The sequence below is a fragment of the Vulpes lagopus genome, chromosome 2, assembly GCF_018345385.1.
Source record: "Vulpes lagopus strain Blue_001 chromosome 2, ASM1834538v1, whole genome shotgun sequence".
NCBI classification, from domain to species: Eukaryota; Metazoa; Chordata; class Mammalia; order Carnivora; family Canidae; genus Vulpes; species Vulpes lagopus.
The window spans coordinates 69,999,508-70,126,271 of record NC_054825.1 but is presented as its reverse complement, the minus strand read 5'-3'; the positions used below and the strand labels follow the sequence as shown (position 1 = coordinate 70,126,271).

The following is a 126,764-nucleotide window of genomic DNA, read 5'->3' as shown; positions in this document are numbered from 1 at the left end:
CATGTAACCTTTTACCTTCTTATTTAGTCTTGTTAGGTAGATAGTAGACCTCTTAATATCCTCACTTGAGGCCCAGAAATTGTAATCTCACACAAAGTCAAAGAGCTGATTAGCCAAGACTAGTATCAAACTTTTAAATCACATATATAATTCAGTCCTATTCTCCTAACTTCAGCCTGGTACACTTTTCACAAATGACAGAGAACTCAAAATCATATCTGAGAATCATGTCTGTTTCCATAAGATTGCATAGTATAAAAGTCAACACTTTTAGAGACAAGTAAAAGGATAAACCACTGCTTGAATGTGAAATTTAATTCCACCCAATTAAAATGGTTAAGGGATGGGACTTCTTTCCAAGAAAAAAACTTTAAAAAGATCATGCCTTTTTAAAACATGTGGATGATACATAAATTAACCTGTTCATCAAAGTGTCAAATATCAGAACCAGAGGCAGTTTCAGAACAATTAGAAGTTATTACTTTTTCTATTACCCTGCCTTCAAGGTCTAATTAAAGAGTCATTTTCTTCAAGAAGACTTCCTAACTATCCAGCATTTGGTCATTGCTTTTTCCTTTACTCTTCGGGCATTCAATTCAACTGCCAGTTACTTGGCATAAAACACTTAGCTTTAGTCTTTCTTACTATATGAATATCTTATCTCTCTCTCTCTTTTTAAAAGGTTTTATTAATTTATTCATGAGAGATACAGAGAGAGAAAGGCAGAGACATAGGCAGAGGGAAAAGCAGGCTCCATGCAGGGAGCCTGATGTGGGACTCGATCCTGGGACTCCAGGATCACGCCCTGGGCTGAAGGCAGACACTCAACCAACCACTGAGCCACCCAGGTATCCCATATCTTATCTCTCTAAATAGAAAGCAAGTTCTTTTGTGCTGATACCCCTGGAGCTCTAGTACAAGGTAGCCAACATTTATGATGATGATGACAATGATGTAATGGAATTTATTTCCTTAATCTATGTTACAAATAAAAATGTAAATATTCAGGAAGAATTAAATTCCTTGAAAAAGTATTTGTAACCCCTTATTTAATGGAAACTCAGGCTGTATCTGCAATGAGGTTGGCACTCTCTTATGCAGGGTACAACCCGAACATCAAACCACAGAGGCCCCTCCTTAGGAATATTACAGATAAAGAACATCAGGAGTTTTTAGAAGAGAGATATTACTTGTTGCCAGGGAAACCCTGGAAGGCTTTGTGGAAGGTACCATCAGGGCTCGGTGGTGCGTAAGAGGGGTAGGTTTAAACTACAGACAAGAGAGGTACACGAATATAGGTGGAAGGGTCCTGAGTGGGAGCAAAGGCATAAGCATCGTTTGGGGAACAGTGAGTAGTCTAGTTTGGCTGCTTATATGGTTATCTTATAAAATCTGCTGAAAGTCAAGGCAAATACTAGAGTTGAGAGGTACCCAAATAGGAATGGACATCTGCTAGCCTGCCATACTAACACACTTCTAAGATGAGCCAATGATTGAAATGGGGAGTCCTGGAAAGGCACACATGACCCAGATTGTGAATGATCTTGAATACCATGAGAACTTTATCTGAAGTAGTCGCAGGGGAGGGGACATGTAGAAGATTGGGAAATAGAGGAATGATAGGGGCAGGATGAGCAAGGTGATCCAATTTTGGTTTAAAAAAGCACTCTTGGGGGAATCCTTGGGTGGCTCAGCGGCTTGGCGCCTGCCTTCCGCCCAGGGCATGATCCTGGAGTCCCGGGATCAAGTCCTACATCGGGTTTCCTACATGGAGCCTGCTTCTCTCTCTTTTTTTTTTTTTTTTAAGATTTATTTATTTATTCATTCAGAGAGAGAGCGAAGAGAGAGGCAGAGACACAGGCAGAGGGAGAAGTAGGCTCCATGCAGGAAGCCCGATGTGGGGCTCAATCCCAGGTCTCCAGGATTACACACCGGGCTGCAGGCGGCGCTAAACCACTGCACCACCAGGGCTGCCCCTGGAGCCTGCTTCTCCCTCTGCCTGTGTCTCCGCCTCTCTCTCTCTGTGTCTCTCATGAATAAATATATAAAATCTTAAAAAAATAAAATAAAATAAAAAAGCACTCTTGGGGGCAGCCCGGGTGGCTCAGCGGTTTGGTGCTGCCTTCAGCCCAGGGCCTGATCCTGGAGACAGGGGATCGAGTCCCGTGTTGGGCTCCCTGCATGGAGCCTGCTTCTCCCTCTGCCTGTGTCTCTGCCTCTCTCGCTCTCTCTGTGTCTCTCATGAATAAATAAATAAAATATTTTAAAAAATAAAAATTAAAAAAAATTTTTTTAAAAAAGCACTCTCGGGATGCCTGGGTAACTGAGTGGCTCAGTGTGTGATCCTGGGTCTAGGATCGAGTCCCCCATCATGCTCCTTGCAGGGACCCTGCTTCTTTCTCTATGTCTCTGCCTCTCTGTGTGTGTCTCTCATGAATAAATAAATAATATATATATATATTTTTTTTTTTTTAAAAAAAGGACTCTCATAGAAGCTGGAAGGTGGTTCAGAGAGAAGAGCAAATGAGGGAGAACAATGGGGGCTTAGCAATAGCCCAGGCAGTGGATGAGATCCTGACGTAAGGCAGCAGCAGACGGATGGAGGCAAGATTGCCTTTGACAGAGGACTTGTTAGATCTTGGAGAATGGATGTAGAGGATGTGACTGAAATCAAAGATGATTCCTCGATGTTTCAGCTGAAGTAAATAGGAATGCCAAAATGATGTGCCAGGTTTGAGGTCCCACAGCAATACCCACCAAGGAGTTCAACATGTTGGTCTGGAGAGAGATCTGAACCCTCATGGAGGTGGGAGCAGAAGCTGTGAGAAGAACTAAGAGAAAAGGGCCAAAGTGAAATTCTGCTCAACCCGAACATCACAGACAGTGAAGGAAGAGGTGAGGAATAGTGAAAGAACTAACATCCCCAGATGAGGTGTTAGAATCTGAGTTGTTTGGAGTAAGTTGTTGTAAAAAAAAGGAGTTGTTTGTGTAAATTAGTATAAAACACCACAGAGATTTCAAGTAAGACAATTAAAATCACCACTAGATTTCGGAGGTCTGGAGTGAGCTACAATGAAAGCAGTTACAGAGGAGAATGGGAGCAAAAGCCAGCCTATGGAAGGTGAGGAGTGAAACCCCTTCAGACCTGCAAATACCCTTGCTTTACCTTCACCTCCACAGTGAACGGTGGAACACAGGCGTTTTCTGCTCTGCCCACTATCACTTCCTCTAAGGGGTCCCATTCATTGTAAGAGGAGACAGGGCAGTCCTTGGGCAGAGGATCAGTGGCCTTATCGTCAGCTGCACAGGAATTCCGGGAGGAAGCAGTAGCTGCCTGGGTGCTCTGGAAAGTTCGCTGCACCCATCCTGTTAAGGTTCTTCCAAGCTTCCAAGAACAACAACAACAAAAGATTATTTCACAGTCCTACAAAGTACTTGTGGGGAGAAGGAGGTACAGGTGGAGAGAAACCCAACATAACACAGACATTTACAATCCTTTAGAAGAATGTAAATCAAGATGTTAGTAAGTGGGTAGTGGGGCTATAGTTTTACCTTCTTGTTTTTTTATAAATTATCTTGTCTATATGCTCATTAGCATAGCTTGTTAAAGCTCCTCAGAAGATTTTTGTCCCCAGTGACCACCTCCATTTATATCTCAGAATGATTTTCTACAATCAAGTTTTAATCAAGCTTTAAGCAACCCTTCCACGGATGATGGATCATCCTGTTCCTAGAACACCACAGAACGCTGCTCCATATCTCCCTGCCAAGTCCAGCTGGAGGAAGAAGGCTCCTTTCCTTTTCGGTATTAAAAGTTACCAAAAAAAAAAAAAAAGTTACCAATATTAGACTTTTTTTTCCCCCAAATAAAAATGTAGATGCATATGTAAAGAATCTTATCTTTCAGAATAATCAGCTTCAAACTAAAAATTCTGCATTGCTAACACACACTTCACACTCTTTGGCACTCCAATTCTGAGAGTGACCAAGTGCCATCTGCTCCATTTTACAGATGGTCCATGGTATCCTGGCCAAGACAGGATTAACCCAAGTACAAATGTAAACAACAGAAAAGAGAACTAAGGACTTCAGAAAAGCCTTTTGAAAACCCTGGGCCTATAAAATCTACAACAGGGAGAGTCCCTCACTCACAGGGCAAACTTCAAACACCACCCACACCTCACACCCTACGCCCAGTCTCCATCCTACTCTGTTAAATGCCTCGGGAAGGAGGCAGGAGCCGGGCCAGGGTAGGGACCGGAGCGAGAAGGAGTGACAGGTGTTCTGCAAGCAGCTGTGAGAGGGAGCCAGCTTGCCCTGCTATTCCTGTCCCAGGAGCCAGGGAGGGTCTGCGCGCTAACTAGGCAAGCGGGAAGCGGGGACCGGCACAAAGTCGGGTACGGCCTCAACTCGCTCCAACTCCTCTCTCGACCCAGGGCTCCGTGTTGCCCCTGGAGTGGGCCTGCTTGCTCCCTCCCCTCCCTCTCGCGCCTCCACACCCGCCGCATTTCCCTGAAGGCTCCCCAACTCTGTGCCCACCCCTGCACTGAATCCCAAGAACTCCATCCCTGAATTAGGAAGTGTCACTCGTCGCCCCACACCCTTCCCCCCGGCCCGAGGCCTCTTGGAGCGAAGCGGGGCCGGGCCGGGAGGGCGGCGCCCCCTGCACTGACGGCGGGAGGCGCGCGGAGAGCGGCTGCGCCCACGGGGTGTGGCCCCGCCGCACGGCCGCTTCCCCCGGGCTACCGCGGAGCTCCGGGCAGCCAGCAGGGGCTCCGGAAGCCGGGCCTCCGCGGGGACAGCGGGGCTCCGTCGGGCTTGCCGGCGGGGAGAGCGACGCGAGGCGACAGGCGGCGCACGCACCCGAGAGCCGATGTAGTGCACCGCTTCGGCGCCGCGGCTCCCGCCGCGCAGACACCGCACCCGCAGCATCGCCCCGCGCCCGGCTGGTCCTCGCGCGGAATGTTCCCGGCGCTCCGCGGCGTCCGCCCGAGCCTCCCGAGAGCGCGGCGGCAGGGGCGTCGCGGGGCGCGGGTCCCGGCCTTTTGTAGCCTCGCCCCGCCCCGCCGCCTCCCGCGCGCCCCATTGGCTGCTCGGAGCAGGTGGCGCGGCCGGGAGCGCGGGCTGCCGCGCCCGCCGCCCGAGTTAGGGACCGAGAGGGGAGCGGGGTTAGCGCGTCTGCGCCCACCGGCCTCTGCCAGCGAGCCCCGCCCGCGTGGGCCCGAGGAGGCCCGCCAGTGCGTGCGGGCGGAGAGCAGGAGCGCGCGACGTGACCGAGGAACCTACCAGGACGCCAAGCGCACGCTGTCGGATGACCTCGGTAAAGCCCAAGTACCATCGCAGGTTGAAGTCGTCTGTATGCACCGACTGTCCCCTCGTTTTGCAGTGAACGAAACCACGTAAAGATTAGAGGCTTCTTAGGGCAACACGAGGTTTGAGATCAGAGAAGCTACGTCTGGAGTTCAGCTTAGCTCCCCGGGGTGCTGCACTTTGCACCCACTAGCCTGGTAGGTGCTTGGGGGAATAACTAGACGTGTCAAATAGTCGTTGACCACGTGCTCCGGCTTGAGAATCTCGGCCATACAACAGAGACACAGAAGTGGGCCAGAAATAAGGGAGGACTACAGACTCGTCTCCCCTAACGTTTCATATATTTAAATTTTTGTTTCGGTTTGATTAGGATACATTTATTAGAAGAGGAGTTTCCCTAACGGTGCAAAAGGAGAGAGTACCTTTAAGAACCTAGCAGGAGAGGAGACAGAGAGATTTGAGTATTTCGTTTTGTACCTACAAAAATTTTTTTTTCATGATACAAATGATAAATTATATATGTACAGTAAATAAGTATCAATAGTCAACGCAAGTTCAAAACCAGCCACCGGCCCCTGGGATTGAGAAAACGGCTGGGTGACACCCCCTCGCACACTGCCCATCAGGAGGGAGCGTGATGGCAGGTGTACTACACGCGTGGCAGCGGCCGGTGTCTTCGTGATCAGTGCAGCAGGCAATAGGCACAAGGCGCTGGGGACGCGCCTGTGCTGGGGAACCTGGTGGGGCGGTGGCGGGAGGGTCCTGGGGCCCGGGCGGCCCCGTGGCTAGAATGTTGGGGCCTCAAAGTCAAATCAGGAAGGGTTCTTGGCTGTTGCAGAAGAATCACTGACCAACTACCTACAAAATACGTAATTATTTTTAACGAGCTGTCTTTTTAATTCTGGTGTCTCAGACTTGTGTTCCAAAGTTTGCTGATAGAAGGCACCAGACAAGCAGGATGCCATGGTAAAAGGAGACCTGGAGAGGGAATTGGGAAAACTGGGTGCTAGTCTTGACTCTATTATAGACTACTATGTGTCTTCTTGTGTCTTCTTATCCTCAAAGGAAGAACAGTTGCATTTATTGTCCCTAGCACACAGGGTCGTGGAGGGGCCAAAAGGAAAGATTGTACATGTGAAAGTAGGGTGGCACTAAGAGCTATATGAATATGACGTAATATCTCACCAGCTCTAACAATAAGAAGGCCTCCAAATGTGATAATAGGGTGAAAGGAGTCAATAAACCCAGGACCATATCTTAGCTCTGCTACTAACTTGCTTTGTGACCTGGAAATCAAAATCCTCCTCCTTTTTAGTGAAGGCGTCACACTTCTAGTGAAGGCTTTGGCAGGTCTCTAATATTTCTCAAAATTTAGAAAGTATCTCTCCCAAGAATTAAGTGCAGTCACCTCTAAGGTCTAATTTTCTAATGGTCTTGTGGTAGCCAGAAATATACTCCTCCTCAATAAAGGAATTTAAGAGTACAGTAAGTACACCTAACAAATGGTATTGACATTACTCTATAACATTTCTGAGATCTGAGGATACCCTCACATCATTCATTAAAGACACTTTTAATTTTGCAGATGTAAGAATTGGAAGTGCCTGGAAATAAATGAAGCCAGGATGTCATTAAATTTTACATAAAGAAAGGCTCATAGCCATAGAACATACACTTACCTCCTGGGATCCAGGGAGAGTGTGTGAATAGAGCCACCCAAACCAGAAGTGGAATAGGCTGTGAACTCTTACCTTCTTCTCCCTCATTGGCAATAGGTTAGTGTAACACCAATAACTTTGATCAAACCAATAATTTTAGGATCTTGGTGGTCTCATAATTAATGGTTAGGCATATTCATGTCTAATAGTAGTATACTCTTGTAGGTTAATCTAGGGGCATAATCTAGGGTCATGTGGGGGTAAGAGTACAAGGGATAGAAAACTCAACAGAAGTATGGACAAATTATTCCATTTTCTAATTTCTCCCTCATCACTGTTGCTTTGGGGACATGCCCAACTCTACCTGGTTTTACCCAACAAAGTACAGAGTTTGTGAAATGTGTCCTGAGATTTAAAAACCCCAAAAAGCTAGTAAAGTCTTTGGGTCAACACAATGAACAACAAAAAAGCCTATTGTAAGAATTAATTATTTCACCATCATGGTTTGATGTCAGAATCTGTGCATAGGAAGCAATCGTAATGTGTTCCTAGGGCTTAAGAGATACAGATACTCTGTGAAACTAGTAACACACGCACACACAGTGGATGAAATTAGCTACCTTCAGAAGTCATCCGTTCTAGGAGATATTTGTACTTGTAGTTTAAGGGGCAGGATACCTCTCAAATTAAATCAGAAAAATATGAGATTACTCAAATTCAAACAAGTGACTATAGTATGTTCTCATGACTAGAATGTAATTAAAGAAAGATACAACTTTTAAAAAGTATTATTTGGGGACAACTGTCTGGCTTAGACAGTAGAGGATGTGACTCTTGATCTTGGTGTTATGAGTTTGAGCCCCACATTAGGTTTAGAGATTACTTTAAAAACTTTTTTTTTTTTTAGAGGGGGAAAGGGGAGAGGAAGAGAGAGGATCTTGTTCCACCTCACAACCCTGAGATCATGACCTGACCCCAAATCAGGAGCCAGATGCTCAACCAACTGAGCCACCTAGGCGCCCTCCCCCCGCAAAAAAACCCCACTTTTTTACGTTAAGAAAAGTATTATTTGGATTGCATTAATAAAATGTCTCTGGGGGAAAAATTAAAAATAAATAAAATGTGTCTGGAAGGATACATAAGACAGTGATTACAGAAGTTGCGCCTGGGGCAAGGATCTGGGTGACTGTGGCACAGGGGCAAGAGGGAGATTTTTCACTGCATACCGTATTGTACTTTTAAATTTTGAACAATTTAATGAATTGCCTATTAAGCAAATAAATATTTAGAAGACTGCATTTTATAGAGGTATGGTTGTCAAAATGGAGTTTTACAAAAGGAAGCCAGAGTGCACAATTTGTAAGAATCTATTCATTCTAAGGATGGAATCTGAATATTCTGGTCCCTGAAAAGGTGATACTTACTGAGGAAAATAATAATTTCATGGATTTTGATGGAATATCCTTCTAGAATATTCACCTCCTCTACCTTCTGAGTTCACTGAGCAACCTTATCATTTCTGGAAACCTTGCCATGGGGAGAGGGTTCACACATCAGGTGGAGCACAAGTGAAAGAGCTGGAAAGGTGGAGTCCTCCCTGTAAACTTTTACATCACTATTCTAGCTTTTTCTTCAGAGCCTGGTGATTTGGTTGGGTGTAGCTCAATCCTTGCTCTCTGAGTATATTCCCCTTCTTAATGTTCTCCCTTTCCTGTCTGCCTAGTCAATTGTGGATAAACTGATGAAATTCTGTTTCTGGACCTGAAATTCTGTGAGACTGACTCACTCTCACAATACCGTGTTCTCCTAACTCTCGGCACCTGTCATACTGCCCTAAAATTGCCTGCTTATCTTTTTGTCTCTTGCTGGGCCAGTGACTTCAGAAGGCCCGGGAGCCTGTTTTACCTGCCACTATATTCTGGACACAGTGCCTCAAACAATTTCAATGAAGGAGATGCCATTCTGGAAGCCCAGAACTGAATAAGCGGACCTCTGTCTTTGCTGCCTGTCTGTGGTCTTTGATTTCAACATCCTTTATGTCTCTGGATATCCTCTCACATAACTTTGACTCTCCCCACTATTCAGATGATTTCCAGTAGTTCTAGCACCACTTTCCACCACTTTTTCCTGGGTGCCTGACCTACATTTTCAAGTACCTGCAGGTCAGAATGTTAGCCTAGGGGCTTGATACCAGTTTTCTGCTATACATGGTGCAAGTTACTCCTCTTCACCCAGCCTGGGATTTTTCCTCTGAAATTAAAGGCACTAGGTAATCTTTGTGGTCCCTTCCAGCTCTAAAAAATGCTGTGTTTCTATGCTGGGATTTTGTCAGCACCTCAAATTCAGTCTACCTGCAGTGGAACTCACACCAGCCCTTCCTCCTCTCTCCTAGAAAGAGTTCTATCCTTTCCTAATCATTTAGGCTTGAAACTCTCTAGATATCTTTGCCTCCTCCCTCTACTCTAGTTGTCCATCTCCCCGGAGTTGCAAAGTCTTTTGAAAGCAGCTTCTGCACAGTCTTCTTACAGAGCCTTTTAGGATTTTTATTGTCAACATCTGGGTCATTACTGGGCAACATGTCTCAGAGGTGGATTCTTTTATCAGACAACAAAGTTGTTTGCAGTTGTTTGCAGTTCCTCCCTAAATAAAGGTATTTCAGTTTTTACCTGTTCTAAGACAGGTGTTCCAAAGGTGTACAAATGGCCAATAAGCATGTGAAAAGATTGTCAACATCTTTAATCATCAGGGAAATGCAAAGTAAACCCACAATGAGATACTACATCACACCTACTAGGATGGAGATAATAATAAGTGTAGACATGTAAGTGTTGGTGAGGAGGAATTGGAACCCTCCTTATATTGCTGCTAGGAATGCAAAACTGGGGCAGCCACTTCAGAATAGTAGAATAGTAGTATACTCTTGTAGGTTAATCTAGGGGCATAATTTAGGGTCATGTGGGGGTAAGAATAGTAGTATACTTCTTATATAGATTGTATGAGACTGGGATTAAAACACCCTTTTATCTTAAAAAATTATGAAAGGTAACTTTAGAGCTAAATGATTGAGAGGAAATTTCATTTTTAGAATAGATAAATAAGCAGTAATAGATAAATAAGCAGTTAACTTCTAAAAAATTAAACAATGGGGAATGCCTGGGTGGCTCAGTGGCTGAACATCTGCCTTTGGCTCAGGTCATGATCCCAGGGTCCCAGGATCGAGTCCCACGTCAGGCTTCCCTCAAGGAGCTTGCTTTTTTTTTTTTTTTTTTTTAAAAAAGAGTATTTATTTATTCATGAGAGACACAGAAAGAGAGGCAGAGACACAGGCAGAGGGAGAAGCAGGCCCTATGCAGGGAGCCCGACGTGGGACTCGATCCCGGGACTCCAGGATCATGCCCTGAGCTGAAGGCAGACACTCAACCACTGAGCCACCTGGGCGTCCCTTAATAAAATCTTTAAGAAAATACAAATGAACCTGTATAGAAAAACTCAGTTTACATAAAAGATAAAGTATATGTGTGTGTGTGTGTGGGGGGGGGTCTCTCATACTGTCCTGCCCCTAATTGTGCTCAATTAACATTTATTGACTTTAATTTTTTTAAAGTTTTTATGTTATCATGCACCTGTTGCCTCCTGCTCTGCAGTCAAAGAGGGGAAAACATCGGGAAGGGGAAGATGCTCCAGAAGGGTCTATCCCATTGGGATGGTTCTGGAAATAGGCTATTTATTCATCCCTACTTGAGTCCAACCTTAAGACTTTTAGTAAGAGCTAAAATAGCTCCACTCACCCTGCTGAAAATACTGTGCCTTACCTTTCCCCCTCCATTGGCATTTTTCGCCTAAATTGGCACTTCCCTTTCCTAACCCAACAGCCAGTAGCACTGGCAGCAATGGCCAGGAGTGGCCACAGCCAGTTGGCACTTAAGAGGGAGGAATGCATATTGGGCAATCCCAGAAATGATGCAAAAGTTAATTAATCACCATCACTATGTTACATAATGCCAGATCCTTTGTCCATGAACAATTCCTGATTTTGCAGGAAATGTGCTTAGGATGCTTCAATAGGGGGAAGGCAGCTGTCGCTGGACCCTCTCCCTTATCTCATTCTTTCAGCCCAAATTCCTCTCCCAGGATTTTCCCCACCCTCTTCTTCAATCTGACTCCCTATTTTCATTTCTGGCCTATATCCTCAAAAAAAAAAAAAAAAGCCCCAAAACAAAAACAAAACACTATGAAATAAGAAATAGATTGAACGACCAACAACTAGAGAATGATTAAAGAAATTGCAACACATTTAGCATTTGGCTTTTAAGTGAATAAGCACATTTATATTAATAACTATTCTTAAATGATGAATACATTTAGGACTTAGAATACGTAAATTTCATCATAGGATGAAAGATGCAGCCACCAAGAAGAATGTTTACAAAGAGTTTTAATAACCTAGAACACATCTTATGTCATTAGGGAAAAAAAGAATAGAATATGAAATTGTACAATATTTTCTTAACCATGTTGAATACCTATGCATATGAAATCCTGGAAAGAAACTCACTAAATGGTGACCATCTTTGGATAGAGAAATAATGGGTACTCTTTATATTCTTCTTTCTACTTTTCTGCAACTTGTGCAGTTTCCTCTATAAGCCATTATCGCTTTATAATAAGAAAAAGAACCATAAATGCTATTTTTTTTTTAAGAAGCAAAGGGTTCTGTGTGTACCCAGAAAGAGCTCTCTTATTGTCACAGATGTTTTCCCTTGCAGCTCTGCCCCAAGAAAACTGTAGACACTGTTCTGGGAGAAAACCTCCCACAGCCACCTGACTCCTCTCCTGTGCACCCCCGCAGTGATTTGGCAGGACTAGGAGACCAGCGTGGGAAGGCACTTCTGTCTGTCGTGCTCTTTGCCCGTCTCCCTCAGGTCTCTACTTGTTATTTCACTCCTATCTGTCTCACTTGTTGCTGATAAAGAATTCTCCAGAATTATGGCTCCCAGCAAAAGGCACTTTCCCACCTGGGCCCTGGGAAAAAGAGAACTAACATCTGCCAGTTTTCTCTACCCATCTGCAGTAGTCCTACTTGGCTTGGGCAACATCCCAGCAGAAAGCACTCATCCCCACCCCTCAAGACTATTTAAGTGGCAAAACTTGCTCTCCAGGCATGTTGCCCTTAGTAAAGAAAGGTCTGTGGAGGTAGAAAATTCAGAATTTGCAAGCTTAAGATCAAAATAGGAGCCAATTTGAACTTTGCTTAAGAACCCTAAATTTCAGGATCCCTGGGTGGCGCAGTGGTTTGGCGCCTGCCTTTGGCCCAGGGCGTGATCCTGGAGACCCGGGATCGAGTCCCACGTCGGGCTCCCGGTGCATGGAGCCTGCTTCTCCCTCTGGCTGTGTCTCTGCCTCTCTCTCTCTCTCTCTCTCTCTCTCTCTCTCTGTGTGACTATCATAAATAAATAAAAATAAAAATTTTTAAAAAAAGAACCCTAAATTTCTGTTTCAACCACACTGTTCAGTATTTAAAAGCCTGACTGTATTCAGGCTCCCCCTGCTATCTGAAGGTTTGTGTCACACCACTTTGCTTTCACAAAAGACCTACTACATTAGAACCTGTTTTTATTAGTAGCCAGAAATCCGAAAAAGATTTTCCCTTCTAAGAAAAGATAGTTGCTTCCATGTTTTACACCATTTTGCCTTATGAAAATGTTTCGTGGGAATACTCTACTGTCAGATGGCAGGGGAAACCTGTACTAAGACAGGCTTGCAAGGCCTGAGCCACAAGTATTCAGCTATAAGATGGAGATGGAATGATCTCAGAGGCATGAATTTTTTATGAAGGCCTGATTTAGAAATGACAGAATATTACAGCCAACACATGGCCTTTTCTAGAAAGTGATGTTATTCATGTGACAGCAATTAAAGCACCTCGGCGGACAGATTTCATGCATATCAACCAGCATTCCCAAGAGAGTGCATCTGCAACATGAGACACTTGTGCTTTTCTGGCCCAGCTCTGTAGCAACCACATTCTGATGCAACAGTCAATTTTTGACTGGGAAAATCCAGTAATCCCAAATTTTGCACACAGCCAGTTAAAATAAATGTTTCACGTAGGACTTATTCCTCACTGACTCTGGTTAGGTCAAATAGTAACATTTCATGGTCTTCCTAGTTGTTAGGTTCCAAGGCTTCCCTGCCTGCACTGGCAGAGTGAAGCAGCTCCTCCCTGTGTACCAGCGCACTGGGTTGCTGCCTCCTTTGCAGCACTTACCACATGGCTGTATTAGCGTGTTTACAGATCTGTCTCTCTCACCAGACTGAGACCCATAGCCCTTATACCTAGCACAGTGCTTGCTGCTTAATAAATGTTTGTGGAATTCATTGCCTAATAAAAGTCTTAATTTTAGCTCCTCTTTCTACTATAAAGCTTTGACCATACGTTGTGAATAATCCATATCTATTCAAAGATCTTTGCAGCACAAGAGAAAAGCTCTTCCCTGTCCCAGAAACTGCCTGACCTCATAAAGCTCTGTCAACACCTAGAATACAAATTTTGCTATGTGGGATTCCCTGTGTCCTTGCTTCTCAAAGAGTGATCTATGCACCAGCAATATTGGCATCACCTAAGAGGTTGTTAGAAACGTAGAGTCTGAGGGGCACTTGGATGGCTCACTTGGTTAAGTGTCAGACTCTTGATTTTGGTTCAGGGTGGTGGGATCAAGCCTCACATCCAGCTCTGCGCTCAGCAGGGAGTCTGCTAGAGATTCTCTCTCCCTCTTCCTCTATCCCTCCCCCCAACACCCTGCTCTCTCTAAAATAAATAAATTGGTTTTAAAAAAGAAAGAAATGTAGAATCTCAGACCTGAATTAGTCTTCCTTTTGGCAACCTCCCTGAGTGATTTGTATGTGCTTTTGGGTGAACACCTATTGCTTACCTCTGATCTAGAAGTAAGGCTGTAACTATTGTACCCCCACTCTGAGGTAAAAACCTTAGGTTGAAAATAAGAAATTTTTGGTTATTTGGGGACATGGTTTAATTAATATTGTCCTATACTTACTAACTTGAGTTGGAAGAAACTGTATAGCTCATCAAGTTCAACCATCACCTGAATCTCAGTATAATGATCAACTTTTGTAAAAAGGTTAAATTGGTGTTTCAGAATATTCTGTTCAAGAAGGTGAAAGCATATTATATGTCTTAGTAAGGCAGCCATAAGAATGGGAGAAATTTATATATTAAAAGAACTTCTGGTGATTAAAGGAATAAAATTCAGTTATCTGGATATCTTCTAATATAAGCCAAAGGAAGGAAAGAATCGTCTTCCTTAAGAAAACTGCTTTTGAATAGTTCCTCAACTCTGTAGTTCCTGTGATGTTGAAAAATGTAGCCAGCCAACATCAAAAAGTTGATACATTTTATGTAGAGATCAGTTTTGTGGAGAGAAGTTCCACTTCCAAAACTTGGGGCTTCTTACCCTAAAGTTGGACTTGAGTTTGGTAAAGCACTCACATACATTTTATATGATTGCTTCTACTACTGTTTTCTCACGAACAGGAAGCAGGTTTGTCCGTCCTTCGAGTTCTAAGCCACAGCAGCCAAGCCCTCAGCTGCTTTCACACTAAGCTGCTATGACATACAAAATCTGCTTATTTAAATATACAATGAATTTGTGATTCTTGAGTGTAGTGTTTTCATTAGGGGAACTGAGGAAGGGTTTCTTGACTGTGAGAAGTCTTTCACATTGCTGTACGTGTGCCTTTCCGAGGTAGTTCTGGTCAGAGGTGCCCTGCTGAGGAAATGCATGCTGACCTGGACACCTGACTTCTAGCCCCTGCTCAACCATTAACCACTTGGATAACTAACTCCTTGGACAAGTCACTTGTCCTCTCCAGGCCTCACTAGTTAATCTCAAGGCTTCTTTAAAGTCCTGGTTTTTCACCACTTCATTCTGATATCTCAGAAAGGTACTTTGTATACATTTCAGAACAATGCTCATCCCTGTTTAATTCCAATGCCATTAATAAGGCTGATTCTGCCAACTTTGTGCCTAGCCTTTGAGCAAGTGGCAGCCTGAATGTTATCCTATATCATGTAATCATCAGAGGAAAAATAGCCGAGATTCTTTACTTCATTTCTTGAATAGATATATTTGTGGTTGTGAGCTAATTAGTGTTTAGTTAATACAGTACAGAGTTATTGCTAAATGCTCCTTTTCACCAGATAATGAGTAAAAATAAAAATTTATAGCATGAGTTATTACCAGTTGATAAGATTCTGAATTTATCATAACATGTTATATTAGAGTTGATTTTAGAAAAAAGATCACTCAGGTTTCAAGTTTCACTGACCTGATTATAAAAGGCAAAGGGGAAAACTGCTGACTGCTGCCTGAAGAATTTTTTCTTGGTAAATATGTGTCTAAGACAGTGGCAGGCCCTATTCCAAAGTCGATGAAGTATGGCATAGCAGTAAAGAGCACGTGCTCTAGAGCTATACTTCTAGGTTGGAAGCCTGACTCCAACCTATCACTTACTAGCTGTATGGTTATGAGTTATTTAACTCCTCTGCATCTCAGTTTTCTTGAATATAATAGACACAATGCTAATATATAACTCATAGAGTTGTTATGATTAAATGAATACAGGCGGTCCTCAGCTTAGGATGTTTGGACTTAAGATTTTCCAACATTATGATGGTGGATGGTGTGAAAGCAATATGCATTCAGTAGAAACCACACTTCAAATTTTGAATTTTGATCTTTTCTCAGGATAGTGATATGTGGTATGATGCCCTCAGGATTCTGGGCAGCAGCAGGGAGCCACAGCTCTGTCAACCACACAATCACGAGGGTAGACAGCCACACACTTACAAGTGTTCTGTCACTTTCAGTATAGTAGTCAATAAATTACATGAAATATTCAACTCTTTATAATAGGTTTTGTGTTAGATGATTTTGCCCACCTGCAGGCTAATGTAAGTGCACTGAGTACATTGAAGTCTAATCTATGATGTTTGGTAGGTTAGGTGTATAAAATTAATTTTCTACTTATGACACTTTCAACTTACAGTGGGTGTATCAGGATGTGACTCCATCGTAAGTTGAAGATCTGTGCATGTAAAGCACTTTTAACACTGCTCACTACAAATTAGCTGTCATTATTGTTATTATTAGGAACTGAAATGGAGAGAAGGGGAACTAGTCAGAACAAGAAGGCAAGCTTGGTCACATTAGGAAAGAAAAAGATGTTAAAAAAAAAAAAAGATACCAAGAGCAATTTCAGAAATGGGGAAGATAGTACTTTCCACATCTGCTTCCTACTTTAAGTATTCTCTGTACATGACTATACAACATCTTGTATGAAATTCATCACTATTTGCTTGTGTGTGTGTGTGTGTGTGTGTAGTACTTCAAAGTGACTCCATATATACCATTTGATTATCAGCAATCTAGGGAGGTAAAGTCCCTGATGCAACCTCCCAAGTACTCCTGAGTCTCACAGTATGGAGCTAAGGCAAGCATCAGATGGACCCTGTGAGCGTCAAAGCACAGTGCAGGAGAGCATGGCAGGACATCCATTTCTTTCTAGAGTCCAAAGAGTGTTGCTGGGCTCTTTATGTGTCACTAGAGATGTAATATGGGGCTATTTCATTTCCTAAGATGACCTCATCATACATTTCCTGAAAGCATTGTATTTGATCATCTTCATATCTTCACATTCACCAATTGTACTTCATATTTTCATATTCCTTCATAGTAAGCATATTTTGCATGCCTTATCCGGCCTTAGCTATGTATTAGAAAGTAATCATTTAAAGCACTCTATTTAGCCCTGAAAGATACTTGCACTGTCTTTTGTTTTGCTTTGTATTTGCTATGATAGCAAGGCAATATCCTATATAGCAGTGCCACAAAAAAATTTTTCAAATAGAATTAGGGGACCATCACCATATGGTGATGACAACATCATCTGTAGCCAAGTAATAGGAAATAGGTATCAGAGAAGTTATTGGGTTATTATAATTAATTGAAATAATTAATATTGACCACTTAATATGTGACTGGTAAAATGCCAAAGTTTTATGTGAATTTAATCATCATGATCTTGCAGTATGCCCAGCATATAGCAAACAGTAGGAGCTTTGTTTTATTTGCTGTTCAGTAAATTAACCTGAGGTAGGAATTATGTTTATCTATTTTTCAAATGATGAAAAGTAGGTTTAGAATTTTAAACATCGCTAAAGGTCACATAGCTATTAAGTAACTAGTGAACCTAGTTTGCAAACCCAAATTTGATTATAGCATAGTGTAATGTAGTTCAGAGACAGCCAGATGACCTACTTTTGAATCCTGGCTCTTCTACTACATACTAGCTGTGTGACCTTAGAGAAATTACTTAGCCTTTATGTGCCTCAATTTCTTCATCTGTAAATAAAATTAGTTCTAACCTGCCAAGATTAGTGGGAAGATTAAATGAGCACTTAGAACTATGTCTGGTACTCTGTAAGTAGAGCTATTACTGTTTAGTAGAGCCTTCTTATACAGCAGTTGGGCTTTCTACTTTTCAAAAGAAATTTCCATAAATTATCTCATAATGACTTTATAAGATAGGCAATAATAATTGCAGTTATTATAATTGTTTATCACTTAATCCTCACAATAATCCATTTTCTAGATTATACCTTTCAGGCTCAGAGAGGCTAAATGGACTGCTCAAGATCATACAGAAGCAAGTCAATAGCCCCTGTTGGGGAAAGTGCAATGAAAAATTAAAAATTACTAACACACAGTGTCGACTCTTAAAATCAGAAGGGAATAGAGGGTAGAGAGCTAGGAAAATAACTAGCTCATTCAAGGCAGAATGAAGCCATGTGCTAAAAGGGGTGCAAGTTACATGCTAAAGAAAGCCAAAGGAAGAATCAACGAATGCTGTCTGGAGGTAGTATGTTTGCCTAGAATTCAGCCCAATGGCAGTAAAGCAGGTCAGACACTATTTCATGGTAATGAAGCATATTGAGTTTACTTGAAGTCAGAAAGTTTGAAGGTCTGGGAGTAGCAGAATAACAGGGAAAGAAGTTGCCCAAAGAAAACTTTGAAAAATGCCTAGGCATTCATGGCTACTCCCACACATTTTTGGACGTAGGAGGGAAACAGTGACCTTCATTTTAAGGACAAATGAAGTATTCAGTACCAAGGATAATGTGAACAATGTGATTATTCTAAGAAAGCTCCCTATCTGCTTGAGAGGATTCAGAATGTGTATCTTCTTCCTTTTATCTTCAGTTTTGCTACTTTGAAACCCAGTGGATCAATTTCTTCTGGAGTCAGTCCTCCCATTTTGAGACCTAACGGCTATGAGATATTTTCTCTCTCTCTCTCTCTCTCTCTCTCTGTCTCTCTCCTCTTTCAGGGCTTGGACTCTTCCAGCAAGATCTTGCCAATCAATAAGATATCATGGTGCAGCAAAGATTATCCTTTCTCCTCCACCTGATCTTGGTGGCTTGGGAAATAGAAACAAAATACTTTATTCTATTTTTGGATGAGGTGTAGCAGAACCCTAGAGGAAACTTTAGTGAAATATGTATCTGTGAATCACTATGAATAAACCATTTTCAAATAGAGTCTTCCCTCTTTCTGTAGACTGGCCTTGTTTCTGGCTCAGTCCCCAAGACCAGATCTTAGATTAATTAATTCCTAGACAAATTTGAGAGTATGAAAGCTCTAGGATTCATTATGATAGAGTTCTTAGATCTAATATATCTCAGGTGTAATACTCAAACCAGATTTTCTGAGATTCGTCACGTCATTAAATCCAAACCAAATATCTAGTGGTTGAAAGAACAGACATATTTAATTATTGAACAACCAGCATTTTGCTCAGTGCTGGGGGTAGGGAGCAAAAATTATAAAATATTAGAAAAGAGGGGCAGCCATGGTGGCTCAGCGGTATAGCACCGCCATTAGCCCAGGGCCTGATCTTGGAGACCCGGGATTGAGTTGTACGTCGGGCTCCCTGCATAGAACCTGCTTCTCCCTCTGCCTGTGTCTCTGCCTCTCTCTCTCTCCCTATGTCTCTCATGAATAAACAAACTCTTTTTAAAAAAAAATTTAGAAAAGAGTGGTACAAATCTCCAATAACTTGAAGATCTCACTGGAGAGAGAATACAAAGTTGCATAAGTAATTGCCTAACACAAACAATGCAACTAGATGCATTAATGTATGGATACTGGTATAGAACCTCAGAGTAAGGCAAGAGCAATTTGAACCACAATGTGGAGGAGGAAGTTAGATTTGTATTGAGGATTTATATATGGAATTAAGAATTTATTTGCAGGAGGTAATACCATTAACTGTCCTCTCTTCCCTTCTAGTGCTTTGGGTATTATTCCTGCCCATTTCTTAGGACATTGCCTGGAACACAAAATGAACAAATGAAATGGTATTCAAGGTTTTCCACAACTGAGTCCTGTATTACCAATCTAGCCTTGCTACTACTCATTCATTCATTCAGCAGATCTTTATTTTATAGCTAAATGCTTCAGGCACAGAGCATCCAGAGAAGAGCAAGACCTGTTTTCTGCCTTATAGACAGACAAGGAGACCAGAGCTATGATACCATATAATAATCATTCTAAGAGGTATGCACAGGCTATTGAGGAAACCCACAACAGGAACACTTAATCTTGGAGAAGGGAATGGATCAAGGAAAGTCATCAACTTTATTTTTTTCAAGATTTTAATTATTTACTTGACAGCAAGAGAACACAAGCAGGGGGAGCAGCAGAGAGAGAAGCAGGCTCCCCACTGAGGAGGGAGTCTGATGTGGGCTTAATCCTAGGACCCTGAGATCATGATGTGAGCCAAAGGCAGTCACTTAACCAACTGAGCCACCCAGACGCTCAAATTTAAAGTGACCCCAAATAGATTTTTCTTTTTTTAAAAAAAGATGTATTTATTTATTTGAGAGAGAGAGAGAGAGAGAGAGAGAGAGAATGAACATGGGGAGAGCAGACCAGGAGGGAGAAGGAAAGGGAGAGAGGGAGAGAATCCCAAGCAGACTCTGTACTGAGTGCGGAGCCCAAGGCAGGGGTTCTATCTCAAGACCTTGAGATTAGGACCTGAGTGGAAATCAAGAGTCAGGAACTTAACTAAGTCACTCAGATGCCTCCAAAGTAGAATTTTAAGGGGCCCCAGGGTGGCTCACTGGTTAGGCATCTGCCTTTGGCTCAGGGTGTGACCCCAGGATCCTAGCATCAAGTCCCACATCAGTCTTCCTTCATGGAGCTTGCTTCTCCCTCTGTCTATGTCTATGCCTCTCTGTATCTCTCATGAATAAATAAAATCTTTTTAAAAATAAAGTAGAATAAGTTCAAAGTTTGTCAATTTTCCTTGAAGTCAGTATGAATAAAACATTTTCAGATAGGTCTTCCCTATTCCCATATAGTGCACTTCTTTCTGGCTCAGTCTCTAAGGTCAGACCTTACATAAAATTGGGTCGACTCTCAGACAAGTTGAATGAAAAATCTAGGATATATGAAAATACATATAACCCCCAAGCCAGTCAGAATATAGTAGTTTCCTGACTAGATTAATATAGTGACAATGAGGGAGAGACTGGAGGGATGGAGTTTAGTTAGGCTGTTGTAATAATTGGATAAAAGTGATATGAATTTCTGTTTCTATTTCTATTGATAGTAGGAAGAGAAAAGGGAAGATGGATGTTTAGATAGGTCCGCAGGACATGGACTTCCAATTGCACATTATGGTCATCCTAAGATACAGTATTTGAACATCAGCAATGATGATGGCAACAATCCTGAATTTTAACAGATTCTTACTATGATTGGTTTAACTGAAATTTTAAAAATATCAAAAGAGAGAGAAATGAATGATAGAACTGCCTCAGTCAGGAGCAGGGACATCCTTCTTGAAGATTATCCTTGAGGTCTACCTGAGTCTGTCCTGAATAGTGTCTGAAGAGAACAAAATCCAACCCATATATCATGAGTCACCAGACTCTATTCATTAATTTCAATCAAATTCAATTCATCAAGTATTTGTTGAGCACAGATATATCCCAACACACTACCAGATTCCTGTAAAGTGTACCATAGATAGAGATTTTATTTTTTTAAAAAGATTTTACTTATTCTTGAGAGAGAGAGAGAGAGAGAAGCAGAGACCCAGGCAGAGGGAGAAGCAAGCTCCATGCAGAGTGCCTGATGTGGGACTCGATCCCAGGGCTCCACCATCACACCCCGAGCCCAAGGCAGACGCTTAACCGCTGAGCCACCAGGCATTCCCATAGATAGAGATTTTTTTTAATAATAAATTTATTTTTTATTGGTGTTCAATTTGCCAACATATAGAATAACACCTAGTGCTCATCCCATCAAGTGCCCCCCTCAGTGCCCGTCACCCATTCATCCCCACTCCCCGCCCTCCTCCCCATAGATATTTTAAAATTAGTTTCTATCCTTATATAACTTACTGTATACACAGAGTAGTAATAAAGTATCTAGTTAGAGGAAAAGTGTAATAGTAGTAAAATATCGATCTATTTAGAACAAAAATGGAACATAAGTACCAAAGAAATAGTAGAAACAAAACACACACACAACACAAAAAGCTGGCCTCCTTTTAATATCTCCAACATAGCAATCATGCTCCACCCCCCTCATCCTACCCCCACCTCACCCCCATCCCCCAGGGCATTGGCACAGCCCTTCCTCTAACTAGTACACCCTGCCTCCCATCCCCAATTCTTCTGCCAGTTTCATCCTAAATGCTGCTTCCTCAGAGAGGCCCTTCCTGCTTCCCTGTGTAAAGTAGTCTTTTTCTGTTGTATTTTTTAATAGCAATTTTCATCACTTTTGATTATCTGATTTATTTGCTTATTGAGTCCTTTCATGTGACTTCCCCACTAAATTATACGTTTCATGAGGGCAAGAATTACCTTTTTTTTTTTTTTTTTAACTGCCATACACTAAGCCTCCAGGACAGTAAGTAGTACAAAGTAGATGTTCGATAAATAATTTTTTAATAAATCATGAATATTAATATTTTCATTAGTTGAACAGTTTGAACCAACATCATAGAGGATAGTTATCTTAAAGACTTCTAAAAAATGATGAAACACGTAGTTTCTGGAAAATTTGCAAGAACAGACTTTACAAATGGTGTTCTGTGAACTATAGTCTGCAGGTCATTTGTAATCCAGCCAAAATTTCTGGTGGCTCTAATTGCTTCATGACTCTGTATCTTGTAAAGAATAATTCTAGTCTTGATATATGAGAAAGACTAAAGATGTTCAATTTTAAAAAACTATTTCAACGAGGTCCTATTTTAGAGGGTTTTCATTACATACTTTAAGAAACTGTTTGGCATATTAGGTATCTGTGGAAATAAGTCACTAAGTCTGCATGAACATGTTGAGATGAAAGCATTTGCAAATCATACCTTTTCAAATGTGGTTAAATGATTCTCTATACTTATCTATTACAACTCATAATCATTCCTACTGTTCAAAAATATTAGGGTTGAACACAACATGAAAATGGAAACATAAGAAAGATTAGTATTCATGACTCATACTACTAACTTAACCATTTTCTTTAAATTTTTTACAATTACCGTATGTTTCACATCCTGAAATATATTATTTAATATGTAATATTATTGATACTGAAGGCACAAAAATAATGTACAACCATTATTCTAAAAAATAAGCAGGTTCCAGTTGTATCTTTTGAAATTTAGACTTATAGCTAATGAAGAATGTTTAGAGTTAATTTAATATTAGATCGTAACCTTGAATGTAGTAAATAAAATGAAGAGGAACTATTTGTTAAATACATCTCTTCCAGAAAGCATCACAAAAGATTTTGTTTAGCAAGCATATTTGAAACAACTCAGAGCTAGAATTATTTCTAGGCTATCACAAGATAAATTCATTTTGCTTGGATTTTGATCCACCAGTAAATTTGAATTGGGGAGAGTGTCATTTTGATATTTAATACAAGAATTATAACTTGGAAAGTGAGTTCTACATGGCCTGAGACATGTAGAAATTATGTGAAAATAAGTAACTGCATACTGTTGTGTATGCAGACCCTTTCACACACCTAGTGTGAATCTTGGGAAATCTAACAGAAGCCACAAATGAAACACTTCAATAGCAACAATCCCGTAGCCTTTGGGCATATTTGGTTTTGGACTCCCTCTAGTGGTTCAACCTTTTGGCGCTTCAATTGGTACTCACTCCATAGAATCACCAAATTTGGGGTCATATTAAAAACAAATAAGCAAAAGAACCACATAACTACTATTAGAATGGTTTTCGACAAGGAGAAAACTACATCATTGATCATAAAAGACTATTGTAATTTATCCTTGGTAGGATAAATGTGGACATTAAGATAGTTGAAATAATAGTGTTGCAAATGGTTCCACCTAAAGGGACTCAGTGAATTTCAATGGCTGACTGGAAAAGCTAGTTATAGTTCTGAGTGTGGATAAGGGCCAAAGGCCCAGAAACAAGATTCCTGGTTGCTTTTACTTGCAGCCTATGGTGAGAACTGGACCTTTTAGAGAGAGGGTGAAGTAAATATTTCCTGGGTATATGGCCTTATAAGCTCAGAGAGCCCAAACCAGCATGTAGTTTCCTGGCATCAAATGCTGAAAAATCTTGATTTAATTTATTTATGTTGGCTTTGGTTATGGCTCTCAACTATCTTATAAAAAGTCTCCTACCTCTTCCATGTAACCATACTCCAAAGATGAGGAGGAAGACTCATGTTTATTCCATTAACCTTTCACTTCCTGGATAGTTCTGCACGGTAGATATACATAAATCTACCAACTGTTTTATATGAGAGCTCTCCACATAGTTAATACAGTTAAGTCTTCTTTCCTCTGCCCTCCCCTTTTCTTTGCTCCTCAAAGCTTCTTGGTACCAGAATAAAAGAACATCTGTGAAGTACAGGCCCTGTGATAGAATAATTTGATGGGTATTTTATCCCACCCCTTCAGGGGTTAGTAAAAATATTGGCTTTTATTTCAGAAAATACAAAATTTTTCTTGAAATGTTTGATTTTGGAGTCTTTGTTCTCCAAAAAGAACAGAAGGCAATAAGATAATGAGAAAGAAGAAAATGGTATGTAATGGGTGACTTACTCAGTTCAGAACCTCCCCATAGTATGCTTTTTCCTGATTCCTTTTAAGATGTTCCAGCACTGGGGATGTCTGGGTGGCTCAGTGGTTGAGCATCTGCCTTTGGCTTAGGTCGTGATCCCAGGGTCTTGGGATCAAGTCACACATCAGGCTCCCTGCAAGGAGCCTGCTTTTCCCTCTGTCTCTGTCTCTGCCTGTCTCTCTGTGACTCTCATGAATAAATAAAGAAAATCTTAAAAAAAAAAAAAAAAAAAAAGATGTTCCAGCACTGGAGCTGGAAACATAACAGCAGAAACCAGATAAATAAATGTGGAATCTAGAAGTCAGTCATAGTGTCTGCCCTGAGATTTGAGTAGAGTAGGGGGAACTGGCATTGGTCTTAAGATCCCAGGTCTCACAATACTTTCCATTAAGAAGACATTGCTATAGAGTCCACAATAGATTATTTGCATAAGCAGAGAGAAACCCACCAGGCCCCAGTGACTTAAGCACTGTGCAATATGAATTTTGTAAAACATAAACTTGGGTTGCAGTGAAGTACAAAAAATAGAGGTAGAGAGATGTAAGATAAAAACAAGGCATATTTTCTTGACTTTGAAGATATGCAGCTCTTTTTCCTGAACAGAATTAAAAAGGATAGGAAATATATTCCAGCTGATACAGAGGAAGAGTAATCCTCTAGAACAAACATTATTAAAATGTCTATACTACCCAAAGCAATCTACAGATTAGTGCAATTCCTATCAAAATACCAATAGCATTTTTTTTTCACAGAACTAGAACAAACAATCCTAAAATCCGTATAGAACCACAAAAGACCCTGAATACCCAAGGCAGCCTTAAAAAAGAAAAACAAAGCTAGAGGTATCACAAATCCAGATTTCTTTCTTTTTTTAAAGATTTTATTTATTTATTTGAGAGAGAAGGAGCAGTAGGGAGGGGGCAGAGAGTCAGAGAGAGAGAAGCAGACTCCTCGCTGAGCAAGAAGCCCAATATGGGGCTCGATCCCAGGACCAGAGATCATGACCTGAGCCAAAGACAGACGCCTAACCGTCTGAGCCACCCAGGCACCCCCACAATTCCAGATTTCAAGTTATATTACAAAGCTGTAGTCATCAAAACAGTGTGGTACTGGCACAAAAATAGACACATAGGTCAACAGAACAGACTAGAAAGCCCAGAAACAAATTCACAATTATATGGTCAATTAATCTTCGATAGAGGCAAGAATATGCAATGGGAAAAAGATAATCTCTTCAACAAATGGTGTTGGAAATACTGGACCACTTTCTTAAAACCATACACGAAAATAAATTCAAAATGGATTAAGGACCTGAATGTGAGACCTGAAACTTTAAAAGTTCTTGAAGAGAGCACAGGTAGTAATTTCTCGGACATTAGCCATAACATCTTTCTAGATATGTCTCTTGAGGCATGGGAAATAAAAATAAACTGTTGGGACTACATAAAAAAAAAAGTGCTTCTGCACAGCAAAGGAAACAATAAAACAAACAACCAAACAAACAAAAAAACTAAAAGACAGCGGGTACCTGAGTGGCTCATTTGATTAAACGTCTACCTTTGGCTTAGGTCATGATCCTAGGGTCCTGGGATTGAGTTCCACATTGGACTCCCTGCTCAGTGGGGAGTCTGCTTCTTCCTCTCCCTTTCCCCCTCCTCCTGCTCACACTGTCTCTCTCTCAAATATTTAAAAACAAACAAAAATAAAACTGAAGCCTAAAAGACAACCTACTGAAAGGGAGAAGATATTTGCAAGTGACATATCCAATAATATCCAATAAAGGGTTAATATCCAAAATATACAGAGAACTGACACAACTCAACACCAAAAAAAAACCCCACAAATAATCCAATTTAAAAATGGGCATAAGACATGAACAGACATTTCTACAAAGAAGATATACAGATAGAATACATGAAACAATGCTCCGTATCACTCATCAGGGAAATACAAATCAAAACCACCATGAGATATCACCTCACACCTGTCAGAATGACTAAAATAAAACACACACACACACACAAGAAGTAACAAGTGTTGGCAAGGATGTGGGGAAAAAGGAACCCCTGTGCACTTCTGGTGGGAACGCAAACTGATGTAGTCACTGTCGAAAGCAGTATGGAGGTTCCTCAAAAAACTAAAAATAAAACCACCCTATGATCCAGTAATCACACAACTCGGTGTTCACCCAAAGAATATGAAAACACTAATTTAAAAGGATATATGCATTATTGTAAATAGTATTTCTAATAGCCAAATTATGGAAGCAGCCCATGTGTCCATCAATAGATGAATGGATAAAGTAGATGTGGTATATGTATGTAGTAGAATATTATTCAGCCATAAAAAAAGAATAAAATCCTGCCATTTGCAACAACAGGGATGGAGCTAGAGAGTATAATGCTAAGCAACAGAAACCAGTCAGAGACAAATGCCATATGATTTCATTCAAATGTGGAATTTAAGAAACAAATTAACGAAGAAAAAAAAGGCAACCCAAAATACTCTTAAATATAGAGCACAAACTGATAGCAGAGAAGGGGTGGTGGGGGTGGGGTGGGATGGATGAAATAGGTGAAGGGGAGTAAGAGTACACTCATCTCAATGAGCACTAATATATGGAATTGTTGAATTACTATGTTGTATACCTGAAAATAATATAACACTGTATATTAAGTATACTGAAATTAAAATAAGTTTACAATTTTTTGTTAAGTTAAAAAGAAAAAAAGAGTAATCCCCTGTGGGGAGGGGAGAACGAAGGTGGAAAGAGAATAGCAGGCAGTAGTCTTAATAATGTAGACAGGCATCCCCTCTAATACAGACCTCAGTACTGCTGTGCAGCAAATAGGCAATAAGCACCTATCACACCAACAGAAGAGGTTAAGGGTCATGCTGTTGTCAAAGAACATTTAAAGAAGTGTAGGGAAGGAAAAATTCTCTCCCTGCCCTTCAAGATGGAAGAAGGGAGTAAGTCCTTCTTCCAGTTGGAGTAAGAATTAAATTTACACAAGACCGATTAAAAGGAGGAAACGCCTAAGTTTTATTATTATGTGCTCAGAGGCCCAGTAATGAAATCGAGACCAAATAAATAAATAAATAAACCAGGCAGAAAATTTTTATACAAAGAGACAATAAATTTGTGAGGAATTGACAAGATAAAAAAAAAAGAGAGAGAGAGATGTTTGGGAGCTTTAATTAGTGAGGAATTCTAAGTGGAATTTGGGCTGAGGTAGTAGGTTAGTAAAAAAAAAAAGTCACAAGGTTTGTTTCCACGGCTTTCTCCCCTTTCAAGTTCGTATCTCTGGTGATGAGGATGTCTTCTTAGTACAGAGAGGGTACCTTTCACATGGAGGTTTCTTTCTCGCTTTCGGGGACGGGGGAGAGTCCGTGCCCTTGTACCAGCCGTTCCCCAGGTAGCTTCAATTCAAAATAATCCGTATGCCATTGCGGGCCAGTCTGGCCGGCCTGCCCTTGGCCCCCGCAGGAGTACAGAATCCGAGCAGAACGTGCTGGTGTGCCACAGCTGGGTCAGACGGCCTGCGTTCCCTTCTTTTCTCTCTCCCAGGGATTTGAAATGCTCTGCTGTGCTTTTCCAGAGGAGGGCCGTGCCTGGACCTTCCCAACACGTTAAGAACCCAGATCCAACGGAGGTACCAAGGCTGTATTTCTCAACTGCTCCAAGTCACCTTAGATGTTAACATGAGGGCAGCCCGGGTGGCCCAGTGGTTTAGCGCCGCCTGCAGCCCAGGGTGTGATCCTGGAGACCTGGATCGAGTCCCATGTCAGGCTCCCTGCATGGAGCCTGCTTCTCCCTCTGCCTGTGCCTCTGCCTCTCTCTCTATAAATAAAATGTTAAAAAAAAAAAAAGATATTAACATGAGAGCGCTCCAAAATATTGTGCCCGGAGGGACAGATGAGGATTCTTCCAAAGCGCAGGCGGTGATGCTCGAGTCTGAGCGCCAGGGACAGGCGACTCTGCGGGGGACTCTAAATCACCCAGGTACATGGTTAAAGCCCTCCTGAAACTGGCGTAGGAGGCCTCCCGGATACCCGTAACTAAGGCTTTCCCATACGTGTCTGGAATGGGAAAACCGCTGGGTTTAGTCAAATCCGACACCGCCCCACCGGCAGTCGGAGCATCACCTAACTTCCCGATTGGCCCTTTCGGCCTCCGCTCCCCCGCTAGCAATGGAAGGTTGTCCCCGGCGCATGCGCGTCACCTGCTTCCGGCCGAGGCGCTGGTGTGCCGGCCCTTCCGGTCCGTGGGGAACGCCTTCCTCCAACTTTCCTCGGCTTGAGTGTGTGCGTGCGCAATGGCTCCGGACTCAGGTCCCCCTCCCGAAGAGCCGCTCTTGAAGGCGCTACCCTTAGACGCTAGGGACCGGGGCACCCAGCGCTGCCGCCTGGGCCCGGCCGCCCTCCGCGCCTTGGGCGCGCACCTGGGCTCGGCGGTGAAGATCTCTCTGCCCGACGGCGGCTCCTGTCTCTGCACCGCCTGGCTGCGGCGGGACGGAGCCGACGGCTTTGTGCAACTGGATCCGCAGTGTGCGAGCCCCGGGACGGCTGTGGGGGCCTCCGGGTTTCGGGGGAGCCTCAGCCTGAGCAGCCTCCGCCTAGTGCCCTGCCCGTCCCTGCGGCTCCTCACCGTGTGGCCGGTGTTGCGGGAGGGCGCGGACGCACCGGGTGCCTGGAACGCGGCCGCCGTGCTGGAGGCGGCGCAGGAGCTTCTGCGGAACCGACCGGTCTCCCGGGGCCACGTGGTGGCCGCTCCATCGGGGGCCCCCGGCCCGGTGGCCGCGCTGCACATCGTCCGCGGGGCGCCCAGCCCGGACCCGGCCGGCCTGGTCACCCCTCGCACCCGCATCAGCCTCAGCGAGGTGCCCCCGTCGGGAGCGGAGCCGCAGCCCGAGGTGCCCCTGGGGGGCCTCCCAGAGGCGGCCGACTCGCTCCGGGAGCTCCTCCGCCTCCCGCTCCGCTACCCCCGCACCTTGGCGGCCCTGGGGCTCGCGGTGCCTCGAGGGGTGCTCCTGGCGGGCCCCCCCGGAGTCGGCAAGACCCAGCTGGTGCGGGCGGTGGTCCGCGAAGCCGGTGCGGAGCTGCTGGCCGTGAGCGCCCCCGCGCTGCAGGGCGCGCGGCCCGGCGAGACGGAGGAGAACGTGAGGCGGGTATTCGAGCGCGCGCGGGAGCTGGCCAGCCGCGGACCCACGCTTCTCTTCCTGGACGAGGTGGACGCCCTGTGCCCCCGGCGGGGCGGCGCGCACCGAGCCCCCGAGAGCCGCGCGGTGGCCCAGGTGCTGACGCTGCTGGATGGCATCCGTGGGGACCGGGACGTGGTGGTCGTGGCATCCACCAACCGGCCGGACGCTCTAGACCCAGCGCTGCGCAGACCGGGGAGATTTGACCGAGAGGTAACTAGGGCCGGGCTGTGCGCCCTAAGGCCCTGGATGGAACCTCGGCCTCTCCTGGCCTTGGGTGGTGGCCTCCAGGCGTTTGCCACTTAGGCTTGGCAGTCAGTGAGGTTACAGTGGGGCCGTTTGTAATGCAGAGAACACGTCCTCTGCCCTTAGGAGATCTGTGAGCCTTAATGAATACCATCGGTACCGTTAATTTTTAAGGGAACTAGGTCGGCTGTGCGTGTATTACATTCTCATGGATTTGGAATGAGAATTAAAGTAGGATGGCCTCAAGAAAGAAGTGTATTGAAATAAAAAGGGAAAAGGCAGGGAAGAACTAAATCAAAACAGGCATTAATTCTGGATTTGTTCATTCCTTGTCAGGAGGCCAGCATCCTGTCCCACAAGTGAGAAATTACCCACAGTTGCTCCCTGAGTTGCCAGGAAGATTTGAGTATTCAAAGCTGTCCTCTATTTCCTGAGCTTTAGTCCCAAGTTGATTTTTTTTTTTTAAGATTTTATTTATTCATGAGACACAGAGAGCCAGAGAGTAAAGCAGGCTCCCCACAGGGAGCCTAATGAGGGACTTGATCCAAGGACCCCAGTTTCACCACCTGAGCCACCCAGATGCCCTTGATTCTTGATTAAATAGCTTGAATCGTGATTAATTTAAGTGATGCTTGAACTTTGTGTTAGGGTTCCGAAGAAAAGGATGATAGTTGCACACCTCTGATTAATCTCTGCAGAACTTGAGCACATTTCTTTTTTGCAGCATCTAGTACTTGTCTCTTGAATCAACTCCATAAGGCCAGGGACTTAGACTGGTTTACTGTTGCATCCCTGGCTCCCAGAACTTGATAGGTTCTAAAAAATAACAAAATATTGTTAATGATTATATGGAGGGCCCCCAGTTGACAATGGTTCGTCTTAATGGTTTTTCAACTTTACAATGGTGTGAAAACCATACACATTCAGTAGAAAACGTATTTAGAATTTTTAATTCTGGTCTTTTGCCAGGCTAGCCGTATGCAGTAAGATGCTCTCTTGTGATGCTGGGCAGACAGGAGATCATGAGGGTAAACAACCAACACATTGACAACTATTTTATACTCATACATTGTTTTTCACTTTAGTACAGTATTCAATAAATTTTTTGAGATACTTAAAACTTTATTATAAAATAGGCTTTGTGCTAGTTAATTTTGCCCAACCATAGGCTAATGTAATGCTCAGAATACATTTAAGTAAACTGAGCTGTGATACTCAGTAGGTTAGGTATGTTAAATGCTTTATCCACTTACTGTAATTCCAGCTTAACAGTGGATTTGTTGGGTTGTAACCCTATCTTAAGTTGAGGAAGCTCTTTATGTAATTTTCATTGTATAACTATCTGGCCAGTGTTACTCCTCTGGAGTTTAATATATTCAGAATCTATGGTATGCTTAAGAGTACATCGTTCCAATTCCAAATTTGTTCACTAAGTTTTCACATTTGAGAGAATAAAAATATTACATAATATTTTAAACTGGAAACTTTTAATTTTTCTTTTTTTTACTTTGCGTATAGGTTGTCATTGGGACTCCCACACTTAAACAAAGAAAGGCAATACTCCAAGTGATTACCTCAAAGATGCCCATCTCCAGTCAAGTGGATTTGAGTCTCCTTGCCGAAATGACAGTTGGCTATGTCGGTGCAGACTTGACTGCACTTTGTAGAGAGGCTGCCCTGCACGCTGTCCTTCACAGTGAGAAGGTAGGAAGTATTGATATATGACCATGTATGTTGATCCCTTCATTAATATGGCATTAATTTGGGGATTAAACAAATGGTAAGTACATTTTCTTGCTACTTTTGATACCTTCCACAGCTATTTCTTACATATTTTTTCACATCTCCTTTCTCTGGGACTGGCATATGGGGGGACAGAGGGCTGAGTCTTCTAGGTCTATCAGGGCATGTTCCCCCATTCCCATAGTAACTCCCTAGTGCTGAAGCCCAGAACAGCCAGGAAAAAGACAGGATGGCCCCAGAAGAATCAAACATATATTTTTTTTAATTTTTAATTGTTTATTTTGAAGCAGTTTCAGGCTTAAAATAGCAGAAATAGTATACTTTACCCGGAGTTTCCAAATGTAACATTTTACCAGTTTTGCTTTATCTTTCTGTGTTTTTATATATATTTACATATAGATATATCTCTCTTCTTTTATGTATATATTTTGTGAAACATTTGAGAGTATACTGTAGTCATAATGGGCTTTTATCCTTCAAATCTTAAGTGTATATTTTCTAAAATCAAAGACTTTAATGACCATACAATTATCAAGATGAGGAAATTAATCCTGACACGATACTTTTACCCAGTATCTATAGACCTTATCCAAATTTCATTATCTGTCCCATTAATTTCCTTTATAGCAGAAATTTAAAAAGGAAAAAAGAATAATAGTAATCCTAGATTACATATTGCATTTAGTTATGACGTCTTAGTATATTTTAATCTAGAACTATTCCTTAGTCTTTCTTTTATGCCTAACTTTTTAATTTTTATTTTTTTAAGATTTATTCATTTATTCTTGACAGACAGAGAGAGAGAGAGGCAGAGACATAGGCAGAGGGAGAAATAGGCTCCATGCAGGGAGCCCGATGTGGGATTTGATCCCGGGACTCCCTGAGCCAAAAGCAGACACTCAACCGCTGAGCCACCCAGGCATCCCTAATTTTTAATTTTTTTAAAAAAAATTTATTCATTTATTTGAGAGAGAGAGTGACAACATGAGTAGGGGGAGGAGCAGAGGGAAAGGGACAGACAGACTCTGCACTGAGCACAGAACCCAATGTGGGGCTCAGTCCTCTGACCCTTAGGATCATGACCTTAGCCAAAACCGAGAGTTGGACACTTAAGTGACTGAGCCACCCAGGCGTGTGGCTAACTTTTTAAGACTACACGTCATTTATTCTGTAGACTATCCCTTAGTTTGGGTTTGACTGATGTTTCCTCATGATTTGATTCAGCTTTTGCATTTTTGGCAGGAGGATCACAGAAATACTGTTCTCATTGCATCCGTTTTTTTCCTTATTAATAAATAAATATTTTGGGGATCCCTGGGTGGCGCAGCGGTTTGGCGCCTGCCTTTGGCCCGGGGCGCGATCCTGGAGGCCCGGGATCGGATCCCACGTCAGGCTCCCGGTGCATGGAGCCTGCTTCTCCCTCCGCCTGTGTCTCTGCCTCTCTCTCTCTCTCTGTGACTATCATAAATAAATAAAAAATTAAAAAAAAAAAAATTTAAAAAAAATAAATAAATATTTTGTAGAGAAAGTAGTAACCTTTTCTAACCCAGGAGAAGATTGGACTCCTGGAATTTTTATTTAAATTTATCTTTGGTATTGAAGTCTTTAATTCATGACTATTTTTTTTAAGATTTTATGTATTCATGAGAGAGAGAGAGAGAGAGGCAGAGACATAGGAAGAGGGAGAAGCAGGCTCCCTGGGAGGTACCTGATATGGGACCTGAACCTGGGACTCCGGGATCACGCCCTGAGCTGAAGGCAGACGCTCAACTGCTGAGCCACCCAGGCATCCCCATGACTACCTTTCTTAAAAATATTTAGGATGTTAGCTTAAATATAGTAATTTTCAGCACCATGGATTGGAAAAATCTCTTCACCATGTATATAATAAGTAATCCTTAATCCCTAAACACCTTCAGAAAAAAATTAATTTTAGCCCCCAGAGGATTCTGGGATGAAGTTTACAATCTCTGTTGTAACTATTATAACATTAAAATTGCCCTTTGATCTTACAATTTTTAAAAAACCAGTTTTGAATTAACTTCAATTATAATAGGACAATCCAAAATTTTGAAAACTTTTTACCTATGTAATTTACACCCTTGCTCATTTTCATTTATTTTTACATGTACGCTGAAGGTGGGAAAAGAGTTATGTGAACTTATAAATTCTCTTCTGGATTTAGAACCAAAACTGCTGTCAGATCCCTGGGTGGCTCAGCAGTTTAGCACCTGCCTTCGGCCCAGGGCATGATCCTGGAGCCCCGGGATCAAGTCCCACATCAGGCTCCCCGCATGGAGCCAGCTTCTCCCTCTGCCTGTGTCTCTGCCTCTCTTTCTCTCTCTGTGTCTCTCATGAGTAAATAAATTAAAAAATATTAAAAAAAAAAAAAAAAGAACCAAAACTGCTTGAACATTTAATGATACTTCTCATGCATGGAGGTGTGAGTATATGCCTTCTGAAGGGAGGATGAGAGTACCAGGGGCTGAAGGGAGATTTACACTTAGGATTCCCTCTGCTTTTGAAGTTCCAGGTTTGACCTTAAGCACCCTGGCTTAGGTGGACCAGCCAGCTGCTACTTCAGGAGCGGCCTGCCCAGGCATAGTTACCACAGGTGATGACTGAGTTCATAAACAACCAGGGGAAGTGGAAGGAAGAAAGGCAAAAAGGAAGAAGGGACAGGCATCTAGGAAGGTACTGGCTTCATCTTTTCCATCTTTACCCCTCAGGCAGCTGAGGAGCAGCTGCTGCTATCAGGGCAGACAGAGGATATGTTAAAGTCTGTGAAAAGGCTAAAAAACGTCAGCTTTTTGTGAAGTACTCCCACTAAAGGATTTAGAATATAGTTTAATACATACATGTATATACACAGAGGGGAAAGAATTTTGTCTGTCTGAAAGGGTTATGACAGGTGAAATAATGTATATAAGTGATCTTTGTTGATGTTGCTTAAAAATTAATTAGTATTCAGGTACCCAACATTTAATACTCCTAGCCAGTTAGAAAAAAAAGAAAAAGCTGTTTAAAAAAATTACTTAATGGTGTTCTTTGTGAGAAATTAAACCAGATGAATACATTATAAAGAAAGTAAAAATTGCCTGAAATCTACCCCCCCAGAGATTAAAATTTTTAGGAACATTGTTCAGAATAGCTCTATACATATATATACTCTTACATAATCTTCTATAAATGGGATAAAATAGTTTGTTGTTGAAAATGGAAATTTTTTGACAACTCTATGTTCAGAATTTGATATGAGGGAAAATCTCAAATATAATACAGGTATTACAAATACAAGCAGTTTTTAACAAATCTGCTTTACTAAAATGATAAAGGAAATTGCAAGAAAAATTCTCTAAAATATAATCTTAAAGCTGAACTTTCTTCTTTCTTTAAAAAGTTATTTATTTGAGAGAGAGAGAGAGAACATGCCATGGGGGGGAGGGTGGATGGGGGACAGAGGGAGAGAGAATCTTAAGCAGGCTTCACACTGAGCTTGGAACCCAAGGTGGGTCTAGATCTCATGACCCGAGCTGAAACCAAGAACCCATGCTCCACCAACCGCACCCACTCAGGCACCCTGAACATGGCATTTCATTTCCAAACATAACATAAAACCTAATGGCCAAAAAGGAAAATATTTATTAATTTGACCATTTGGGGATGGCAGAACAATACATAAATAAAAACAAGACAGACTGGGAAGAATTTATTTGAGACACAGAGTGTGCGGGAGGGAGAGAGAATCTCAAGGAGACTGCACTGCACGTGCCCCTCTCTGGGCTATGACAGAAAGACCAATTACCTTGATACAGGAAGAACTCTCACAAATCAATGTGAAAAGACCAACAATCCAAGAGAAAATGGGTAATAAAATATGAACAGGTAGTAGACAGTAAGAGGATTACAAATAGCCAGTAAACATGAAAAATTCTCAACTTTACTTTCTTTAAAAATTAGTCTTTTGGGAGCGCCTGGGTAGTGCACCAACTCTTGGTGTCGGCTCAGGTCCTGATCTCAGGGTCATGAGATAGAACCCAGAGAGGAGCATGCTTAGTACAGAGTCTCCTTGAGATGCTCTTTGCCTCTACCTCTGCCCTTCTGCACACTGTCTCTCCAATCAATCAATCAATCAATCAATCTTAGTATCTGTTGCTTAAGCAGGCAATAAATAAATCTTTTTTAAAAAATTAGTCTTTTTCAGGTTTTAACTCTTTATTTTGAAATAATTAAAAAGTTTAGGGAAAGTTGCAAAATAGAGCACTCCCAATAAACCCTCCATCCAAATTCATCAATTTTTAACATTTTGCCAAATTAGCTTTATAATTCTCCTTTTCACTCCTCTGCCTGTAAATGTACATGTGCATACATATTACCTACTTTTTCTGAATCATTTGAGGATGAGTTGCATACATCATAACCCATTCATTATCCATTTCCTAAGAAAATGTATGTCCCCACATGTGACCACAGTATGGTTATGTGTAATCATATTTAGGAAATTTAATACGGATACAGAACATCAGATCTACAGCCCATACTGTGATTTTTGGTGGTTGTCTTGATCTTTTTAGATCTTGATTGTCTTGATCTTTATCTAGTTCAGGATAACATATTGCATTTAGTTTTTAGTTTCTTTTAATCTGTAATACTCCCGTAGCTTTTTTTTTTTTTTAAGAGGGAGATAAAATGTTGCGGGGGGTGGGGGGGGTGGGGGTGGCGGTTGTGCAGAGGGAGAGAAAGACTCCACACCCAGCATAGAGCCCCACACAGGGTTTGATCTCATGACCTGAGCTGAAACACAGGAAGTGGTTGACATTCTCTAGGGATGAATAGTGGAGAAAGCTGGGGGAGGAGACATTTAATTTTTTTGTATTGTGTGTGTAAATTTTATAATGATAACAATAGATTTATAAATCAGAAGAACATTTAAAAAAAAGAAAGAATTGTGCTCCTGTACTATAAAACAGGCCCATGTAATATTTGGTCTGATTTTGCTTTTGGGGATTTATTTCTTCAGAACAAGGACAACCCAGCTATTGATGAAACAGACTTCTTTGAAGCTTTTAAAAAGATTCAACCCTCATCATTTCGAAGTGTTATTGGACTGATGGATATCAAGCCTGTTGACTGGGAGCAGATTGGTGGCCTTGAAGATGTAAAACTGAAGTTAAAACAGGTGATACAGAATTTGCTTATGCCACTAGAATAGTAGGGTTTAAGTGTAACAGTTTTATGATGAAGACAAAGGGCTGAGACTATCTTGCTGACATTGGTAATGCCATCCTGATATCACAATCCAGGGGGCCTTTTTCAGTCCTGGTTTAACTGGCCTTCTAGAGACATCAAATACCATTTTTCATAATTTCCTACTTCACCCTTCTTTTATTTTTCCTTTAAAGACTTTATGATAGAGAATGGAGTCAGCAAATGTTTTCTGTAGAAGGCCAGATAGTAAATATTTTAGGCTTTTTGAGCCATCCAATCTCTATTGCAATCACTCAGCTCTGTTTTCATGGCATGAAAGCAGCCATAGATAATATGTAATTAGTACTTGTATTCTGGTGGAATTTTATTTATAGATACTGAAATCACGTAATTTTCACATGTCACAAATATTCTTTTGGTTTTTTTTTCCCGAGTATTTAAAAATGTAAGAATGATTCTTAGTTTGTGGGTGGTAAAATAGATTTTTAGGTTGTAGGCCTGAGTTTGCCCTGAAAAACTGGTAAAAGCACAAAATTATAAAACAGTATGGTCTGGGTGGCCACTGGTTCTCACTGTGGCTGTGAGGGACATAGCTCTCCAAATGCTCTCATTTGCATTTCATTTTTAGAAATTAATTTTGTTAATTTACCTTCAGGTAATTCTGCCATAAGCAACTAGGTTTCTCAAACCACACAAACAAAAGACTGATTTATAAGTATCACCGTAACTTACTCATCTTAGCTAGAAGTTACTCTGCTGTGAAACGTAGATTCCTTGTGTCTATAGATCAGTACATTTATAATATTCTCTAATTTTTTATATGCACTGCTGCATTTTTTAAAAATATTTATTTACTTGAGAGAGAGAGCACAAGCAGAGGGGCAAGGGGCAGAGGGCGAGGCAGACTCTCCACTAAGCAGGGAGCTGGATGAGGGGCTCAACCCCAGAGCCCTAAGATCATGACTAATCCTCACAAAGTACTTAAGAGATTAGCCACAACTTCCTGTTGTAAACACTGTTTCTATAGCTTTCAGCTGTCAAGCTTTCCTGACTTTCAGAACACTCCTTTCCCGCACCTTAAATGTTAGTGCTCCAAGTTTCTGGGAGGCCTCCTGGAAGAAACTCATTCCATGAGTTCATGATTTTGATATCCAGGTCTTCAACTGTCCCTGAAAACTATTAACTTGAAAAATCTTTATATCCAGCAAAGATGGATTTTTGTTTGTGGTGGTTGTGGTGTTGTTTTAAAGATTCTATCCATTCATTCAAGAGAGGCAGAGACATAGGCAGAAGGAGAAGCAGGCTCCCTGTGGGGAGCCTGGTGTGGAATTCTCTCCTAGGATGCCTGGTCATGACCTGAGCCAAAGACAGACGCTTAACCAATGAACCACCCAGGTGCCCCAGTAGTTCTTTTGATTATTAGAATTGCTTAGCTGCCTGCCTACCAGGTAACTTATAGGGATCTCAAACAAATTCAAAGCTCAGCTATTCAGCGCCTTCACACCTGAGTTCCGCACCTCTGTGAATATAGCCAGCCACCCGTGTCCTAATCAGAAGCCTGGCTCAGTCACTTGAGCATCTGATTCTTGGTTTCAGCTCAAGTCATGATCTCACGTTTATGGGATTGAGCCTCATGTTGGGCTCCATGCTCAGTGCAGGTTCTTTTTCCCTCTTTCCTCACTTCCTCCCCCTCCAGGCCCTCCCTACTCATGCATGCTCTCTCTCTCTCTCTAAAATAAATAAATAAAATCTTAAAAAAAGAGAGAGAGAGAAAGAAAGAAACCCTTCTAAATGCATGGGTCATGCCATATGTGCATGTAACTTCTCTGGATTTAGAATATAATCCCCACAAAAAAAAAAAAGTACATAATCCCTGCATAAAAGAGGGTTACATTTTATGTTCAAATCCATCCTTTCAACACCATTGCCACTGCCTATGACACATCCAGCTTTATTATTTTTGCAGCCTGAGTCATTGTGAGAGAATTTAACTGGTCTTCCTGCCTCTAGTTTTATTTCTTTCCAGTCCATTCTCTATACTGCTTCCTCAGTATTCACTAAAACTTTCAAGGTGCAGCACCATCTGACTCCTCTTTCCACTTCAACTCTATTGCTCCTTGCTTCTGTTCTCCCCTTTGTTCCTGCTGACTGGTGAGATGAATTAAGAGTTTTTGTCTCTGTGCATACTGTTCCTTCTCTGTGGAAGCCCTTTGCTGACCTCATTGTTAGTTTATAAGCCAGTCCCTCCAACTAAAATCTGAGTTCCCTTGGTAAGGACTTTTGTAGTTTTGTGGGTGAGGGTTTATACTTAATCAATCTACACTGCCTGGGGCAGTCTCAGTTCTGCTGCCTCACTAGAAATAAGACCTGGGCAAGTTACTTAACTTTTGTAAGCCTGAGCTTCTGCATCTGTAAAATTATGATGATAAAAATCACCTACCTCAGAGATAAAGGGGACTTGTTTACTATTTAGTTTAACATTTGTGGAGTGCCTACTTTGTGAAAGTGTCGTTCTAGGTTTGGCTATTTAGAGGTGAGCCGTATTTACATTCTAGCAAGAGCAGAATGACAAACCCAACATGGAAAAATAATAATTTCAGATAATGAATGAGCAAGTGCTCCCAAAGTAAAAGATGGACAGTAGCATAGAATGTCTGGGGTGGGGTAGGGGTTCTGCTTTAACTAGAGTGATTAAAGAAGACCTCTTCAAGGAAATGACATATGAGCTGAGATGGAATGATGAGGGATGGCCGCACAGGGATCTTGAAGGAGTGTTCTGGCAGAGAGAGAAAAGCAGTAAAGGCCCCGAGATGGGAACATACTGGAGTGTTTGGGAAATAGGCTGTATAAAGCTTTGTAATCACTGGTAGGAAGGAGTTCAGATTTGGATTTTATTCTAATTCTGATGGGAAGTCATTCTTGAAGGATTTGAAGCAGGAAATGATGTGACCTGACTTAAGTTGTAAGATCATTGATGGCTGTGTGGAGAATGGACTGCATTTCCAGCTTATAATAAGTACCAGAGAATTGTTGAGTGAAGAAATGAATTTACTGAATTATTTGATGTTTTATTATTATACTAAAATAATTATCTCTTATTGTATACCATCCCTTTTTGTGTACTTACAGAGTATCGAGTGGCCTCTTAAATTCCCTCGGGAATTTGTTAGGATGGGCCTTACACAACCAAAGGGAGTTCTCCTGTATGGTCCCCCCGGATGTGCTAAAACCACCCTGGTGAGGGCCCTGGCCACAAGCTGTCATTGCTCTTTTGTTTCAGTGAGTGGTGCTGATCTCTTTTCTCCTTTTGTTGGAGATTCAGAAAAAGTCTTATCTCAGGTTTGTTCATTTATTTTCCCCCAAGTACATAAGTGTCCTTTTGAATTTTCATGGAATGCCTTAAAAATAAACTTATTATTAAAAGTATTAGTGGCCTTTTTTCTAATTAGAAAAGTTATATTCGTTTATAGAAAATTTAGAAATTTCACTTCATCACTTTTATGGAGTTTTAAAACTCCATAATATTAACTATCTTTTGAAAACATAATTTTTAATCTGTACATAATACTGAATGGTTTCCTATTCTATTTATTTATTCCCCAGTTCTTAGACTTTTAGCACCTTTCTCTGTTTATAGTTTAAAAATTATAATAGTAATGCAGAAAGCATATATTCACTAGAATACCATATAACATATGGCTTTTCAATAATTTTATTTTCCTAACAAAAGGTATTTCGACAAGCAAGAGCAAATACTCCCGCAATTGTATTTTTGGATGAGATTGATTCAATCTTAGGCTCCCGATCCATCAGCAAAACAGAATGTAATGTTCAAGAGCGTGTTCTTTCTGTTCTCCTGAATGAATTAGATGGGGTAGGACTGAAGACTACAGAAAGAAGAGGAAGTAAATCAGATCAACAGGGTAAATACAAGGAGCTGAAAATAAATGAAGAGGTATTTATTAGCCAGAATATACCAAAAACCCAGGCCAACATTAAGTACAATGCATATACACTAGCTTTTCCTATGCTGGATTCATCTCATAGAAGGAATTATATAATTTTGGTTTGACTCTTGGAATTTTCATAGAGCTGCTAAAAATTGGCTAGGAAAGAGGTAAATTTTATATTTGTAATAAGTTATCTTAAATACATACGAACCTGAATTTTATTTTTCCTAAGGTTTAGAAATATGACTTTACATATTGCTAATGGGAAAGGGAGTTTATTCTTATTTTTATATCATGAAGAGCCAGTGTTTATCCCTTTTTTAAAAATTTAAATTCAATTAATTAACATATATTATTAGTTTCAGAGGTAGAGGTCAGTGATTTATCAGTGTTCATCCCTTTCTAAAAATTTTTATATGAAACAAAACAAAATATTGTTATTACCAACGATTTTAGTATTCAAACTTCCAGTTTTCTTGAGGAATGGGTTTCTTTGGTTATAATGAAATTAAAATAACCTTTGGAAGTCCCTTCCTCCCTTTCTGAGTCTCTTCCTTAATAGTGTTTGATATAGTTAGATTATCCAACAGATCATTTTTCTTTTGTTCTCTCCCATTTGAAAAATCATTCCATGGAAGGAGAGTCTTACAGTTCATTAGAAACATGTGAGACTAGAATTTGAAGGGATGCATGAGGTTTTCTTTTCTTTTCTTTTCTTTTCTTTTGTTTTCTTTTCTTTTGTTTTCTTTTCTTTCTTTCTTTCTCTTTTTTTCTTTTATGAGAGACAGAGAGAGAGAGAGAGAGAGAGAGAGAGGCAGAGACACAAGGCAGGGGGAGAAGCAGGCTCCATGCAAGGAGCCTGAGAGAGAGAGAGAGAGAGAGAGAGGCAGAGACACAAGGCAGGGGGAGAAGCAGGCTCCATGCAAGGAGCCTGACGTGGGACTTGATCCCGGGTCTCCAGGATCAGGCTCTGGGCTGAAGGCGGCACTAAACCACTGAACCACCTGGGCTGTCCCGCATGCGGTTTTCTAATCAAATTTTCTCATAATGCAGGAATTCCTTCTACAGTATCTGACAGGTGTTGACTCAGCCTCTGCTAAAATACTTACAGATATAGGGAACTCACTACTTTGAGAGATCAGATTACTGGAGGAACTACTCTGATGATTCATATTCGGTTCAATTAAAATTTTTTTTAATTCCAGTGTAGTTAACATACAGCATTATATTAGTTTCAGGTATACAATATAGTAATTCCATATATTACTCATTGCTCGTTGAGATAAGTGTATTCTTTAATCCCCATCACCTATTTCACCCATTCTTTCCCTCCTTCCCATTGTTCTCTATAGTTAAGAGTCTGTTTTTGGTTTGTCCCTTAAATTCCACATATGTGTATTTGTATATTTGTATATTCCAAATATGGTATTTGTTTTTCTCTGACTGGCTTATTTCACTTAGCATTATATTCTCTAGAGCCATGGCCGGACTTAATTATTTTTTATGGCTGCATAATATTTATGTGTGTACACACCACATTTTTCTTTACCCATTCATCTATTGATGGATACTTGGGCTGCTTCCATAATTTGGCTCTTGTAAATAATGCTACAGTAAATCTAGGGATGCATTTATCCCTTCAAATTAGTATTTTCATATTCTTTGGGTAAATACCTCATAGTGTGATTACTGAATCATAGGGTAGTTCTGTTTTTAATTTTTTAAGGAAACTCAATACTGTTTCTCACAGTGGCTGCAACAGTTTGCCTTTCTACCAGCAGTGCACAAGAGTTCCTTTTCTCTACAGTCTCACCAACTCTTGTTCCTTGTGTTTTTTATTTTAGCCATTGTGACAGGTGTGAAGTGATATTTCATTGTGGTTTTGATTAAATTGGATTATTTGTGTGTTTTGGGTTATATAAGTTCTTTATATATTTTGGATCCTAATCCTTTATTGGATGTCATTTGTAAATATCTTCTCCCAATCAATAGATTTTCTTTTAGTTTTGTCGATTATTTCCTTTGCTGTGCAGAAGGTTTTAATTTTGACATAGTCTCCCAATAGTTTATTTTTGCTTTTGTTTCTGTTGCATAAGGAGGCAAGAAAATATATTGTTATGGCTGATGTCAGAGAAATCACTACCTGCTCTCTTCAAGGATTTTTATGATTTCAGGTCTCACAGTTAGATCCTTAATCCATTTTGAGGTTTTTTTTGTATATGGTTAAGAAAGTGGTCCAGTTTCAGGGTGCCTGGGTGGCTCAGTCAGCTTGTCCAGCTCTTGATTTTGGCTCAGGTCATGGTCTCTGGGTCATGAGATTGAACCTGAATTGTGCTCCACACTCTGGGGAGTCTGCTTATGATTCTTTCCTTCTCCCTCTGCCCCTCCCCTGCCTATATGCTCTCTCTTTCTCTCTCTCAAATAAGTAAACCTTAAAAAGAAAGGAGGTCCAATTTCATTCTTTTCCATGTTGTTATCCAGTTTTCCCAGCACCATTTGTTGAAGAGACTTTTTCCCATTGCACATCCTTGCCTCCTTTGTCAAAGATTTGCTCGTCATATAATTATGGGCTTATTTCTGGGCTTTCTGTTCTGTTCTGTCGGTCTATGTGTCTGTTTTTGTGGCAGTCCCACACTGTTTTGATGATTACAGCTTTGTCATATAAACTTGAAATCTGGAATTGTGATGCCTCCAGCTTTGTTTTTCTTTTTCAGGTTGCTTTGGCTATTCAGGGTCTTTTATGGTTCCACACAGATTTTAGGATTGTATGTTCTAGTTCTGTGAAAAATACTATTGGTATTTTTATATAGATTGTGTTAAATCTGTAGCTTGCTTTGGGTAGTTTGAACATGTTAACAATATTTTTTCTTCAAATCCATGAGCTTGGACTATCTTTCCATTTGTTTGGGTCATCTTTAGTTTCTTTCATCAGTGTTTATGGTTTACAGAGTACAGGTCTTTCATCTCCTTGGTTAAGTTTATTCCTAGGTATTTTATTATTTTTGGTGCAGTTGTAAATGGGATTGTTTTCTTAATTTATCTTTCTGCTGTTTCATTATTCATGTGTAGAAAAGCAACAGATTCTTGTACATTGATTTTGTATCCTGTGACCTTACTGAATTCATTTATCAATTCTACTACTTTTTGGTGGAGTTGTTCAGGTTTTCTTAATATAGTATCATCTCACCTGCAATAGTGGAAGTTTGGCTTTTTTCTTGCCGTTTTGGATGCCTCTAGTGCTTTTTGTTGTCTGATTGCTGTGGCTAGGACTTATAGTACTGTGTTGAATAAAAGTGGTGAGAGTGGACATTGTTGCCTTATTCCTGGCCTAGGGTGAAAGCTCCAGTTTTTTACCATAGAGTATGATATTTGCTGTGGGTTTTTATATATGGTTTCTATTATGTTGAAGTATATGGCCTCTCAGCCTACTTTGTTGAGGGTTTTTATCATGAATAAATGTTGTACTTTGTCAGATGCTTTTCTGCATCTATTGAAATGGTCACATGGTTTTGTCCTTTCTCTTACTGATATATCATGTTGATTGATCTGTAAATATTGAACCACCCTTGCATACCACGAATGAACCCTTTTTGATTGTAGCGAATGATTATTTTATTGTATTGTTGCATTTGATTTGCTAGTACTTTGTTGAGTATTTTTGGCATCTATATTCATCAGAGATATTGGCTGTTCTCTTTTTTCACCATGTCTTTATCTGGTTTTGGTATAAAGTAGTGCTGGCCTCATAGAATGAATTTGGAAGTTTTCCTTCCACTTCTATTTTTTTGAATAGTTTGAGAATAGGTATTAACTCTTCTTTAAATATTTGGTAGAATTCACCTAGAAGCCATCCTGAACTTCTGTTTGTTGAGAGTTCAATAGACAATTTTGAATGCTTAGCAAGCATGTAAAAGGCCTTGCCCTGGCTGCTTTTCTGTATTTCTTATCTTCATCTAGGATTTACACATCTGCAGCTTATGTTGTATATTTCTGCCTCTACGCTGCGCCACCCAGGGATCCCTCTAGAAAGAATAAATAAATAAAAAGTAAATCTCTCTCATCCAAGATATTAGAGCCAGTGTGATTCATAGCCATACATCTCCATCTCTAAAGTCACATGTTTTGTTCTTTCAGGTCATCCACTTAGGTTATAATCATTCACTGGGGCTCAGGTGTGTTCAATAGGTATTCTCTGCTGTGGTATAAGGCTTTCCTTTGGTTCTTACATGGAGAGATGTCCTTCAGGATTAGCTAGTCCCTTCACCACACAAAGTAGTTCTTTGACTAATAATTTGTTTTAGCATACCTTGATATCAAAAAGATGGTCTGGGGCAGCCCGGGTGGCTCAGCGGTTTAGCACCTGCCTTCAGCCCAGGGCCTGATCCTGAAGACCTGGGATCAAGTCCCACCATCAGGCTCCCTGCATGGAGCCTGCTTCTCCCTCTGCCTGTGTCTCTGCCTCTTTTTTTCTCTCTCTCCTGAATAAATAAATAAAATCTTAAAAAAAAAAAAAAAAAAGATGGTCTTAAAGAAAAAAAAAAAAAAGATAGGAGGTATAAGCATTCTGGTCCTAAGAAAAGGATATACTCATTTAAAAATAACTGAACATTCTGGTTTATAATTTCTTGAAAATTTAATAATTGACAGCTTACTGAAATTACTTTATGTTGTGTGTTTTCTCTCAGAGTTTCAAGAAGTTTTTAACAGAAATGTCATGATTGTTGCTGCAACAAATAGACCTGATGTATTAGATGATGCCTTGTTACGACCTGGAAGATTAGATAAGATTATTTATATTCCACCTCCAGATGAAAAGGTAATCATTGCACATGTTTAGTGTATGTGAGGATTCTTAACACATCAATGTCTGAGCTCTAAGGAGCCTAGCAGAATTGAATCCCAAACTGGATATATACATACATGGTATATGACTTACACTGGGTTCTCATTCTTCTTTGCCTGGTAGCCCTTCATAAAATCATAATTTTGATCTGCTTTTGCTGGATACTCTAGGCCTATTTTCAGAGAAACATAAGCCTAAAAATATTTACCTTTTTCATTGCTGAGGCAGACTCAAAATACTGAGCTTGTTACATCTATTCAAACATTATTTTACAACTAGAATGGAGGAATCTTAAAGTATTAAAAGCAGTTGGAGATTATTTGTATCAGTATTCTTATTTTATAGTAGGAAAGTCTGAAATTAGAGAGATTACACAGTTTCCATAGTCAGAGAATCAGTAAATCTTTGCCCTTTTAACATCCACAGCCACAAGCAAGGAATGGTTAGTCAACAAATTTTTTCCATCCTTCCTAAATGAAAAAAAAAAAAAAAAAATTTAAATGTCTATTTTTAAGTTGTATCCAGATAATTCATGTTTTTGCTTCTTAAACCATGTCTGATAACACTATTTATACCCAAAATGAAGACTCATGTGTCTCTTAAATGTACCTATAGTTGGCTATTTTAAAAATTATTATAAAAGTATTAAAAGTTTATCATGGGGATCCCTGGGTGGCGCAGCGGTTTAGCGCCTGCCTTTGGCCCAGGGCGAGATCCTGGAGACACGGGATTGAATCCCACATCGGGCTCCCGGTGCATGGAGCCTGCTTCTCCCTCTGCCTGTGTCTCTGCCTTTCTCTCTCTCCCTCTCTCTGTGACTATCATACGTAAATTTAAAAAAAAAATTAAAAAAAAATAAATAAATAAAAAAGATTTAAAAAAAAATAAAAATAAAAGTTTATCATGTCATTATTTTTACCATTATCATATGAACAATTGATGAGTTACTCTTCTTACCTCTTCAGAAGTGATTATTATTATTTATTAAATAAATATATACACAGCTGTAGTATGACAGGAAACATATTAAAATGTTTTAATACAGCTTTGTGTCAAACATAAATGTTATAATAAGATTATAAACATTTGAAATTTTTTTTTCAGGGCAGGCTTTCTATTTTGAAAGTCTGTACAAAAAATATGCCAATGGGGCCTGATGTTTCCTTAGAAAACCTAGCAGCAGCAACCTGTTTTTTCTCTGGTGCTGATCTTGGAAATCTTTGCAGAGAAGTAAGTTAATTAGCAAAGGAACATATGGTTGACAACATTTCTTCATTTATTCAGATCTTCTCTACCCTTCCCTATCCTTCCCTACCCTTTCCTACCATACCCTACCCTACTCGAGCTTACAGGTTCATGGCAGGTTGCAAAGAGGGAAATTGTAATACTGAATTGACAATTGATAATATGTCATGAATCAGGAAGTTTAGGGTATTATGGGAGCACTTGTGAAGGACACTGACCCAGACTTGCGGGCGACTGAAGTAAGAGAGAACATGACATTGAAGAGCTGGATAATGGCCAGATCACACAGGTCTTTATAAGCCACTTTAAGGGATTTAGACTTTGAGAGCAAAAGAAGCTAGGTGTTTCCCTTTCCACAAACTTTTATTATATATTATATTTTATTATAGGTACTCTTCAGATAGGGGTGCCTGGTTGGCTCAGTCGGATAAGTGTCTGCCTTTGGCTCAGGTCTCAGGGGATCAAGGGGGAGCCTGCTTCTCCCTCTCTCTCTCTCTGCCCCTGTCTTCTCGCTCTCTCAAATAAAATCTTTAAAAAAATGTACTATTCAGAAAAATGCACAGATCATAAGGATATAGTTCATTGAATTAACATAAAATGAACACTTTTATAACTATCAGGAAAGGGATTATTATCAACACCCCAGAAGCTTCTCTTGGGGCTTTCCCAATCTCCCTCCCAAAAGGGAACCACTCTCCTGACTTCCAACACTGGAGATTAGTTTTGCTTGCTTTGGAACTTTATATAAATAGGACTGTACAGTATATTTTTATATCTGCTTCTTTAACTCAGCATTATGGTTTGAACTTCATCTGTGGTTTTGCCTATAGCGGTAGTTTGTGCATTTCTATCACTTTGTAATATTCTAGGTTATGAATATACTGCATTTATTCATTTTTTTGAACATTTGGGTTACTATTTTTTTGTTACAAATTATGCTGCTGTGAATAATCTTGTTATGTCTGTTAGTATATTTTGTATAGATAAGTCTATTTTATATATGTATATACCTACCAAGAGAATTGCTGGGTCACAGAGTAGGTGTTTCATCTTTTCCTTTAGGATCAGTGCTCTGTTCTGTTTAAAAACTCCTATTCTGAGGTCAGAAAGATAGTCTCTCATCTTTAAATATGTATATGGACTCATAGTGTACATATTATGCTGCAACTTGCTTTTTCTTTTTTCCCATTTAAGTATTACCACAAATTGTTCAAGAAAAAAAAAAAAGAAGAAGCACATTCATTATTTCCTCCTGTTTGTGTCTTATAGGCTGCCTTGCTGGCTCTGCAAGAAAATGGATTAGAAGCAACCACAGTGAAACAAGAGCACTTTCTAAAATCACTTAAGACTGTAAAACCATCCTTAAGTCCTGAGGACTTGACTTTGTATGAAAACTTATTTCAGAAACAAGGATTTTCTAACTTAGAAGATATTTAAAAATTAATGTTACATCTCTGCTCACAGATTAATTGAACTGTTAAATTGCCCTATAGTTTTTGCAATTTTGCACTTTTAGAGTTTGTGTGTTATTTCCTGTAAATAAAAGAATTTGTACCAGATAAGCTAAAGCTCATCTTATTTCTAAAAATATATATTAAATATATATTATATATTAAAATATCATAATTTAGGAACAAAATATATGGGTTTTTTTTTAAGATTTTTTATTTATTTGATCAAATATGTTTTCTGGCCCTCTGTCCCTCTCAGCACTCTGGAACCCCAATTTTACGTAGATTTTTCCTTATGAGACTATCATTTATTTCCTTTAACCTTTCCTCATGGTCTTTTAATTGGTTTTCCTCTTTTTTTCGTCAGCTTCCTCTTTGCCATCAACTTGTCTTCTATTTGCTAACTCTTTCTTATATTTCAATGACCCTCATTGTTAGGACCTCCAGTTTGGATTGCATCTCGTTTAATTGATTTTTTAATTTTGGCCTGATTAGATCTAAATTCTGCAGTCATGAAGTCTCTCGATTCTTTATGCTTTTTTCCAGAGCCACCAGTAGTTTTATAATTGTGCTTCTGAATTGACTTTCTGACATCGAATTGTAATCTAAATTTTGTAACTCTGTGGCAGAGTACTGTTTCTGATTCTTCTTTTGTGGTGAGTTCTTCTTTCTAGTCATTTTGCTCAGTGCAGAGCGGCTGTGTGAGCGGACTGAATCAAGAATATCAACCATGACCTAAGTAAATTTCAACCTAGATGATTCTGACGAGGTCAGAGACCAGAAATTGAAAACAGATCAGAACAAAATAAAACAAAAGGACCACTAAAGTGAAAAATATATTTTAAAACAAAGTAGTAAAAAATAAAAGGCCAAGAATCCCAAAGGAGAAGAAAAAAAAGGAGAGGACTGGGAGATTATGTTGATGACAAAGTTGTAGTGGAGGGAGAATGTAGTCTACCTGAGTGAGGGGTCCTAGAGGGTGATCCTCTTGGTTCTGAGTATATTAAGTTCTGTATGTTAGAAGATGCCCAGTCCCAAATTTATGTAAACCAGAAATACTTGTAGAGAGCCACAACATTGACCACCAAAACAAACGAGATACTCCTCCACCATCCTGCCCTGTCCCCCAAGATTTTTTATTTATTTGACAGAGAGAGTGCACACAAGTGGCAGGGAGGGACAGAGAGAGGCAGACTCCCCACTGAGCATGGAGCCTCCGTGGGGTTCAATCCCAGGACCCCAGGATGGTGACCTGAGCCAAAGGCAGATGCTTAACCGAGTCACCAGGCGCCCCTGATTTTTTTTGTTCAGATTTTATTTTTAAGTAATCTCTACATCCAATGTAGAGCTTGAATTTATAACCCCAAGATCAAGAGTGCTCTACTAACTGAACCAGCCAGGTACCCCTGTATGTTGATTTTTGTAGTGGGGATGGTGGTTGCTTTTGTTTGTTTTGGCTTGATTGCTTTTTTTAAACTGTATTTTGAAATAATTTCATACTTACAGAAGTTGCAAGAATAGTACAAAAAGAACTCTTATGAACTCAAACCAGATTCACCAATTTTTGACATTTTGCCATATTTGCTTTCTCCTTTATATATACACACATACATGCACACACAGTATTTTTCAGGACTATTTAAAAGATTTTATGATCATGCCCCTTTACCCCTTGATACTTCAGGGTATATATTTTTTTAAGATTTTATTTTTAAGTAATCTCTATGTGGGGCTTGACCTCACAACCTCAAGATCAAGAGTCACATGTTCCACTAACTGAGCAAGCCAGGTGCTTTCAGTGTATATTTCTTATAAATGTGATTATTTTCTTAGATAACCATGGTGTATTTATCAAACTCAGGAAATTTAACATTGATAGAAGAACATTTTAATCTATCCAGTGATTTTCATCTATTGTCCCAACAGCAGTTTTTTTTTTTTTCCAGTTATGGAATCCAGTCTAGGATCATACATTGCATTTAGTTGTCATGTGTCTTTAGATTTGAAACAGTTCCTCAGTCTTGACCTCAACATTTAAAGAGTACACACCAACTATTTCATAGAACGACTGGCTTCTGGTTTGTCTGATTTTGCATCATGATAGATTCAGGTTATGCACTATCAGTGGAGCACTACATAAGGGCTGTGTTCTCAGAGATCACTGCTAGAGGCACATGACTCTACATATCCGTGATGTTGATTTTGATCACTTCTTCACGGTATCGTCCAATTCCTCTACATATAGCTATTATTTTTTCTTTTGTAATTATAAGCAATTTTCCTTTAAGATTTTATTTATTTTATTCATGAGAGAGGCAGAGACAGGCAGAGGGAGAAGCAGGCTCCCTGTAGTGGGCCTGATGTGGGACTCGATCCCAGGACCCAGGGATCACGCCCTGAGCCAAAGGCAGATGCTCAACCTCTGAGCCACCCAGGCATCCCTAATTATAAGCAACTTCTAAGGACATAGGTTATATGTATGTTTTTATTTCCTTTTAAAACAAAAGTTAATTCGAATGTTAGTAAAAACAAACACAAAGAAAATACTTAGGTATTTAATCTTTTCGTTCCTTATGCATGTATAGATCATTTTTTATTTATTTAATTTACTTTTAAAGATTTTATTTATTTACTCATGAGAGAGAGAGAGGCAGGGACACAGGTAGAGGGAGAAGCAGGCTCCCTGTGGGGAGCCTGATGTGGGACTCGATCCCAGGACCCCGGGATCACACCCTGAGCCAAAGGAAGATGCTCAACCACCGAGCCACTTAGGTGCCCCTTTGGCTCAGTTTTTTTTTTTTTTTTTTTTTTTTTTTTAATTTATGATAGTCACAGAGAGAGAGAGAGGCAGAGACACAGGCAGAGGGAGAAGCAGGCTCCATGCACCGGGAGCCCGATGTGGGATTCGATCCCAGGTCTCCAGGATCGCGCCCTGGGCCAAAGGCAGGCACCAAACCGCTGCGCCACCCAGGGATCCCCTTTTGGCTCAGTTTTAATGTGATTTGAAGATGGCTCTGGGCAACTTCTAAAACCTGTGTTCTTAATCAGTGACAAAAGAACACTTCAGCTTCTAAGCACTTGGGAAGTCTGAACAGCTTTCCCTATACACTGAGCTCAAACCCCTTTCTGAGCCACATTAACAGCCATAAGCAATATAGTGTACTCCTAGACAGTCCAAAATTTAGCAAATCCAGTTTTTTGCTAAGCCTGGAAACTAGGCAGTCATTGAAGGATGGGCAGAAAGAATTTCAACAAAAAAATAATATTTTATCTTATTTTTAAGTTTTTTAATGGTGGTCAAAATTTATTGAGTGATAGTACAAAGCTCCCAAAGAGGGAGGGGACCTAAGGGGGTTGCCCCAAAACATAGTATTTTAAAGAGTATTTTTCTTATAAAGATTGAGCTGGGCTGATTAAAATCTAAGTTGAAATTCCTAGAGTGGGAGCCAAACAGCTATGGCTCAATGGCCCTGCAAGACTGGCTAGCAGCAGCTAGAGAAGGTTCTAGAAGTTACTGGCAATTGGAGTGGAGTGGGGAGGCTCCCACAGTGGATTATAGGCTTTGGAGGAGAGACAGAGAGTGATCCTGGTGTGTGTCCTGAGTGGGTTCTTTGAGGACTGCCAGAATTTGAAGGGTGGGAGCTGTGCCTGCAAATAATCGGGGAGAAAACAAATTACATATTGACCTTGCATCTCCTACAAGGTCAGTAAACCTGGGCATTAATTTAAAGGAAGGAAAATGTGGCTGTCTGGGTCTAATTCTCACTGCTGCAAGTAGAAATAAGCAGATCTTAAAGGTTATATGGACACATGGTATCTGTGTATACAATTTGTGAATTTTTAAAACATTTTATTCTGAACATTTTCAAGTGTTCTTGAATAGAGCACTATAACAAACTCCCACATACTTACCACCTAGACTGACTAATCATTAATATTTTGTTTCATTTGTTTTTTAGCGGAAGTTTGTTTTTTTCTGGTTTTGGTGGGATTTTTTGTTTTGTTTTTTAGCAGAAGTATTTTAAAGTAAATCTCAGTCATCATATTTTTCCCTTAAGGGGTACCTGGTCGGCGCTTTTGGAAAAGCATGCAGCTGTTGATCTCAGAGCTGTGAGTTCAAGTGTCAATGCTGGGCCCAGAGCTTACTTAAAAAACCACAAAACACATTTCCCCCTTAAATACTTCCATACACAATCCCTAAAAGGGGGGCGGTATTTTTGTCATAAACATAATACCATTATCATGCCTAACAAAATGAACAACACTTCTTTAATATCTCTCATGTCTTGGGCAGCCCAGGTGGCTCAGTGGTTTAGTGCGGCCTTCAGCCCAGGGTGTGATCCTGGAGACCTAGGACTGAGTCCCTCGTCGGGCTCCCTGCATGGAGCCTGCTTCTCCCTCTGCCTCTCTCTCTGTGTCTCTCATGAATAAATAAAATCTTTAAAAAATATATCTCTCTCATGCCTGGCCCACATTTGGTTTCCCTAATTGCCCCCAAATATATATCCTCACTTTTTGTAAGTTTTCTCAGACCCCCTTAGTTGGAATTAATGACCTGTCTTTGGTGCCAGGGGTTATTTGCAGGCACTAACCCCCATGCCTGGGGTTATTTGCTGGCACTAAATTTTAAGAACCTTGAAAAAAGACACTCATATCTCATTAATCTTTTAAATATACCGTGCCCCTGCCCCCAGGCTAATGCCTAGACTACTACAAAACACCGAATTTTGCAAAGAAGCAATACTGGAAAGAAGCAGGGCTCTGAGTTTAAACACATCAGTGGCAAGGGCTACACACTGTAATTTTAATCTGGGAGACATGATACATTCCTGTAAAATTTCTTCCTTCCTCCTCCCCTTTCTCTCTCCCTTCCTTTCTAGAAACACTTATCTTTAATTGTTAAAAAAAAAAAAAAAAAAAGAGGCTTTTTAAAGAAACTCCCGACAAAAGGAGTTTTAGAAATCCTGCAGAAGGAGCATTAAAAGGCTCCTTTGATTCTATTCAATACAAACCACAGAGAATCAATGTTGAGGTTTTTTTTTGTTGTTGTTGTATTGATTAGTGAACCTAACCAACCAGAGAATGTCTCCAGTTACAGCTCTGGGGTTACACAGTAAGAACCCTTATCTGAAGTGGGTATGAAGCTACATTTATGATCTGCCTTATATAAAACAAAACAAATCTTTGCAAATAATAATTACTACTTATTGAATGCCTACTACTACCAAGGCAGAATGCCATGCGCTTTACATACATTCTAATATGTTTTCCAACTGCTTCCTGTAGTAGATTTGTTCCCATTTTACAGATTTATAAACTAAGACTCTTAAGGGTTAAGTAGTTTCCTTGAAGTCAGTCAGCTGATGAAGTGTGGCAGGGTGGGCTCTGAACTCAGGTCTCTGTTTCCCCCATGCCTAGAACTAAAAAATGAGGTTGAAACAGATCTGGGCCTGGTCCTTTCCAGAGAACATGATGTTTCTGTTTTAAGATTAACTCATAGCTTTGAACTTCAGTTTTAAAATAATTGTTTTAAAATAACCATTTAAAAAATAACGGAGCTAGTGTTCCTGGCTTAATTGCAGGAAGAACAATGGTGTCGGGTACCAGACAGACCTGGGTTCTGATTACAGCCCTGCCACTTCCTGGCTACGTGACTTGAGCATCTCCGAGCCTAAGTAACATACTCACCTTGCAAAACCGTTGAGAAGATTCAGCACAGAGTCTGACACATGGGCCTGGCTTAATGGAAATGTTAGCATTATTTCCGTGGTTTTGCAGACTCCTGCATGCTCTGTACGAGGCACCCGTGCTAGTTTAGGGGCGATTAAAAGGAGACTGAAGCCAAAGACTGTGTCCTCTCCTATAGATGGAACTCTTCCCAAAGCTGATTGTTTCTTCTCCCTCACCTCCTGATTTTTCCCATTAAAATAAATAAATAAAATAAAATAAGGGGGAAATGGAAATTTTAAAAAATCAAATGGAAAAAATCAGGACATCATGAGAGTTCTCCTGAAATGAATTTTACAATTTAATTTTAAATTAAATGTGACGGAGCGCACGTGGGCTCCGTCACATTTCGGAGCTGTTCATGTGACTGGATTGATTTTAATTTACCTGCCTGCACCTGGGAGCCCCACCGTCCCCCACTGTCCCCCGCCCCCGGCTCTGCGGCTCCTTTTCCGGGCCGCCTATTAGCAAACTTGATTTTCCCCCAGGCCTTGGCCATCGGAACTCCGCGGGTTCTCGCGGGCACCCCTAGCAGGCGCGCGGCCGGGCTGGGAGCGGCCCCCAGGGTCCACGCCCGGCCTCGGCCCTCGCGGGTCGGCGGGTAGGGACCGCGCCCGCCGCCAGGGGGCGCCCGCGCCCGCGTTTGGCTGCGGCGCGTCCGCGGGCAGGACGTCCTGCAGGGGGCGCCGGGGAGCCGGGAGCCGAGCGGGGAAAGCGAGTCCGGCCCGGGACCCCCTCCGCCCACGCCCGCCCCGAGTCCGCGTGACCCGAGCGGTCAGTATATAAGCCGGACGCCGAGGCGCGGCTGCGTGTTCTGGGCGTGTGCGCCGTCCGCGCGTGTGGCCCGGCGCCGCCTCCCAGGTGAGCCGCCTCCCAGGTGAGCCGCGGGAGGCCGCCTCGGGGAGTGCGTTGGCGGCTCGGGGCGCGCGCGGGGTTGGGTCCTGGGGGCTCAAGTTTTGATCAGTATCTTGGTTTGGGTTTTTTTTTTTTTTTTTTTTTTGATTGGTTTTGTTTTAATTCTAGATTTGGCTTTCTGCGCTGAGGTCATCATGAACTTTTTCCAACTCCTGATGAAGAAGAAGGAAGTAAGTGTTTAAGGCCATTGACATTCTGGACTTAAAATACTGATTTTTTAACGATGGAAAAGATGGTGCAGATTTTGAAGAAAGTGTAAAACGGTATCTGGCTATTCTGTTATATTTCATATGTTTCACATCGAAACGTCGGAATATTTACCCTCCACCTGTTCTCTCTTAGCTTATTCCTTTGGTGCTGTTCATGGCCACAGCGGCGGGCGGAGCTTCGTCTTTTGCTGTATATTCCCTTCAAAAATCGGATGTGATGTAAGTAGGCATCAGTTGGTTTGTTTTTTGGTTTTTTTTGGCATCAGTTGTAAACACGTTGTTGAGCGGTGTTAGATTGACCTTAGTAATGAGATGCGTGGTTTCAGTTTCCGAGTTTCACCCTCACAATAAGAGTGTCAAATTGTGGACTTGGAGGTGGGACTAGAAAGCATGCTGGTACCAGAGGACTGTTAAATTACGATATTAATGAAATCAGTTTGTTCCTTGTATCTAAATATCTTTTCATCCGTTGACCCTCTTCCACTTCTACAACAAAGTTTTTTGACTTACGTTTTAAGCTTTAGGATTCTTTAATTTTTAAATTTTTATTTTTTATTTATTTATTTACTTACTTACTCATGAGAGAGACACACACAGAGAACACAGGCACAGGGAGAAGCAGGCTCCATGCAGGGAGCCCGACGTGGGACTCAATCCTGGGTCTCCAGGGTCACGCCCTCGGCTGAAGGCGGCGCTAAGCCGCTGAGCCAGCCGGGCTGCCCAAGTTTTACATTTTTTTTTTTTTTAACTGAAGTTTTGAAATATAAAGTTCTTAAATGGCCTTTGGGGTGCATATCATCAAACTGAAATCATTATTTTAATGAGATTTTTACGTTTCAGTTTATTAGAAAGATCTTTCCTTAATGTGATAGAGTTTATAGATTCAGTTGTCTACAATCAGCTCTTGATATAAGAAGCCAAAATACCATGAATCCTGGAATATGAGGAAGAGAAAAACTTGAAACTGATCTTGGCCCAGCGCAGGGCTGGAAAGGGCAGTAAGGCCAAGCTCTGGCAGAGGGGACTCACACCGTGCGGTTCACCACCTGCAGGGTTCAGGCCCAGACCCTCTGCCTCTCCCAGAAACCAGAGCCAGAACATTCTTGGTTGGCTCTTATCCTGGCACTTCCATTCCCGTTGTTATTCAGCTTATGGGAACTTTCTCTGATCCAGCCCAACAAAGGGAATACAGACCTTCTATCCTGCAGAGGAACTGGTCCTCAACATTTGAGCCAAATCCTGAGGCTCCCTTACCTAACCTTCCATCAGTTTCAGTGAACTAACAGGTGAATGCCTAGTTATCAGCCTGGAATCTGTCCCATGATGTCCCAGCATGTTTATAGACACAATGTCAGAGTTGGTTTAAATTCACTTACTTTAGTGTTTAATCAGCTTTCTTTTATTTTTAGCCTTGATCGGAAAAGAAATCCAGAACCTTGGGAAACCGTGGACCCTAGTGTACCTAGCAAGGTATTGCTACATTGGAGTGGTTTATGGGGAGCCTGGGTAGCTTAGTTGAGCGTCTGCATTCAGCTCGGTCGCAATCCTGGGGTCCTGGGGTGGAGCCCCACATTCAGCTCCCTGTTCAGCAGAGAGCCTGCTTCTCCCTCTCCCTCTGCCTGCAGCTCCTCCTGCTTCTGCATGCACTCTCTCTGTCTCAAATAAATAAAAATAAAATATTTTTTAAAAATTAATTTTTAAAAGGTTTATGAGATGTCTGGATGACTCAATTGGTTAAGTGTCTGATCTTGAGTTCAGCTAAGATCATGATCTCAGGTTGTGGGATCCATCTTCAAGTGGGCTCCCTGCTCAGCATGGAGTCTGCTTGAATTTCTCTCCCTCTGTCTCTCTCCCAGCTCATGCTCTGTCTCTCTCTCTCTAAAGTAAATCTTTTTTTTAAAAAAAAAAAAAGTGATTTACATTTTACATTTAGCCTGAACTTTAGCACCCTTGTCAGCAAAATGGATTTAATACTTTCACTTTTAGAGTGCCGTTTAGTGTAGTGATAAGGGGAGTGCTGTGGAGTTCTGGAGATATGGTTCAAATACTTCTTCCATTATTCACAGGAGATTTTGGACAACTGGCCTTTTCTGGGGCTCTCAGAATCTCTAAAATGGGCTTAATAAAAAGATCTATACCTCAGAGTTAAGAGGATTAAAGAATATAAAATATATAAAATTCTTTAGCATAGTGGCTAGATATTAATATTCATCATTATTGTATATGCTATCCCATTGTATCCATTATTTATCTAAAGTTAATATAAGGGGATCCCTGGGTGGCACAGCGGTTTGGCGCCTGCCTTTGGCCCAGGGCGCGATCCTGGAGACCCAGGATCGAATCCCACGTCGGGCTCCCGGTGCATGGAACCTGCTTCTCCCTCTGCCTGTGTCTCTGCCTCTCTGTGTGTGTGTGTGTGTGTGTGTGACTATCATAAATAAATAAAAATAAAAAAAAATAAAGTTAATATAAGGTCTGTTGTGATAACAGGAGCTCCGAGAAACAGGAGTGGTATTCTGTTTAAACAAAATCAGCTATTAGTCACTCATCCTTTTTTATTTTATTATATTATTATTATTAATATTTAATTTATTTATTCATGAGACACAGAGAGAGAGGCAGAGACACAGGCAGAGGGGGAAGCAGGCTCCATGCAGGGAACCCGACGTGGGACTTGATCCTGGGACTCCAAGATCGTGCTCTGAGCTGAAGGCAGATGCTTAACTGCTGAACCACCCAGGGGTCCCTATTTCATTTCTTTTTAAAAGAGTGAGCACAGGCAGGTGAAGCTTCAGGCAGAAAGAGAGGGAGAAGCAGGCTCCCTGCTGAGCAAGGAGTTGGATGCGGGCTTGATCCCAAGACCCAAGGATCATGACCTGAGCTGAAGGCAGACACCTAACTGACCTAGCCACCCAGGTGCCCTTCACTCATTCTTTTAAGACTATAGCAAAGTTTTTTGTTTTTGTTTTTAACATTTTAAATATTTTGAAAGTAAAAAAACATTGAGTCTGCTGGAATTTACTTAGGTCTGTCAGGAAATTTTTTTTTTTTAACAGCTTTCAAATAGCAGAGTTTGACCTAGTGAGGGATATTTAGAGTCTTTAAAACTATCTCTATCTCTAAGCCAGAGCAAGACAAATACCTTATGATCTCACTCATATGTGGAATTTAGGAAACAAATGAGCAAAAATGAAGGGGCGGAGAGAGGCAAACCAAGAAACAGACTTTTAACTCTAGAGAACAAACTGGTGGTTCCCAGAGGGAGCTGGGTGGGTCAATGGGGGAAATAGGTGATGGGGATTAAGGAGGGCACTTGTCATGAGCACTGAGTAATGTATAGGGTTAATGAATCATGGGCACTGAGTTGTGTGTAGAGTTGCACACCTGAAACTAAGATGGCATTTTATGTTAATGATACTAGAGTTAAATGTAAACATTTTTTAAAAACAGAAAAAAAAAAAAACCCAAAACCTACCTACATCTCTTAGATCTTGAGGTAATAGAAACCTTGTAAGGATAAATGAGAATCTCTGAATTTGAGTTTTTTGGAAGGCAAGGACTTTACACAGCTCTGCCCCTTCTTCCTTATTGCATAACTTGGATCATATGTACCTTTGTTGAGTAATTACAATGAAGAGATTTGGTTAAGAGCCTACTATGGGCCAAGCCCCTGTGCTAGAGCAGAATGCATCCACTCACCAGGAGCAGACACACTTTTTGAACTTATAGATTACATAAAGCCGAGGGCAACTTAGAAATCTAGCACCTGTTACGTGAAAGTGGGCAAATATACATGGTCCTTCTTTCTGATCCTATACCACTTAGGAACCCAAAGGCATTTTAGAGCCCATGTTACTGTTTTGTGCATATTTTTAGAGATGGGGAGAGATGGTTCCTTGGCTATAAATATTATGGTGATGCTCTTTCCAAAGAGGAGTGTAGACAAATCTCAAAAAGGGACATGAGAATGAAGGGCAGATCCTAAAACTCTTTCATGTTTTCCTTCTTTTTTTTCCAAGCTTATAACAATCAACCAAGAATGGAAGCCCATTGAAGAGTTGCAGAAGGTCCGAAGAGCCACTAAATGACCAGCTCTTGCTTCTTTCTTTCAAAGAGTACTCTATGAATCTAGTGGAAACATTGCTGCACAAACTAGATTATGGATACCAGTGTGCGGAAATGCTTCTGCTACATTTTTAGGGCTTGACTACATTTTCGGACTCGGGATAGGAATTATGAAGGTAGTATAGCAATGACCACATAGTTCAAAAATAATTTTGTGTTTATTTTCTTGTTGTAAATTTAATTTTGTGTATTGAAATTTTAATGTTTATGATGCCTAAATGGTTTCCTTAAAGTGTATAGAGATTTATAAACTGAATTGTCTATAATAAAATACTATTTGTGCAATATTTCTTAAAGATACATATTTAAATGGAGGAGGAAGTCCTTTTATGGGAGAAAAAACACATTTTTAAGCATGGAGCTACATTTTTAAAATAATACACAGTGCAAATTTCTTTTTTTTTTTTTTTTTTTTTTTTTTTTTAGTTTTTTTTTTGCAAATTTCTATATCAACTTTTCCTGTAATGGACTCATTCACCAGAAATTTATGGAGCCCCTGCTGTTAGCTGTGCACTTCCTGGGCCAGTGAGATAGGAGAGTGAATAGAACCAAATTTTGGGGGGTGATGAATAAAAGATGGTGAGCACAATGAGGAAAGTAAAGAATATATGGGAGATGAGACTTGCATGACAGTTGGTCTTGGAAGGAAGTGTTGGTGATCATGGTGGTGAGTAGGAATGTGAGGGATGCCAAAATTGGCCCTGCACATCCCAAGGCTATCAGAGATGCTCCTACAAGGGTTGGGGAGGCAGGACTGGAGACCTTTGCCTGCGCTCTCTAGTGGGGGGCCATCTTCACTCTGGCCAATGGTGATTTGAACACTGAAGGTGCAACCAAACCCAGCATGCCATTGACTATTCTTAAAAATGGGACCAAGTAGGAATTGCTTTCTATTACCTTTATATATATAAAAAAAAATTAGGATGCTTGGGTGACTCAGTTGGTTAGGCATGTGCCTTGGGCTCAGGTTATGATCCCAGGGTCCTGGGATCAGGTGCATTGGGCTCCCTGCTCAATGGGAGCCTGCTCAGAGGCTCCCTGCTCAGAGGGAGCCTGCTTCTCCCTCTGCCCCTCTCCCCTGCTTGTACTCTCTTGCTCCCAAATAAATAAATGAATAAAATATTTTTAAAAATTGAGATATAACTCACATACCATAGTATTCATCAATGTAAAGTGCACACTTCAGTGGTTTTTAGTATATTCACACAAAACTTTGCAACCATCTCCACCATCTAACTCCAGAGTATTTTCACCACCCCAAAGAGAATGCTGTACCCTTTGGCAGTCATTCCCCCATTCCTGACCCCGCTGCTCACAGCCCCAGACAAACACTGATAAGTTTAGTCTGTCTTTATGGATTTGCCCATTCTGGACATTTCATATAAATGAAATCATAAATTATGCAACCTTTGTGTTCAGCTCCTTTAATAAGCGTACAAGATTCATGCATGTTGTGCCTCGTATTTTATTCCTTTCTATGAGTGATTTTCCACTGTATGGATATACCACATATTGTTTACCCATCCGTTGATGGACTTTGGACTGTTTCCACTTTTTGACTGTGAGCAACCATGTCCAAGTTTTAGTGGACCCATACAGTTTCAGTTCTCTTGTGTATATACCTAAGTTCATCAACTATTTTAAATAAAAACGATAAATGCCTTTTAAAAATTTCCATCTGAATAGAGTAGAAATTTAAGAGACAGGCTATCCTATCACCTTCCTGGCAATAAAAAATTACTAGCGCTTGCTAGAGACTTTCATCATCTGAGAGGACTAAAGCAGGATTACTGTACCGACCTCGGTGGTTCCTTATCACTTCCAGTTTTCCCAGTTGAAAACTTTCAATGGTTGATCTCAAGGTATTACATGTACCAATTAGGAAGCATAATTTTATTTGCTTAGGTTTTTAAAGTGCAATATGGTGCCATTTAGGCAAATAAAAATCAACAGTCTTGTGAAGGTTGGCCAACTAGGAGAGTAAACTGTAGAGTGTTTTCTGGGGGGTAACTGTAGCTTACAACTTTAAAACACAAACTTGATTGAAATGCAGTGGCTTTACGGGGTGAACGTGGCAATGGAAGGTTTGGGAGTGGGACATCCCAAGAGCAACATTGATGCTTAAATTTCAAAAGATTTATTGATTTCATTTTTGGTTGTGTTCTTAGCATTTGGCCCAAATGTTTTATTTTGAAATTTTTCAGATATGCAGGAAGTTGGAAAATTAATAGAAAGAGTACTCATACTTTTAATTGAACATTTTGCCACATTTGCTATATCTCTATATTAATATGCTCTTTTAAAATGAACTCTTTGAGGGGTGCCTGGGTGGCTCAGTCGGTTAAGCCTCTAACTCTTGATTTTGATTTAGGTCATGAGATTGAGTCCTTGTCAGGCATGGAGCCTGCTTAGGATTCTCTCTCTCCCTCTCCCTCTCACCTCTGCACCCCACCTCATGTGCATGTGCTCTTTCTCTCTCAAAAATAAAATGAACTCCTAAAATATAAGTCCAGACTTCAAAGTTTGTTTTTTTATGCCTAGGGAAAGGACATTCTAGCTGACTGTAATACTATTATCATTCCCAAAAAGATTTACATTATTTTTTAAAAAGATTTTATTTATTCATGAGAGACACAGAGAGGGGGGTGGGGCAGGGACACAGGCAGAGGGAGAAGCAGGCTCCATTGCAAGGAGCCTGACGTGGGACTCAATCCTGGAACTCTAGGATCACGCCTTGGGCCGAAGCCCCAACCGCTGAGCCGCCAGGGATCCCCAGGGATTTACATTAATTCAATAACATGACCTAACATACAATCCATTTCCACTTCTCTAGTTGTAATGTCCTTTATAGCTGTATTTTTATGTTCAGAATCCAATCCAAGATTCACTTGTTGCATTTGTTGTAGTGAGTACTTGACAAATACGTGGTTGTAAAAATGACTCCAAAGGAGCCTGTGTAGAACGGCTTTCCCAATAGAGTTTGATCTGGAGAAGATTTTCCTGGATGTGGACTTCGAATTTTTTCATTTGAGATATAATAATAATTTCATATAATTGAAATATTTAAGAAATTGTACAATGATTGAGCATTCACTATATGCTAGGCATCTTGCTGGCCTCAAGAATCTGACGTAGGAAAGGCAGACATGCCTATGAACAAATCAGAGCAATACAGTGACAAAGCAAGGATAGAGATAAGCACAAGGTACAAAAGAAAGCTTCCCAAAGAAGGTGGATCCCTGAGAGGCTGATCGGTCTGGTTTGAAACCCCAATAATTGGAAGTCAGCAATTCAATTGAGATAGACGTGCATATTTACCAGAGCATAGAGGGCTTAAATAGCCTACCTTCTAGAAACTTGAAGTTGTTTAATATATGGAATTTAATACTGGAGCGTAATGGAATGTGTAGGGCCTTTTATGCTATTAGCCTGCAGGCACTAAGGAACCAGAAAAGGGATTTAAGTTGTGGAAGGAGAGTCTTCTGACTGGAGTGCTGGCCACAGCAGATAGTGTAGGGCACGCACACCGGCAGGGACTTTCTGGTTGGCAGCCAGAGACCAGCTGTTGCCAGTGGCAGCCAAGGGCACAGGTAGTGAGGGACACAACCATCCGAGGCAATGGCACAGGGAAGAGAGAAAAGGAGGGTGTCTTTGAGAGCCATTCATGAGAAGACCTTCAGGCTCAATGAATGTGGATGGAGTATCCCCAAAATGACACCCTGGTTTCTCACCTGAGTAAGTGAGTGGGTGCTGGTGCCAAGATGGAGAGTATAGGAGGAAAACAGTGGAATGATCCAGGGTGGGTAAATAAGGGAAGAAATTGAGCTAGACTTTGGAATTGTGGTTTGAAAGTCTCGTGAGCTATCTAGGTAGGTTACTTCTGGAGAACTGCAAGGGGGTGTGTGTGAGGCCAACGGTGTGGGTGAGGCAGCCCACAGAGGGCAGAGGGCATCTAAGTGAGATAAAGACCACATGGGGAGGGATGTCACCACGAAGCAGGGGCCAGAGGAGGACGACCTGGTCCCTGAATGAGGACTGAGCAAAGCGACTAGGGAAGGAGACCCAGGAAAAGTGTCCTGGAGCCCAGAGAGGAAGGAGTGCTCTTCCGGGTCATATTTTTCCAGTTTGCAATTAAACTGAAGGCCAGAATCCTTTTAACTTTATGGCTTTCAGCCTTAAGCAAACATCTATAATTCTCTCTTATGTGAAACTAAGATGTGAAGGACGCTTTCTGAATAAAGTTAAAATCACATTCCATATCACTAAAAACTGGCCTGAGATCTGACAAAATACTCATTCATCATTTTTCCCCCTTGGGAAGATTGTCTCACATTTTAGTTGAGACTTTCTGGTAGAAAGTGAAAGTCTAGGCTCTGAAATGAGACTGTTCTGCCACTTACTACCTATACTGCTTTGGACCAGCCTCAGATTCCTCATCTATAAAACTGGGTTAATTTGTACTTGGGTTAATTGTGAAGACCAAGTGCAACAATAAAGTACCGAGCCTGGTGTTTCATGTGTGCAGCATTAGTTGTTCAAAAAAGTGTACCCTTCTTTTCTTTTTTTAAATGATTTTCTCTGTAAAGTAGGAGGGTCTTACCGTATTTAAAATTATATTCTCCCGCGAGTGGGAACATTGACTGTTTGAAATTCACACATCCCTACCTCTAGGGACTGGTCCACCTTGGGTGCACTTTGCCCCAGTTATAAACCTTTGTGAGAGCATAAACACACCCATAGATAAATACATATCACCTTGACTCTCTCCTACATAGAGACCTAACTAGAGATAAGAACCCCTACACATATGCCCACGCAGATGATCTCACATCCAGAACACATATAATAACGAAAATATTTATATTTACATAATATAAAGATATATCCTTAAAGACAAAAGCATTTTAGTGATCATTATAGTCACACATGTATATTACATAGATTCTCACATTCAAACATGATGTGGTTTAAATAAGGAAGGCAGGTAAAGCAGAGTGCATGTAGCTAAGGGAGTTATAGAAATCAAATTAGTTTTTCTGGCCCTTATAATGTCTTTTCCCCATGGTTAGAAAGTTGCCTCAGATAATTATGTGATTTTTCTCTAGAAATTAAAGCTTTTGTTTTGGTTTTGGTGGTGTTTGATGCCATCATTTTTAGTTAGCTTTAAAATAAAAATTAGAATAAAATTAAGGAAAATGCCAAAATTCAGAACTCTTGTAGACATGCTAAAACCATTTTTTTCAATCCCTTGGTATGACTTATAATACATATATAATAAAGTACTGCTTATTTGTTTTGTTTTTTAAAGATTTATTTATTTATTTATGATAGAGAGAGAGGGAGAGGCAGAGACACAGGAGGAGGAAGAAGCAGACTCCATGCCGGGAGCCCGACGCGGGACTCGATCCCGAGACTCCAGGATTGCGCCCTGGGCCAAAGGCAGGCGCCAAACCGCTGAGCCACCCAGGGATCCCCAAGTACTGCTTATTTGGAGGGTGGGCATGCTGTTTAAAAAATTAAACTCCACTCTTTTGTATGTACATCAAGTAAATGTTATGTGATTTTTTCCTTTACATAGTGTGTGTAATCGTGACATTGATATTCTTCCTTGGTGATTGTTAAGGCCGTATTGCCTCAAGCAAGGTAGCCTGACTTATTTTATAATGCCTTCACATAAATGAGAAATGGATCTGTACCACAAGGCAAATGTGAACTGTTATTTGCTTGTTATTTGGAAACAAGTTCATTGAGTCAACCACAGAACATTTCTCAGATTTTAAGTGTAAGATTTTTTTGAAGTGGCACTATTCACTTTTTAAATTACTATTATTTTTTTTAAGATTTTATTTATTTATTCATGAGAGACACACGGAGAGAGGCAGAGACACAGGCAGAGGGAGAAGCAGGCTCCCCACAAGGAGCCTGATGTGGGACTCGATACCAGACTCTGGAATCATGCCCTGAGCCAAAGGCAGACGCTCAACCGCTGGGCCATCCAGGCATCCCTACTTTTTAAATTATTTTTTAAATTAAGGTATAGTTTAGATATAATAAAATGAATAGGTCTTAATGGTTCAGTTAGAAGAGGTTTAATAATTATATATATCCATGAAGGCATCATGCAAAACCAACTATTGAACATTTCTGTCACTCCAGAAAGTTCTCTTATGACACTATTTTTTAATTTTATTTTTTGCTTTTTATTTAACAAGTAAAATAATTTAAAAACAACAACTTTAAACTTGTTGGAACAGTGATGAGCGAATTGCTGCTGGAGTTCCTGGATGTACCCGGGGTCCTTGTTCTCTCATGGTGAGACAGGACCTATGGGCAGGACTGTGCATTTAGGTGTATATTTGACCAACACAAGTCAAAGAGGTGGAAACCACTGGAAAGCAGACAGCATGAAGAGCTTTTCATCAAGCAATCCTAAAGTGCCTTTTTTCTCTTCTTTGCCTCTGTATCCTCCATGGTTCCTTTTCTAGCCGAACTTGTCACAATCCCACATCTCTCCTTCCTCTCTTGCAACTTCTCATCATCTTCAGACTCTGGAGATTGAAGAGACATTCAAAGCTCAAATCTTGGAGCTCCTTCCTTTAGTTAATCCAGGTTAACCGTAGGCTTGGCGTCAGATGACCAGCCTTTGGATGGAACTGAAGAAATCCCAAATCTTGCTGCCCGGGCAGCTTTCTTAACCCTCCAAGCTCACAGGTACGTCGAATCATTCGGTGATCTTCTGCATTCTCTCCGTCTGTGGTATCTCAGGTGTCATTGTTACCACTTTCCTCTCAGAGGGCAGTTTTCTCAGAGGGTTCTTCCTCTTTGACAGACTCTTCTTCCTTTGTCTCACCTCCAGTACATCTTCATTTGCCTCTTCAGCTTGCTCTTCAAGATATGCCTGGAGCCTGTTGATGAGATCTTGTTTGATTCCTTTGGTCTCCAGACCACGAGCAAGACCTTCCTGCTTTATTTAGTTCAGCAAGCTTCAGCTTATGGAGTGCCACCGTCTCTGCCACCATCTTGTTACCCCTCCAGTCCACTCTCTGTGGCACTTTTTTTTTTTAAGATTTTATTTATTCATGAGACACAGAGAGAGAGAGAGAGAGAGAGGCAGAGACACAGGCAGGCTCCACGCAGGGAGCCCGACATGGGACTCGATCCTGGGACTCCAGGATCATGCCCTGGGCCAAAGGCAGGCGCCAAACTGCTGAGCCACCCAGGGATCCCCTCTGTGGCACTTTTTAAATTAAAAACCACCAAACTGGGGCACCTGGGTAGCTCAGTTGGTGAAGCATCTGACTCTTGATTTTGGCTCAGGTCATGACCTCAGGGTTATGGGATCAGGCTCCATGTTCAGTGGGGAGTCTGCTTGAGATTCTCTCTCTCCCTCTGCCCCTTCTCTCTCTCTCTCTCTCTGTCCACATATATACACATCTTTAAAAAAAACAAACACCAGCCCCTCATTGGGCTCCCTGCTCCATGGATACCCTGCTTTTCCCTCTCCCCACCATTCCCTGTGCTTGTTATCTTTCTCTCTGTCAAATAAATAAATCTTTAGGGATGCCCAGGTGGCTCAGCAGTTGATCATCTGCCTTTGGCTCAGGGCGTGGTCCTGGGATCCAGGATCGAGTCCTGCATCAGGCTCCTTGTGGGGAGCCTGTTTCTCCCTCTGCCTGTGTCTCTGCCTCTCTCTCTGTGTCTCTCATAAATAAATAAATAAAATCTAAAAAGCCCCCCCACCAAACTGCACACTTCAAAAGGGTGAATTTTATGGTATGTGAATTATTGCTTTCCCTCAAAAAAAAAAAAAAAAAGGAATCTGCTCCACATTTACTTGCCATCTCACCTCAAGAATTAAGACAGGTTGGCATATTTTTTCCCCATCATATGAAGTAATCCCCTACCCTAAATATTATACTCAATTTGCTTTTTTTTCTGAAAACAAGAAATTAGACATTGCTAAAGATGGTAGGAAGCACACAAACAAGGTCACTCGGACCAGGGCTTCTAGTTCAGTCCTCTCAGTGACAACAAATAGGCTTCCCTATGCTCTGGTGTGCAGAGACCTGGGAGCAGAGTCTGGACGCTGGGTTTACCTAGTGTCTAAGCGACACAAATATTACCACCCACAGAGGACAGGCCCAGGCCGAGGACCAGAGCTACCATGGCAACAAAGCTATCCCGGCAGTAAATCCTCTCCAGGGCAAGGCTGTAACCACGTGAAGCAGGGGAAGTTACAGTTGACTTCTCAGCTGGGTTAGCATATGCTTCACCAACTCCCCTGCCACTGGTGTATGTCAGAGCTCGCCCAGAGAGCACGGAACCCCCCATGTCACTAAATCAAGTCCCCCACTAGCAACCTGCTGAATTCTCTCCGTAGAACAGTGGTTCTCAGCTATACATCAGAATCTCCTGGAAGGCATGTTAAAATATGGATTGCTGGGCCCTAAACCCCAAATTTCTGCTTTGATACATCCGGTGGGGGGGCACCCAAGTACTTGGGTTTCTAACAAGTTCCCGGTGAGGCTGATGATGGTGGACCAGGCACCAGAGTCCGAGCATGGTGTCGAAGCTTCACTCCATATAACATTTGGTAATTCGTGGGTAATTCTGCCCAAACCTGAGCCAGGAGTTGAACTCTTGCTACCAGGAGAGAGGGTCAGGCCAGGCGTGGAAGGCTCAGGTGTGGGACACCTCTCCCAGCCGGGGAGACTGGCTGCCTACTGAATCCCTGGCCTGGCACCTAACCTGAGAAGCAGTGGGTTTATCAGGCATGCGGGTAAAGGCTTGTGCATTTGTGAACATCTTCATTTCTCTGCACAAGTGACCACCCATATCAGGACAGATGACAGTGGACCTGCCAGTGACGATCGAATCATTCATTGATTCAGCCTTGCAGCTGACACAGTGGGCCAGGAACAAGCAGATGGGTCAGCACCGGACTCTGGGCTCTGCCGGTCGAGAGAGCTGGGTGACTAGGGCAAGTTTCCTAACTTCTCAGAGCCTTGCTTTGCAAAGGGGGATTCGTCTCAGGAGGAGGCCTGTGGGGTGGGTTAATATTTAGAAATCTTTTCACTGTGATATTACATTCCTGCATCATTTCCTCATTGCTCTCCTTCCCTGCAATTTGTAAGCCAGGAGTATTCCTTGCCTTGGGGTGAGGGCCGCAGATGCGAGCCCCCTCCTACTTCCAGGGCAGATGGGTTCCACGGGCAACATCAACATCACCTGGGACCGTGCCCCAGGCTGACTGAATCTGAATCTCTGGGCTGGGGGAGGCCCAGGAGTCTGTGTTTTAACACACAACCTCTTCAGGTTATTATACGTGGCTAAAGTTTGAGAAGCTCTGGTCTAGACCAAAGAAGTTTCAATGAACAGGCTTTAAAGTCCATAGCTGAGGGGTGCCTGGGTGGCGTGACTGGCTAGGTCTCCGACTCTTGGTTTTGGCTCAGGTCATGATCCTAGGGTCATGAGATTGAGCCCTGCATTGGGCTCTGCACTCAGAGGTTCTCTCTTCCTCTCCCTCTGCCCCTCCCTGCCTCCCAGATAAACAAATAAATATATATGTTTTAAAAATCCAGAGCTGAGACCATAGCTTAAAAGCCAGGGTGCATATGTACACAGCATGCTCAGAGGGAAAGGGTGTTTCTTTGGAGGGACAAAGCCTGAGAAGCAGCACAGAATTTACGTTCTGATCGTGGAGACAGGAAGAGTTTGTGAGGATGTAGTAGCTACCTGTACATTCAAAAGGAAAACCAATTTGATCAGCAGGAAGGAGAGAGAATGAGAGGAGGTGAGATTGGATCTTAAGAGTCCCCTTCTCAAAGACCCCAGGAGGCCCGGCTTGCAAAGGTTTAATTACTAAGTTGGTCAGAGGCTCTCTGGAGCTTCAGGGAAGAGACAGGCAGGAGTTATGATCAGAGGCACACAACCTGGGAAGAAAAGTCGAGACTGAGAAGCCATCGCAGGGCCACTTGCACCCCAAGTTACCGAGGGAGTAGACATGGAGAGAAGCCAGTCAGGAGAGAGAAAGCGAGCTGAGCAGAAAGCCAGAAAGAAGCCGAGCTGATGGAGGCAGCGCCTGCCCTGGGCCAGTAGGATTATGAGCACGAGCTAAGGGCCCTGAAAAGGCAGGAGGGCAGCTCAGAGGCAAAGCAAGGGGTGGGAGGTGGGGGGTAAGGGGGCGAGGAACTGTCACCAGCCACCTCCTGATTGTTGACAGTTTGGTCTCTGAGTATCAACTGGCTGGTGTGAGGGTCACTTCTCCAGGCCTGCCCCTGACCTTACCCTGTGCTGCCCCTGGGGAAGTTTCCAGCTGGCGTCATCCCCTGTGGGTCTTTGGCTCTAGAGGAGCTGACACTGAGGAGGGCGTCCCCTCAGGGTCCCAAGGCTGGGGAAGGGGACTGGGAGGCGTCTGGGCTGCACTGCCCTGCACTGTTGGGCAATGAGGGTGTGTCCTCGGGGTTCCTGGAAAGTTGGCTCATTTCCTCCACGGTCACCGAAAACTACCTCAGACGCCCATGGTGAGGTCAGTTCCAGTTTAAGCTGCTTTGCATAAAAAAACAAAAATCCTCTTTCCTCTTGACCAGAACACTTACACCTAAAAGCTTGAGGTGGCATTGAGCAAGGATGGGGCAGTCAGGAGACTCGGGCTTCCCTGGGGCCTTCGGGGCAGTGCAGACCCTATGCAGGCCCTCTTCCCTACACTTACAGTCCTGTGGCCCTTTTCTTTAGAAACCTTATCGCAGTGTCATTTTAAATGGATTTGGGCAATTAATTAACTTCTTCCCCCACAGGAGTGGAGCTCTGTGAGGAGCTTTTTTTTTTTTTTTTTTTTTTTTTTGCTTACCATTGGATCACTAGCAGCTGGCGTGTGCCTGGTGGATAGCAGGCACTCATCACATATATTTGTTGAATAAATGAATACTTAAGATGCCCGAGATTAAGTATGCCAAAGGTCAATCATGGCATGAGTCTTCACAAAAGGATTCCTTACTGGGTTTTGTCATTCAGAAAACATTTGAGGAGCATCAGCCTGTGCTGTGCACTGCACTAGGTAATGTGGGGAGGGAGCTTATACAAAGGGAAAGGAAACAGGATCTCTCCCCACCTTTCTTTTTTTTTAAATATTTTATTTATTCATGAGAGACACACAGAGAGAGGCAGAGACACAGGAAGAGGGAGAAGCAGGCTCCCTGTGGGGAGCTTGATGTGGGACTCCATCCCAGGACCCCAGGATCAAGCCCTGAGCTGAAGGCAGGCGCTCAACCACTGAGCCACCCAGGTGTCCCTGGGATCTCTCCCATTATGAATAAGTACAGGCTGGGGGTGAAACCCACCTTGCACTGTGGCTGCTCTAGTGCCTCATTCAGTTGTTTTCCTGTAAAGAAAGCTATTTCCTGTAGGGGCATGGTGGGGTGAAACCACAGGTACATCCTAGCCCCAAGATGAGAAGAACAGGCACTAAGTGATGGCTTCTCTAGGTCAGGCAGTCGGGAATCATGACTTAGAACCAGAGAGGCAGGAAGTTTGGCATTGGGAGAGATCTGGAAGTAGCCCAAGTCTGTTCTCCCCATCTCCCGGGGTAGGAGCCCGGCACTGCCCAGGGGACTGTGTGATCTGGGAAGCCCCAAGTTTGTTGCACTGAAAAGCTGCACCTCAAGTGCTGTGTGCGGATCCAATGAAATTATGCTCATGACACCTCTGTGAGGAGCAAGGGACTCAAGGCACCCAGCAAACGAGGACAGTGTCCTTTGTGCTCCATATGCCTACACCTCACTACCCATCTCCATCCCATTGGGCCCTGGGCTCCTAAGAGGGTTCTGGGCAAGGTCATGCTTGCCATTGGGCAAGGATGCCGAGGTCACCCTCTGCTTTTGATACTTGTTCCCTGAGTCACTGCCTGGGCTTGAGAAGGGGAAACCCAGCCTTGCTGCTTGCAGCCACATAGCCTGGCTCTGCTGGCTCTGGGGAGCCTCCTAGTCCCTGGGAACCTACAAGTGCAGGGGGGCCAGTGGCTGCTGAGTCTGGCAGTAGCCAGACAGTGGGCCCAGTAGCCCTCTCCCCACTCTGCTCCCACAGGGCCTGCCTACCGGGACGTGTGGGGGGTTGTTTTGATCCCTTCGGGCCTGCAGCCCACAAGCCATCCACCCAGGGTCCTCACATCAGCTGTCTTCGCTATGACCCACAGATCTTGGCTCCTTCATACTGAAAGCTGGGTGGCTGGCGGCCTGGAAAACCCATGGACTCCCACCCCCTCCCCTTACCTACCCACATGGAAACCGTGGAATTTCCCCAGTAAGTTGTCTCTGGCAACTCCAATGTTACAAGAAGGTCAGAACTGGTGAAACATCGAGAGAATGCCAGGGAGGAAGTGCCAGCCCTGCCTACACTGTCTGGGGCCCCTCCCAAGGGGACAAGAAAGCTCTGTGTCTGGACAAACAGGACGCTGACACAACCAGGAGCATCTCGGCTACAGGTGGGTCTCCCTTTACACTTTTGACACCGGGCTCCCTCATTTCACAGGGATTCTCAGCCCTGGCTGCACATTAGAACCCCTGGTGCCCAGGCTGCACCCCCCATCAATTACATCAGGATCTCTCCGTGGCACCAGGGTGGGCACCAGTGCTCTTTAAAGCTCTCCAAGTGTTTGAGGTATGCAGACGATCTTGAGGATCACTAATTAAGAAAATAAAACACTTGGGGTGCCTGGGTGGCTCAGTTGGTTAAGTGTCTGCCTTTGGCCCAGGTCATGATCTTGGGGTCCTAGGACTGAGCCCCACATCGGGCTCCCTGCTCAGTGGGGACTCTGCTTCTCCCTCTCCCTACTGTTTCCCCTGCCTGTGGTCTCTTGCTCTTTCTCTACCAAATAAATAAAATCTGTATAAAAAAAGAAAGAAAGAAAAGAAAGAAAGAAAGAAAGAAAGAAAGAAAGAAAGAAAGAAAAGAAAAGAAAAGAAAATGCTTATACCAGATCTTTCTGTTTGGGCATGTAGTGTCTGAGGGCAGCCTGGGTTCAAATCCTGCCCCCATGACTTACTAGTTACGCCATTGCAAGTCTCTCCATTTGTGAAAGCCTCAATCTCCTCATCTGTAAAGTGAGCATAATAATAAAGGTGCCCACCTTGCAGGGCTAGCATAAGAATAAATGCAATTGGGACGCCTGGGTGGCTCAGTGGTTGAGTGTCTGTCTCAGCCTCAGGTCGTTATCCCGGGGTCCTGGGATCGAGTCCCACATCGGCTCCCCCACAGGAAGCCTGCTTCTCCCTCTGTCTATGTCTCTGCCTTTGTGTCTCTCATGAATAAATAAACTCTTAAAACAAACAAACAAAAAAGATTAAATGCAATCACCTGCTTGCACCAGCAGGTCAGTCAGATCAGACATTTCCTTCCAACTAGTCCTCTTCTCTGCCTCTCTGTACCCCCAAACTCTAAATTCCTGTGTCTACTCCAGCTTTTGAGTTTCTAGTACTTTGTCCAGGGCTTTGCACATAACGGTATTCAAAAAGTATGTGTTGAATAAATGAGCTGGAAGGGGATTCTTGTGTAACATTGAGACTTGCTTCCTAATTTAGCTCTGGAATAAATCCAGGGTCCATATATTGATTTTGATTAGCCATTTCTTCCTTTTTTTTTTTTTTTTGAGTGTCTACTATGTGCCAGGCTCTAAGAATTTGAAGATAAAGATACAATCACTATCATTGAGAAGTTGAGAGTCTAGTGAGGACACAGACTCATGAGCTTGTATTTTCTTTATTATGCTGTAAGGGGGGGGGCACAGAAGCACTCCCAGCACACTGCCTGGGTGGGTGGTAGGGGGAGAGGAAGGGGAGGATGAGAGGAAGCTCTGCACAGAGGTTGGGAGATGACCTTTGACCTGGGTCTAATGAGAAAGAGCTGGCTCTATGGAGATGACAGGAAGGGCATTAAAGACAGAGGGAACAGCACCTACAAAGCCAGAGAGCCCTGGAGGGTGTGGTGCAGTCCGAGGATGGTTTGCTATGGGAGGAGAGAGTTTGGGGTCGAGACTGGTGGGGGAGATAGGCTGGATGGGCAGGTTACGGCCTGAATTGCAGAGGCTTGAGGGCTGGGCTCATTGGAAGGGACTTTACCCTGTCAGGCAGGGAGGGCCCAGTTATGTTTGGGAGCCAGGGAGGTAAACAGCACACCTGCGCTTGGCTTCCCTCCTCACAGCCATCCTAGCAGCCACTCCTTCCAAGGGTCAGTCCTTCCTCTGGATTCCTGCCTGGGTGAGGCCTGCCAGGTGGGGTCAAGCTTTGCCCCCACTTCTGGGTCAGAAGGTCAGCGTGGGATTTGGAGGTTAAGCAGCTGCAGGTGGGGCCTTCCAGACAGAAGAAGCCTCCTCCAGAGAGGGAGGGGGCTTGCAGAGTGGGTGGAGGACGATGCTCACCTCCCTACTAGACCTCTACTGCTCAGAGACCTGGCCTCAGCTCCAAGCCCTGACTGGAGGTGGGGAAGTGCAGGAACCCAGACGCATCGGTGAGGCTGGCCAGGGTAAAGTGCTAGAAGCAGCTGGGGGCTAGCTGCCCCAGCCCCCATGGAGGGTCCCTTCCTTTCCCGGCTGCCCTTCTGTCCCCCAGCAAAGTGTAGCTCACAGGAGTTAAGCCCAGGGCCAGATACCAGGCTCCAGGGGGGTGGGTGACAGTGGAAGGTCAGCCAGGGGCCCTGAGCCGAGAGCCTGAGGAGAGTGAGGCTGGGCAGCAGGTCGCCTCCCCTCAGCTGCCCCACCACACCGGGCCTCCCGGGGCCTCCTGGGGCCCAGCCCTGCCTCCTGCTTAGTCATAGTCACAGTAAAGTCCTCAGGTTCACACGCATCCTTGTCTTGAGAATTATTTCCTTGTACCTTTATTTGCATGAAGCTCCAGCATTTTTCTGAGTATATGATAGATATTAAGATAAATTTTATAATTAATTTTTTAGATGCAAACGCTTTTTTAGGCGTGGATGGATTAAGAGGACCTGGCTGACCTTCCACTGTCACCCACTACCCTGGAGACTGGTGTCTGGCTCTGGGCTTAACTCCTGTGAGCTACACTTTGCTGGGGGTCAGAAGGGCATCTGGGAAAGGAAGGGACCCTCCATGGGGTCCCTTATTAGGAGTGAGGGAGACCCAAGTGGCTAGAAAGGTGCCCAGGCTTATAGCCTGGCATGTGTACCACCAAAGTCCTGCAGGACTGCGCACACTCCACCACTGTCCTTACCTCGGGGCATCGTTACAACGTATGATCTCTTTATGTGGCTCTCCCCTAAGTAGGCCATGAGCCCCGGAGGGCCAGGCCCGGGCCCTATTCACCTTCCCATCCCTGGTGCCTGGCACAGTGCCCCGCACGCAGTACCTCTCAGTGGGTGTTTAATGGATGAAATTCTGATTGGAACTTGTACGGCCTCAGGAGCTCAGGAGTGCCTGAGGGTAATGAGGGTGCCGAGCAGGAATGACACAGGTGACAGAGCTGAGGAGAGTTCAGTACGCAGGAGCTGAACCGTGTGGAGCTGAGCTCCTGAGGTGGTTCTGCCCATGGGGGAGCCAGGCCCTTCCCTGCGGTGCCCCGGGAATGTCAAGGGTGTTTGTCGCCAGGTGTGCGGGGCGCTGGCCAATGTGTAACAGGCACTTGGGGCAGAAAGCCCTGACCCGTAGCCTTTACTGGTTTCTGTGGTGTAAATATCCCTGCTGTGACCAGTTTCTAGGTGTCAATGTGACAGCACTGAAGGCAGAATTGGGACAGTCTTAGCCTCTCCTGTAATACCCCCTCCGCACAGACACAGTAGGTGGAGATGCCTCAAGAGCCTGTGTAATTACAACCCACAATTATTTAGGAAATGATGAGTTTTAAGTATTCATTGCTTTTCAGAAGTTAGAACTTATTTTCTTTTTTTTTTTTTTTTTGAAAGATTTTATTTATTTATTCATGATAGAGAAACAGAAGCAGGCTCCATGCAGGGAGCCTGACACGGGACTCCATCCCGGGACTCCAGGATCACGCCCTGGGCCAAAGGCAGGCACTAAACCGCTGAGCCACCCAGGGATCCCCTAGAACTTATTTTCTTGTCAGTTTTTATAATTTCATTTTTAAAATAATGGCTGTTGAACAACTGGTTTGCCAAATCCCTGAAAATTTAACAGTTCACTCTTGCAAGCAGTACAGATTGGCCCCAGGAAACAACTAAGTGCTACCTGGGCCAAGAGAAAAGGGAGAGACTCCAAACCCCAAATTTTAGGGGATAACATTTCCACCAATGTGGATCTCCTCTGGCATTGCCTCCCTGCCCCGGCCCTGGACACCGTTGGTCTGGGTGGCAGGGGATGGGCAGCGAGCCTCAGCATCCCTGTTTATAGTAAGGCCTAGAGGCAGCAGAGCCTGGCCCTGGGCACCCCTCTACCCGCAGACATGGGCTCTCCTGGTCCTGGACCCCTGGGCCCTGGGCCTTACCCAGAGCCCAGTCCCTAGACACCTACCCTGGCAGCCCAGAACCAGGGAGTTTGAGTGGCGCAATGCCCTTTGTCCTTGAAGGTGTGAAATCTTGCGGCGTTTGGAACTTCCACATTGTAGATGATGGGGCAAAGCCTGCTTTCTGAGCAATGAAGAAACCAAAAGAGACTAGAGCCTCTTTTCGTTTATTTCTCAGAGGCTGCAATGCCAGGCGGGTAGTGCTGGGCCTGAAGGGACGTGGGTCAGAAGAGAGCCTCAGGGCTGCCAACTCAGCCTGGACCCCCTTCTGCACAGGGAGAAAGAAAAGCACCGAAGAGTTCATTGGGCATGTTCTAAATGTGTCCGTCTTTGCACTAGGTCTTGGTGACAGCAGAGGTGGTGACACATAGCAGTGAAAACTGTCTTGGTGACCCCAGGAAATGAGTCAGAGTTGTATGACCCCAGAGTTGTATCTCTGGCTGGATGCTCCTGTGTTCCCTCCCGTCCATGACCGTTGTGGAGGCTGGAGGAAAGAGGTCCCCTTCCACCACATCCCAAATATGCCTCAGTCCCTGGTTGATGTCTCTCCCTCAGCTAAAGGTGGCTTCCCCTTGTCCGTGGTCACAGCCCCTCACAAGGCAGCCTGTCTCATCGGGCTCCCTCCTAGCTCCCTCTCCAAGGAGCTGTCTCTACTTACTTGTAGGGCTTCTGCATCCTCCTTGGGATCCTCCTTTGAGTGTGGGATTTAGATGCTCAGCTTTCTAAGCTCAGGAAGGCTAGGACCTTGTCATTCACTCACTCATTCATTCATTCACTCACTTATTCATTCATTGGGGAAGGGGATTGGGGAAGAGAAGCAAGATGGAAGGTCCCTCCAAGACCATGTGTGGGGCAGCTCAAGGGGAGCATCCACCTGAGATGCAGAGAAGACAGGCCACTCATCACATTTCAAGCATGCTCACTCTACAAACACCGTTTCCATCACAGTGGGTGGGCTGGTTTCACACTATGTCAGTTTTCAGCAATCACAAAATGTAACTAATGAAAAAAAAGAAAAAAGGAATAAAGAAGGGGATGTAGAAAAATATCTCACCCCTTCTCCAACCCTAGTTCTGCTGTCCTCTCAGACCCTGTGCTAGGGGGCACCTGCCTTCTATGAGGCATGCCTTTGGCTCAGGTCATGATCTCAGGGTCCTGGGATTCAGCCCCACATTGGGCTCCCTGCTCAGTGGGGAGTCTGCTTCTCCCTCTCCCTCTGTGTTCTCTCTCTCAAACAAACAAACAAACAAACAAACAAATAAAATCATCATCATCATTTTACAAAAAAAGAGTGAAACAGTTTCTGAGGATATTTCCCAGATTCTGTTTGGTGCCTACTTGCCTGAGGACAGCCTCACCCCTGCTTTTCTGCCTTGTGGTAAAGAACTTTTTATTCTTTTATTCTGAGCAAAAAAGGATTAATGTGTTGTTCCCTTTAAGAAGCCCAGTCTTGGGATCCCTGGATGGCTCAGCGGTTTAGCGCCTGCTAACCCTGCCTTCGCCCAGGGCATGATCCTGGAGCCCCAGAATGAGTCCCTGCATGGAGCCTGCTTCTCCCTCTGCCTGTGTCTCTGCCTCTCTGTGTGTCTCTTATGCATAAATTTTATAAAAGTCTTAAAAAAGGAATAAGTCCTATCTGTATTCCATGTAGCTGCATAATGGTTTAAAGTTTGATTTCTCTTTAACGTTGCTTATTTATAAAATATCTTGGGAGGTTTAGCTGAAATTTAGGCGGTCAGTGGAAGGCTCAGATGTGAGGCTAGGGCGCCATCTACTGGTCACTTGTGAGTATAACAAAATTGAACTTGCATTGAGCCTCCTGTGCAGGTGAAAATAAGGTGATTTGAGAGTTAAAGGTGGAAAAGATGCGTGCAACAACAGGTGTAACTAACAAAGGATCTGGGTCAGACTCTATGAAGAACTCCTAAAAATTAATCTAAAGAATACAATAGAAAAATGAGCAAGAGACTTTTATGGGCGCCTGGGTGGCTCAGCAGTCGAGCATCTGCCTTCGGCCCAGGGCGTGATCCTGGAGTCTCGGGATCGAGTCCCACATCGGGCTCCCCGGAGCCTGCTTCTCCCTCTGCCTGTGTCTCTGCCTCTTTCTCTCTGTGTCTCTCATGAATGAACAAATAAAATCTTTCTAAAAAAAGAGAGACTTTTAAGGGGACAGTCCATAAAAGAGGATTTCCAGTGGACAATGAATTTAAGAAAGATGGTCAACTTCTTAGGGGAGGAAAGAGGTGGAGAAAATACCGAATACCGAGGGGAAAAAAAAAAAAAAAATCTCCTAAGTAATTCAGATTTTACCCACTAGGGGGAGAAATTTCACCTCCGTTTGCATCAGGGAAATGCAAATAGAACACCCGAACTACCACCACGTACCCTCCAGAATGGCTAAAACTGAACGACTAACAATACCAAATTGGCAAAAATATGGGGCAACAGGTACTCTCACACACTGCTGGAGAAAGTGCAAAGTGACACAACTGTGAAAAGTTGTTCGACGTTATCTTTTAAAAGTTGAATATAGGGGTGCCTGAGTGGTGCAGTCAGTGAGTGAGGCATCTGCCTTTGTCTCAGGTCTTGATCCCCGGGTTCCTGGGGTTGAGCCCCCACATCCAGCTCCCTGCTCAGCGGGGAGCCTGCTTCTCCCTCTGCCTGACATTACCCCCTGCATGTGCTCTCTCTCTCTCTCTGTCAAATAAATAAAATTAAAAAAAAAAAAAAAAAGCTGAACACAGACATACTCTAGAACATAGACGTCTTGGTATACACCCAACACGGATGTGTGCACATGTACACTAAGAGGCATATGGGATTGTTTATAACAGCATTATTGATAGTAGCCAAGAACTGGAAACACCAAGTGCCCATGAAAAATCAGCTGGATAAATAAGTTGTAATATATCAATGCAATGTAATTCCTAACAACAGACGAAGCAAACAAAAAACTGGGCATAAACTTAACTTCTGAAGGAAGTTAGGCATAAAATAATGCATGCTATATGATAATAATTGTATAAGGTGCAAAACAGCTTACGTTAGCTGTCAGGATACCGGAGATCTCAGGCATGGGGGATGGAAGCAGGGATGGGGACCCAGTATGAGAAGGCCTTCCGGGGCTGGTGATGTTAGGTTTCTTCACCCGCGTGGTTATAGGAGTATGTTCACTTTGTGATAATTTATCTTTGATTTGAGCACTTAAAAAAATATTTAACACTTCAGTTATAAAGTTAAAAAATGTTAAATGGAAGTATAGGGTGGAATGCCTAATCAGGAGAGCCTAGGCAAGAATGTGAGACACCAGAAACTCAGGAAAAGGACAGAAGTAGGTGTTGACTAAAAACAATCTCGAGGCAATTCAGATTCTACCCTCTAGGGGGTCTGCCCCCCAGCCCCACTCCTGTCCTTTCCCCCTGAGAAATCTGGCCTTAGGCAAACATTTTGTTTTGGCTTTTTCTCTTTTGAATTCTTTGTGTAGGGAAAATGTCCACAAGTGGAATAATTTGGTCAAAGGGCACAGCTACTTGAATGTCTTGTTTCATAAACTTTGCCAGACTGTCCTCCAGAGCAACTTAGAGCAACCCAGAAACGCCCCCAAAGTACACCTTTCCTCAAGGCTTCCCAACAGTAGGTTTTAACAACAGTCCTTCAAAAGGTGAATGGGTAAATAAACTGTGGTGCCTCAAGACAACGGAATGTTTTCAGTGCTAAAAAGAAAAGAGCTATCAAGCCATGAAAAGACCTGAAGGAAGCTTAAATACACCTTACTCAACGAAGGAAGGCAATCTGAAAAGTTTAAGCACTGCAGGACTCCAACTGTGTGACATTCTGGAAAAGGCTAAACTACGGAGACAATAACCTAGTGGTTGAGGAGGACTAGGGAGGAGGGCTTGATGAATAGGTGAGCAGAGGGGATTTCTGTGGCAGTGACACTACTCTATATGGTGCAATAATGGTGGATACATAACACTATAAATTAGTCCACACCCAGAGAAGGTACAATGTAAAGAATGAAGCCTGGTGTAAACTCTGGACTTTGGGTGATAATAAAGTGTCAGTGCAGGCTCACCAATTGTAAGAAATGGTAACCACCGTGACAGGGAGTGTTGATACCGGTTGTGTGTGTGTTGAGGGGAGGTCTATGGGAAATCTGTATCTTCCACTCAGTTTTGCTGGGAACCTAAAGCTCCTCTAGAAAAAATAAAGCCTTAAGAAACACCCTTGCAGATGCAGAGAGAAGTCAGCTAAACAAAAGCCTGAGGGAGCACTCTTGGGGGCCCGGAAAGATCAGAGAGGGCAGTTCCTGGATGCACTGAGAGCTGGGTGTGGGGTGGGAAGGGGGAGGGGTCGTTGAAGGCGGGGCGGTAAGTTCTGGAAGAAGACACCCAAACAGCTAATGTAGGTGATTACTTATTAGGGGATGGACAGCGAGAATGGTGAGAGCCAGAAGAGTTGAGATGTTTGCCATGTAGCTGTCTATATGGCTTTAATTTTTGAACCATATGATGGTTTATGAATTGAAAATAGAGGAAGTTTGGAACCTAGTAATGGAAAAGGCCAAAATAGGTCCAGTGGTGCCATTACTTGGAAGAGCACTGGTGACCTCAGAGGAGAGATTTGGTCAAGAGGAGGCAGTAAAATCCAGCCTAGGAAAGGAGGGTGAGAAGGAGGAGAAGCAGAGTCAGACAGGCCACCAGCTGGCCTGACCTTGCTCGGGAGGGAGGGAGGGAGGGAGGGAGGAAGTGGGGCAGTAGCCAGGGGCAGGGCCAGGATCAAGGGAGGTTTAATTTGCAGTTCTGCAAGGGAGAGATTTGAGATACTTACTGAGGGTGAGGGCATGATGGGGAGGGGATGGGGGAGGAGGGTTGAGGGCCCAGGGGCTAGTGGAGCACAGAGGGCAGGGCGGAGAGCTTGGTGAGCCTGCCCAGGGGCCCAGCGCAGTGGGCTGTGGGGTGAGCCCTGGGAACAGGGAGGCCACAGGGGCCTCCAGGAATTTTGCAGATTTATGCTCCGGGGCGGGTTGCGCAGGTGGCTTCTGGGGCCCTTGCCAATCTGCTACTTTCTGCGATGACTGAAATGTTCTCGGTCTTTGCCATCCAGTGTGGTAGCCACGAGCCACATAGGCTATTGAGTGCTTGAAATGTGGTGAAAGTGACTTAGCAACTGATTTTTTTAGAGAGTTTTTTTTTTGTTGTTTATTTGGGAGAGAGAGAGAGAGCACATGGGTGGGGGTAGGGGCAGAGGGAGGGGGAGGGCTAGGCTCCCCGCTGAGCAGGGAGCCTGCTGCAGACTCTTAACCCACTGAGCCACCCAGGTACCCCTGGATTTTTAATTTTATTGAATTTTTTTAACACTCAATTTTAATTGAGATATAGTTAACAAACAATATCCAGCACATATTTAAAAAGCACAGCTTAATAATATTTGGTATGGGGACGCCTGGGTGGCTCAGCGGTTGAGCGTCTGCCTTTGACTCAGGTCGTGATCCCGACCTCTGGGATCGAGTCCCACACTGGGCTCCCCACAGGGAGCCTGCTTCTCCCTCTGCCTGTGTCTCTGTCTCTCTCTCTCTCTGTGTCTCATGAATAAGTAAATAAAATCTTAAAAAAAAAAATATTTGGTATGTGTATGACCCCCATACCTGTGAAATGATCACCACAGTCCCGACGGTGATCCCGACAGTGAGCATCTCTCTCAGCCCAGGGTCTCCGCATGCACCTTTGTAAGCCTTCCCCCTCACCCTCCACTGCTCCTCCCCGTCCCCAAGCAACCGTGGACCTGCTGCTTCCAGTCTGTATAAATAGTTTGAATTTTATATAAGTGGAATTATACAATATTTATTTTTTGTCTACTTGCTCAGCATAGTTATTCAGCGATTCATGTCTGTTGTGTGTATCAATAGTTCATTCCTTTTTATCACTCAGTAGTAGTCTGTTGTATGGATACACTACAATTTTTTTTTTTATCCATTCATCTGTGGATGAACATTTGCTTCTTTTCTCTAGTTTTTAGCCAATGCAAATAAAGTTGCTACGAACATCATTAGGCGAGTCTTTGTGTGGACATATGCTTTCATTTTTCTTAGGTATATATCTAGGAATGGAATGGCTGGAGCATATGGTAGGTGTAACTTTATGGCGTTATTTAGTTTTAATTAATAACAATTAAAATTTAAATGGCCACATATAGCTAGTGACTACCACATTGGGCAGCACAGTTCTAGAGGGTATTTATTACTCTAGTGATTCTGTACCAGGGAGAGACTTTCACTCCTCCTCTAATGTCAGAATTTATTCACTTATCATTCATTCAGTGAAGATCTGTTGAGACCCACTCTGTGCCACTCGTTGTGTTAGACGCTAAGGATGGGATGGGGCAAGATGCATGTGGACTTAAGTATCTTAAGTGCTTACACTACCTTAAGGACAGGGTCCACATGCATCTTGGGTGGTTGGGTTATGGGTGTATTGAGTCCACTGAGGAATGAGAGGAAGAACTCAGTGTGACTATAGAGTAGTTCAAGTCTATATAGGCTGCAGGGATGGCCACAGGAGGGTGCAGGATGAAGCCTCTCCCTCTCCTACTGATGTAGCCTGTGAAAATAAGAACCAAGTACAGGAATGATGGTGTGTTTGGAGGATAAGGGGGTAGTCTGTGAATTTGATGTTTCAGGTACTGGGAGACATTGGCTGTGCTAGGATTCATTGAGCCTGTCCTAGGGACATGGTAGGGGGCATTACAGGCAGTGATTCAGCTCCCGGGAACTCCCTATAATCTGAGCCATCATTCTGTCGCTGTGACATGATAGAGACACATCTCGATTTATGTTTCCCTCTAGAGAAAACCTATTTTAGGTCCTGGTTTAGTGAGTGTGGGTGTATTGAACTGAGAATCTTCTTAAGAATTTTTAGGTCCTTCTGCTCATGACTCACGGTTTCTGCCTTGGATGCCTTGCCCAGAAGCAGCCCTAAGCCCAGGATCTTGGTGGGAGGAAGTGCCAGCCCAGTAAGATGTCCTCCTTGAACTGATGGCATGATCTGTGCTGGGGTGGTTATGAGTGACTCAGATCCTGCATCGCAATTGTGTATTGAAGTTATGACTTTGAGGTTGTTTGTAGGATGTCAGGAAGGCTTCTAGTGAGGCCAGGGAGGCTCAGGAAAACAAAATGGGAACATTGGCAGCTGCAGCCACCGTTCAGTGAGCACCCAGCACGTGCCAGGTGCTCTGTGGGCATCACCTCACGTAGTCCTCAAAACAATCCCAAGACCAGGTGACATTATGACCTCTGACTTTAACAATGAAAAAACAGAGCCCAAAGAGGTCAAGTAATTTACCTAAGTTCATACTGATGGAACCTGGATATAAACTCAGGGTCACTTCCACCCCGGTGAGAAGAGGCTGATGGTCAGGATGATCTGACCTGAAATCTCAGATAACAGTTTGTTTCCATCCTTAGAAGAATCCCTGGTGTCAGTGTCTACCTGCATTATACTAAGTAGATGTGTCTAGTCAAGATACTCAGGATTTCTCAGTCATGGAGCAGGAGGAGAGGACAATTTATTGAACAGCAAGCACTGTGCTAGACGTTTTATGGACATCACCATAGTTCACTCCCAAGCAGACCTGGGAAATCCAGGATGTTACCTCCTATAGCTGGGAGGTCTAGATGCTTGCTAAGGTCACCCAGAGATTAAGTTCACGGAACTGAATTTGAGCCCCACAGGCTGGACCCAAACTCGCCCTTGCCATCACACTATGCCACCTCTCCTCGACGGCTCACCGACAAAGTACACAAGAGAGGAGGCAGGAATTGCACAGCCCCTCAGGGTCTTCACTTATTAAAAAAAAAAAATGCTAGTAAGCCTCAGGCAGTTCTGGGAGAGATGAGGTCAGAGTTAAGGTAACCTGTCCATCCGGTTGCACAATTGTTGAAGCAGGCACATTCCTTCCCCGCTCCTCTTCACACTCCCCCACCCGCAGCTGCGCACGCAGCCAGGTTCTTGCTGTGGCCCAGAGCAGCCGAGAGCATCACGAAATTCAGCATTAGAGGATCCCGAAGGGCTAAGAGCATGGATGCTGGGGCCAACCCGTCTGGATTTGAATCCCAGCTCTGCCGCTTGCTAACTGACCTTCGGCCAGTTTCTTAAACTCTCCTCGTCTCAGTTTCCTCATCTGTAAAACCAGGGCAATAATAACTCATAGGGTTGTTTGGTAAGATTCCCGAATACCTAAAAAGCTTTTAGAACAGTGCCTGGCATGTACAGTGTGAAGCATTCAATCAGTGTATTATTATTATTATTATTATTATCAGTAATACTATTATTCAGACAGCCAGGTGAGGGCCAGCAAAACAGAATAACTTGTCCCATGAGACACCCCAGCAAAGCTGAGACGAGAATCTGTTATTTTGCCTCTTACTGTACTTGTGTATACTCAGTTAAATGTTTTAATAGTGACAATAAAGATTGACATAAACCCCATCAATACTTTCAAAGTAGTGTGAGCTGTCCCCCAATTCCAAGCTGAAAATAGTAGCTGTTCATCTTCTAAACGTTAAGTGTCTTTGCAAAACAAATGAGCTGTCATCGGCAAGCCTGGGATTGACAGGAACTAGTCCTGGCTACCACAGAATACACAGATTCTGTAAGTGATAATAAGTACTGGCTGTTAACACCAATTTAGTTGCAGTTAATTGTGTAATTGGGGTGTTTCAGAAAAGCAGCTAATTTCCGTTGTAATCTTAGAGATAGAAAATAACCAGAAATTCTGGGATCCCTGGGTGGCGCAGCGGTTTAGCGCCTGCCTTTGGCCCAGGGCGCGATCCTGGAGACCTGGGATCGAATCCCACGTCGGGCTCCCGGTGCATGGAGCCTGCTTCTCCCTCTGCCTGTGTCTCTGCCTCTCTCTCTCTCTCTGACTATCATAAATAATAAAAAAAAAAAAAAAAAAAAAAAAAAAATTGAAAATAACCAGAAATTCTTGAATAGCTGTACTATAATTATATATATCGTTTAAGTATAAAAAACCCACTTCTTTGGGGGCACCTGGGTGGCTCAGTCAGTTAAGCATCTGCCTTCAGCTCAGGTCATGACCCTGGGGTCCTGGGATTGAGCTCCGCATCAGGCTCCTAAAGAAAAAAAACAAATTGGCTCCCAAAACCCAATTCTTTATTATTGGGAGATGGCCAATCTGGAACATTTTTTCAGAGGTACAGTTTTATGCTAGGGTTTCAGTTACATTATGGGAAAGAGATTACAGCATCGACAATGGGGGTATCTTAGGGCTCCTTAAAAAATTCCCATGCAGGGGCAGCCTGGGTGGCTCAGTGGTTTAGTGCCGCCTTCAGCCCGGGGTATGATCCTGGAGACCCTGGGATGGAGTCCCACGTTGGGCTCCCTGCATGGAGCCTGCTTCTCCCTCTGCCTGTGTCTCTGCCTCTGTGTGTGTGTGTGTGTTTCTCATGAATAAATAAATAAAATAAAAAAAATTTCCATGCAAAAATGGATATTATACTTTCCAACATTCTCACAGGCCTCCTGTGTCTCCAACACTGGAAATTCAAAGGGAAGACCTAGGTCCCTCCCTAGGGGCTAGCCCAGTGGTGGCTCTCACAGTGACCAAACAGGGAAGACGGGCACAGCGGAGGGGCTCCTAATCCACATAGGGAGGGCAAGGAAGGCGTTCTGAAGGAGATGATGTCTGAGGAGAGTCTTTAAGGATGAGTTGGGTTTTGTAAGATAAAGAAGTTGTTGGGGAAATGATCTTCCAGATAAAGAAGGGGCAAAGGAGCAGAGGCTAAGAAAGTTGGCCTTATTCTGAGACCTGCAAGACTAGCACTGCCCAGTGAAGTAAAAAAAAATGATAGGCAGTGCATTTGTAAAGAGATTAACATGTAATAATGATGTGTTCTCAGCACTTTTACTCTGTAGCTCATTTAATCCTTATAAATTCACATGAGGTAGGGACAGTTAATATTACTGCTTTGCAGATGGAGACACTGAGGCACAGAAAAGTTCAATAAATGATCCCAAATCTCACTGTTAGGAAGGGGGCGGCCAGGATGGAAATCTGAACAGCCTGCTCTGAGTCCATACCTCTGTGTGAGCTCACAGGGAAAGCATCTATTTGGGTTGGAGCTACCTACTAACTAACCCGGATATCTACTAGATCTTACCCACTCCCAACCAAGATGAGATCAGCTTCAACCCATAATTCCATGGCTTGTGGGAAGTTCACTGACTTCCTGGAAATTTCTGTGAATTACTGGAGGCTTGTGTCATGGGTTCACATTCTCGATGTAGAACTTCTGAACTGTTTCTTCATTTCAATCCTGTCTTGGTGATGGTCCAGTGGTGGGTACAACCCCTTCTCCTTGATTTAGCGACCCTTCCCTCTCCCCAAGCAATATAAGCATTGACTGAAGATTTGGGGGATTGCTGTGACCAGTGGGTCCTAATGTATGTTGACTGTAACATGAAACAGCCCCTCCCCCAGGTGCAGAAGTGCACTGTCTTGGGGGCAAAGCAGTGTCAGGCTATAGAGGAAAGCCACAGGAAAGCCCCCTGTGGCTTGGGTCCCAACCCTTCCCAGTCATGGGAATGAGGGCTGAGGAATGAAGAGAGGAAAGGCTAGTGACCTCATTTAGTACCATTCTAGTACCTTAGAAAACTAGAACTCAATTATGAAATAAACTTCTGGCTACTTTTTTACCAATCACGCATCTAAATGCTAGAAAGTTGAGTGTTCCTGAACCCTTATACTTCCATTACTTTTATACATCTATTATCTAAAACTTGGTTGTGATTTTGACTACATTATTCTACACTGGATCCCTTTTGTATTACTTGTTTACTAATTATAACTATTTAAGAGTTATGACCTTCCAATCCTGCATTATGCCTCTACCTATGTGACATTGGCAAGGCACTTAATTTCTGGTCTCCATTTCTTCATTTGTAAAATGGAGATTATAATATTCATCAAAATACCATCATGAGAATTAACTATTAGAGTGCACAGTACGGTGTCTGAATGCAGTAAAATCTCAAAAAAATGTTAGCAAATATTTCCCCCGTTAAACCAAAAGTTGGGGATCCCTGGGTGGCGCAGCGGTTTGGCGCCTGCCTTTGGCCCAGGGCGTGATCCTGGAGACCCGGGATCGAATCCCACGTCGGGCTCCCTGTGCATGGAGCCTGCTTCTCCCTCTGCCTGTGTCTCTGCCTCTTTCTCTCTCTCTGTGACTATCATAAATAAATAAAAATCAAAAAAAAAAAAATTAAAAAAAAAAAAACAAAAGTTGGCTGTGATTTGGTATGGCTGACACATGAGAGGTAGGGAGTAGTTGTGGACAGGATGGAACTGTCGGTGGAGAAGTGAGCAGTCACCAAATTAGAAGGATTTTGTATGTCATTACCAAGAGGATGGATTTTATCCTACAGGCAGGCCACAGTTTCTCAAGCCATCCCTAATGGGAGTTTGACCTGTTTGTAGGAGTGAGGATATGACCCAAGATGCTCTCCAAAAATATAATATTGTTACATTTCCTATTTAATTTTTAAAATACATAGGAATTTTGTGTTATAATCTATAATATGTTCAGTGGGAGGGAGGTGATCTTCAAAGATCAATTATAAGATTATAAAATGAATGGCATCTGGAAGTAGTCTCAATATACCTTGTAAAAAAATTCCAACCAATTAAATCAACTTTTTGAGATATCCCAGTTTCAGTTACTGGTATCATGAGAATGTTTCTCAAACCAAATATATTTATATTTTATATATTTATATATATATATATATATATGGCTAAAACACTGTAAATTATGTAATATTTTGTCTTAGAGCTTTAAAAAATATTCTGGACTTTACACAAAAAAGCAAAGACAGGATGGAATGGGATTGTATTCAGATAATGCTGAACTCCAGCCAGACTGTAAAGTGATTAAGAGCCTGTTGTGGGATGCCTGTGTGGCTCAGTGGTTGAGTCTGTCTTTGGCTCAGGGTGTGATCCTGGAGTCCCAGGATCGTGTCCCACATCAGGCTCCATGCACGAACCTGCTTCTCCCTCTGCCTATGTCTCTGTCCCTCTGTGTCTCTCATGAATAAATAAATAAAAATAAAAATAAAAATAAAAAAGAGCCTGTTGGAACTAGGATTTGCCTGTAGCCTTCACAGGTTTTATGTTTTAATGAATAGAAGTCCAGGAAACTCTCATCTTCACCCCATTTCTTCATGCCAGGCCAGAAATCCACTGTCTGAGGCATATATCCTGCTGCCAGCTGGATTCCTCTGGAAGGAAGGAAAGATAATGGAGGAGGGTGGGGGTGGGGTCAGATCTGCAATCCTAAGAAAGTCAAGGGAACAGAGGTGATCCGTCTTGCTCCAGGGTTGGCCTTACATTCATGGGGTCTCTGAAAATTTTCATTAAAAAAAAAAAAAAAAATCCTACTTTCTTACCAAGAAATAGCTCAATATATTTTGTAGAAAAACTAACCCTCACACACTCTTTCCATGGCATTTTGTTAAAGGGAACAGAAGTGCTGAAACAAAGAAAACCCCAAACCCAAAAAACCCCACAAACTAATATGCAGAAACTGGCAAGTAAAACATAGACAATAGGAATTTGAAAGTTGGAACGCTTGGATGGCTCAGTGGTTGAGTGTCTGCCTTTGGCCCAGGACATGATCCTGCAGTCCCAGGATCAAGTCCCGCATCGGGCTTCCTGCATGGAGCCTGCTTCTGTCCCTGCCTGTGTCTCTGCCTCTGTATGTGTCTCTCATGAATAAATAAAATTAAAAAAAAAAAAAAAAAGGAATTTGAAAGTCAAACCAGAATGAATTTTTGAAAAGTTCAGGAAAGGAGACATGGAAGCTATTTGGTAAGTTACACAGTATCCTCTTCATGTTTATTGGGTAATTCCTATAGGCCAAACTTCATAGTTCACTGTTCTGTAAGTCACACGAGAGCCTTAAACCAGAACATTGCTTGAAAATGATGAGATCTTTGGTGATATTTCACTGAGGATGGATTTTTAAACCTCCTAATCTTAAACACATGATTTATGTAGAGATGATATTTAGTCAGAAGGCTTCATACTTCCTACTTAAGCTATTCATAGCTTACAGGAATTATAATAGATCATAGTTGGAATTGAATTATAACCAAGAAATATTTTACTAATATATTAAATAAAACTGAAAATTTGGCATAAATAACAGTTTGTAATGCTGTTACCCCAACTTAGAATTCATTTTAGCATCTGACATGGACCAAAAAAAAAATAAAAACTCACACATTTTAGATAGATCTAGCTAAGTAAATAATATGTAACACCTATCTAGTATAACTTACCTAAAACTAGATTCCATTACTATTTTCAAAAATAGATGTCTCTCTCCCTGGGTGACTCGAAAACTTTAAAGAACATATTTTAAAAGCCCTTGGGACACCTGGGTGGCTCGATGGTTGAGCATCTGCCTTTGGCTCAGGGTGTGATCTCAGAGTCCTAGGTTAGAGTCCCACATCAGGCTTCTCCTCCCTCTGCCTCTCATGAATAAATAAATCTTTCAAATAAATAAACAAACAAGCCAGCCTGCCAGCCAGCCCAATAACCGACTTTCATCTTATTTAGCAGATAAAATGTTATTTTTCACTTGTGAGATACCAGGTGGCACAAACTACACAAAGTACTTAATATACATTTTAATTTCCCTTTTTTGTCATAAATTAAGTGAAAATTTAAAAATCAAGTAAATAAACCTTTATATTGAAAAGTATTTTTTTAGGATCGAATTATTTTTTACAGAGCACACATGCAGGGTGGGGACAGAAGGAAAGGGAGAGAATCTCAAGCAAACTCCCTGCTGAGCATGAAGCCCAATGCAGGGGCTCGATTTCACAACCCTGAAATCACAACCTGAAATCAAGAGTTGGACACTTAACTGAGCCACCCAGGCACCCCTTCTGAAAGTATTCTTAAATGATCCTGGAGTAGAAAACTGCTTTGCTAGTAAACATTAGGACATATGGCACATAATGTTTGAAATCTTGCGATTCTTTTCCTCTTTCTGCCCCAAACTCCAAGGAGGATATAGAAAAGAAAAAAGATAAGGAGAGGTAAAGAACCTTTGATGGCTCAGATGGCCTTCAGATTGGCCAGTCTCAGAAGCTTCCAAGCAGGATCTAGAAGTCTGCTGCACCCATAATATGCTATTATAGCCTTAAAATAATACAACAGTGTATGCCAGGGGTGGGCAAACTTTTCTTATAAATGGTCAGACAGTAAATATTTCATATTCGTCCCAAGTCCTCAACTCTTCCACTGCAGCACTGGAGCAGTCACGGACAATACACGATCACGTGAGCATGGCTGTGTGTGAGGAACATTTTTACTCTGAAATGTAAAGTTCAACATCATTTTCACATCATTTTCTTCTGATTTTTTTTTTTTTTAGCCATAAGAAATATAAAAACCATTTTCAGCTCCTTGGGCCATATAAAACAGGATGCAGGACAGAACTGGCTCTTGAGGCACAGTGTGAGACCCCTTGTCTACACTACTGGAGGGTCACCCTGTCGTGACACTCAGACCTCACGAAGGCCCTCACCAATCTTTAGCAGAAGCCTTGCTCTTGCCTTTCTGCCACTGTTCCTGGCCTGGGGCTGCAGGGATATTGAAAGTGACAGAGAAAGTTAGATTCTTTTAATATTTTTTTTTCCTTATCTGGATGGTTTTTTTTCACGTTTATTTCTTAAACATCTCAGAGGGTGTTACCATCTGAGTTGATATAACTAGTTAGGTTACAATCTACTTTGAATGCTTTTTGAGATTATTATGATGTTTTAAGGCCTACTGCTATTATTTAATAAAAAACTCAGAGATTTAAGGGGGATTGTAGATTTTCATTTTTTAATAAACCACACAGCAAAACAATACTTTATTTAATAAATGTATAGGAAATTACAATTTGAAAATTGCAAATACAGTACATATACATATGTTATACTTTGATCTTAAATTATAAGGGCAAACCCCAGCTTCAAAATCTTCCTAAAATCAATCATATGCAAAATACCTGGTTTCTGAAAGGGCAAATGGAAAATTATATACAATTTCTTAAACTGTGATATGGCTTACTTAATAACATTATTTTTTTTAGATAAGCAAAAGCTTTCCAAATATACAGTATCTTTCAGGTGCAAAGCTGACATACTACTGGCCATTTCAATTTTGTGTTGCAATTACTTCAGAATATACTTAATTACATTATTATAAATTGATACTGGCACAGATTTAATTGGGGAAGTCTCCATAAATGTTTTCCAGTCTTACCAAAAATCAGAAAATGTTCATTGGTCCTCACAATATGATAAGAACAGCATAAACCCTTTGTAAGCAAGAAATCAGTGACGGGATGGCCTGAATGCACATACACAATTCAATACTGACGAACTCCCATGACAATTTCTTCTAATTTGCAGGTACCTACCAACATCACAAAAAATATCCCTGATTGGTGAGCTGTAAAATAAATTGGATACCCTGTCTGGCAAGACTCACATGACATATCTATAGTTAGAAATAAAACTTAAATCATTTGGAAATCAGACTCACCTCCCCTCAACACAGCATAGCAAGGAGTCATTATTCATTTGTGACTAATACCCAACTGGCTCATAAGCTAAGTGTGGTTTAAAGACAAACTGAGTCAAATGAACTAATTTTATATCTATTAACACATACTGTAGCTTTAAATGTACTAGATGTAAGGTGGAGTCAGCAGCAAAATTACCTAAAACCTTATTCCAAAGGAGTTCAAATTTGGTAAGGGCACACTATTCATTATGGTGAACCAATTTATATAAATTCATAGAGAGAAAATAAATTTAGGAATGCCTGGGTGTCTCAGGTCTTGACCTCAGGGTCTTAAGTTTAAGCCCCACACTTGAAAGAAGGAAAGAAAAATAAAGGAAGAAAGACAAATTTAGGTAATTGTGCTTGTTTCAGAAGAGTGGTTGCTGGAGAAACACAACCCAGAGTCTTAGAAATGATCTTCAGTCATGGTTGTATAGTGTAGGCCATTCCTATCACACTTACTCTGTAAAGCTCAATGTGCAAAGAAATTTGGATCAGAAACAAGCAGCTGTTAAAAACAAAACAAAACAAAAACAAACAAACAAAAAAAAGGTTCTTCCTTACCCCTAGAAATACATTTTACAAGTGGTGCTTTGTTTTTCTGAGAGATCGTTTTCCTCACATTAAAATGAAAGGGAAGCTCATGTATCTAATCTCGCCTGTGCCTATTCTGGGAAAGTTCTACTAAAGACAAACAGTGTCAGTGAGGACACCTGGGTTCAAGAGACAGAACCAGAACACTGAGACATTTAAGAGCAGGATAGTTTTAGAAAATGGAAATAAAGTACCAAAATTTGAAAAGAGAAAGGTAAAATAAGAGATCCTGTGATTGACAAACAATACTGATGAGAGCTGCAAGCTGCAAAAATCTGGGCTTGCATCACACAAGGCACAACTAATGGAAAGTGTGTGGGAATTCTGCTTGCTTGTGGTTTTGCATTTCATAGCCCTCTGATGCCATAAAGATGCCTTATTCCACTGTATTTCTCACATTAGATTTCTAAGGCAGCGTAGTTATTAATGAAAAATAGGGTTTTCCCTAAAATAAATCAATATGCTGCCTCTAGCCAGAGCTGTGAAACACGTTTTATGTACATAAGTAACTCTGATTTTTTGCAAATATTAATTAAAATACACCACACTGAAGAACTGCCCAGTTTTTATGCTGTGATCTGTCCTCCCAGTGCAAAAGTAACCATGCTAGGTGTTCATCCATAGTTACCACCGCTTGTCATAGGTCAGTGGACAACTCTCCCTTGTGAGGGCTGGCTGAGGGCTGTAACTCAGGGTTGCAGCTCAGCAGGTGAGGGACACACCCAAGGCTCCTTATCAGAGGCAGACCAGTCCCTGGTCTTATCTGCTAAATTCACATCCTTCTTCCTGGGTCTTGTCAAGTTACAAAAAGTGACATCTATCAATTCTGTCTCACAGACCCAGTAAGTACACAATCTGTAATCCTTGCTACAAAAGACAAAGGCAGGAGACTTCATATGTACTTCACTTTAAATAGAACGTGGTCATTAGGATTTATAGAAGTTTTCAGTGATTCGGCATTTTACAAAAGGCTCCTTTTCTTTCCTCAAATGGATTTTAGACTGTTTTATCAAGTAACTTTTCAAGGAACAGGTCAATATGAAAATTAATATATACTTAATCTAAGATATAGGAAAGTTTACAAGAAATAAGCTCAGGGGACATGGGAAACAGCTGCAAATATGGAAAACCATTCGCATATAATGCATACTCTCTTCCTTTTTCTTGCAGGGAATTCCAAAGTCCATAAATGCCCAGATGTCCACTGAAATGCTTCTCATTTATTCCTATTTGCCTTTCATATAAATTCAGGTAAAATCAGGTTTTCTCTTCAGTTTACTTATAATGAGGTACTTGGTAGAAAGAAAATCTGTTTTCCACCCTTTTTTGATATTATAAATCATCTGCATGTTTATGTAGGCTTTCAATTCACAACTTGTCTGTCTGGTACACTGTACTTTGCTCTGATTTTCTGAGGATCCCAAGAACCATATCCATTCTTGGTTAAGAAACTGTCCCTGTGAAAATGGACTCCTAAAGTGCATAAAGATAATCTCAAAACCAACAGTGGCAAAATGGAACATGAGTATTCACAGCTGCCTCTTTAACACAACTGTTACCAATTAGGTTACATTCAGTTTGGAAAGTTTCATGTTTAGCCTCCCTACACCACAGACTGAATGTCCTATTCAGTCATCTATAGGGATGACTATCCCTATTCCCCTGCTTTAAAAAACACAAACACTAGGTCAAAAACCCTTGACATTCCCCGCCCCCGCCCCGAGTAATGTCTTCTCCCCATCTCTTTGGGCATTTCTGCTATGGTATTATCAGAAAACCTCAAGATTGTATCTTAGGGTTTCTGGAGTCCATGGAGAATCTCTAACCCTTATCATCAAAGAGAAAATCTCTCTGGAGGAATGTGGTTAATCTACACGTGGAAAGATGGGCATTACAAACTGAACCTCAGTCCTCCAGAGTTTTACCCTGAAAGGGCACAAACAGACTAACTGGGCAGGAGGCCTGAAGCAAGGTACCAAGCAAACTTTTAGTTCTTAAAAGGGCAGAGGATCACTGTTTACATTTTGCAGTCTCCTCCTATTCTTAAGTAAAGATAATTCCATGAACAATAAAAGTGATTTCAGGAAGACTTAAAATCTGACATTCCACACTCCATCCTTACTCCTATATTTTGTTTTATATTATCAAATCATAACTTGAGTTTAAGATGAACTTCTGCCTTTCAGGATAGTACTGAAAATATTTCCTAAGTATTCCTAATGACAGGGACCACAATACATAAAGATTTGGTTCTGATTAAGGTTACAAATAACCAAAAAATGTTAACTTTGAGATGCAAAACCCTGTAACATCTGAAAAAAACTGTTTATAAAGTATAACTATAACAAAAACATTATTTGTGAAATAAGACATTTCTGAAACAGGGGGAATACATGCTTATTCCACTCTCTGGATAATTTCTAGTACTCTCTGAAATCTGTTGAGAAATAATTTCTGTAAAAAGAGAGCTGGGTGTCAAATTCCAGAAGCTGGATGTCAAGATTCCATAATAAAAAAATTCAGTTTTCCAGCACTGGCTTGATAAAAAATGGTCTTTAAAAAGAATTTTTAAATGCAAATACTGAATTCTTGATGCTTCCTTTAAGACACGTACTCTGTCATAATGAATGAAGTATGGTCTCGGATTGTCTTCTTTGAGGTATCTGTAGAGTCACATCTCATTCTGTAGTGTTTTGGAAACATCTTCATCTGAAAATCATGGTGAAGTCTCATTTTTACTATTAAGCAGAAACTAGTACTGTCAGGCTGAAGTGATTGTTTTGAAAGACTGGTGCTTGATATGGACACAGCTGTCAGGGATTCCATTTTCTCATTCAGGTGTGCGCGGTTATTGCTCTCAGGTCTGTGACTGCAGGATCAATAGGCAGTAGTCCCCAAGATGTATAAAATTAAGGACTGGAACTCTGACAATGTGCACAAGTTCTGTCCACTTCTTGCCTGTAACTTTGAAGCTGAATAGTACATTTATACATGCCAAATGTGTTCAATAATAAATGCTTTGCTTTGGACTGTACTTCCTCCCATTTAGATGAACTTCCAGGAACTGCAATGTCAAGAAAATATCATTACTATTCATTGTACATAGTTACAATGATACAGGGAAATAACAAACTTAGTATACAGTGAAACTATTTTTATTAGTTTGATTTCTCCTGTCCTGAAGCCACTGTTAGAGAAGTATGCCAGTTTCCAAAGCCAGGATGGCTTTCTCATTATTCAAAATCCTCCAGTCCACTCTCAGGTAGAGAAAGAATACTAGACATCAATTACAAGTCTTTTGGCTTTTGTACTTTTTAATATTTTGATAAATAAGAAACATCAATCTGTGAAATGACTTTAGGAAGTAAAAACAGATCTAGCTTTTCTTATCTAGAAAAAGCACGGTAAATATACTTCATGCCTTAATCTGAAGGCAAAAATCAATTTGTAATGTCTCATCTCAGAGATCGAAAATTATTGCTCTGCTATTATTATTGATCTGTAACTCACCTTTTGAAAAGCCTGATCCCTCCCTTAAGGTAAATCTTTCCAGCAGACAAGTCTTCCTACTTAATTATAAGCACATATGTTTAATTCCACAGATAAAGTCCACCAACCCCAGCATTTATTGTCAGCAACATACTTAGCTGTATGTGTACTATGGCAGTAGGTTTTCCTGAAGTGAGAGACCAGATATTTAAATCTTCCACGGAATATACATCTTCTATTTTCATCAAGGCTTCTTTGATATAGTCTACATTCAAATGGCTTGGTACACCTATTAGTTCAGAATATATATTTATGAGTAAAGTTTATTTTGGGGAAGAAAGTTATACATTTCTGATGGAACATTTTTTCCCCAAAGAAACCAAATGGCTTTACCAAATTCAGTTTAAATGGACACTCAAAAATATCTATAACTTTAAGATAAACCATGCACACATAAAGATATGTATAAGAGGTTAATAACTAATTTTTAAAATGTTCGCTTTCGCTAAAAAGAAATATCAAACTTGAATATTTCACTTAATAAGCTACGACAGACATAACAGAAAGAAAGAAAAAGGAACATCCAATGATGATGAACGTATTGTTGACAACTTACATACTTATACATAATATCAGTAAGTAGGGATGTTGAAAATACAACAAAGTAGCAGGTTAAATGGGAATTAAGGAATTAATAAACCACTAAACATAAATGTATTAAAAATCAAAAGAGTTTTATTTTTGATCTAACACCACAGTTTATTAGCAGCATTACCTTGAGTAAGCAAGTTATGTTACCCCTCTGTAACTCAATTTCAGTTTGTTGGTAAATGGGGATAATGTCCACCTTACCTACTTTTCTTGGCTATTATAAGGATCAAATGGGTAACAGAGGGGAGAGTACATCAATTCTTATATGTTATATACACATAAAGTAGTGTTACTATATAGCCTAATAAGCATCAGTAAAGAGAAAGGAAAAGACATGGACTCTTATCCTAGGGTGTCCCCCCACCCCCTATCTGATTTAGGAGGTAATAAACTCACAAAGGGGATATTAGTGAGATCTTACCTTCTAGTATTATAACTATTGTGTCCCATATGATGCGAAATGTTGTAAAAGCCACAAGTAATGAAAATACATATGTACAAATGGGATCAGCAATCTTATATTCTGGCTGAAAGATGAGAGGTCAAAATTGTGTGATTAAATACAGACCGACATAAAACACCGTAAAGCAAAGCTAGCCATACTCTGTCTCCTGTTCCTTAGCCTTCTATACTAGCACTGAAGAATACCTTTAATTTTAGATACTGTAATTGAGAAACATCTTCACTCTTTCCTAGAATTGTTTAAATGCCTTTCTTCCTAAGACCTATTTCCAGAAGTTTAACCATTTATTCTGTTTTCCTTTGTCACTTCTCTAAATCTTCCACCCAGAACCATAAAATATGAGAGCTGGAAGGAGTTTTAGCAGCCACATATCTCATCTAAGCCTCTCACATAAAAAAGGAGGGACTTGCTCAAAGTCAAAGCATTAATGGCAGAGCCAAAACTAGAACCCAAATCTCTGGATTTCTAGTCCAGCACACATTCCAGTACCTAGCAGTTCAGTGATGTGGCTTAAAATTGAGTTCTCCAGTGAAGGCAGAATGGAAGCCAGCTACAGATAAGTTACTCTGTGAAATGATACTATTGTGTTTAGTGCTAGCAAAAGGGCTATACTGACGGCTCAATTAAGCCTACCTAAATGCAAAATGAGTAAGACTGGCTTTGGTGTCCAGTATACTGACAAAAGACAATTAATTACCTTTAGTTTTAATATTGAAATGAAACATATTTTAAGATAGAAAAATGAGCAATTTTGTTACCTTGAATCTTATGATGTATGCAGCTATTAGTACACCAACACTCTGTACCAAATCTCCCAAGGCATGTACAAATGCAGCTCTCACTGCCAGGCTGTCCTGCCCATGGTTGTGTCTACACCCAGAACTTATGGTAGGAGAATTTGAAGGCAGGGAGTGGGAATGGGCGTGGTGACCAGACTGGTTCAACAGAAACCCCATTCTGTCAAAAATAAAAAAACATTATTATTTTTCCTAGTATTATTGATTAAAAATATTTGTTACAAATCAGATAAATCAGATACTAATGAGGCAACATGGAACTCATTCATTTAAAAAATATATATATATATATATATATATATATATATATATATATATATATATATATAAGCACCTAGTATGTATCAGGTACTATCCTAGGTACTGGAGTCAAAACAGTGAATAAAACAGACATATCCCTATCCCCATAGAGCTTATGTTCTAGAAGAGAAGGCAGAGAAGTAAACAAATAAATACATAATATACTGCCAGACAATGCAAATGTTTTGAAGAAAAGTAAAGTATTGAGAGGGGATGGAGAGTGCTGGGGAGTGCGGTCAGTCAAAGAAAGCCTGAGATACTATCTGAGCAGAGACTTGAATTAAATCAGGAAGCATGTGGTGGTGAAAGGGTGTTCTAGGCAGAAGGAATACCAGGGCAAAGGCCCTTAGATGAAAATGTGCTTTGTGTGTTTCAAAAAAGCAAGATAGCCATTGCGGCTAGACTAAAGTGAGCAAGAATGCTAGGGTGAGTTAGAGAGGTACACAGTATCTTATTAACAAATTAAGGACTTTGATTTTTAATTTATTTTATTTTAAGTAGGAATGGAAGCCAATAGGAAAGGGATTGGCAAACAGGCCCAAGTTTTATTGGGACACAGATGTGCTCATTTATTTACATACTAAATGTGGCTGCTTTTGTTCTATAACAGCAGAACTGACTAGCTGGAAAAGAGACTGCATGACTCTCAAAGTCTACAGTAGTTACTATCTGGCCCTTTACATTAAAAGTTTGCTGACTGCTGGTCCAAATAATCATATAACCTAAAAATTTCATAGCTTTTAGGGAAAAAGTTTATAGTTAAAAAAAAATCTTATTTATATAAAAGTTAAAAACTTTGTCCCACTTAAATTCCAAGTTAGTCAAACTTCAGTATAACTGAGCAAACTAATGAGAAATTTATAATTCCATCAGTGTTTTATTAAGAAAAATTAATGTACTATATAATTTTAAAATACATAAAAATACCACGGAACATTACCGAATGCATGTATAATAGTCTCTAAGTTCACAGTACTTAAAAATATTAATGTGAAAACAATATAGAGTATATGATACCATAATGGTATATACATGTCATTACAAAATTGTCCAAACCCATAGACTATACAACAATAAGAGAATGAACCTGAATGTAAACTAAGGATGCTGTGTTGTAATGTGTTAATGCTGGTTTATCACCTGTAACAAAGGTATCACTGTGATATCACTGTGATGGAGGATGTTTATAATGGGGGAAGCTATCTATGCATGTGTGAAGGCAGGGGTATACGGGAAATCTGTACTTTCTGCTCAATTTTGTTGTGAACCTAAACTGTTCTAAAAAATAAAGCTATTAATTTTTTTTTAAAATAGAGCTTACATTACATTAACAGCAACTCCAACTGCTGCAGTGATGAGCATTATATCTCCATTTATTTCATATTTCATATGGATAGTTCTTTGGACAGCTTCATATAGGAGGAATCCCATAAGTATATACACCAATAGCACACTAATCATAGCTGATAAAACCTCTGGAGGGAAAAATATAAAGAACATATATATCTGTAGTATGATTATTACACTTCATACAAACTAAATATTGTACACTCTTTTATTTATATCTTTCCTCTAAAGAGATAAAAACCCTGTATCATTTGTCATGTTATTTTCCTTATTTAAAAAGTGTTTGGTAGTTTGCTCTGGATTCTCCATTAATTCATTCTTACCAATCCCCACCTTTCCCTCATCTCCTTAGGGTCAAACTGTGTATATTTAACAGACCATATATATGATAAAAAATGAAAAACTGAAAAAATAATTATTTGTAACATACATGGCCACAGACTAATTTCCCAGTAGAAGAGTACACTTATAAATCAATAACAAAGTGAAGAACCAATACCAAAAATGGGTAAAGGACACAAATACTAATACACAGAAAATTAACAGAAATAACCAATTTATCAAAATCAATCCTAAATACAGGAAATTCAAAAAAGAATATGATTGGTTTTTGTCCCTTACTAAACTGGTAAATATTAAAAAGCTTGATGACAGCCAGAGTTAGCAAGGATATACTGGTGGAAGTATCAAGTGGAACTATCTTTTTGGACAGCAGTTAGTAAAACAAATCAAAATTTAAGATGCATGTATTCCTTGATTCTAGGAATCTATTCAATAAAACACGTGATATATATGTAAAGATATACCTACAAGGTTTTTCATTGTAACTTCACTAGTATCAAAAAATATCTGGAGATATTGTAAATGTTCACCAATAAGGAAATTAATGGATAAAGTGTGATATATCCAGATAGTGGAGTATCATTAAGCCATTTATATTTTATTTTTATTTATTATTTATTTATTTATTTATGATAGTCACAGAGAGAGAGAGAGAGGCAGAAACACAGGCGGAGGGAGAAGCAGGCTCCATGCACCGGGAGCCCGATGTGGGATTCGATCCCGGTCTCCAGGATCGCGCCCTGGGCCAAAGGCAGGCGCCAAACCGCTGCGCCACCCAGGGATCCCCGCCATTTATATTTAAAAAAAAAAAAAAGGGAAAAGGAAAAACAAAAATCAGGCAAATTGATAATCACAAGAAAGTGTTATATCTAGGAAGTGGGACTAGGAGCTTAGCAAACTTAGTTTTCATTTTATTCTTTTCTGTAATGTTTGAAATGTTTTAAGTTTTACCACAGACACATACTATCTTTAGACTAAAGACAAACAATAAGGCATGCAAATATTCATGAATGTACTTTGACCCAGAAATTCTTCTTCTTAGAGTGATATACACATTCATCACATGTGCAAAGTGAGGTATGTTATGAAGCTATTCGTCAAGCACCGTATATAATAGCAAACAACTAAAAACAATAAAAGTGATTATAAGGCCCTATAACATGGAATACTATGCAGCTGTTAAAAAAGAATATAGCTTTTTATGTTCTAATAAGGAGTAATCTCCAAGATATAGTGTTACACGAAAAAAGCAAAGTGCGTATGGTATGTTACTACTTGTGAAAAAAGAGAATATATAAATAATATCTGTACATGCAATCTCTGAAAGGACATACAAAATACTGAATAAAACTGGTTATGAGGAAAATAGGTAGCTAGGAGACAAGGACAACTGCACCATATATGCTTTTGTATCATATAAACTTCTACCATGTAAGTACACAGTAGAGATAATTTTTTATCTTTTCAAGGTAACACAATAGGGCAATGGGAAGTACATTTTTAAATAATTAACTAGGATTATAATATAAAGCAATTGTTGACAGTCAAAACAATAAAAGCAAAAAAATACTTTTAAAGAAAATTTTTCCTTTAGACAAACCAGACATTAATCTTGTTAAAGGTAAAACAACCTGGGAAACTGTTATCTGAATCAAGTCATTGCTCAAAGGTTCCAGGCAGCTCAAATATATTGAACTTTGATACAATTTTATTCTGATGCATAAATTACAACACAGAAAAGTTATCTAGCAGTTATAAGCTGTTTCCTGAACATATCTCATCAATGTTGCGAAAACTCTGCTTTAAGGATACCTGAGTGGCTCAGTGGTTGAGCATCTTCCTTTGGTTCAGGTTGTGATCCCAGGGTCCTGGGATCAAGTCCCAAATCAGGCTCCCTGCAGGGAGCCTGCGTGTCCCTCTGTCTGTGTCTCTGCCTCTCTCTCTCTCTCTGTCTCTCATTAATGAATAAACAAAAATCTTAAAAAAAAAAACATCCTGTGCATTAGCAGAACAAATGATGGAGTAAGAAAACAAATAGTTCCTATTCAAAACCATGGTATGCCTATTTCTGACATACTCATAATCATACTTCAAAAAACACATGGGGCTGAAGAAGACTGAGAAAGACTCTGAAATATACAAAGCTGTGGAGACACTTCCACATTGAGGGCAGATTCTCAGCAGCCTGAGGATAGGACCAGTTCCACTCCATGTCACATTTACTATAGCACTCAACAGAGTGGTTGTCATGCAGCAAATATTTATGGATGCATTTGCTGAATGAAGTTAGTTAGGCTGAGCAAGGGGAGATGATAAAAGGCTATACAATTAAGTAAGAAGGAAAGGCTTTCCTAAATCCCCCAAAACAAGAAGTAAATTGGTTAGAAGAATTAAGCCAAATACCAGACAGAAGATGCACGGAATTTCTCATCTTAAGTTATACCTGCTAATGGTAAAGTACATACACATTAAAAAAAAAAAAAAAAAAAAAGGAACTAAAATATCTGTGCCTAGGTGGCTCAGTCAGTTAAGTGTCTGCCTTCAGTTCAGGTCATGATCCCAAGGTCCTAGGATCAAGCCCTAGGTCACTGGGCTCCCCACTCAACAGGGACTCTGCTTCCCCTGCTTGTGCTCTCTCTTTCTCTCTCTGTAAAATGAATGAATGAATGAATGAATTTTAAAAGGAAGGGGAGGAGGGCGGGGGGTGGGGGGTGGGGGTGACTGGGTGGCGGGCACTTAGGGGGACACTTGACGGGATGAGCACTGGGTGTTATTCTGTATGTTGGCAAATTGAACACCAATAAAAAATAAATTTATTATTAAAAAAGATTTTTTAACTGTAAATTTAATATACTAGTGGTAGCTTCACTTTACTCACAAAATAAGAAAACTTTCTCTAAAATTGGTATTTAATAAATACTGGGGGACCTGGCTGGCTCAGACAGTAGACAATGAGACTCTTGATCTGGGGGTTATGAATTCGAGCCCTACACTGGGACTACTCCCAGTAAATTTTTTTAGGTAAAAAACAAAACAAAACAAAAACCAATTCTTCTTAAAACTCTTTCCCCACCCCTCCAAAAAGAGAACTTTAATGTGTCAAGGTTGAAGCTATGAATTAGGCCACATAGTTTTTAAGATGACTTAATCAGATTGTTAATATAAAATTATAAGGCAATACTCTTTATTTACAAAAATTCATAGCTATTTAAGTTAATGACATACAGCTGTGATTACTTATGAAAATCTTAAACCAATAATTAAAAATTCTCTCAAAATTCCCTATAATTAGGTTGACAATACTTTACAGCTTTCCTGGGATAGCCCCAATTTATGTCTGTTGTCCTGGCATAATCATTAAAAGTACCCCACTGCACTCTTCACTCTCAAAAGTCTCCTGGTTTGGATGGCAAATGATAAGTTACCTTAGTAGGTATGCCAGATTAAATGGATGTCTAGTTAAATTTGTATTTCAGATAAACAATAAATAATTTTTTAGTATAAATATGTCCCATGCAATATTTCACACATATTGAGCATCCTGCAAGTATGTGCACATGGCCAAACACTAAATCTGGCAACTCCATATCCCAGTGATAATTTTCCTAAACACTTAACATCATCTTTTTGTGAACTTTCATATAAGGCAGAACCAATGAAATAAAAAAAAAATTTTTTTTTTTCAAAATAAAGTAAAATGAAAGTCAAACTAAAGCATGAACAGAGATCCTTGGCAGGGAGAATTTCCACACTTAGAAGGCCCATGAGGCTTCTGCAGCCTGTGCCTCAACACTTGGTTTTCCATTCCAGTTTTCACCCATGTGAGCAGCATAAAAGGGATCCCAATGCCTGCCCACAGCTAAGACTAATGGAATTCAGTTGATTCCTAGAAATTGCCAAAATGACATTTTAGGATGCTGGTATCAATGATATCTTTTTTCCATCAATTAATAAGGAATTTGACTTGTATCTCATTCCCTTGGTGAAAAGCAAAGACATTCATCTGTTTTTTTATTCTAATCACCTGTCAAAATGTCTTCTATTTTTTTTTTAAGATTTTATTTATTCATTCATGAGAGACAGAGAGAGAAAGAGAGAGAGGCAGAGACATAGGCAGAGGAGAAGCAGGCTCCATACAGGGAGCCCGATGCGGGACTTGATCCTGGGTCCCCCGGATCACACCCTGGGCTGAAGGCGGCGCTAAACCACTAAGCCATGCGGGCTGCTCCAAAATGTCTTCTAGACAGAATACTGATAAATGCAAAAGGAGAAAAAATTTTAAGTAGATTTTTAGGGCTGAGATTTATAACTGAGAAGTATAAGGCACAGATAATACTATATTGCTAAAAATCCTAATAGCAGTAATATAATCACTTATTTTGATGAAAGCTCTTTCACTATGAATAAATTAAACTGGTGAAATATCACAAAGAGGACAAATTAGCCTTTACAAATTCTTTTCATAGTTTTTTTGTTGTTTTTGTTTTTTTGTTTTGTTTTTGTTTTTGTTTTTGTTTTTTAGAGAGGGAGGAAGAGAGAATGGGGGTGTGGGGAGGGACAGAGCAAGAGACAGAATCTTAAACAGGCTCCACACTCAGTGCAGAGCCCAATGTAGGACTTGATCTCACAACCCTGAGATCATGACCTGAGCCAAAAATCAAGAGTCGAATGCTTAATCGACTGAGGCACCCATGTGCCCCTTTTACAGTATTTTTTAACATGATGCAATAACAGATAAACACAGGCAAGTTTATTTCCTCCCAACATTTAAGAGAGAGGAAAGCTCTCTATCAACAACCAAATTACTTGGTTGTTCTTGCTCTGGGTTAGTCTCCAGTCACAGAACATACAATAAAGTTTTTTTTTAACACAAAAGAAGTGACATATAGAAAACATTTGGAAAACATTTTTATGGAAATTCTAAAAACCTATTACAGTAGTTCAACATATTTTGCTACTTTATATACAAATAATTAAATCACTCCATCTGACTCAACTGTAGCACTAGAGGAGGGAGTAAGATGAGTGAATATGTGTTTTTTATTATAACATCACTTAGGTCTTTTCATTCAGCTGAAATATAAACACATGGTCAATGATTTTTTTAAGACCAAAATATACCTGAATTTCACATACAGAGAATAAGCAGTTTCGGTTTGAATGGCTAATAAATGGTAAGAAAAAAAAAATCAAATGGGAGAAAACACAGATGATTATCAAGTTTTGACAGTACTATAAAATGTGAAAAACATTCTTGCGTATTTTAACACATTTTTATTTTATTTTATTTTTAATTTTTATTTATTTACGATAGTCACACACAGAGAGAGAGAGAGAGAGAGAGGCAGAGACATAGGCAGAGGGAGAAGCAGGCTCCATGCACCAGGAGCCCGACGTGGGATTCGATCCTGGGTCTCCAGGATCGCGCCCTGGGCCAAAGGCAGGCACTAAACCTCTGCGCCACCCAGGGATCCCAACACATTTTTATTTTTATTTTTTTAAAGATTTTATTTATTTATTAATGAGAGACACAGAGAGAGAGAGAGAGAGAGAGAGAGAGAGGCAGAGACAAGGGCAGAGGGAGAAGCAGGCTCCATGCAGGGAGCCCGATGTGGGACTCGATCCCGGGTCTCCAGGATCATGCCCTGGGCTGAAGGCAGCACTAAACCGCTGAGCCACCTGGGCTGCCCTATTTTAACACATTTATAAACTTTCAAAACTAGAGGTTTTTAAGGTTCATGTGAAAAACACGGAGTCCTTCTCTGTATTCCTGTTACTCTCCAATACAGACTTTATTCTTTTGCTTTATAGCATTTAATGTAACTTGTAATTATGTTGTTTTTGTGTACATATTTACTGTCCGACTCCCCAACCTATACTATCATTCATTCCGTCAACAGGTAACTTATTCAGTGAATGAGTACTTATTGAGCGCTTAATTCAGTGAATGAGTAACAATTTGCTTCAATTATGTAAACCACACTCAACCCAAGCATATTTTATTTTTCATAAGTGCTGCCTAAATGTATTGGCCTATCAAAACTGTTAACTTTGCTAACGCTATGATGGCAGTAGTGAATATATTTCCTTAAAATTCTATAACAACACTTGTCTTTCTATTGCCTCAAAAAACTATAGCTAACATCTAAAGACAGGTTTCAGAGGTTTTAAAAAAAAATGAACAGGGAAGGAGAGTAGAGACATATTCTCTCTTGTACTTCCTTTTATGTTATTTCTCTTCTCTACCTTCTTCCAGTAAAAGATAGGAAGGAAACAGAAGGAAAATCAGATTTGCCTAGGATTTGTACTAGATTTGTCTAGGATTTCCAAACTCATATTTCAACTCAGCCACAGACAACCCTACTGCACTCAGGCTAAAGATATCACATAGCATTTTTCAGTGGCTTACTGCTGCCACCAGAATACCAAGCTAAACTATACAGCTCATCTTTGGATCCTTTCAGTTTCCATTCTAAATAATCTTCGATTTTCTGCTTTTTCACCACTCCCTCTACCCTGTACCCAAGATGCCCAGCACTCTCAAATTGACTTTTGGTTCTCCAACATGGACTACCGCACTCACATCTTCATTCTGCCTCAGCAAAAACTATTTCTAGGAGGTACCTATGCTTTTCTAAATGTTGAGGTGATAGGAATTAATTCTCACTAAGATGTGAATAATTAACCGGCATAACCCTTGTCAGAGGTGGGAGGATGTTATTAAGATAAATCACTAACCAGGGAGAAGAAATTTTGTTTTTTTGGCTGCATGTATGGGGGAAGAGATTTTTTTAGCTGAACATTTTCTGCTCCTTTAACATCAGGGAATGAAATAGCAAAACTACACAGAATTAGCATTATAACCACATATCTATCTACCTTAGTATAACCATAATCTAGCCAGATCTGCCAAGGTCTCTGCTGAGTGGAACTATATACATTGCTACAAAAGACTCCTGTACTGTCATTTTGCCATTAACCTAGGCTGATGATGTGTGTTACCAAAATGTAAATCCAGCTTTATTTCAAACAAAGGCAACTCTTATTACAGTACTTTTACATGATTTCTATCTTTATCTAATCCTTGCAGCTTCTTCAGCCCAAGAACTGGAAGAAAAGCTATATAAATGAGTCAATTATGCTCATAATCCACAGAGAAGGATAAAAGTAGACAGCAAGGGGATAGCACTGTCTCTTTGGAACAGCAATTCCCCTTTGTCTAGGAGATAGTGTTGTTCCTCCTAAGGATTCGTGGGGTTTCTGCTACAGTGTGTTTCATTAAGTTCTAAGTTTTATTAACTTCTAGGATAAGAAATATCCTAGTCAGGGATCCCTGGGTGGCGCAGCGGTTTGGCACCTGCCTTTGGCCCAGGGCGCGATCCTGGAGACCTGGGATCGAATCCCACATCGGGCTCCCGGTGCATGGAGCCTGCTTCTCCCTCTGCCTGTGTCTCTGCCTCTCTCTCTCTCTCTCTCTGTGACTATCATAAATAAATTAAAAAAAAAAATTAAAAAAAAAAAAAAGAAATATCCTAGTCAAATAAATTCAGGCATTTAAAAATAGCTCATATATGGTTCCTAGCCTACTCTCCCTTTTCCCATGACAGAACTGCCACTGTAGTTCACTGTAAAGTAATAAATAAAGAAAAGAAAAAAAGAAAAACCTGAATGATTTTATACTGTCCATGAGTTCACATGAAGGAAAGGAACATACCACCAGAATGGAATGGATTCCTGGGACAGCCACTTAGTCCTACCCTCAAATCTAAAACCATTTTTCTCTCACCTTCACTAAATGATTTTTGTTACAATAAATTTGGTTATATTGCCAAAAATGTTACCAACGGGGCACCTGGATGGCTCAGTCACTTAAGCAACCCGCTCCGGATTTTGGCTTCTGTTGTGAGATCGAGTCCCATATCGGGCTTTGCACTCACTGGGGAGTCCGCTTGAGATTCTCTCTCCCTCTGCCCCTCCTCCCCCTCTTTCTCTCACTGGAATAAATAAATAAATCTTAAAAAAAAAATGTTACCAAAGACCTGAGCTAAAAAGTATGGTTCTAAAAACTGCTGCTTAATCATCAGGGTGGTGAATCACATTACTTTTCTCCTACTACTTAGCTGAGACAGTTATGCTCAGAGAAGAATTCCAATTAGCAGGGAGGGAAGACAGGTAATTTGGGGGTGTGGACCATTTTGACAGATATGAAAAGTGTGGGCAGGATGATATACTGGCAGGAAGAAGAGGGAAGGAAAAGAACATTGGAACTTTTTTTTTTTTAAATTTTTGGAACTAACTTTTATTGGGAATTTACTCTGTGCCCCTGGCATGTACCGGGTTAGGTACTTGTCCCTTACCATCTTATGTATTTTTTACAATACTGCAGTGCAAGTACTATCATTCATATTTTACAAAAAAAAAAAAAATACTTAGATTAAATCACTCTCAAAAAGGTCTAATTTGCAGATCTCAGATCAAAACCAAAGACAGCTTATTCACAAAATTCTAAAAGTAGTAAGTACCAAAACAAAAAAGACTGCCCCTGACTGACATCAGGGAGAAACTCTCTTCTGACTAATTTCTTACTTAGTCAAAGGTACCTAGAAGTCAGGCTGTACCATCCAGTTATGTTATGAATCAAATAACTTTTTATAGTGTAGTAGTTTTTGAATATGATCGTAGTTCCAGAATTACAGATAAATGTTTTCAAGTCCCAAATATTTCAGTCCCCAAATTTCAAAAATATCCCTATTTTTAGTTTGGAAACTGGTTTAATTTACCCCAAACACAAGTGATTTGAGATTCATGAGCTATATTAAATGATCTGTTTCACAGTTTTCATGTTCTTATTTACTCGGCCTGAATATGCAATAATTCAGTCAATCTTATACTGCACTTCTTAGAGCCAGACACACAGAATTTAATATTATGTTCCCATCCCTACTTCATTCATGCTCTAGGGAAAGATATAATTTCATAAAAATAGCTATAAAATTTGATAAATGCTACTAGGCATGTATAAAGTGTTAGGAACAAACAAAAAGGAAACTGATTTAAGGAATGGTACTACTAATCTCTGACTATCATCTGCAGACACATACTTCCAGGTCTAGAACTGGGTATACAGTATGATGCCTTTTGCCTAAGACAGGGTGGTAGGGAACAGGATATGAACATGTATAGGAAACACGTAAGGTAAGGTGGTAAGGTATATACATGTATTCACTTATACTTTCTTCACCATCTTTACAATTTTAAAGTATACCAGTCGGTGACTTTTAGTGTACGCATAAGGTGGTCACAATCACCTCTAATTCTAGAACATGCTAATTACCCCAAAAAGAAGCCCCATTCCCATTACGCAATCACCCCTTTTTATTTTTTAACCTTTTTCTGAGGTTCTTAATAGCACAACTTTGGACCTCTGAAATTGTTTTTGTTTTGTTTTGTTTTTAAGATTTTATTCATTAATTTGACACAGAGAGAGTGAGCACAGGCAGGGAGAACAGCAGAGGGAGAGGGAGAAGCAGGCTCCCCGCTGAACAGGGAGCCCAAAACAGGGTTCTATCACAGGATTCTCCGGATCATGACCTGAGCCAAAGGCAGATGCTTTATGGACTGAGCCACCCAGGCATCCCTGAAATTGTTTTTTTATGAACGTTTTTAACTTTTTCCTCCTGTTTTTATCTTTTTATTCTATATCCTGAGACTTTAATTATATTTTCTAATCTGTATATTGAAAATTTTAAAAATTTCACCAATAACATTTCAAAGACCTTTTTCTTCTTTCTTTTTCAAAATATTTTTGTCTTTTTTTTTTTTTTAAGATTTTATTTATTTATTCATGAGAGACACACAGAAAGAGAGAGGCAGACATACAGGCAGAGGGAGAAGCAGGCTCCATGCAGGGAGCCCGATGTGGGACTCGATCCTGGATCCTGGGATCACGCCCTGGACCAAAGGCAGATGCTCAACCGCTAAGCCACCCAGGTTTCCCTATTTTTCTTATTAATCTGAGTACATTAATAAGATAATTTAAAACATTTTCTTCTGCTTCTAAAGTCACCTCTTTTTCCTCTAGGGACTTTTTCTGTTTTTCTCATTTGCTGAAAGGTCATCGGTTGTCCATTCACATTTAGAGCAGAAGGACAGGGAAATGGTCCTTTGCAAAAAGAAAGTGCTGGAAGGATAAGCCATAAACTATTAAAATGGTTACTAATAAGAGGTGCAAAGCAGGGTGAACTAGAACAAATGTATAATTTCAGGTGAGCAGAAGGGGAACCACATGTGTTAAGGCTATAGAACCCTGAATTCTATCATGAAAAATACTTATTTTGGAGCATCAGCTTCCACATTAAAAGCCTCAGCTGTCCCCAGACATTTTGTTCAATGTCTTTCTAGAACTATCTGGTGTTTTGCACGGAGGAAAATGCAAGCTACATGAGTGGGGGTATAAAGGAAGATAGGGACAGAGTGGATAAGTGTGAGCAGTTTCCTATTTATAGTCATTCAACTAATTGTCCTTGTTTTCAGCCCCAGTCTTACTACTGCTCATCTCTGTTCCTGAATCTTTGGAGAAGTGTTGGGCTGATGCAGCTCCTGGTTCAGTGCACTTTGGGCTGCAGCTTCCTGGCTTGTTTCTTCCTTCGACCCACTCCCATTTATCTTCCAACTTCCAGAAAGGTGTTTATTGGTGACCTAATCACTTGCTTCTTTTTGCTGTTTCTAATTCTTTTTTTAAAAGATTTTATTTATTCATAAGAGACACACAGAGAGAGTCAGAGACACAGGAAGAGGGATAAGCAGGTTCCCTGCAGGGAACCCGACATGGGACTTGATCCTAGGACCCCAGGATCATGCGTTGAGCCAAAGGTAGACGCTCAACCACTGAGCCACACCCAGGCATCCCTTTGCTGTTTCTTTCCTTTTTTTTTTTTTTTTTTAAAGATTTATTTATTTATTCAGAAGGAGCGAAGAGAGAGGCTTTTAAAAAAAAAAATTTTTTTTTTAACCTTTGCTGTTTCTAACTGAATGAATTCTCAAGAGAGACAGAAGTCAAATGCTGGTATCTAGTTCCATAATGCTGAACTTTGTACTTTTAAGGAAAAAGGAAGATTTGACTCTCTACAGAAACTTGCAGAGAAAAAAAAAAAAGAAACTTGCAGAGATCAATACAAACAATTGGTTCTATTTCTTCATCTTTTCACAGTGCTTGTCTATAAAGAAATGAAATAAAAAAAAGAAATGAAGTAACTAGCTAAACACTAAGTATTCTTTTGATATCTAACAGAATTTTCACGATTATGAGTTCTTATTCTATATTCTGTTATTGCATGTTCCTGGGGGAAAATTCCATTATTTCATTAGCATTCTAAGGGGTCTACAACCCAAAAAGTTAAGAGCTATAGGATAAAATGAAATGCACTCTTTCAAACAGTGGTGGAAGGTAAAAACCCCCATTCCACATTGCTGTGTTGGAGTGTTAGATCTTAGATTGAAGGTGTTTAAATCACAAGAAATTAAAGTTTGAAAATAATCTTGAAGGGGCGCCTGGGTGGCTCAGTGGTTGAGCATCTGCCTTTGGCTCAGGTCGTGATCCCGGGGTCCTGGTATCGAGTTCCACATCGGGCTCCTGCAGGAAGCCTGGTTCTCCCTCTGTCTGTGTCTCTGCCTGTCTCTCATGAATCAATCAATCAATCTTTAAAAAAGACAAAGGAAAAAATCTTTAATTTGTTTCAAAAGCCTAAGGCAATCAAGTAACAAATGACTGTACAATATGTTGGTAAGCAGCATGCACAGGGTGCCCTGTCCAGTGGGTAACAAATCACAGACATTAGCTCTCTGGTACAGCAAGCAGCAGAGTGCTGCAAGGGCAGGGGTGCCGGATAATTTCCCAATCTGATGATCTGGCTAGCTACTTGGGATATAGCCTTTCAGGTACAATGGAGTTTTACACAGAAGGCTCAGAAACTAAATTTTAGAAGACCCAGATGCTGAGTGAAGATGAGGCTAAAAAGTAACCAAGAAGGGGAGGAAGTGACTGATATATTAGCCAAGAAAGTCAGTACTGCTACAAAATTAAACTGTAAGTTGTTAATTCTGGTTCTTTAAAACAGGTTTTGCTGAAGCTACCTAAATGTCAACTTCTAGATTCTAAGCAAATGACATCTGGACATCTGCCATTTCACATACTAGTTCAAGTAATTGTTTTGTTTTGTTTTTTAAAGATTTATTTATTCATCAGAGACACACACACACAGAGAGAGAGAGAGAGAGAGAGAGAGGCAGAGACACAGGCAAAGGGAGAAGCAGGCTCCCTGAAGGGAGCCCGATGCAGGACTCGATCCCGACTCGATCCCAGATCCCGGGATCATGACCTGAGCCGAAGGTAGGCACCCAAACACCGAGCCACCCAGGTGTCCCCAAGTAATTATTTTATACATATTTTTAAACAAGTAAAAAAAAAATCTAAAAACACAACAGAGAATTGTATGAATAACAATGTTATTGTTATTAGGGCTAAAATCCCCTAATTAAATATTAATATTTGTTCAAAACAGGAAAATAGAAATATGTGTACATTGTTAAAGAAAAAAATTTGATGATACTTGTCAATGCATGGTAAAGATGATTTTACTCAAAGGAGGGGAAGCTATCACAGAAGGTACAAGACCAGTGTAGTAGAACTCTGAAGTGGGCAGGGAGAGATTGGGTTCAGCTCTGAATACTGTTATGGGCAAGTGGGAATTTGCAGCCAAGGAGCAGGGTGGGGGTCAGGTGGATGGAAAATTACTAAGAGGAAACATGAAGGGAGAGGGGGATTCTGGCTAAACTGACCCAAGAGAATTTTCACTAGACAGGCCAGTGCGATGAGACATCACCTGGGGGAAAACTCATCAGTTACTGAGAGTGGGGATTCTGTTAAATTGGCTTAGCAGGGTTCTTGCTAAAACAGGATTTAAAAAAAAAAAATTCATTTATTTATTTGAGACAGTGAGCACACATGCAGGGGGGCAGGGGGAAATGGAGAGGGAGAAGCAGGCTTCCCACTGAGCAGGGAGCCTGATGTGGGGCTCCATCCCAGAACCCTGGGATCATGACGTGGGCCAGAGGCAGACACTTAACCGACTGAGTGCCTCAGGTACCCACTAAAACAGGGTTTTATAAGGAAGTGCATAGATGGGCTTGGAGAAAGGTTCAGGTGACTGACTAAACTTTGGTCAGAGAATCTTTATCAGCATTTACAGGATTATGATAATACAGTGGCAACAATGAAGTCACATAGTATATGTGAAAAATATAGTACTGCTGAAGATCTGGGCTATGGTAGCTTTGGTTGGAATACCTGAAGTGAAAGGAAGAAGCTAATACACATTAAGCAAATAAACTCATGTGGTTTTGCCTGGTTGAATAAACTGAAGGTAAACTTTTTCTGAAAACATCTTTAGGAAATAGGAAACAACATTTAAAGATTAATGATTACCATATAATTTTATATGAGTCAACTGTTTAACTGTCTAGGCTGAATGTACCCCGGAATATATGTATCTAAGTAAATCTTGTTCATCTATTTTCATTTGCTTCATTCAAATGGGTTATCACCACAAAGATTTCAGTTAATCAGAGGGTAGTTACAATTCACTGTGGTTTTACTATAAAATTTTGTAAACCAAAAGAAACTCCCAATTACCCACCTAAGCGATGGAATCCAAAGGTGAATCTTTTGGTTGGTGATTTTGAAGATAGCCACAAAGCAAGCAGGGTCAGTATGATGGCACTTAGATCAGTTAACATATGAAGCGCATCTGTCATGATTGCCAAGCTATTTGCAATGTATCCACCTTGGAGTAAGGATGAGAGGGAAGAAGAAATTAATTAATTAAAATAATAAACATTAGAAAACCAAAAATATGTAACATCCTACCAAACATCAACGTATAACTAAATCTTTATCCTATTACAATTAAATCAAAATACCCTGAAATTTTATGCAAAACATTAATTATGTGTGTATTTTTGTGGTGAAAATGTCCACATCTATGAACAGATTATTGGAGGAGTCAATGATCCTAAAAAAAACCTAACCACTAAAGTAGGGGCTAACGCATTGAAATTTTGTGTTTTAGTACCTCAGCTTTTACTCAACCTACTAATAGATTCTATTAGTGAAATTAATAACCACAACATCTAAATATTACAAAAAAGCTGAAGGTAGATACTTGTTTGTGAGGATTTGATCACAAAACTAAACCAAAGAAACTTTTTGAATGTACATTAGTTCAAAATGAAGATTAAATGGATGTGATCACAAGATCACCAGCAATGTCTCCTGCTGCTCTTGGCTCTGCACACTCATCCCAGAAAGAGGGGAATCATATCCATTTACTCCAGCTCTACACAAATACCACTTTTAAAAATGTATTTCCTTGACATTAAAGAGCTGGAAGTCACTGAGAGAAAAATTCAAGTTGGTGGCTAATAACATGGGGTTTTGGACTCTCTGAGACTCTCTCCACAAGTTACTTAATACTTTTGAGCTCAGTTTTCTTATCTAAAAAATAAAGATAATACCTTAAAGCTGTACTGTCCAGTAACTTTCTGAGATGATGGAAATGTTCTATTTGTGCTATTCAGTAGAGTAGCCACTAGTCACATGTAGCTTTTGAGCATTTGAAATATGGATAATTCAAGTGAGGAATTTATTTAATTTTAGTTAACCTAAATTTAAAGAGCCATGTGTTGATAATCATCAGCAAAAATAGCGGAATAAGGACTTCTGAAAATCATCTCCTCCATAAAAGCAATGAGAACATGGGCAAAAAGGGTCCAAATCAGCTTTTTCAGAACTCTGTAAATTAACCAAAGACTGATACAGTAGTATTCATTCAAGGAAAACGACTAAATCTTTATAGGAATAGGAAACATTCTGTGGCTTTGGACCCATCTCCCACTCTCCAGCTCTATGGTAGCCCTGAAAACCAACAGGCAACAACCAGTGAAAACTTCAGTCTGGGAGTCACTGCAAGGGATAAAGGGGGTTAGAGCTCTTTAGTAGCCCCATTCCCAAGGAACTATCATTATCTGATCTGTCTGGTAGTTTCTGGAAGACCATAGTAGCAAGGCTGTTTTGACCTGACTTGATTTGGGGGTCTGCCCTAGGCAAATCCTAAGGAATGTTTGTCAAAAACAGTCAAAGGGATTTTAAGACTGCAGCTGCTTGAGGCAATAGATAACAGCATGTTCCCTATATTCTGATATTTCAGGATGATATACCTTGGTGCGGTTTTATTTTTACACAATTTTCTGTTTTTTTGTTGACTCTTATCTGGAAATGTATACCCTTCAGTTCTGGAGAAATTTCTTAAACAAAATTTCTTAAATATTGTCAATTATTTCTTTTCTTCTATTTTCTCTATTCCTCAAACTCCTACTATTTGGAGTTTGGATTGATACACTAATTTTCTTTTCTTTTTTTAAGATTTTATTTATTTATTCATGAGAGAGACGTAGGCAGAGGGAGAAGCAGGCTCCCCGATGTAGGACCTATCCTGGATCCCAGGATCATGTCCTGAGTCAAAGTCAACCGCTCAACTGCTGAGCCACCCAGGTGTCCCGATACACTAATTTTCTTATGTTTTTTTCTCTTATTATCTATTTCTATCTTTTTTGCACTCTCTGAGAGATTACCTTAGTTCATCTTATAACTTTTCTATGGAGTTTTAAATTTTTTTGTTTTTATTAATAAAAACAAATAAATGAATATCTTTATTCATTATAAAGAAAGCTCTTTTCTTTACCTTGAATTTCTTTTTTTTTTTTTTTTTTTTAATTTATTTTATTTTATTTATTCATGATAGGCACACAGTGAGAGAGAGAGAGGCAGAGACACAGGCAGAGGGAGAAGCAGGCTCCATGCACCGGGAGCCCGACGTGGGATTCGATCCCGGGTCTCCAGGATCGCGCCCCGGGCCAAAGGCAGGCGCCAAACCGCTGCGCCACCCAGGGATCCCTTGAATTTCTTTTTTAAAGCAGCCTAGGGCCGCCTGGGTGGCTCAGCAATTTAGCGCCGCCTTCAGCCCAGGGCCTAATCCTGGAGACCTCAGATCAGAGTCCCTGGGCTCCCTGCATGGAGCCTGCTTCTCCCTCTGCCTGTGTCTCTGCCTCTCTCTCTGTGTGTGACTATCATAAATAAATAAAAATTAAAAAAAAAAAAAAGCAGCCTAAATAAATAAATAAAGCAAGCAAGCAGCCTTTTTGAGTTGCCTGGGTGTCTCAGCAGGTTGAGTGCCTGCCTTCGGCTCAGGTCATGATCCCAGGGGCCTGGGATGGAGCCCCACATCAGGCTCCTTGCTCAGCTGGGAGTCTGCTTCTCCCTCTGTGCCCCTGTACTCCTTCTCTCTCCCTCTCAAATAAATGAATAAAAATCTTAAAAAAAAAAAAAAACCAAAGCAGTCTATTTTTGTAGATATATAATCTCTTATTTCTGTGGATACTAACTATATATTTATTATAATCTGTTTAACTAGTTTCCTTATTTCAGTTTTTCTCTTTACTCACACTTCTGGGAGTACCTGGTGCAACCAATTCTAGGCCTACTTAGGATTCTATCTTTTTGTTTTACTCTTTGAGAGATTACCTTAGTTCATCTCATAACTTTTCTTTGGAGTTTAAAATTTTTTTGTTTTCATTGTTCTTTACCCTTGAATTTCTTTTTTAAAGCAGCCTATTTTGCCTGACTAAAATTGGAGTTCTTCAAAACGGTCTTTTTTTTTCCCCCCAAAATGGGTGGTTTTTTCCATTCTGATAGCATTACACACTATCTCTTAACTTCACCATTCTTCTGAACTATAGACTCAGATATATATCTAACAGCTCACTAGACATCTTTACTGGCTATTTTACATACATCTGATAATTAACAGGTCGAAAACAACCCTTGAGCCCATGCCTAAATCCTGCTCTGTATTTTCTCCCTGCCTCATAAATGACATACATTTCCATACACTCAGTTACTCAGGTGAGAAACTACAGAATAAACCCCCATATCTAAACCATTAGCTAATTTTGGTAATGTTACCTTGAGAATGTTTTTCAATCAGTACATTTTTCCCCATCCACACCAGTCCAAGCTGTAATCATTTCTTGTCTGGATTTCAGTAATAGTTTACTTGCTTCCATTTTTGCACCCTCCAATCCATCTCCATATAAGGTCCAGAGTAATCTTTTAAAAAGGTAAATCCCATCATATCACTCTCCATTTAAAAGCCTTCACTGGCTTTTTCATTGTACTTAGAATTAAAAACTACACTCATAATGTGGTCTATTAGAACTGGCCTGGTCTGGCCCTCCAGACTCTTTCGTCCTGCTTATTATATTCCAGTCAAACTTGCCTTCTTTTTAAATCCTTTTAAAGAATGGAAGGTTTTTAGGACATTCGGACATGCAGTTCTTTTCACCTGGAAAACTCCACTCCCTTTCCTTGAGTAACTCCGACCCCCCCCCCTTTTTTTTTTTGGCTTAACTGTACCTGGCTCATACATACATAAAATATGTCCCACTGTTACTATATCTTATAGTACTTTGTTCTTTTTCTGCAAAACACTAAAGACCGTATGAACTTTAAATTCATTTGTGTATTTATTTAACATCTGTGCCCTCCATCAGACTGCTTCAGATAGTAGGTTTTACAATAGTTTTGTCTTCATTGTATATCCAGAATATTTAATATAGTGCCTGTCATAAAGCAAGTACTCAAAAAATACTTGCTGAATGAAAGGAAGAAAAGAATGGACCTGTCTAAAGTCTCAGCGCAAGTTAGTGGCAAAGCCAAGATTCAAAATCAAGTCTTCTCTTTCAGATCTTTAAATTACTTCATTTTTAAAATTACTCCATACTTTCTACATAGGATGCTTTATTTCTAAGTGTTTTTGATACACTTTAATAAATGCTCTACTATACACAATTTAATTCTAATATTCCGAATATGTTAATTGCCTATCCCAAGGAATTAGCATTTCTGTATTTTTTAACAAAATATTTTTATCTTTGAAGACAAAGTCAGTATTTTAAAGAAAATACTTATTGTGGCTTTCACAAAACAACTTTACCAAAGGAGAGATTTCAAAAATGGTATGTCAGGACAATTTTATCTTAATAATTTTTACTTAGACAAAATAAACTCTAAATCAATTTTAAGGGGGAAAGTTGTAATTAATATGATTTTAACTTCAAATATTAAATATTAACTTCAAGAATTACTACATCTGATTGACTCAATATTCTAGCTCTGTGAATTTGGGCAAGTCATTGGATGTTAGTCTGTAGAGGTCATACCTTATCTGGCCACAGCTTCACTCTTTCCTTTTAATTTCTTTACAGCTTAAGCATTTATAACTCTCTATCACAATAAACATTAATTCAACAAAAAAACTTATTGACTGTCTATTCTGTGCCAGTCATTGTTGAAGGTGCTGGGAATGAAGCTTATATTTCAGTGGAAGAAGACATGTTAAACAAGTAAATACACATAATAAGCAAGATCAGTCTCAAGATGCTGAGGGCTTTTAAAGTTGGGGAAGAGAACAGAGGAGATGAGATATTTACTTTAGTCAGAAAATGTCTCTCAGAGGTATCTTTGGGGATACTATTATGAGTATCAAGAAACCAGCCAAGAGAAGCTTTGGGAAAAGGCACTCCAAAGGCACTGCTTTGGGAAAAGGTTAAGCAGTGTTTTGCAAACCTCAAGTTTTGATCTATTCGTGGAACACGAAATCAATTTAAGTGGGCTGAGGCCACAACTGAAAAAATATTAGAAGGCAACACAAGAAATGAGACTTTTTGTTTCAGTTATATATATATTTATACATAGATGACTGTGCATGTGTGTGAAAGCCTACCCAGGTCACAATATTAAGTGTAGTTTTTACTATAGTGAGGTCAAAAAAGTTTGAAAGCCACTGAGGTAGAGGGACCAGCCAGTTTGAAGGCCTTATGGACAGTAAAGAGCTTTGTGAGTCACGGGGAGAAAAGAGGCCGGCACGGCTGAAATATGCACTGGGGAGGAGAGGTATAGAATGTGGTAGGAAAGGTATATAATTTTCCTACATGTAACCTCTGGCCATCATCTTAATCTGGACTGCCACCTCTGTTCTTGTGATGGTTCTTCATTAAGAAACAACATGGCAGGATAACCTCCCTGCTTTAATGTCACTTTGTAAACTGTCACTATGAGAAGTTAGCAGTTACACTAACATGCCTACGTAATTAATCTCTAAGAATGTATTTTACAGTGAGAATGTATTACTTGAATAATTAAGATGTGAAAAAAAAAACAAGTTCATAAACCCTGGGGGAGCCCTCTGGTTCCTTTCAGATCCTCACTCTAACGAAAAAAATAAAGAGACCGGGATGGTACAAGCGGCTCTCCCACTAACCAGCTAAGCGTTCTCACCACTTATCGAAGTCTCTGGGCCCTCAGATTCCTATGTGTGAAAAAGATGGCAGAGGAGGCGTTCAGTAAGGTCATTTCGTGCTGTAAAATTTTATGATTCTATGTTATCCTAGATCATTTGCTATTTTAGATGATGCAAAAATTAACCTGGTGTTTTATAAAAAAAAAAAAACAACTTTTTTTTTTAAAGAGGAAGTTACATGATATACGATGCAGCTAAATGCCCTTAACTTTACAGTAGTAGGTGTCACAGTGTTTGGAGAACCAGAAGAAAAGTCAAGAGTTATCTCTGAAAGTTTATGTTGTACTTGGGTTGATCTGTACTTTGGAACCGTGTGGACTTTTCATATCATGAGACCAGTATCTTGATAAATAACAAATTTCCTGAAAAGAAAGTTTAAACCTCAAATCATGTGTAACCAAAGCTTGACGACAACCTTCGGGACAAGGTAAAGGGAGAGTGAGTTGGCACCACAACTCACCTACAAGTTCTCCAACCATGAAAAGCAAGTAAAGAACGGCAGCAATGGTCAATCTGGTTTTCACCTTTCTCTGCTTCAGTAACTCTCGCTGTCTGCTGCAGTTGTCACAGGGGTCCACCTTCAAACTCAGCTGGCTGTTGGTCAAAGGTAAGTCCTGGTCCAGCAAGGAATCATCGTCGGCCTGCAGGGCCGGGTGCGCCCCGTTGATAGGCCTTTCTGGGATTTCAGAACCATCATCGGCCACCACAACTCGAAGTTTGTTAAAGCGAGGAAGCCCCTCGTCCCCCACCTCGTCCGAGAAGTCAAAGGCGCTGGTGTCATTTAAAAACAGCGGCGCATCATCCTTCCTTAGCAGAGATTTGAGGCGCTTCCACGCGCTGGATCCGGCCATGGCAGAGGCTGCGCGGCCGCGGCACGGAACGGCTCGGGGCGGGCGGGCGGGCGGCCGGCGGCTCCGGCGGCTCCGGCGGCTCCTACTTCACCGGAGCGCCAGTTCCCGAGGGCACTGCCGCGCGGCCCTCCCCATCCTGTGGAAAACGAAACACGTTAGAAATCAAAGGCGCCCCGACACTGCCCACAAGTTCCGAAGCCCCGGGCGGCGGGAGCGCAGGCCGGCCCCGAGGCGCCGGGGTTCCGCGAGGGGGCGGCGCGTCTACCTGGGGCTCCGCCGCGGGGCCGCCGCTCATCTGCCCGCCCCCCGCCGGGCACAGCTCGGGCCGGGGCCGCGCGGAGGGCCGGGCCGTCCTGGCGCCTGCCGCGCCCGCAGCTCCAGGCCGGCTCCCCGGGTCTGACAGGTTCGGGGCCGGCCGCCGGGGGCCGCCGCCTCTCCCCGCCCTGCGCGAGGCCGCGCGCGTGCGCCGGAGCGGCCGCAGGCGAGGAGCGCGAAGGAGGGGTCGGCACGAGCACGCGCAGGCCCGCCGCGCAGGGTTGCGGCGCCCGCGAGGGGTGGGGCGGGGGCGCGCGCGCCGCGTCCCCCCGCCCGCGCGCCCGCCCGCGCGTCCCCCCGCCCACGCGCGCCCGCCCGCGCGCCCCGGTCCCGGCTGCGGACGACCGCGCGCCGGCTCTGCCCGAGGGGCCCCCGCACGCAAGCCCCGCGCCCCGGCGCAGCCCTGCCGCCTCCCCAGCCCGAGAGGCGGGAGCGGAGGGAGGCCTGCGGACCCAGTGGGTAGATTCGAACGGTCCCGCCCGCCCGCGGCTGGGCGTTGCTGCCGGAGCTCGCTCCACCCAGGGAGGGCCTCGGGAATCTCGGGTCGAGACCTTGGGCCTCGGGAATCTCGGGTCGAGCCCGCGGCCCAAAATGGTCTTAGCGCTTTCTTGCTGGGTGAGACACCACGCAGCTTGCTTTTCCTCGAGTTGCTGCTTCCCTGGCAGGTTGGCAAAATTTGCTGCACCATCAGGTCAACTTCGAGAGGGCGAGGCTTCTGGTCGTCGGCGGTTCTAAGTCCTGCTTCGTATTTACTGTTGCTTTTCATCAAATAGGTGTTGTGTGTGTTCGCTCCCCTGTTCCTTTTGCCTGCACTTAGGACATGGACTAAATCCAAGCACAAAATCTAGTAGGGAGTTCCGTTTTGGCCCTCGGTTCTGTTAACAAATTTAAAAGAATTAAGTTGAGTAGTAGTTAGTTTCTGTTTTAATGGTAAAATGGAATGGCAATAACCCTCCCCACTCCCCACTCCCCTTCTCCCTTGAAGTCTTAAGAGATTTCTTAATCCAAATTCCCTGGATGGGTTTTAGGGGTTTCTGGAGGCCTTAAACTCATGTGCAAAGTATTGTGGCTTATATGTATTTTCTTGAAAGAAGTTCCTTAGCTTTTGTCATATTCTCGAAAGAGCTTAAGACTCAAATTTTAAGATGTAAAACAGCCACACTGTCAGGGGGAACTCCTAGATCAAGCCCCTAGCTAACAGTTGGAGTTGAGTTGGAGTGAAATTCCCAGTTGTCCTGTGTTAATAACGCATGGTGTATGTTGATAGTAGTCTATGTGGATTACCAAAATTCAAGTTACAAAATAATACAATAATTCACGTGGAACATCATTTTCCTCTGAAGATTCAGATGGCACTTTAGAATCTCGCATGCCTCAGGTGCAAGAGCACCAACTGCTTTTGGATGCCCACCAGATTCCTACAGAGCTGCAGCCATGAGAGTCAGGTTAGGAACCCTGGTTCCCAAGACCAAGGAGGGCAGATTTGCCTAGAATCTTTCCTAACCCCATCCAACTGGGGGGATGGATTCCTTTTTTTTTTTTTTTCATTTTTAAAATATTTTATTTGTTTATTCATGAGAGACACACAGAGGCAGATTCCGCACAGGGAACCTGATGTGGGACTTGATCCCAGGATTCCGGGATCATGACCTGAACCAAAGGCAGATGCTCAACCACTGAGCCACCCAGATGCCCCTATTCATTGTTTTTCATTTCAGTTTGTTAAATTGCCTGAAATTCTAATAAGAAATACAAGTGAATAAAGCAAATATGTTAGGAATGTGATTGCTCTTTCTTTAGTATAAATTCTTCAATAAAATTCCATTCAAGGGAAAAGGGATAGATGTTTTCGAGAAAAGTTGCAGCACATGGATTGTTTTGGGTACTTACAGCAAGCTTTGTTGGGAAGGGCTGCAGTTCTGAATCCCAATTTATTTTTACTATTTTGTGTCACTGGGTATCTGTATAGGGTGGTGGGAGGATAACAAAAACTATATAGTGATTTTAGTGTATGTCCACAAGTTCTGATACTCATCCCATCCAGAGGTAGAGCTTAATCTCTCTCCCTTCGAATGTGAATAGCATATGGCCTCGAATGAGTAGAATATGACATAAGTGACAGTGTATGACTTAAAAGACTAGGTCATAAAAGGTACTGCAGCTGCCTGCTTGTTTGTTCCTGGGTCACTTGTTCTGGGGGAAGCCAGAGTTACCATGTCATGAGGAACTCAACCAGCCCAGTGAAAAGCCCATGTGACAAGAAATGGAGGCCTCCTGCCCACAGCCATTTGAATGAGCCATTTTGGAAGTAGATCCTCCAGCTGTACTTAAACCTAGAAGTGATGTAGCCCAGGATACGTTGGCTGAAACCCATGAGAGATCCTGAGCCGAACCACCCAACAAAGCTGCTCCGGGATGGCCCACAGAGAGTATGAGGTAATAATGTTTATTGTTTTAATATGGTAAGTTTGGGGATAATTTGTTTACAGAGCAATAGATAACTAATACACTCAATTTCAACTTTCCTTTGTACCAGGAAAGACACTTTTTGGATTATTTTATCGCACAGTGCTCACTTCAGCAGTACATATATTTTATCATACAGGCCCTTGTTCTAGGCTTGTCCTTGGGTAGTGGCATGATTTCTATCATTGAACTTTAAAATGGGCTAAATAGGCTTCTGTTAATAGTCTTAGCATGTAACCACCATTTGCAACCTTATTTCTGTGTACTCAGAATTTATAACAATAGGCAAATGAACTTTTGAATGCATTTATAATCTGGATACTGCCTGCAATTCAGCTAGCTATTGCTCAGCATGCCATTCTTTTATAAGAGACTTCATACTTCTTTTCAGTATGAAGAGCTTTTTTGCATGGGCAAATAGAAACAGTTGCTAACTATCCCATCTCTTAACCAGGTAACTCATAATACACAAATAGTTTAAGTAATAGTAAATGTCTGACATTTGCAAGACACATACCTCTGGCAGTCAACTAGAATAGCCCCACAATATCCTATGTCAAAACCTGTTTTCTGGCCCAGATATTTTTTGGAAGAAATGACAATCCCAAAAATAATACCAGAGCTAACATTTACTTGAGGCTTTCTTTACGTGCCAAACACCTCTGCAGGGGACTTGATTTACATCAGCTCATTTAATCCTTATAACATCACTATGAGGAAGTTAATAATTCAAAGTATGGGTCTTGAAGTGTGACTGTGTGTGTGTCCTGGTTTCACTATTTAGTCCTATAATCTCTGGCAAACCATTTAACCTATTTGTGCTTCAGTTTTCTTACCTATAAAAGGGGCTTGATGAGAGTACTCACTTCACAGGGTTGTGGTAAGGATTCAATGAGATCATGCATGTAAAGCATGTAAAACATAGCATATATAGTTCCTTGCATGTTGTAAGTGCTCAGTCAATGCCAGATATTAATATTTCTTAAGTAGATGAAGACAGGGAGTCTCAGGGAAGTGAAGTAACTTGGCTAGAGTCATGCTTAGCAAACAGCAGGAATTCAATTTCAGATCAGTTTGGTTTCAGAGCTCAACCTCTCAGCCATTAGAATACAGTGTCCTCTCAGTCTCTTTCCACACACAAATGGAATGATCTACAGAAAAGTACTTAGCCTGGGACACCTGGATGGCTCAGCGGTTTAGCGTCTGCCTTCCGCCCAGGGCATGATCCCGGGGTCCCAGGATTGAGTCCCACATCGGGCTCCCTGCATGGAGCCTGCTTCTCCCTCTGCCTGTGTCTCTGCCTCTCTCTCTGTGTCTCTCATGAATAAATAAATAAAATCTTCTAAAAAAAAAAAAAAAGTACCTAGACTCCTTGAAGTGTGCTAGGAGAAATTCTTCTTCCATATGTCAAAGATTTGCCAGCGCCTCGAGACTTTAGCATCACCCTGTGAAATCCTTCTTGGAGAGCAAGGGGGAAAAGTGGAAACATTTTTAAAAATGGGAATGTGGGGAAAGGTGCCACTTAATTGACAGGCTCAGTGGTCGCATTTTTCCCATCCTGAGAATTCCTTTCTCCATTGGAATAGATGATTGTAGGAGATTCCCAAAGGATGTTTTTGGAATGTGACTCCGTATCCTTTTCAGGAGGGGATGAAAGCTGTTAGCTACATATGGAGAAAAATTTCTGATGTGGTGTACAACTTCAGTGAGTGTAATAATTTCTTCTTTTTGTGGATTGCTCTGGTAACAGAGTAGCTGGAGATTCAATTTAACCCCTCCTCCAGGGGAGCGAAGAAAGACACAAAGTAGTTAAGAGAATTGCCCAAGGCTAGGCAAATTATCTTCTTGGACTGAGAGAAGATAAGGGAGAGGCTCTTTGGGGGCCAAGTCCATGTATAGGTATCCTGTCAGGCAAACCAACCTGTGAGCCAAAGCCTAAATCAAGGTTCAATCAATCACGTTCATTGTTTTTATACTTTTGTTTTTGTCTTCCCTTAATTTTTAAAGTAAATGTACCTACGAATTTCTCTAACCATGTGTGGCTAAAATTAGAAGGAATAGGAGCTGGGATGGGTTTAAGGCATAAGCACACCAGCCCTGGAGTCTGGAGGGGGCAGCTGGGCTGGAGGAGCTTGCCGGTGAGGGTGGAAAGCTGATTTGAAAGTGCTTTGGGAATCCTTCATCACAGACCAGCTCTTTCAGCTTCTAATTTTCACCATCCTTTCACTATGATCCCTAGCAGCATAGTGTTGCTGAACTCATTTTCTGTCTGTAAAGTGGAAACAGTATTTGTCCTACGTATTTCATTGGAACACTGCAAGAATCCAATGAGATTTTCCTTTGAAAAGAGTCCCTTACCTACTTTTCTAGAGAGAGCTATTAAAGACCAGGCCATCTGAACCAAAATGCAAAACATGGGTCCAAGGAAATGGTGATTGTTAAGAATCCTTCACTTGCATCTGTCCCTTCCTAGGAGAGTTAAACTCCAGTCCCCGGTTTGTTAACGATGTATTCTGACTCCCTTAGATCTCTAGATCACAACCACACATGTTATGTGACTATTATATTATTTCTATCTTAAGGTGTTTTTGTGTCCATGGCACCTAACATTGTACTCAGAGCAGAAGTGCTGTAAATTCACATGGATTTATATACAAAAATATTTTAATCAGGGAATTCATTCCTCACTTTAAATCCCCCTCAAACATTTATTCGTATTTCGTGAAGCTGGTGTGTAGTTTCCAAGAACTTCCTAGTGGTATGATTAGTTTGTCTGATACTGATTGGAGATGATTAATACACTAATACTCAGTTTATATCCACACTAGACTTATTTCAAAGAACACTATAACGTTTATGAATTAAACCAAGACAAAGAAGCAACTGCAGGCAAAATGACCCTTCCGTGGCCTCTAACAACTGGTGGCTTTAAACAATGAAGACCATTGTGTAAGAACTCCCTCCTGGGGTTATTGTGAGATTTAATTAGATTAAAATCTGCAAAGTGTTTTGAGTTTTTCCCAGAATTCCTTTATAAATGGAGATAGCTTTAATTTTTTTTTTAAGTATCCTTATAGGGGTCCTCCCAGAATCAAATGTAACAAATTCACCTGCTATTTAACTCCCTGTGTTCCCTGAAGCAAAAAACCCAAGACTAAGCCAACGTAAATGATCCTTTAATGGTTTTAAACAAGGGGAGCACACATGAGTGAACAGAATTTAGTACCCTAATCACAAAGATCTTGGTGTATGATTTACATGACACAATAATGCCTCATAATTACTTTGCCACATAGTAATTAGATATAAATTACTGTAATTATTACAGCTGTTTTATACTGACCAACAAAGTTTTATCCTCCTTTTTGTTATTTATATTTTACCAACCTTCTGCTCACTTACAGACAGGGTTTAAGGCAGCCTTCACTTTAGTAGGTCTTCCTCACACTCAAACATTGGAAATGATGAGTTTTTTCCTGATATGAGGTACTGTCTAATCATTCTTATATGCACAGAAACACGTAGACACAGATGAAAGACAGGAGTCTTAACAACTAACTCTGCAGCAGCTGATGATGTTGTTTTGGAATGTAGGTGAGGTCAGGAGCCAATGGCCAAGAAAGAATTCTTGAGACGTGTTTGGTGCAAAAAAGGTGATTTTATTAAAGCACAGAGATAGGACTCTGTGGCATAAAGAGTTGCTGTTGTCTGCTGCCTGGTGCCCCGGGATTATGAGGAGTGACTGATGATACACTTTGGGGTTATGAGGCGTAAAGGTAAGGGAGGTGTCCAAAAGGACTTTCATGTGCTAAAGAAGACTACCCAGATATGGGAGGCCTTGCTATTGTCAAACTAAGGTTGTTTTTCCCTCTGGCAAGGCATTAACAATAAGACATTTGGGAGCTTTCTGGAGGAACATTATACTCTACCTGTCTCAAGTATTTGTCTACAAGTTATAAGGACACTTAACTTTATCTACATTCCCTTCTGCCTTTTTTTTTCCCACATCACCAAGGTTCCTTGGGAACCCCTTCTGCTCAGTCTCTGGGTCTCTGATCTTTTTTTTTTTTTATTTACGAGAGTCACAGAGAGAGAGAGAGAGAGAGAGGCAGAGACACAGGCAGAGGGAGAAGCAGGCTCCATGCACCGGGAGCCCGATGTGGGACTCGATCCTGGGTCTCCAGGATCGCGCCCTGAGCCAAAGGCAGGCGCCAAACCGCTGCGCCACCCAGGGATCCCATGGGTCTCTGATCTTAATCCTGCTCCCAGTGACCCATCCAGCCCTTGTTGTCTCCCTCCCCTGACCCAGGAGGAACCACTCTGAACATTCTGAATGGTGGGTGTATGGTGACCCAATTGGGTGGAGGCCCAAGGTGTGGGCTGTGAAAGAATTCACCTGTGGGAGAACAAAGGCGATAGAAGTTTATTGCATACAAATGGGCAGGACAGCAGAGGAGAGACTGTCTGCCAGGGAGGCTGGAGTTAAATGGGGAAAGGTAGGGAGGTATTGGAAAATATGGATTTTTCCCTTTTTTTGGAACTTGTGCCCT

At 41.4% G+C, this 126,764-nt stretch overlaps 4 protein-coding genes and 1 pseudogene across 7 annotated transcripts in view; 2 read left to right on the top strand and 3 right to left on the bottom strand.

The window, feature by feature from the left end:
• The window catches only part of GATM (glycine amidinotransferase), a 16,660-nt gene extending 11,633 nt beyond the window's left edge, over positions 1-5,027 (bottom strand). The window contains exons 1-2 of the mRNA XM_041746090.1: positions 4,864-5,027; positions 3,167-3,385 (exon numbers count right to left, since the gene is read on the bottom strand). Coding sequence (XP_041602024.1) covers positions 3,167-3,385; positions 4,864-4,932 — 288 coding nt within the window. The 5' untranslated portion in view covers positions 4,933-5,027. The remainder of the gene's footprint in view (positions 1-3,166; positions 3,386-4,863) is intronic.
• Positions 5,028-27,776: 22,749 nt separating this feature from the next.
• On the top strand, positions 27,777-48,155 carry SPATA5L1 (spermatogenesis associated 5 like 1). Of its 2 annotated transcripts, XM_041746009.1 has the most exons (8): positions 27,777-29,570; positions 31,122-31,307; positions 36,367-36,525; positions 39,684-39,893; positions 40,285-40,477; positions 45,190-45,320; positions 46,452-46,577; positions 47,862-48,155. In XM_041746009.1, exons 1-8 carry the CDS (start codon positions 28,476-28,478, stop codon positions 48,027-48,029), a joined length of 2,268 nt encoding a protein of 755 aa, XP_041601943.1. In that variant the 5' UTR covers positions 27,777-28,475; the 3' UTR covers positions 48,030-48,155. The 2 variants fall into 2 exon arrangements, 1 of the variants encoding a protein (XP_041601943.1); XR_005986304.1 differs by lacking the exon at positions 47,862-48,155 and having other exon boundaries at positions 40,285-40,509.
• Positions 48,156-54,546: 6,391 nt separating this feature from the next.
• On the top strand, positions 54,547-59,306 carry C2H15orf48 (chromosome 2 C15orf48 homolog). Of its 2 annotated transcripts, none has more exons than XM_041744599.1 (5): positions 54,547-54,631; positions 54,794-54,855; positions 55,028-55,113; positions 56,304-56,364; positions 58,914-59,306. In XM_041744599.1, the coding sequence occupies exons 2-5, from the start codon at positions 54,820-54,822 to the stop codon at positions 58,980-58,982; spliced, it is 252 nt and encodes an 83-aa protein (XP_041600533.1). In that variant the 5' UTR covers positions 54,547-54,631; positions 54,794-54,819; the 3' UTR covers positions 58,983-59,306. The 2 variants fall into 2 exon arrangements, with proteins under 2 accessions (XP_041600533.1, XP_041600534.1); XM_041744600.1 differs by having other exon boundaries at positions 54,570-54,647.
• Positions 59,307-65,448: 6,142 nt separating this feature from the next.
• Positions 65,449-66,038, bottom strand: LOC121477436 (annotated as a pseudogene).
• A 24,349-nt stretch (positions 66,039-90,387) lies between these two features.
• SLC30A4 (solute carrier family 30 member 4) lies at positions 90,388-119,990 on the bottom strand. Of its 2 annotated transcripts, XM_041744735.1 has the most exons (8): positions 119,699-119,978; positions 119,043-119,569; positions 112,805-112,951; positions 98,743-98,896; positions 97,083-97,281; positions 96,283-96,388; positions 95,365-95,499; positions 90,388-94,785 (listed from the first exon to the last, which is right to left on the bottom strand). In XM_041744735.1, the coding sequence occupies exons 2-8, from the start codon at positions 119,431-119,433 to the stop codon at positions 94,631-94,633; spliced, it is 1,287 nt and encodes a 428-aa protein (XP_041600669.1). In that variant the 5' UTR covers positions 119,434-119,569; positions 119,699-119,978; the 3' UTR covers positions 90,388-94,630. The 2 variants fall into 2 exon arrangements, with proteins under 2 accessions (XP_041600669.1, XP_041600670.1); XM_041744736.1 differs by lacking the exons at positions 90,388-94,785; positions 95,365-95,499; positions 96,283-96,388; positions 98,743-98,896 and having other exon boundaries at positions 97,126-97,281; positions 119,699-119,990.
• Positions 119,991-126,764: the final 6,774 nt, after the last annotated feature.

Bases quoted from the DNA above. Each gene is read 5' to 3' on its own strand.
- SLC30A4 (XM_041744735.1), bottom strand. From the start codon at position 119,433: ATGGCCGGATCCAGCGCGTGGAAGCGCCTCAAATCTCTGCTAAGGAAG. The intron at 98,897-112,804 runs GTGGGTAATTGG...TTTTCCCTCCAG, and splicing joins CTTTGGATTCCATCGCTTAG to AGGTTTTATCAGCTATGATT. The intron at 94,786-95,364 runs GTATGTTGCTGA...TTGACATTGCAG, and splicing joins CATAGTACACATACAGCTAA to TTCCTGGAAGTTCATCTAAA.
- SPATA5L1 (XM_041746009.1), top strand. From the start codon at position 28,476: ATGGCTCCGGACTCAGGTCCCCCTCCCGAAGAGCCGCTCTTGAAGGCG. The intron at 36,526-39,683 runs GTGATACAGAAT...GTGTACTTACAG, and splicing joins TAAAACTGAAGTTAAAACAG to AGTATCGAGTGGCCTCTTAA. The intron at 39,894-40,284 runs GTTTGTTCATTT...TCCTAACAAAAG, and splicing joins CAGAAAAAGTCTTATCTCAG to GTATTTCGACAAGCAAGAGC.
- C2H15orf48 (XM_041744599.1), top strand. From the start codon at position 54,820: ATGAACTTTTTCCAACTCCTGATGAAGAAGAAGGAA. The intron at 55,114-56,303 runs GTAAGTAGGCAT...TTTTATTTTTAG, and splicing joins CTTCAAAAATCGGATGTGAT to CCTTGATCGGAAAAGAAATC. The intron at 56,365-58,913 runs GTATTGCTACAT...TTTTTTTCCAAG, and splicing joins ACCCTAGTGTACCTAGCAAG to CTTATAACAATCAACCAAGA.